General features: G+C 41.9%; 2 protein-coding genes across 2 annotated transcripts; one reads left to right on the top strand and one right to left on the bottom strand.

Moving 5' to 3' along the window:
* The first annotated feature begins 14,793 nt into the window (after positions 1–14,793).
* hectd2 (HECT domain containing 2) lies at positions 14,794–78,719 on the top strand. Its single transcript, XM_080869887.1, has 22 exons — positions 14,794–15,330; positions 26,913–27,054; positions 32,825–32,963; positions 33,078–33,180; positions 33,356–33,445; positions 34,028–34,092; positions 34,379–34,424; positions 37,957–38,066; positions 40,048–40,196; positions 40,288–40,411; positions 42,488–42,584; positions 42,727–42,834; positions 45,224–45,356; positions 49,578–49,666; positions 55,828–55,892; positions 56,126–56,219; positions 59,750–59,824; positions 64,210–64,297; positions 66,179–66,285; positions 72,100–72,215; positions 73,256–73,399; positions 74,460–78,719. Exons 1-22 carry the CDS (start codon positions 15,247–15,249, stop codon positions 74,578–74,580), a joined length of 2,289 nt encoding a protein of 762 aa, XP_080726013.1. The 5' UTR covers positions 14,794–15,246; the 3' UTR covers positions 74,581–78,719.
* Positions 78,720–128,824: 50,105 nt separating this feature from the next.
* On the bottom strand, positions 128,825–131,243 carry LOC308388463 (protein phosphatase 1 regulatory subunit 3C-B-like). The gene is made up of 2 exons (XM_080869209.1): positions 131,081–131,243; positions 128,825–130,784 (listed from the first exon to the last, which is right to left on the bottom strand). Exons 1-2 carry the CDS (start codon positions 131,092–131,094, stop codon positions 129,761–129,763), a joined length of 1,038 nt encoding a protein of 345 aa, XP_080725335.1. The 5' UTR covers positions 131,095–131,243; the 3' UTR covers positions 128,825–129,760.
* Between the last annotated feature and the right edge of the window lie 12,936 nt (positions 131,244–144,179).

The raw sequence follows: 144,179 nt of genomic DNA on the forward strand, positions 1-144,179 counted from the left end.
CTCTGTCCTGACTGCTGAACATAAATTATGCAAAAGTGTCTCTGTGTATTCTGCTGCAGCCTAATGGGAGCGGGTTCAGGATGATTTAAGGGTGAAGGAGCTGCTCTCTCTTCGCGGGTTTAAAGTATGAATAAAGGCCCTTGTGGCAGCTTCAATAAGGAGCTGTCCTTGCAAAATGTAAATGAGCCTGGCCTGTGAACCTGCTGATTTGATACTGGACCAGCAGCCCGGGGGGGGGGGGGGGATGTCAAGCACTTTACCCGTGTAATATTATCCACATTTATTATTCTGCATGAATAGTTTAGTTAACTTTGCTCAAATTATCTTATTTTTAAAGCAGATTTTGTGTGGTGAAATTCTTTTTTCAGATCATCATTGAGAGAAATACTGGCAGCACAAAGAAGCATTTATTGCTGAGGTCGGTGTGAGAGGATATCCAGAGAGGAAAAAGAGAGGATTTAAATAAAGTGGGGCACAGATGGCAAACAGAAACTTATTTGCATTGCATTACACTGATATAGTCTCTGTGAGTGTGAATGTCACCATAAGCAATGCACAGAAATGAAATAACAGCAACAAACAGTGATGATGCTTATGCAGGAAACTTAAAACCATTCAACCTAACATTAATATTTATTGACTTTTTATCAGACAGCTGAATGACAGGAAGGGACAGAGAGAGTGGGAGCGATGACACGCAGTTGATGGCCAATATGTGATTAAATATATTAGACGTTTGAAATTATTAAGATGGTTTATTTATCGTCGTAATTTGAAATTTCCTCTATTATAGCAGCCAAAACGAGAAACACAGACGTGCATAATTCTCCAGTCAGAGATCAAATAAATGTTTTAATCTTAAAATCAAAAATTCTAAAATTCACTGATTTTGCTTCTCTGTTTGTGGAGTGAAACAGACTGAGTGAGGACCTGAAGCAGTGTGAGGAGGAGGCAGGCTTTAGGACTGAACCAGCTGATATGCTGCTACCTCCCTTTCTTCATGTGTTCAATACTTTGCCCCCGTGTCATTTCTCATTATTACACATGACTGAATTGATGGACATCTATGGTTTGATTTCTTTGCATGAGCAGATCGGATGAGTCTTTATCAACATCTGGTGAGAATTTCATGTCAGCAGCACATTTATAAATATGTTGTATTAGAAAGTTGATGACGTGTTGGATACTAATTTTACCTGCTGTATAAATATCTGTAAATATGTCTATGTTACTGAGGTTATAAAACATGTACTAAACAGTGAGGGAGGACTTATAATAGGATAGGGCATAAACAGGAAGGAAAATGATGAGTAGTTGTGAAATTAAATACTTTTATTTTTTTTGTTGTTGTTGTTGTTGTGGGTTTTTTTTTACATGTTCAGAATAAAGCGACTTCACAAATGAAATTCTTTTTACAATTTTCCTGACATGAAGTAAAATTATTCAAGCAAAAACAATTGAATGAAATATGAATTAATTAAAATAGACCAATAAAATTACTGAATAACATTCTATAAAACGTGAAGTCAAACCTGAATATAACACAACAAAATGACTCCAGTTGAAGTAAAAAAAAACCCCCACTAAAAAATAACTTACTGAATGTAAATACGAGCCCAGCAAATGTCAGACGACATTACAGCCGATCAGTGTATCAGTGCGGCGCTGAAAAGATTCCTGATGATTCTCTGTGAAAATATATATTATATATTAACGTGTGTGTGTGTGTGTGTGTGTGTGTGTGTGTGTGTGTGTGTGTGTGTGTGTGTGTGTGTGTGTGTGTGTGTGGTGGGAGGGTGACTTCACCACAGGTGGTTTTCTGAAATAGAAAGATGACATCATGCTCTGAATCGCTGCTTCATGTGTATTTCTGTGTGTTTGTGTGTGAAGGATTTATTTGGACTGGAACAAAGAGTGAGAATGTTCTATATGAGAGATCCATAGGACACTGTGTGTGTGTGTGTGTGTGTGTGTGTGTGTGTGTGTGTGTGTGTGTGTGTGCGTGTGTGTGTGTGTGTGCGTGTGTGTGTGTGTGTGTGTCAGTGTGAGTGAAACAGTTTTATGGCAGCAGGTGTGTGACAGCATGTTTCACATATGTGAAATATGCAGTTACTTCAGTGTCTGTGTAATTTTGTGCCCTTGAACGTGTGTGTGTGTGTGTGTGTGTGTGTGTGTGTGTGTGTGTGTGTGTGTGTGTGTGTGTGTGTGTGTGTAGGCAAAGTTAATATGCTAATGTTCACTCATCTCAACCTGGTTCGGGAACAGCACCATGCAGGACAGACGAGCTCTACAGAGGGTTGTGCGGTCAGCTGAGCGCACCATCCGCTCCGAGCTCCCTGACCTGCACTCAATCTACAGCAGGCGGTGCTGGACCAAGGCCAGGAAGATGGTGAAGGACCTCAGCCATCCCAACAACAGACTGTTCTCTCTGTTGAGGTCAGGAAAGCGATTCTGCTCCCTGAAGACCAACACAGAGAGACTGAGGAGGAGCTTCTTCCCGCAGGCGATACGGTCTCTCAATCACACCACCACACAGTACTGACCCACACATATGGTTCTTACACACACACTGGACATTCTGGACTTTGTTTACACTAATTCGATTAGATGCGTGGTCATCTAATCGAATCACTTCATCACTAAATCACTTTAAGCATATTCGCACTGCACAAGACACAAATGTGGACACTGGACATTATATTTCTTCATTTCCATTTAATACTTGTACAGCTGCTGTTATTGTGTATATATATTTATATTTCTTCATACATTCTTATATATTTCTATACTGTGTATTTGTGTATTGTGTATTTTGTTGTACAGTTATTTTATTTTCAACTTTAATTTTTATATTTTATTTTATTCTTTCCTAGTTAAATTTACCCTTTTTAATTTTCATATTTACCTTATTCATAGCCTTTTTTTTTTCTTTAGGTCACGAGCAGTTGTGTAAGCATTTCGCTGCAAATTTGAATTTGAATTTGAATTGAACATAGAACATTTTATTTGACTGAAATAAAACTAAAAAAGTAGTTTTTGGAAGAATTTTGTGACGAAACAAAGTAAAACAGAGGAAATGTTTTTGGTTTTTGTCAGTTTGATCGACACAGTCAGACTTTATTATGTTTTTTTCATTAGATTTTGAACGTCTGAGTCAGTTTTCTGTATGCATTTTAATACCTATTCTGATTTCTTTTAAACCTTACTCCTAACAAAGCCCTTTATATAATAATAATCATGACTTAATCATTACTAATTAACTCAAACTAAACATTTTCAATCAATCCTAAACTGAAAAGAAAAATCTGGAATCTAACTGAATCTAAAAGAAACTGGAAACAGAATAAAATAATAATAATAATAAAAGACGGTTTTGTGCTACCGGATGTTGCTGGATACAGTCTAGATCACGCAGACATATTGTTTGTCAGACAAACAAACTGTGATTAAGGTGAAGCCTACAGCAGGCAGATAGCAGACAGTCGAGCCCTGATTTGGCTAATCAGGTTCACTGCTGGAGCCTCTGCTGGACATTAGAGGAACTGCAGGTTTATTCACCTCCAAGGTGGATTCATGTATTTTTAAAAGTCAGTATAGTAATGTGCCCCGTGGTGTTGGGTAACATTTTATCTAATATGATAATATGAACAACAAGCATATGTCAGGATTGGTATGATTAGCATTTACTGGTTGTGTTTTTATTATTTTCAATTTATTCATTTTTAATTTTAAAATTATTTTTTGCCTTTTTGTTATTGACACACACACACACACACACACACACACACACACACACACACACACACACACACACACACACACACACACAAATGTTTATTGATGTTTTTTACCTCTAGGCTGCAAAAAAGTGAGATGTTATATGTAGTTCAGAGTTTATTGATGGTTACAGTTTGTGAGTAAAGTTTGGAGCGAGTGTTTCAAGTGTCCAAAGCTGTATCTGCCGTCTCCACACACGGAGGTTAGTGTTGACATATGGCTGCTGTCTTATCAGGTTTCTGCAGCAGAGATCCGTCTTTCACATTATCAACTGTTACTGGGTCATTTTACAAGATCTGAGCATAGTCAGACGCACCCTTTCCCTCAGGTCACAGGAGCTGTGAATCATGGTGAGAGTGAACATTTACACCGAGACAAAGCTGCGACAGTCACACTCGAGACGCTCCCTGTGCAGCTGCTATTTCAAAAATCCTTGTGGAAGTGTTAAGGTTCAATGCAGGGGACTCAAATACGGGACTCCTGAATCAGCTGAACACAAGGATTTATTTACAGAGTTCACCAGGTGTATATACAGAGAGTGCCGGGCAGTGCTATATACAACAATGTGAGGGACGGGGCTCCAGAGAAATCCAAGGGGGGAATCACTCGCTCTCCAATTCTCCACATACACAACTGCAGTTCCTTTCTTCACACTTGACACACAGATTCACACGGGAAAGGTTATCCAGGGGGGTGCTTGGTAGACAACGATCCAGCGAAGACCAGCAGTCACCTCCTGGCTTAAATGCCGTTCACCTTGATGGGTATCAGGTGTGTTCTTTTCCGTGGGCGTGGGCCGAGGGCGTGAACCCACAATGAGTTCCGCCCTGGCGACAGAGAGGAGGAGAGAGAGAGAAAAGAAAGAAAAAGGCCGATCAGCGTCTCGCTGATCCCCCAGGCCGTGACAGGAAGAGGTGAAAAGTTGACAGGCTTTTCTTCTGAAGGAGCAGCTTTAAAATTGACTTTAAACGCAGCACGATGAAAAGACTCTGAGACTAAAAGAGACGCAGAGAAGAATAAGCTCAAGGTAAAGAAAAGACACCCCAACATGTTTTATGATTTTAGGAACAGACTATCAAGTATGGCCTCCTCACGTCTTCTATTTGAATGCATGGAAAACAACTGCAACAATCGCAGCTTCAATTATAATTCCCGTGGGTACATAACCTTTAAGAGGGGATTTTTTCCTGTTGTTGGGATTTTATCTTCTGACGTTTATTGGAGACATCGAATAGAGTAAGTTCTCAGAGTTCGGGACAGTGTCTATAGTGAGAAGAGATGTTTGCTCTCTTGATCTTTTAATTTTGTGCGTAAGAGCCTAAATAAAAGATAAGTTTTTCCTTATTAATGCCGCAGCCCTTTGAAATGTTCCTACAGACTCTATTGAATTAACCTGTTACTTAACTGTTACGAGGAAATCGTGCCTTTAACAGTCAGTTTAGTTTATAAAATATTATGAGCAATTATTAGAGAAAAGGTCACTTCAATAAAAACCTTTGGTAACCTTTTTGTTATTTACAGTGCCAACCTGGCAGAATGAAAGCCTCCTGAGGAAATGGCAGCACTTTAATTTAATTATCAAAAGTTCTAACGCCGTCACACTGCCCCCTGCTGGATAAACACTTTGATCCTAGTACTGCAGAGGGTAGTTACAAAAAGTACCTTTAAGAACAAGACTTAAGGGTAATTTGCAAGTATTATACAGGTGCATGTGCAGCACAGCAGACTTACAGACATCAGCACAGATACAATTATTCTGATTTTATTCATTTGTGACGATGAACTCGACTTGCTGGGTCATAAACATGAGCTATAGGGCAGTCTCTCAGATTATCCAGGAGGTGCAGCTCCCTCACACACACACACACACACACACACACACACACACACACACACACACACACACACACACACACACACACACACACACACACACACACACACACACACATACACAGGCATCCAACATTAGATCAGTGTGATGTGCGATTAATTAGATCACATTTCCACAGCAGCAGGGCCACAGGGCTGTAAATAGGTGGTAATGTGAGGCAGTAAAAGTCTGAGGGCCAGACTGGGACACTGACAACAAAGTGCACAAATACACACACACATGTGTGATGATACATCTGTGAGGACAATAGTGAGACACTGCAAGGACAACACAAAGAGGAATCCTGACCAATAAATCCACAATTTCCTCAGTCCCAGGTTTCAGTGAATACAAGGCAGACGTAGCTGTGTACTTGGAACCTCCAGCAGAAATAAAATGAAAAGGGGAAAACCTGGGAGGGAAAAGTGCTGTGCCTATGTGATTATTCTTTGGAAGATTTTACAAAATGAGCTGTCCTGTTAAAGCAGTGTCAGGTAGACGTGACATGTGGAAAATCCATTTTCTTCAGCAGTCTGAGTGCTCATGTCCAGACTTCTCTCTCCTCTGCTACCTCATCAGCTCCTCTGACAGGACACTGAAGTGTTTCTAAGCCAGTCGGAGGTAAAATCTCTCTAGTGTGCCCTAGGTCTGCCTGAGGGGCTTCTCCTGGTTGGACACACCTGTAAAAATGTAACCTAGCAAGTGTCCAGCAGGCATCCTAGTCAGAAGCCTGAACGACCGAGCTCTACTCTGAAACGGCTGATCTCTAGATGAACAAGCATTCCTTTCTGGAAATACCCTCCCACATAAAGCCAGGAGCACAGATCAGTCAGTTAAAGCCTTAACCTTCATCACAAGTGTGATGAGGCTGGGGTGAGCCATCTTGAAGTCAGTGGGGAAAAAGGTGAAATTGGCACACCAGGGTCAGAGTGACTTGGTGCCCCAAGTGGAGGATTTCAAGTACCATGGGTACTTGAAAGTCAGGGAAGAAGGGAGCAGCAGACTGATAGATGTGTGCAGCGTCTGCAGCCCCAGTCTGCTCTGTGTTCCTACCCTCAGCTATGACCTCCAGCTGTGGGGAGGATGAGATCGTGGTTATGAGCGCCACAAATGAGTTCGTTAGAGAAAGGGTGAGGAGCTCAGTTAATCTTTCCCCTCACCTGGCAGATTGTCGCCCTTCCTGAGGTTAGTTCTGCTCAAGATCTCTTCCTCTCAAAAGGCACTTCTTCCTCTCCACAGTAGCCAGTGTGGTTATCTGACCCTTAATATTGCACAGTCCTTATCTTATAATAAAATGACCTTGACATAACAGTTGCTGTAAAGAGATTCTGTATAATAAATAAATAAATAAATAAATAAATAAATACCGCATTAGTATTTGTAATTCAAATGACCAAACTGCAGAGAAAAGCTTGTGAAATATCTGGAGAAAAGCATAACAGACGCAAAATATTTTATCTTTTCATTTATTTCAATGAGACATCACAGCATGTGGAAAAATAATTTATTCCACGTCAACTTTTGGCGTCACGAAGCATCCTGCAGCACGGGGTCATTCAGAGCGCTCTCATTGGCTGGTATTCTGGCAGTGACATCAAAACATCTGTCGATCCGGAAAATTCTGGGCTTAAATAGATTTGATTAACAGCTGATGCTGGTCTTTTATTTATTGCTTTCATTTCTTTTATTTAGTTTTTGTTGTTAGCTCCGAATCTTAAAGGTGAAAAATTAGCAAAACTGACGAAACAAATGAATGAACATGTGGTTAGCTCTGCTTGTGCTGACATCAGCACAAGCGTGATGATTTGCGTGATGAAAACTCACGCAAATCATCAAAGACATTTATATTTAATAAAATATGATCTTTTCTCAGGAACCAGCCTCATTTGACTCTTTTCAGCAGTTCCATCTGATAGAATAAGAAGAGATTTTAAAAGAATTGCATGAAATGAATGCAGACCATGCTTTGATGGGTAAACAGCGCCCTCTTGTGTTCAGACGAGGAATGACTCAAACCGCATCATCGTCTCAGTTTTAAGATCTAATTTTTAAAGCAAGCAAACTGAGATATTACTGTTGTTCTTTGTTTGTTTATTTATGAAATATTTCAGTTTCAGTTTTCTTCTGTAATCATTTATCTGACTATCAGTTCCCCATTTATTTACTTTCTTTCCGCAGTTTTACTTTCAGCAGCCAATTTGTTGTTTTCAACCAACCAGCAGTCGTACAGTTAAACCCATGCTGCATAAATTAGCGCTCCCTCCATCTCCTGAAGAGGCGTTGCCTTTGCAGGCCTCCACTGTAAATAAGGATGTGTGCTTAATGACTTTCCTGACTAGCAAACATTTTTTTTATTTGTAAAAACTGATCTTAAGAGCTTGAAAAGTTGAAATGTAAAAACAAAACAAAAAAAGCATTTTTTTTTGTTTTGTTTTTACATTTGTGAGGATGTTTCACGTCTCATTCAAGAGGCTTCTTCAGCTCGTTCACCCACTGTTGATCACCCACTCCATGACATGTTGGTCAGTCACAGGAGCTCGTTCAGTGAGAGACTGAGATTACTGAAAAGCACCACTGAACGACACAGGAAATCATTCCTGCCTGTGGCCATCTCCCTGTACAACGCATCCACTTAACACACTGTTTGCTGCTACAACTACACATGTTTCTTTTCCAAATATTTATTTATAAGTGACTTATGTATGTATGTATGTATATATATGTATATATTGTACTATTCTTAGTTAGCGTATTGTCTGTCTTGTCTTAATGTTGGTTTAAAATGGAGCACTGTAACAAAAAATAATTTCCCCCAGGGATCAATAAAGTATTCTGATTCTGATTCTGATTCTGATTCATTAGACTTGTCACGTGACCCTGAAGAACTGAAGAAGCCTATTGGTTGAAAAGTGAAGCACCCTCACAAACTTTGTCTTCATTTTTCAAACTCTTAAGACTACCAGTGACAATCTTGTGAATATAATAATAATAATAATAATAATAATAATAATAATAATAATAATAATAATAATAATAATAATAATAATAATGTCTCATCTGCTGTTTATTTTTCAAACACAGAGGTTATAAAAAGTACCTTCAGCGACGTCCTTCTTATTTGTCTCCAAAGCAGAAATGAGGCAAATTCAAATCACATTTTTAAAATCATCTTCTACATTAATGTAATAATTGATTTATTTGCTCTCTGTTGATGTTTTTCCCTGACCGCCTGTTTGTTGTTGGGTAGATTTTGGCACTTTTGATCCTTCATTTAAAAAATTGTTTGTTTTTTTTATTTCATGAAACATTTTGGACAAGAATCTAAACATCCAAACTTCTTCTCCGATCCTTTCGTCCTTTGTTAAAGTTCCCTTAATTTTTCCAGCCTTCTTCAGAAACACGCTTGTGTTTGGGCCGGATCAGAAACATCATCATGTGCAGGAAATAGCTGCACCGCTCACCCTCCTCTTCCTCCTCCTGTCTGAATCTCCTCTGCACTCCAGTAACCTCTCTCCCTCTCCTCTCTGTTTTTTGGGGGAAAGGCGTGTGCGAGCGCGTCGCTGCCAAGCGGCCTGAAGCTGAGGATTCTGCTCCTCTCGCTCTCCCAGATGTTGCTCCTGCTCTCTGTCCCACACTTTGAGGCGTTGCTATGAATCAAACCAAATATTCCTCCTGACAACAGATGCCTCTCCCCTCTGAGCTCCTCTGTGCTCTCACATCAGCACAAACTGACGGCGATCAGACAGGATGAACCGACCAACCCGCTGTCCTTACACGCACGCACACGCACACACACTGCCTGTGTTTTTATTCAAATTCAACGCATTATGGAAAACCTTTTATTTACTTGGATTTTACAGTTATCCACCAAATAAACAAATAAAGATCTTTTTCATGCAGTTTGCTTCATATTCCTCTGGTCCCTTCACCCCCGTGTCACATCGCAGAGGAGCGTTGCCACCAGGCGGCGGAGGAGCTCACCGTCACGGTAACACCATCCGCCCTCCGTAAACTGCAATGTGTGGCCCAAATGTGCATTTGGAAAAAAAAACAACACACTGTTGACAGAGACGCAGGCAGGCTGGGAGTTTATTTCTCACTTCCAGGATGAAGAAACATTTGCATGTTGACAAACAACGATTTAGCTTCAGTAGTTACTGAACACAGTCGAGACATTTGCCTGCATTTGTGTGACGTAGACCTATAGTTGTGTTATATCAAACCTGTCTCCTCCACTCTCCTCCATCCCCTCCCCACACAAAGCTGAGTTTTCACAGTCACACTTAGAAATGTCCTCCTCCTATTTTCTTTCATTTCGTGATGATTGTGGTGGATCAGCGTAGCTGCCACACACACACACACACACACACACACACACACACACACACACACACACACACACACACACACACACACACACACACACACACTCTCTCTCTCTCTCTCTCTCTCTCTCTCTCTCTCTAACTTCAAAGCCTGTGGAAATCTGGGTATTAGCTTGTGTGCCTGTGCACACCCAGACACATCTGTGTTGCAAGAGTTGGTTATATGAGCAGGTCCAACATGAACGTACAACTCGGCGGATTGAATTTATATCTGTCTCTCTATTAACTTAATGCATCAGTGGGGAAATTACAGAAATTGATTGGTGAGCTATCGCCAATCACTTTGCCCAGCGTTGATCCCTGGCTGTGCTCGTGTCATTAGCAATTCTGAGACCCAAATGTTAGGAGTTAAAAGTGTCCCATATTCTTTCATTTCCAATAAAATTATCAGTGTAGCTGTTCTCCCAGCTGTTACAATGAAGTTTAACACACTGGTATCTGTGAAATAATGATTTTACAGTATTTAGTTGAGTCAGAAGCTAGCAAGACTTTAGCCAGCTAGCTTCCATCTAAAGATGATAGTATGACAGTCCGAAGCCTTTCTAAAGAAGCGAACCATACAGCTCTGCTAGAAATTTGAACACAAACCAAGATGAAGATCTAAATACGAGTAACATATCTAGCTACCATACCTGGTAGCTAGGTATGGTTTGGCTAATATAAACACATTAGCACAGCAAAGATGGAGGATGAGGCTGAAGTTGTTCTCAATAGAAGTCATCATTATGCTGCTCTTTGGTTTTGTTTACTCACTCTGAACAAGTCCTGATTCTAAGCTCAGTGTCCTCTCTAAAATATGAGTCAGCCCAACTAGCACCCAAATACGTACTGGACCACCGCGAGTCCATGGGTTGTAGTGAGTTTCAAAACTGAGCTTAAAGATGTGTTTGACCTGATCATGGATGGAGCCAATCCTAGCTAGCATAGGGCGAAAGGCAGGAGGGTACATCCAGGCCAGGCTGCCAGAGTGTCCCATTGGATAAGACGGACAACCATTCCCTGCACATCAACAGTGCTGATAATAAACTGAAGAAGCTGGGAATGACCACTCAAGAGTTTCTGAATGCTCGTATCTGTTCAAATAAAGAAGATAAAAACAACCAAAGCCCATTAAAAAGATGAGGGCCCCATCCAACACAGGACAGTCTTATAACTGATCTTTAAACTGATTCTGGCAGCAAGATAAACCTTTAATAACTACGTATAATCAAACTAATAACCTGTAATCAAGCTTCTTGCAACATTTTTACTTTTTGGATACTCGCTGGTTCGCATTAGGTGGTTTTAAAAAACTGTACAGTTTCCTCTTTGCCACCCAGTCCACATCTGCTCAGAGACAGAAACTGGTTACCTGAGATCCCCATATCAGGGATGTTAAAGTGAATGTTTAAAGCAGGCTGCAGCCCGGGTTTGGCTCTCAGGGATTATTTGTGTATGCAGTGACCTAATTGCTTGAAACTTCAGCTATGTTTTGATATCAGGCTCCATTAATGTAATAGTCTACATATAACAGAACATAAGGAAAGGCCATAAAGGTCTCGTTTAATAACCTTTGCGAGAATAAACACACATGTTTGTGCTGAAAAAAGCAAGCAGTCCTTCAGCTGACTGCTCACTCATTCATTTACTCTTTATGTTTTCATCTCCCCTCTCTCGTTCATTTTCCAGATCTGTGTCGGATCCCCAAATTGTTTAAGGAGAGATCCGCAGCCCATAAATCCATGAGTCAGCCGCAGTCCTGCTGCTGTTATGTAACATTCCCATAATGCAACAGTGCCTGGTCCCTCAGTCTGCTGCCTCGAATCCCAGCACGCCACGATGTAACAAAGAACAAATCTGATCTGTCATCAGACATAAACACAACATGTCTGTTTACTACAGCTGATGTCTCCAGCGTGGGCCGGAGGCTCACACGAGAGCTCCCAGCAGCTTTGTGTTTCACCATCAGGTGCAGAGAGGCCCGAGCGAATGAACGTCTGAGGTCCAGAAGCCATAAAAAACTCTGTGCTGACGCAAAACACATCTGCTGTTACAGCAACCCTCAGCGCTTGCTGCTGAACAGACTCTGAGCTCGGAAAACAAACAGAGCTCGAGCCGACGGCGAGACTCGACCAATTTTAGAAAAGCTGGTGCCTGAAAGCTGCTTTCGGTTCCTCTACAAAAACAAACTGCTTGTCCAAAAAGTCCATTTTTACACAGCAGCTGACCACCTCTGTGTGATGAGTGAAGCTCAACAGAAAGTTCTCCACTTCATGTTCACGTCTTCCTCAGGTTATTCTGTTGTCACAGGTAAGTCAAAGACGGGGACACAATATTAGGAACCACTGTCAGTGAAAGTCAGTACAATTACAAAGTATTATTTTATTTCATTCAGATTTATTACAGGAATGTTGCCTATAACACCTCGACCATCATTGCTCTCCTTTAGCAGGTTGTAGTTGTTGTTGAGGAGGTGGAAAATGTTTGAAACCTGAAACACATCTTTAGTTAGTCACACAGAAAGTTTGCAGACTGCTGGAGCTTTTCACCCCGGCCTTAGCCTGAAAAAGCTATGTGGGCCCGCCACCCACAGGAGGGGTCGTACAGGTTCAACGCTCTTTGAATCAGTCAGAGATGGAGGTCCTCGAGGCCCAATCCCCAGTTCCAAACCGGCTGAAACACTAGTTCATGCATTTATTACTTCCAGGCTGGACGACTGTAATTCATTATTATCAGGAAGTCCTAAAAACTCCCTGAAAATCCTTCAGCTAATCCAAAATGCTGCAGCAAGAGTCCTGACAGGGACTAGAAAGAGAGAGCATATACTTCACTTCACCCATACTGACTTCTCTTGAGTGACTCCGTGTTAAATCCAGAAAACGAGGTTTTGAATAGAATCAGGCCCCATCTTTTCTGAAAGACCTCATTTTACCGTATCACCCCAATAGAGCACTACTTAAAAGTAGAATTGGAGGCAGAGCCTTCAGCTGCCAGGCCCCTCTTCAGTGGAACCAGCTTCCAATACTTTTAATATTAGGCTCAACTTTCCTTTGTGACAAAGCATATGGTTAGGGCCGATCAGGTGACCGTGAATCCCCCCTTCATTACCCTGCAGTAGGTCTGGGTGTGTGTTTCGGTCAGCTGCAGCATTTCAAGCTGACATTTCATCAAATCAAGATGTTAACCAACTGAAAAAAGGATGATACAGAAGATATGATTGGTTGGAGCTACATCCACTGAAACTTAGTGTACACTTAAGCCTATATTAACCTATAAATACAAGACAAAAATACACACTGTGGCACTCGGCTTGTCCCCTAAATTGCAACTGGCACTGCGAGGTACCAGCAAAAGCAGCACATTGTCACCACTAACCATATATTTCAGCTCTGCTTCGTTTGATACAAGCCTCAGTTGTCTGACTTTATACTGGCCTTGGAATAAAAGTGAGTGCAAAAGAGCAGAGCTTGCATTATGAGAATATCTGATCTAAAAATGTGTTCAAGGCTTTTCCAGGACCTGCAGAAAGACTGGAGCTGTTTTTAGGAAACCAGACGGAGAGTTCAGATGATCTCAAGCTTACCGAGAAAACCACACACACACACACACACACACACACACACACACACACACACACACACACACACACACACACACACACACACACACACACACACACACACACACACACACACAGATTTGTGAGGAGCTGTTCAGTTTCTTTATGTTCAGTGAGAGTTGGCCTGTAGCCCAGATCCAGTTTCTCTAATTATGGACAGAGGTTAAATTGTGGCGGTGACGCAGAGTCTACAGCTCCGCACAGTCAACGCAGGAGGAATCACAGCTCCTTACTTCCCTTCAGCTTCCTTTCAAAACAAAAGTACCAGTGTGGAAATAGCAAAGTATACAATACATTTGGAATTATCATCAGAGACACAGATGCTCAGTGCTCACAGTGTACCAGTTATTTTCTGACCACTTGTTTAATGTCCATAAATAAATCTCACAGAAAAATTCTGATAATAAGAAAATCCAAATGAGCAGAGGAGAGAGAAGAGAGAAAAGCAGACAAACAAGACCAAACAAAGTGTGGGAGAGAGCAGGCAACAGGTTTTATATCTCACAAAGAAAATGCCTTTAAAAATGTTTGAAACCCAAAAACAGATAAACGAGGAAATATTTTCTTTCTCGTTAGTAAATTTCTGTTTCTACCAAGCAAAAGGACAACAAGCATGTCCCTCCCACCTGCTGACGAAATATCAGATGACGATTTTTTGACATAAATCACAATTCCGAGATGATCGCTTTATGTTATATAAATAAAATTATTGGTTTCTTAACTTTAAGCAATGTGATTTTAAAAAATATTAATGAATGCACTTATTTATCTAATAATTATTTTTAATTACGTATTTTCTATTCTTGCTTTTTTGATTGGACCTTTTTTGCAGGTATTCGTTGATTCTTGTTGCGTTTATATTTGCTTGAATTACTTAAATTCACAGAGATTGTGAAAGTTTCAGCACCAACATGCGTTTATTCTTACAAAGGTTCTTTCGTTCTCTCTTCTAAAGCTCATGTTGCCCACTGTCTGCCGTTATTTCCTCCTCTCTCTAGCTCTCTCTCTCCCGTGTGTGTGTGTGTGTGTGTGTGTGTCTGTGTGTGTGTGTGTGTGTGTGTGTGTGTGTGTGTGTGTGTGAGTGAGAGAGAGAGAGAGAGAGAGAGAGAGAGAGAGAGAGAAGCTGTGCTCTCCAGGCGCCTCCTCCTCCTTCTCCAAACATGGCGCCGGCCCGCAGCTGTGCTGCCTCCCCGTCAGACGACGCAGAGAGGGAGAGAAAGAGAAGAAGAAGCGGGTAGAAACTCGCCCCAAAGTTTAGGAAAAAAACTTAATTTAAAACCAAGACTGCTTCGTGCTTTTTAAAGTACATCGGAGACTTTACGCGCCGCTTTTGGAGACGTTTACGCGTCAGGCTGTGCGCGTAACGGAAAGCCCACCTGTCCGACGAAGGTAGATTTCACTCCGTTTCTCGTAGGATGTGAGTCTTCCTGATTTTTGTGAAATAACGGAGCAGAGCGAGCAGGCAGCCGGGGGACTCGGGGTCAGAGCTGGCTCTGGTTAAAAACATGTGCAGCCCTGTGACCAACAGCAGCACAGAGGCTGTAGAGGAGTGAGTCTTTCCAGGGGACGGGGAAAAACGCAAAACAACGTTTCCACTCTTCCACGCTCAGAGGATGGATGGAGAACATTCTGCGCTGTCAGGAGTTGAGAGGGAGAGAGAGAGGCTCCCACCAATTTACAACAGCTCCCCTCCTGCTGTAAGAAACCCGCCTTTTATCTTTATCTATTCCACAACAGAGCGATCCCTGTCATCCCTTTCTGTTTGTTGTACAGAAAACATGTTTCAGGTGCTACTGGTTGTTCTGGTGATAAGGAGGCATATTTGAAAAGTTATAAAAAAATAAGCAATGTTTGAACATTACAGGTAGAAATGTTAGACATCATTATCCCGTTTGAAAAAGACAATATATGAATTCAGGGTAAGGTTTTTCATGCATGTGCTTTAAAAAGCAAACCAATGACAGGTTTTTAGGAAGCATTCATCTTTGCAACTGGTGCAGGTTCAGGAACCGCACTGGGGTCTGTGTGCCCATACTGTTACATTCAGAACTGATTGTTTGAGTTTTACTGTGTAATAATAGATATCAGGCGTTTCGTGTTCTAAGAAATAATAAAAAAACGTTATGCAACACAAACCACGGTAATTAGAGCAAAGGATTTTACTGCAGGTCATCACTGCATGAGTCTCTCAGCGTGCATCTTTTTTAATGCAGTTTCACATTCCACTTGATCCAAAATCATTTTGTAATAAGACAAAAATCTTCACTGTTTGTACTTCAGGAATCGGGTACATGGATTTGAACTTGTGTAAAGTCCCCTAAACTTCCTGAACAGATAGAAAAGTGACATTTAACAAAAAAAATAAATAAAAGACTGCACTTTTGTTGCTTTTTGGAAAAAGTGATGCCCCTGCCTTACATAATGATGCCTGACTCCAGTTCTCCAGCAGTGATGTAATCATTCGAACACAGAGCCGGGCGCTCGCCTCGCTTGTTGGGCTTTTCACCGGCGTTGTTTTCGGTTTGGTTCTCTGTGTCACTTTGGAGCAGACTGGCGGGCTCGCTGGCTGCTCGGTTGATGTCATCTACATTGTGTCAGGGAGCAGGAATGTGCAGATCAGAAGGTTCGGGGCTAATAAACAGTCTGTAACTGCTGAGACCCACTCTGTCTGGAAATGCCATAAAGTGGCCGCATGCGCTTTTTCTCTCCGGGGCTTTGGCCTGACTGATTCTGATTCTTCTTCAGAAGTTTTCTGGCTGCTTAGGCTCAGTGCGAGCTGAAAAGATTCAGGCTTCAAGTTTGGAGAAACAGCTCCTGGAGACAGTGGCTGCCATTGTTTTACCCACCAGTAAAAACAGACCAATTGAAGGCAGCTGGTGCTCCCTGTTTTTTTTTTTTTTTTACCTGATCCAGAATTCTTGTTTCTGAGAGTTGCCCGATGATGAGAAAGCATGTTATTATCTGGAAGACTTTTTCCAGACCTCCAAGAGTTTGATGAGCTGATGGTCTGGTTACTTAAGTCAAGTAAAACCTGACTCAGCAGATTCATGACAAACATTTTTTTGGGTTTCAAGCTTTGATTGTTGGGTTCTGCTGTTTTTCTCTGAAAGTATTTCAACTGTGAGTTATTGCATATAAAATCAGCCAAATCTGAAATAAAGCCGGTTTAAAGGTTTTAATTCCTTGACTAAATAGAAACTCGACTTTTACATGTGTTACAAGTTGTTAGAATATGACTGTGTCACACACAGAAGATGAGCCTTGTGTTAATTGTTATATTGAGATTGAAATAAAAATAGTTTCTCTGAATTTTTTTTCATGTCACTGTGGGATGGTGCTTCAGGGTTTAGCACTGGGAGCTCACAGGTGGACGCTCCTCCTGTTCTCCCAGGTTTGTCCTGGAGCTGGCTTAGTTCTCGGCTCAGGGAATTCTTAAACGCTTTGCTTCCAGGTTTAAAAAAATCTTTGATAGACTTCCATTTATATGGTTCCACTCCACACAAACTTTCACAGTAGCATCTCTGTAGATATGCTGTAGCCACATGGTTATATTTGAGCATTTCCATCATCCATCTGACGCCATCCACGATTATTTTGATGTTGGACAGTCTCCTTTGTCTTTGTTTAGCAGTTCAGCCGCTGGTAAGCAGCTAGCCCTGGCCCTTTATTCTTTCATGTTTTCTCTGTTGATCATTGCCATGGCAACATGTTTCAAGTACCTGCTGATTAGCCTATTAAGAAAAGCCTTGAAGCATAAATTAAGTGGCACAAGCTGAGTGCGATTTGATTTGAAGATGACTTTCCGAGAATGCCTTTGACAGACCTGGCTCGCGTTCATCTAATCCATCCATGATAATCCATAACCAGGGAATTCAGTTTAAAATGAATTACATGTGGATTTGAAGATGAGATTCCCAGTTTGGAGGAGAAAATAACTCCAAATATAAGAATGTTTATCAGACAGAAATGATTTTTTGTACAGATTGCCTGGGTGACATTCGTGTTTATCCACAGCAAACAGCCAGCGTGCTAACTGAATCTTCGCTGACAGCTCGCTAGAAATTGAAAGAGCAGCAGTGCTTCAGTGAGTGTGTCTGTGTTTGTGTTCATCTCAGCTTCAGACTAAACTCAGAACTCCACAGAAACTCTTGGTGTTCCCCTAGTTTCCCTTTAGTCCCCTGTCCAGGGTGACATCGGGGCTTTCCTTTGACTTTGAACACAACACGCCGGCTCTGAGATGAGCTTCAGGTTCTCTTTGAACACGCAGTGCACATCTGATTTCTGCATCTTAAAGAAAGAGCTCAACTTTATTTGCTTTGCCACTGCAGACAGCGCGTCCTCAGTATAAGCAGGACTGATCATCAGAGCACGTGACCCTGGTGTAACCTGCAGTGTTTCACGTCACTTTTTGGTATAATCTCAGCTCGCTTCACATCTCCAGCAAGGTGGTACTAAATAACGAGGCTCCTGGGAACTGTGCACGATTACTAAACCAAAAAAAAGAGCCAGGCAGTACTGGGCTACTCTATCAGTGGTTTGGGGAGTTTTTCTTCAGCCCCAGATATTGGCGCTTGGTGAAAAATCCTAACGGGACTAATGCTTGCTTTATTTTGCCATGACCGGTCTCCAAACTGATGCCAGACTTGTGGTGATGATGCTGATGATGATGCACCAGAATGAGCTCACTGATTCTGTGAGCCATCTCGGATAAATGTTGGCTGCTCATTGGAGCTGATTTCAGCCTAAATCAACCCAAACCAGCTGACTTGAACACAAGTTTAAATCTGGGATCCAGAGTCAGACTCACATCTGGTGCTGTGCTTCCAAAACTCAGCCAGATCTGGCATCATTAAGCCGTGCTTACTCAAACTTGATGAGGAATAATGTCTGTGTATTTGGAAACCATTTCTAACAGACTGTTGAGTCTTTGTGTTCAGGAAGCAGACTGTACATCAGCTGCAGGTCAATCTGCTGGATGAGATCGTGAACTGAAGCATCTATAGCTGGTGTAAAGACAGTGCTTCACGTTTATATACAGCATATTCGATCTGATTAGAGATGAGCAGCTGACAGAGGAGAGGCTGAGCAGAGTGTGTGAGACACAGTCAGACGCTGAGCTCTTCGTGGCGTGGTTTCTCTCTGGATGACAGCATTTCCTCTCAGACTAAATGACTGAGCAGAGCCGGACACGACGGAAATCACAAGACTGCTGCTAAAGCCGTTTAATTATTGTCAGATGTGAAGCGGGATCTAGTTATCGAGAAAACTTGAGCAGGAATGATTTGTTGACAGCCTCATTTCCTTGATCGAGTTGTTTATGCTGCACGCTTTCCCGGACATCACCTGTCAATCAGCTGGCGTGGGCAGGCCTGTGGCGATGATGAAAGAGTGAGTGATGTGGCTTCACTGGGAGAGGACTGTAATTATACACACATCACTTCTAAGGGAGTGATGCAGGAAAGCAGCTCTGCATGAAGAGAACGAAGAAGTTTACAGCGGCGCTTCGGGCTCTGTGAGGTCTTCAACACCGTGGCAGCATGTCGATATTTAGCATCTTAGTTTGGCTTTTTAGTGCACTAATTAGCACCATTTATAAAGCAAATATACTTATATACAGCATATATACCATATATACAGCAAACTGATGTCAGTGTCATTAATTTCATGAACATTTATCAATAAAAATGTTCTTAATGGAAACCAGCTGAGCTGATAAATGATAATAAATGCAAGTAAAAAATGTATAAAATATCTCAACAGTGTCGTTGTTGGTCACAGTTATGGGATGGTAATATGACAGTTCCAAATCAAACATGTTAGTTCAGACATCAACGTCAAGCTCAGCCACAATCCCAGCCCCTGAGATTTACTGGGATTGTGGCTGAGCGTGACAGTGCCAACCCACATCATGATGGCTCAGCTGATACCTTTCTACATATCACAAACTGCATGTCGGCTGTGTTACTTAGGCTGCTTTAGCTTGCCCGCAGTTCTTGCCCATCTGCCGGCTGCTTTGCAACCCACCTCCACCTTTAGCTTAAGATCGTTTTTGATTGTGGGCACAAAAGCAGTGACGAGCAGTCAGGCTTGCAGCGTTATTGGGGTTTGCTGCTAATTAAAGGGGAAAATAGGTCTAAAGGAACCTTTCAAAAGATTTAAGTAAATGCATATCAGTATCTGTTTTTAAAAACTTTTTAACACCAAATTGTCCTCTGAAGATATATAAGATAGAGTCCTTACAATAGGGACAAGATGACAAGAGACAGCAATACAAGCTACATTGTAGCCACAGCCACCCCTTTGCAGGCTGCAGGACACTGCTGCCAGGCCCTCTGACCACCACCAGTAGGCAACGGGTGAAGTGTCTTGCCCAAGGACACAATGACAGAGACTGTCCAAGCCGGGGCTCGACCTTTCGATTACAAGGCGAACTCCCAACTCTTGAGCCGTGATCGCCCCAATCTCCAAGAGAGATCTGCTGTGATTATTTGGATGTTAAATACTGGTTTTGTTGTCAAATAGCTGTATGAGTCTGAATGTAAGTTTGCAAAAAAATTCAAAATAAAAACATTCAATACTGAGGAAACATGTATATCCTGACTTTTGTGGAAATGTCCTTAAACAGCTGTAGTTAAAACACCAAATGTCAGGCTCGCAGAGTCTCAAGAAGAAAAGCCAACGAGTTAGAAAGCTGTGCATTAAACGCTTTTTGCAGAATTTCTCAACCTGTGGCGATTTAACGAACTCAGATGGAGCAACTGCTTTACTGCCTGCACTGAGTGAAATTTAAATGCACTTTAATTTGAAGTAATGAGAATCTTCTTCGACATGTGATTTATTGAATGATTTCAGTGTCTGCTTTTGTATTCCTGCATTAATTCTGGGTTTTCAAAAAGTGTTTGATCTGATTTGAGTGAAAAACCTGTTGCATCTCATTAACACTGTGGAACGTCTGAGCTGAGAGATGAGATGAAAGGGCACGTGTCGGCTCGTGTGTGTGTGTGTGTGTGTGTGTGTGTGTGTGTGTGTGTGTGTGTGTGTGTGTGTGTGTGTGTGTGTGTGTATCTGTTGTACTATTTGTATTCTGCGTGACGTGTGACACATAAGACTGCACATACACAAATGAGCCACAACATTAAAAGCACTGCTGGGTGAATCACCTTGTTACAATTCAGTGTGCATTAAGAAGACCTCCTAACTTTGAGCCTGTTCAAATGGACTAGTTATAAAAATTTGAACTACTACCCAGTTGTGATGAATGGGGAAACTATTCATAGAGACCAGAGAGCATTTTTCTGTGTGTGTAAGACCGTAAACGTATGTATATCTACTGTGAAGTTGGGTAATTTTACGTTGGGGTCTATTGGGACTGACTTTGGAAGCAGCCTCAAGTGGACGTTAGAGGAACTGCAGCTACTGGCACTCCCACTTTGGCTTTGTTTTTCAGCCTGGAGGTTTCTGCATGAACGAAAGCACACCCCACGCATTACAGGCCTCACCCACAGCCCACAGGACTGTAAGCTGCCTCAGTAGCACAAGAGAGACACATACAAAATGAGACAGGTGGTTTTAATTATGTGGCTGATCGTCTATGCCATCATCGTAATCTGTTCTTTTTTTGAAAATGTAGCATGTACCTGACTGTTTTTCTGTTCTTTTTAGTGCTTTAGAGAAAATAACATGGAAAAACAACTGTGTGTGTGTGTGTGTGTGTGTGTGTGTGTGTGTGTGTGTGTGTGTGTGTGTGTGTGTGTGTGTGTGTGTGTGTGTGTGTGGGCTGTCGTCAGGGCTAAAAGGGCTAAAATTCTGTTCACAATATCCCTCAGGGTCTCATTTCTTTTGAAACTGATTCATTTTGAATGGATGATTAACTGTCTTCCCGTTCCATCACCTGAACACAACACTGCTGGTGCTGCTGCTGTGTGTGTGTGTGTGTGTATGTGTGTGTATGAGAGAGAGAGCGTGGTGTGTTTGCGGCTGTCATGAGCGGCTGCTGTGCATCTGTTGAACTCCCCACCTCCTCTTCCTTCCACCTCTCAAGCCTCCTCTACGATCTGTTCTCTCCATCTGTTCTTTCATTTCCATTTCTTCACTGACTTCCTGTCTCATATCCTCCTTCATTTTCCCCCACTTTCTCCCATCTTTTCTGCATTACTTCACTTTCCCTCACTTATCCTTCTTTCCTGCTCTCTCTTTTCAACATGCTTTCTCATCAATCTTCTCATCTTGTTACCACATTTTTCTCATTGCACTTGTGGTTCACAGACACCTAAAACTCATCAAATACCAAAAAGATTAGAAGTGTGATTCATCACAGAGAAGACTGAGTGAATATTAAGTTCATTCATTCGGTTCAGGTCATGTTGTCATTGTCTGTTCATGCAGCTGAAAACCTGATTTCATTTAGAGTGTCACGGTCTGGCTGGGGCAGACCGTATGTGTTGCAGAGGAGGACTCAAACGCAGACCAAAACGTAGTGTGGATAAACAAAACAAGCCGTTTGAGGCTAGCAATGAGGGTAAAAATAATCGGGCATCGGTGAAAACTAAACAATAACCTAAACTGGGTGAACTAATAACAAAACATGAAAAAGCTTAACCATAGTGAACTGACATGGGTACCTGGGGATGAGACATGGATGAGCAGACGACCTGACAATGGCATGCAGAAAACAAAGGGCTTAAATACATACATGAGGTGATCAGGGGAGGTGGAGACACATGGGGGAAACAGCTGACAGACATAAACCTAATGACAGGACCAGGAGAGGAAAGCTAAATACAATAAACAAAGAACACATGACATTGTCAGAATAAAACAGGAAATACTAAAACTAAAACATGACAACACAACTTAACAGACCTAATATGTGATGAATAAATACAAACCCCCAAAACATAGAAAACCCAGGAACAATAACTGCCTAAACTAAAGGCAGATAGGAAATAACACAAACTAAATCACATAACAAAATGAGACAAATACAAACATGAACTCAGAGCGCTGGGTCAGAGACCCAGCCTGTGACAGAGCCCCCCCCCCTCAAGGGCGGATTCCAGACGCCCAAAACCTCGAAAAACAAAACCAAAAACAACCCACCAAGGGCGGGCGGTGGGGGTCCAGGACGGAGGGCCAGAAACAAGGCCAAAAAAACCAAAATGTCCATCAAAATCACAGGAGCACAGGGAACAGTTCATGACTCCTCAGGGGGCCGACCCGGAGGGTGACGGTCCAGAAAATCATAGTTCATGTGATCAGGGGGCCGGCCCGGAGGCCGACGGCACAGAAGTCCATGGTCGAACAGTTCCGGGGGCCGTCCGTGCGGACGGCAATGGTGGCGACATGGAAACCGTTCAGGGGGCCGACCGTGCGGACGGCAACGGCGTAGAAACAGTTCAGGTGGCCGACCGTGTGGACGGCAACGGCGTAGAAACAGTTCAGGTGGCCGACCTCGACGGCGGTGACGTCCAGCAGGTGGCCGAAGATTCCCAGGTGCAGAGCGAGGCTTGGGCGGCGGCATAACAGCCGTAGGACCAGGCGACGCTGAAGCAGAGGCTGGACCAGGCGTAGCAGAGGCCGGACCAGGCGAGGCAGAAGCAGAAGCCGAGGAAGACTCGGATGAGGCCGAACCAGGCGAGGCAGAAGCTGAGGCCGGACCAGGTGAGGCAGAAGCAGGAGCAGAGGCCGAAGCCGGACCAGGCGTAGATGAAGACTCTGACGAAGCCGGACCAGGCGTAGATGAAGACTCTGATGAAGCCGGACCAGGCGAAGACGAAGACTCTGATGAAGCCGGACCAGGCGAAGACGAAGGCTCTGATGAAGCCGCACCAGGCGAAGACGAAGGCTCTGATGAAGCCGCACCAGGCGAAGACGAAGGCTCTGATGAAGCCACAGCAGGCGAAGCACAGGCTGGAGCTGCAGCAGGCGAAGCACAGGCTGGAGCTGCAGCAGGCGAAACAGAAGCAGAATCTGAAGGTGGCTGGACGGGCTCCTCGGGCCCCCCAGCTGACGTGGCTTGAGGCTGGTGCGGTTCTCCTGAACCCCCAGCTGACGTGGCATGAGGCTGGTGCGGTTCTCCTGAACCCCCAGCTGACGAGGCATGAGGCTGGACGGGCTCCTCGGGCCCTCCAGCTGACGAGGCATGAGGCTGGACGGGCTCCTCGGGCCCTCCAGCTGATGAGGCATGAGGCTGGACGGGCTCCTCAGGCCCTCCAGCAGACGAGGCATGAGGCTGGACGGGCTCCTCGGGCCCTCCAGCTGACGTGGCATGAGGCTGGATGGGCTCCTCGGGCCCTCCAGCTGACGAGGCATGAGGCTGGATGGGCTCCTCGGGCCCTCCAGCAGACGAAACTTGAAGCCGGCTGGGTTCACCCGAACCCCCAGCAGACGAAACTTGAAGCTGGCTGGGTTCTCCTGAACCTCCAGCAGACGAAGCATGAAGCTGGCTGGGTTCTCCTGAACCTCCAGCAGACGAAGCATGAAGCTGGCTGGGTTCTCCTGAACCTCCAGCAAACGAAGCATGAAGCTGGCTGGATTCTCCTGAACCCCCAGCAGACGAAGCATGAAGCTGGCTGGGTTCTCCTGAACCTCCAGCAAACGAAGCATGAAGCTGGCTGGGTTCACCTGAACCTCCAGCAAACGAGGCATGAAGCTGGGTGGATTCTCCTGAACCTCCAGCAGACGAAGCATGACCAGCAGGTGTAGAGACCACCGGCTGGACAGAAGGTTGAGCAGGTGATGGAGCGAATGACTGAGCTGAACAATGGGGAGCTGGCTGAGCTGCACAGTGGGCTAAGGGCTGAGCTAACGGAAACACAGGAAAATGAACTATTGACTGGGCTGCTAACAGAGCTAATGACTGAGCTATAGACTGAAAAGCATGCAGTAGTGATGGTGGTGTTGGTTGCGGACTGAATTCTCCTGAGCCTTCAGTAGAAACAGGAACGGGTGCAGGCACCTGCTGGACACTAGCCACTCCCACCCGAGGAGTAGGTACGGGTGCGGAGACGGGCTGTATCCTGGCTGACCTCACCCTGGGGACCGGCATGGGTGCAGGGGTGGACTGGTTCACAGCCCCCCTCACCCCGGAAGCCGGGACAGGCACCGGCAACGGCTGGGCAACTGCCCTTCCCACCCGAGGAGCTGGTACGGGTGCAGAAACGGACAGAGCCTCAGCTGGCCTGGAAACCAGAGCAGGGACCAGCTGGGCCTCAGACTCCCTCACCCGAGGAACTGGTTCGGGTGCAGGGGTACGCTGGGCCCGAGCTGCCCTGGCAGCAGAAACACGAACAGGCAAAGGAGCAAGCTCAGAAAAAACAGTCTTAGAAACGGCAGGCTTAGGGTTAATATGTATTGGGTCGACAAAAACAGACCTAGCAAAAATGAATCCGCCGTCCACTTCATGTTTAGCAGTCTTAGTATTAGCAGTCCTTGGGTTAATAGTTTTCGAAATCCTTGGGTTAACAGTTGTAGAGTGAGCTGACTTGGGGATGACTGAACCAGACTTAACAAAACCTGAACTGACAGAACCTGAACAGACGGAAGTGGAACTGAGTGTGTTTGTCCTGGTAACGTAATTAACAGTCTGTCCTTTAACCCTATGTGCAGGCTTAGGCGAGCGGGAATTGTCTTTCATCCCTCCCTGTGTAGAGGGAGTAAAACAAAACGGATCCTCCCAGTCCACGTCGTCATCCATAAGGGAAATTCCCCATGGATCGGAAGTGAGCCGAATGTTGTTAGCATCAGACGGGTCGTGAGGGTAATAGTCATTGTTACTCACCACCGTGAGCTCGGCATTGTCCAGTTTATGGCGACGGGCGCGCTGCTTCCTTCGAGTGGAGGAAGCCGGCGGAGCGAGCGACTGAGCCCCCGGTGCACAGAACGGAGACACCGAGGCTGGAGCGTGAGCGCCTGAAGCCACACGGAGGACTCCCACCTGAAGCGAGCGAGGCTTAGATGCAGGCAGCGCAACAGGCAGGGACTTTCGGCAGCTCTTGGGACCTCCGAGAGCTAGCCGAGTCCCGTGGAAAATGCGCTCGTAGTCGGGGGTACGCCACGGCTTCCAGCGGAGCTCCTCCTCCAGCTGGGCGAAGGCTGCCTCCCGACGCTCGTAAAGCTCGCGGTCTGCTGAGTCCATAGTGGTCAGGTCGTACTGTCACGGTCTGGCTGGGGCAGACCGTATGTGTTGCAGAGGAGGACTCAAACGCAGACCAAAACGTAGTGTGGATAAACAAAACAAGCCGTTTATTGAGGCTAGCAATGAGGGTAAAAATAATCGGGCATCGGTGAAAACTAAACAATAACCTAAACTGGGTGAACTAATAACAAAACATGAAAAAGCTTAACCATAGTGAACTGACATGGGTACCTGGGGATGAGACATGGATGAGCAGACGACCTGACAATGGCATGCAGAAAACAAAGGGCTTAAATACATACATGAGGTGATCAGGGGAGGTGGAGACACATGGGAGAAACAGCTGACAGACATAAACCTAATGACAGGACCAGGAGAGGAAAGCTAAATACAATAAACAAAGAACACATGACATTGTCAGAATAAAACAGGAAATACTAAAACTAAAACATGACAACACAACTTAACAGACCTAATATGTGATGAATAAATACAAAACCCCAAAACATAGAAAACCCAGGAACAATAACTGCCTAAACTAAAGGCAGATAGGAAATAACACAAACTAAATCACATAACAAAATGAGACAAATACAAACATGAACTCAGAGCGCTGGGTCAGAGACCCAGCCTGTGACATAGAGGTTCTGACTCAAGAGCTAGAGCACCACTAAGTGCTGGTTTCTTGGTGTTATGGGTGAAATCTGGGCTTAAAATGTTCACAATCGAGTTGAAGTCCTAACCTGGATCATCTAGAAGAGATAGAAAAAAGGAGAGAAGATGGAGGTTGTGTCTGGTTTTAAAGGGCTCCATAGTTCTGTTTTAGTTTGTATGTGATTGGATCTCGGAAAATAAACAGAGCTGGTTTTCCATAAAGTTTTGGAGTAAAGGTTTGTGTGTGTAGCTGAAGTCATGTCCGGTAGTCTCTCACTAAAGCTGGCATCTCCACTTTGATTCTTCACGTTTCTCTCAAGGTAGACTGGTGACGTTGATTATGGAGTTACAGACTGAAGCATTTGAGACTTCAGGACTTTGCAGCGGTTCAAAAAGATAAAACAAAGGAGGAGATAACTGGTCTGTTGTGCGTGCATGCAAAAAAACTTTCTTTCCACTCGTCTTCATGATCATGTTTTTGTGTGGTAGGGTTTGGGGCGAGGAGCCAAGCAGCCTTTTCCATCTCTGGGCACCTTCATCTCCACGCTCAGCCAGAGGAGGGACATGGCTGGACGTGGACTGGCTGGTGGCATCATGGGCAACTTGACCGGTAACCACGGACTCAGACACGGTGAGTTCAGACACAACTTATTATTATTTCAGCAAACAGAGTGGTTTTGCCCCTTTTCTGTCTTTCTTTGCACATCGAAAAAGGAAATTTAATCAAATTTCCCAAAATGCTGTCTCTATCCTCCATTCTGTGTTCGTGCCTTTGGTCCAGGACCAGATTAGAGCTTTGGCTTTCAGGAAATGACACCGGACTCGAGCTAGCATTCATAAAACATTATGAGTAAAAATAAAAAATAATTTAAAAAACAGTTAAAAAAAACTCGATCCATCCATCTTCTTCCGCTTAGCAGGCTCGGGTCACGTGGGCAGCAGCCTAAGAAGAGAAGCCCAGACTTGCCTTATTGTGGTGGAGAGGTTTGTGTGTTGCAGGGATCCCAGGGGCTTTGTTGTCTGGGGGCTTTTGCCACCTGGCAGGGTCTCCCATGGCAAACTGGTCCTGAGTGAGGGACCAGACAAAGAGCGATTCAGAAGAACCCTATGAGTAGAACACCAAGGGAACAGTTCACCCTTCCCGGGATAGAGTTACCGGGGCCCCGCCCTGGAGTCAGGCCCGGGAAGGGGGCCGAACGCGAGCGTCTGGTGGCTGGGCCTTAGTCCATAGGGCCCGGGCACAGCCCGAAAAGGGGACACGGGCCCATCAGCAGCCAGGAGCGAATTAAAACTGTTTTGGCAAAATCTGCCTGTTGAAAGAACCTGACTGGAGAAGCACTGCTCTGTAAACCCAAACGCTAAAAGGATTTAAATAGGAGAATTATTTGGAGTTATTTGTTGCATTCTCCCTTTTTTCCATTGATTTTTTTTACATTATTTTAAGCCAGACTTAAAAAAACGTGTAATGTGCATCTAAGTTACTGCAATAATGCTGAAGCGTTCCAGCAGAATTAGACTGTTGAGCTGTCATTGGGAAAACACAGACACACAACCATTCGCACTGCACCACTGTGCCGCAGACACTGTGACAACTGATTCATATTAATGAAAAATATTTGAACTGACATAATAAGAACTTTACCATAGACATCATACAGAGATCAAGAGATATGACACTCACAAACCCAAACGATGAAGATGGTGTGATGTTGTGAAACTATGTGCATGCACAGTTTGATGCTGCTGCTGCAAATGGAATAAAGTATTTAAAACCTGATTTAGGGGCAAAGGTGCCAAACCTCTGAAGTGTTGGCATTGATATGAAAGGTTTGGCTTTCTGCTGGCATATTTAGATAGGATTAAGTTTTGAGACTTGCTTCCAGAAGCACTTTAAATATTTGATTACGTGCAAAATGCACTACTTTACTGCAAAAAACATTGAAACTCTTAGAGCTTTTGATGTTTAGGTTCTTCACCATAAAAGCAATTGTGAGGCTTCTCTGTGGTTTTAAATGTGTAGATGGAAACACTTTGCCTTTAGCATCTTTAGTCAAATTGAACTTGTGGCTTTTTTACTTCTACTTGTGCAACAAGCTTTGCTCCGACTTCCTGTCGTCTGAATCGGCACTGCTTCATTCCAAAGCAGTAAAGCTGCTCAGTGTTTTGTAATATTGTTCGCCGCCTCTTTGCTCTCTTGGAAGCACCGATCCCCGTCCTCGTCTGCGATGTAATGATGTGTTACTTCCTCTGTTTACAGTGTGCTTGATGTATGCACTCACACTCTGTTTATGCTGCCTGCAAATGATGACATCGCTACTCTGAAATGAAAAGCTTTGAAAAGGAAGAAGAAGAGAAAAAGCTGTGCGGCTGTGGATTTCAACATCCCGCAGTGTGAGAAGATCAGACGCCTTCACTAATAACGAGACACTTACAGACATTTTTAAGGGGTGATTCAGATCTCAGCTGACTCACAGTTGAAGCTCAAGTCACTTAGACTCAAGAGCTGGAAACAAGTAATAATTACAAATGGTTTGTTCTCCTGCACGTGAAGCATTTTTGGGCAAGTGGCATAAAAAATGTGTTTAGATAAGGTTTTTAGTTTCTCTTATTAAATTAGCATTGCAGTTATCAGATTGCGAGCTTTTCTGCGTGGCTTTAATTATTTTTTCATTGTGAGTGTTTTGACGGTAAAGGGGATGCTGCTTCCTGTTAAAGGCGTGGTTGTTTTTAAATGCCGCGTGAGAACAGAGACCCGGCGGAGCACCCACCAGCCCACTTTGTCACCACGGCTACTGATGCCAGAATAATTATACAAACCTCCGCCCCAAATCAAAACCATATGAAAGTGAAAACCATCAAGACACACACATGAAATATTGTTGCATTCCTCGGGCCCGTTACAGTCGGCCAGCCTGCTGGATAATCACCACAATTTGCTACTTCATCTGTAACGTGTTACGGGTTTTTGTAGAGATTTGTCAAAATAAAAGTGGAGTTTGGTCTCAGAAGGAACACTGTTCCACTGCAGCGTGATATGACTCAATGCAGTAAATATATAAAATGGCTAAATTGGTTGAACGAAGTGCAAAAGTCTTGAACCACCACTATTTTCTTTGTATGTACTTCCGGTGAGCTTTCTCGTCATTTTTTAAAGTCGTCTTGAGTAACAGTTCTCGAGGCTTCTGCAGGTCTTTCAAAGTCCTTCTTTGGACTTTGGCTGCTTTTGCACTCGTTTTCAGTCCCAGCCTGGTACGTGATCAGTTTCAGAGAAGTGTCTGTTGAAACAATCAGATATAAAAAGGTAGCTAACTTAACAGACAATATAGCAAAAAAATAAATAAAAAACAAATTTTAAATCGAATCTTTAGGAACTGTTTTACTTGTAGCCTCTGGCAAAAATACCTCATATGTTCCTATTTCTTTTGCTAAAAATATGAAAAATGTCAAAGATGTCACAGTGTGACTGAAACAACATTTTTGCACCAATGCGGTGATTTCCAAAGAACTTTAGCTGCCATGTCTCAGAATCCTTAAAAAAGTTGTGGAAACTATGTACATGGAAGACCAATGAAGAAGTTTACATATCCACTGGTGTTTGACTGCAGTGACTACTCTAGTTTTTAGCGCTTGACTTCATTTTTCTGCCCCAAAGGTTGCCACTTGATGCATGACTAAGTTAAACAGAATAAAAAAAATGCATAATTGTAATAAACAGTAGTCATGTAGCCATGTGCTCACACATAGAGCAGGTAACCAGCAATCATATTTTGCTGTGACGTGACTGAATAAGAAGCTATCACTGTGCAACTTGCCTCACAAACAAGGTGCACACATCATCTCCAGTCTGATGCTTGCTTTGTTCAGAAACCTCTGCAGCAATGAAAGCAGGATTGAATGGAAAGCACTTGAAAACACTTTGGGAAGATCTCTCTCACCCATCATCAAGAGACATCAAAGTAAACTCTGGAGAAAGAAAGAGAAGGAGGAAAAAGATGAATGTGACTCTTATGATCAAAAGGTGTCATGACAACGGATGCTTGTTGTTGTCAGCCCTGCGCTCAGTGATATACGAGCTGACAAAGCAATGATAATTAGGATGGTGAGGGACAGGGGAGTGAAGATGGAAGGTGAGATTTAACAATATGTTCTTCTCCTTATTGCAGCTTTGTTTCCTCTTTGATTATGAATTTCTGTCTGATTTCATTAATGAAACAACTAATTCCTTCATCGAGGAGAATTTCATGACAGAAATGGAGCATAATGAAAAAAAGAGCCAATTCAAATTTGGTTCCAATCCAGATAATTTTATTCAAAATAGTTAAATAGTCCTGGCTTTGGCAGACAAAGCACAATCTAAATGCTTTTGTAGTTGATTCATTTCATGGACCGTTTGCATGTTTGATATTCTTGATCCACAGAGGATGGCTTGTTCCTTTTCATCTTCCTTCACAATCACCATCAATACAAAGTTTACTTTTGATCAGCGGTTTGATCCATTGTCTGGAATGCTCTTTGGACAGTTTCATGGTTCAGAACGTCTTGTTTTGTGCGCAATCAGATACACACAGAGCAGCACAAGATGTTTGGACTGATGGAGAAAAGTAAAAGGTAAACCAGGTACTAAATCCTCAGCCAACACCGAACCAAACTGGCAGCCTGCTGACACAAGTGCACTCGGGGGGCATCTTTCACTGAGGCTGAGAAAATCACAACGAGTGATGAAATGGAAATTTCTATTTGAAATCTACTTCTACACATTTTTTTTCACTATTGGATTAATTACTTTTTCTAAAACAATGATTTCTTCATTGTAGCATCTTTCCTCACCCTCGGGACAAAATGCAGACATTTAGCTGTTCTGTTGGTGGATGAGAGGAGTTTCTCTGTGATATAACACGTGCCCATCTCTGTTCTTGTGTCCCTTTTATCTTCTGCTTGCACAATCCTTCCACTTCTGCAGAATGAGCATCCACAATGCACCTGGACAGGGCTGCGCCTGCCTATTGTTAGTGTTGGGATTGAGGCTAATTATAAAGAGAATGGATGGATGGTCATCAGTGTGGGAGGATAGATGAATGCATGTGTGTTATGCAGCGCAGCCTGGCCTCTGTGATTGCACACTGATTGGGGTTAATAGCTGTTGTTGATTCATTTCTCTGTTTGTGGACCTCTTTTGTCTCCCAGCACATATTCCCTACACCTACATGTTCCGAGAAACATTCAAAACAGGCCCAATGTCTGTTTTGCAGTTGTTGTTTTTATTTTCATTTTCACTCCATGTGTCAGTTTAAACGCTGTCGAGCTGCAGATCTACAGCTGTGAGTAATTAACAGTTTGATGTTTTTATTGAATCTACCCACCCATCTTTATCCATCCATCCCTCTTCATCCATCCATCCACCCCTCGTCGACCATCCATCCATCATTCATCCCTCTTTATCCATCCATCCATCCATCCATCCATCCATCATCCATCCATATCCATCCATCCATCCATCACCAATCATCCATCCATCCATCCATCCATCCATCCATCCATCCATCCATCAATCATCCATCCATCCATCATCAATCATCCATCCATCATCAATCATCCATCCATCTTTATCCATCCATCCATCCATCCATCTTTATCCATCCATCCATCCATCACCAATCATCCATCCATCCATCCATCCATCCATCCATCCATCCATCCATCCATCAATCATCCATCCATCCATCATCAATCATCCATCCATCCATCATCAATCATCCATCCATCCATCTTTATCCATCCATCCATCTTTATCCATCCATCTTTATCCATCTACCATCCATCCATCCATCTTTATCCATCCATCCATCTTCATCCATTATTTGGGCAAGACAATTTACCCTACCGCCTACTGGTGATGGCCAGAGGGGCCGATGGCGCGATATGGCAGCCTCGCTTCTGTCAGTCTGCCCCAGGGCACCTGTGGCTACAACTGTAGCTGCCTCCACCAGTGTGTGAATGTGAGAGTGAATGAATAGTGGAATTGTAAAGCGTTTTGAGGGTCTCGAAACAGAGATTGCATTGCATAATTATTAATAATCTGCACATAAAACAAGATGTCTTGAACCAGATATCTGCTTTACATTATGAACATTTAACGAGCAGACTTGATATTATATTATGACCGTGATTAGGCCTTTGTGAGTGCTGCTATAGCTGAGAAAGCTTTTATTGTGTAGCTCACTAGGCTGAGAAAATGAGAGGATGTGGCTTCCTGTAAAATTCTACTTTGGCATCCAGATTCCTTTTTAAACTCTTTTTCTTTAAAGAACTCCTTAAGTCATGTTTTCTGTGCAGATGGTCAGTGTTACTGAGAGTGTGCTATAGTTGAACTGGTTCCTCTTCTTTATTTTCCTCTCCTGCAGGGAGAGAGCTGCCTCCGATATGCAGCAATGTTCGTCAAAAGCATCGGCTCTCCATCGACACTCTTCCTCCAGAGGTCAAAGCTCCATTCCCCTCTGACCCCATCATCCCCCTGCGCACCAAGACTACCAAGGAGTTTCAGTAGGTGTCAGTTCGCTGGAGCTTTAAACACACTTTAAACATGCAGGAAACATCCTTAAATCAAAGGTAAAGAGGTCGGTCTCCGTGAAGTCTTTCGTGTGTTTTGGCTGCTAGGGAGGACATGGAGCGTGCCCTCCAATCAGGAGACTGGAGGGAGGTCCGGGAGTTTTACCTGACAACCTTTGACTCCTTCATAGAAATCAACGCTGCCTTCAAGGTATATCACACACAGAATCTGGTTCTCAGCGAATGGCCTGTTGTGAGAAAACACTTTTAAATGCTGGTAAAATTTCACAGAACTGTTTTACGATGTGGTGCGATGGGAAAGCAGTTTTCACTAACTCTCTCCGTGTGTTACTCTGCCTTCGTTTTCCCCGTCACTCCTTTCCCAGCGAGAGGCGAATGGATTGTTTAACACTATAGAGGACTCAGGAGTCAACACCAAGTTTGTCAACGCTGTTTATGACGCACTGCTCAACACGGTGAGACCACACCTTCAGACATGCTTACATACGCTCAGAAACGAGGAGAAAATACTCTGAAATTCGTTTGTTGGCTGTTTGCAATCACGATAGTTTTCCTGTAATCACTTTTGAATGTAAAATATTTTACATTTGATGGGCCTCATCAGCCAACACCTTGTGTGCAACTGCTGGAGCAAATCCCAGCAGTTGATCAACTGCTGGGATCAGCTTAAGGCTTTTCTGGGAGCTTTTAGGAACTGACTGTAGGGAATGACAATACTCCAGCATAGAAGTGAACTAGTTTTTTAGCATCAAGCATTTAGCATGTTTCTAATTTGATCAGTATTGCACATATTAAACAAGGCAGTCATAGAGATTTTTGGGTTATGTGTATTAAGAGATATATCCTGGTCAAAACTGACTCCAGGGTTCCTCGCAGTAGTACTGGAGTCGTCCACACCTGGTGAGCGTTTTCTCAATTTAAAAGTAGAACAAGTGACCTTCCTGTTGTGGTAAAGGTTAGATGAATATGCCGTTCAGTGTTTTTATTTCTCTTTGTAGGCCTCTGTACACTAAGCTTGTTTTCGGTTGTGTTTTTAGCCTCAGGACATCCAGAAGTCAGTGCTGAAAGGGATCATTAACAGCCTGCTGAGGGAGTGGAAAGGGTGAGACGAGCTCTCTGCATCTTTGTGTTATCATGTTCCACTTATGAAGTTTACTATACATGCTTTTATGAAAGGAAATTATTAACATTTCATTGATATTTTTCACATTCTAATCACTGATGTTGGAATTCTTGTTCATTTATTTTAAATTGTAGTAAAATAGCTTAAAGTAATACCTTGAATCTCTGTTTTGTACCTCTTTGCTGGTGTAGTTATTTGTTATATTGTGGGACTATTTGTTAACAGTGTCTCACTGTGTTCTGGGTTTGGTCTGTTCTTTTTTCAGGCCTCGGACAAAAGATGATCTGCGAGCTTACTTCATTCTCGTTCAGGTACGATTGTGGGGAGTACCCAGAAGGCCCCTTACAGTGAACTAATCTTCATCACAAATCAGTGAAGAAATCAAATAAATGAGAACAGAGAGTACAGCTGATTAAGTCAGATACAGCATGAAAGTGGGAGCTAGAGTGTAGGTGGGTTGCAAAGTGGCTGACAGACTAAAACAGTGCGCCCTGTTGGCAACTTTACACTTAAACATGCATCATGTCTTGATGCATGTTCAATCATCCAGGTAAGGAAATCCCAAAAAGTAGATTCTGTTGATTTGGACATAGAGTTTTCATCCAAGTGACTTCTTCACTATCTGCTACATCCAAATGAACAGAATCAGCTTTTTGGGATTGTCTGCAAACACTTGCTAAGTAACCACTGAGTGACTATGAAACTGCGACAGTAAAAGGAGGTTGTTCAAATGACCTGAAAGACCTTCAAAATAAAAGTTTTCCCTTTCCGCTGAAACCAAGATGTTTCAAAAGGTTTAACTTTTACTTTGACGGTGAATGGTCTCCTGTTCTGGTTTGTTCCGTTTCACAAGTGTTTGAAGTCGGGGTGCTGTTGGTGCCTTCGAGCTACCGAAACAACAAGGTTTTCGGTGTAGCACTCTTTGCCACCAGTTTTTTGTAACAACAGTCAGCAAACAACCTCTCACCAAACAGTTAACGTTTACACATTTTTGTCCCCTAATAATCGGTAGTTACCATGGGCTCAGTGACTGGTTTTTAAGCCTACGTCACTGGGACTTGAGAACATTTGTTAAATTTGGTAGTTTTTGCCCATATTTTTTCTTATTTAACAAAGACATTTTCATCAAAATGTTTTGTTTTCTTTTTGAAATTTCCCTTTGCTATTCTTCTTAATCTTGCCTCTTGTTTTCATTCCAGTCTTCTGTCTTTCTCTCTTTTTGGGGATCTTTCTTTGATGCTATTTTTCATCTCGGTCTGTCTTTCGTTCTCTCCGTCCAGTCTGATTCCCATATATGGTTTTGGGGATCAGCATCAGATAAAGACAGCAGTCTACAGTAGTCCCACTGTGGTTCCACCCTCCATCACACACACACACGGCCGAGCCAAACTTCTGATTTTGCCCCATTTGACTTTGAGGACTTGTCTCGTCTTTCAGCTCTCATGAGAACATAACCACGCACACACAAACACACAGATCGGGACTGGATGAGGTCATTTTGCAGTTGAGGACTGTTGGTTTCCTGCCTGATGATGACTCTCCTTCCTTTATGGGCTCTGGTTGCTACAAATTCATCTCTTTTTCCCTTCATCTGTGCATTATAACCATTCTCAGACTGAAGTGAGCTTTTCGGGATTATCTCACTCATTTTGTCATTTGTTATTACTTTTATTGCATCCAAACTTGTGCGCGTGCGGTCAAAGTGAAAGTGGGTCACACTTGAGGAAAAAAAGTAAAGAATAACAATCATTTAAATCCTACTTCAGTCGGCCTTTAGCCCTGCAGTTAGTTGAACGAATGAGAGATTTTTAAGGAATTGCAGTAAACCAGCCTTCTCTGGATCTTACAAATATGAACCGTATGTTGAGCATGAAGCATTTTCAATGGAAAACTCAAACATTATGTTCAACTTGAACCATTGTTTTGTTTTGTTTCAACTTGTTTTCATAGTTCTGCCCATTATTTCTTTATGTTATAATGTTGTACTCTCCAAGTTAATTAATAAGAGCTGAGAACATGAGGCCGTAATGAAGTCCACCGGGGCAGTTAACTCTTGTTTTCATTCTTTCATCTAAACAAATTTGTCTAGTGGGTTGTTTGAGGGTTGTTTGGATGCTTGTGGGAGACCCAGCAGATTCCCTTTAACGCATGTTCCCGTGATCCCAAATGAAAGGTTTAAGACTGGTGAGTAAATGTTCTAAAAAGTCAAAGAAATCATACACAAAACTATCAAAATAAGGGGTACTTTCCTCAAAAAGAGTATTTTCTTAGTAATGCAAACTAATGAGATATTTATGGTCACTTTATTTTATCTAAAAATGCACTCAACAACAGAAATAAGGAGATGAGTAAGAAATAAAACAGGGAAAATATGCTTATGACAAGCATGCGGTAAAAGCCACTTGGTTATGGTTAGAACATGAATAAAGAATAAACTCCATCAGTCATATTTTCCCACTTCATGATGCTCTTAAACTTATTTTATTTTATCCTATCAAGTAATAAAAGAATAAGAAACTCATGAAAACTAATGTTCCACAAACTTGACTCAGACTCTTGCTCAACACTTCATGGCTTATCCTGCTGATCTGAACAACACCCTAAACAAGCAGCAGTCCACTGGAGAAGGTCCACCTGAGACAGAATCTGCATGTAAATGCTCATCCATAGTGTTCATAGTTAAAAAGCAGCCATCCAGTAATTGGTGTAGCTCAAGTGTGATGTTTTCCTTCTATTTCTATTCCGTGTTTTTCTTGGTTGACTGTCGTCCATGAAAACAACACTGAAAACTGTCCTCTTATGGTCTCGCCTTTGACTTCATTATGTGATAAATTTCTCTTTCTGTTAGAGTATAAAAAGGTAGAAGTAGCCTTTAACTCTAAGTTTCAGAAAGAAGGCTTATATGGGCTATGCCCATCGGCTAATGAATTGTGATTGACAGTTTGTGAACCAATGAGAATGCAGTTTAACAGTCACATCCGCCTCTGATGACAAAAATCCTCATGTTGAGGCTTCACGATGGAGCTTTGGAAACCAGCAGGTGAAGTTATTAACAAATGTACTGTTTTATTCCTTATAACTCGAAATGAGTAAATGAGCCCATGAAGTCATCAGAAAACTGTTTACTGAGATTATCCAGGACAGCTTTCACCAGACGAGCATGCTTTAATCAGTCAACTCAATTTAACCCTTTCACACATAGCGGTCACTACAGTGGACAGCTATTCAAAGGCTGTGTTCTTGCATTTGTGTCAGTGTTGATGGTATACTTGCACATAAACCACTACATAGGAGGCTGATGTGTCACTCCATGCCCTGCCACACAGTCAAAACGTATGTTGTCCACCTAAGTGGACATTTAAAAAAAGACTCTTTGAAAAGTACATGTTTAAAAAAGTGAATTTCAAAAATGGTTAACATGGTTAACTACTGCAAGTAAAATGAACATGTGGTTCATTACCTTAGCATGTTCCCCGCATAAATAACAGTTATTTGTAGTATATATTGACTCACATACTATTTAATACAAGACAGTACATGCCCTCATAAATGTTTAAGCAGAGGATACCTTGAATTGTGTACGTTTCCATGGTTGCCATGTGCATTCACATGCATCCAGGCACTAAGTTGCTGCTCTATCAATTTGTCCTGTTAAGGTCTCTGTTAGTAGCATCATGCAATACATTTGACATTTGTGTTACGATTTCCGTCTCAGTTCACATGTTGGATTCCGGCTTTTTAACTATGTGTTTCTGCTGTGTGTGTGTGTGTGTGTGTGTGTGTGTGTGTGTGTGTGTGTGTGTGTGTGTGTGTGTGTGTGTGTGTGTGTGTGTGTGTGTGTAGAACCCACAGTACTCAAGCACCAGCACCTATGTGATCTATGCTCACCTGCTCAGGCAGATCGCAGCTTTGTCTGAGGCTGACCATCACTTCCTGGTTCACTGGTTCAAAAAGTAAGTCCAAAACTCTGTGCAAGCGTCTGTATGTTCGTCTGTGTGTTCGTGTGTGTGGTAACCAGTTTGATATTGGTTCGCAGCCAGTAACAAATGGACCTCACCGCAGTTTAAATAAACAATAAAAATGTCAGGTATCATATTCTGATTGATGTCTCTTTACAGCGTCTATAAAGCTACAGAATATTTTCTTTGTCTTTACATTTGAATTACTTTGTCTTTTACTGATTTTCGTCATCCACACTGGATCTAAGGAGAGAGGATTTTGTATGTTAAAGAGATTGTGCAGCCTTCTGTGGAAAATGTGGGATTTGAAGCTTTAAATAACTCGTGGATGTGTGGGCGGATTGGCTCTTGTCATCTTGTTTCTGCAGCAGGGTTAGCAGGTGATAAATTGTGAGATGAGAACATAAATTAGGCAACTACTCTGCTTAGTCTCACTTTCTTAATGCATATCACATACACAGTTTTGAGGTTTTATGAATCTCTGCTGTCGTTTGGTGCAAACCCTAAAATTTGACAAAACACAGCACTCGCATTCTTTTTACATCCAGCTTGGTTTTTGTCTTCAGCTTTGCTTTCCCTACTCTAATCAGCCCACACAGTGCGACCTGCATGCCAACACTTTCCCTTCTGGGAAAAAAAAAGTTCAAACGTGTATTTGTGATTAACTGTCAAGTATAATAGAATTGTTCTACTTAAAAGAGTATGCTTAACTACTTGACATCCACCAGGTCACCAATAATCTGTCCATGGCTTGAGTTTTGTTTTGGCAAAATGTTTCTGGCAAAACTTTAGAAACTGCAACATGTTACATTACAAATAAAGAGTCATACATCAGCTGTTGCATCTTTTTTCTATGTGACTGTTCCAAATAGGCATTATATTATATTTAAAAAAGGGGTCAACATAAGCCAGACCCTACCCTAATCATAGGTGGGCTGCTAGTGACTAGCCGGATGTTAAATAGTTAAAAAAAAAAACTCATGGCGAGTTACAACATTGTGTGCTAATGTATTGTAGTTGTTGTCTGCTGTTGTGTTACTGTACACATATTATCTGCTTTAGCTTGAATATAGAAAAACATCATAGAAAAGTTTTATCAGGTCATCTTTCATTATATATTGTTTTGCTAAGAACACGTTTGGTGAATCTGTCAGTGACATACTACATGACTAAAACTGGTGCCAGGCAACATATGACTCAAATAGTCTATACGAGCAAGGGAATGGAATGGAAATCTCATTTCAGCTTTTTGTGGATGCTAACAAGGACACATTTGTTTTAATGTTTGAGAATCTGCTTGCAAAAACCCAACAAGCTGTAGTCCAAAGTTTTATTCAGAATGGCAGTAAAAAAAGTCTTAGATCCAGTCCTTATGGTGCAGGAACCCTGGACGTGAAAGCAAAGACTGGAAGCTTGTTTGGGAGTTTTAGTATAAAAGAAATTTTTCACAATGTCAACACAGTAATCAACAGTAAGAGATTAATAGTTATGGGGCTTATGAAATATTAAACTTCTCTCCAATAGAAAAAAAGCATGTTTATTAATTTATAAATTTCTTTATCTTATTTAATTACATTGTTCCTCACTGTCCAAATATAAACTTTGTCCAGCTAGAAGACTTTAAACATCACACACAGCCTGAAAGCACAAATGTAAACCAGCTTCTGTTCGTCTCCCTCTCGGCTTGAATGAGGAACATTTGAATTCATGCTGTTTGTGGTAATGATTTACTAGCAAGCTGCTTCAAATTAGAAGTTCTGTTTAGTTCTGCTCAGATCCAAAAACCAAACTTCTCCAAAGCTGCTATTAGTTTTCCTCCTTGAAGTGTAAACATCTATTTTTGTGCACATGTATATTTCAGGGTGCAGTTTGACTCTGCCAAGCCACCAGTATTAACTCCATGTATCTGTGTGTGTGTGTGTGTGTGTGTGTGTGTGTGTGTGTGTGTGTGTGTGTGTGTGTGTGTGTGTGTCAGACTGTCTGCAAGGCGTTTCAGACAACTGGTAGAGCGCCTCCTGCAGTTCATCTCCACTCGCCTATTTCCAGCAGAACCAGATGAATTTCCTCCTCTGTCCAAGTGCGCCTGGTGGATTCCCTCTGCAACCAAAGTGCTCAGCCTCTTCAGTGAGTCTCTTGCAAAACTAATAACATCTCGATGTCTGCTGCAGATGATTTCTGTCACATTTGACTGTTATTCTTGTTTCCCTGTCCTCAGATGCAGCCAACAGTGTCTCCTCCCCTCCAATCATGTCCTTCACTGACTTTTACAACATTACTCTTGAACACATAGATTTTATGGAGGATTATAGGACCTGGCAGAACTATGGCAACTCAAATAGGTCAGTTGTGTTTTTTCTGTATACATTAAACTGTATGAATTTTCCATCTGGTTCAATCCTGCTAAATCCTGATGCTTGCATCATTAGTAAATCTAAAAGTCATATCTTGCAATTAGGTTTGTTTTCTTTCAGCCAATACTGGACAAATTACCTGCCAAGAAATTTAGCTGAACATGATTTTCAATTTAATCGCAAAATTTAGTGTTCACTTGAACCGTTCTTTAGAGCACCAAAGGCGATAGGATACATTTTACTTCCAGGACTTCATTTGAGTCATTTTGCAATTTAACAATAATCAACTTTTAGATGGACATGACCTTTTTGGTTAAAATATTTACATGTATATATATATATATATAAACTATCATATAGAAAGGGTGTGATAGAGGGCTTGTCCTGGTGAAAATCCCGGACGAGCCCCCAAACATTTTCTTAGTCCATAAATTGACAATGTAGTGGAACTAACGGCATATAAGATGGCACCATCTTGCTGTAATTCTATGAATGTTAAATGATGTAAATATAATTATAAAACACATAAGCTTGAAATTTTATTATTAGATTCAGGCTTCTTAACTAATATCTTAACTAACAAACTTTTAAAACCGAATCCAAAAAGTACGACTGCTTGTATCATCCAACTCAAGTATTAAATAACAAAGAAATTGAAGGACCAAGGCTTACTGTAGTCGACACCAAAGCCAGCCATTCTGACCACGTCTGGCTTTAAATGCATGCATAGGCTGATAAGGCATAACTGAAGTAATATTAGGTACCAGAACACTTTGAATATTTCTTTCTTTGTTTGTTGTTACGGATTGAGATATGTTGTATTACCATATAGATTTGTAGGAATAATTTCTTGCTAGCATAGATGCATTTCTGTTCAAATCAAGCATCTTTACTGCAGCATAATAAACTAATGAAACTTTGACATTAAATTTACACCACTGCATGTAATGAAATAGCTGACATCTCTCATTTTGGTGGGGCGTACCTCTTCGGTGACAAACTGGCGCAAACGAGACCCTGTTGTAATTTTGTATGAACTAGGCATTTATTTTCTTTCTTGTAGATCACTGAATATGGTAGTCAGCATGTGAGTAGTTGATTTGTTGCTACGTAACAAGTTTATGGTTGATTGCAGTAGCAGGTTATGCTAGAGCTGCTCATTTCTCATGGATACACAACTTTTCCACAAAGATATGTTCCTGAAAATACCAAAAAGGTAACATACTCTACTTTAACTTGTGATTCAAATCCAGTCATAACCCTGGGTTGCTCTATATAAGAGACTAAATCAATGTCATCTGGATTCAGATTGGTTGACCAATAATACAAAACCTGAATGACTCTGATTCACTTCACTTTTGTTATTCAAATCTTCATCAGTTTAGTTTTGTATGAACTGAAAACTCTCCAGATTTCAGCAATAAATAGAAAGCATAAAATGCTGTACTACTTTGTAGTGTAGTAAAGTATAGTACAGTATAGTAGTAATGATTGGTTGATGATATAGTCAGTGATGACTGATTTTTGTCAAAAAAAAAAACGTTTTTAGACTTGCCTGTAAGCTCCTATTAGAATTGCCCCTCCATATTACAGTACATTACCCTGAGTAAGTGCTACTCATGACCAAGTCATCTAACATCCCTTTGAAGATTCCTGGAAGTGAAATTGAGTATCTCCTCAAAAGCTGAATAAAGTAACGCTTCCACAGCTGCAGTTTATCCAGAACTATGGAAAGACTTGCAGAAGCCGTGAAGTTCGTTTCACGCTGTGTCACGGCTCGTTAATGTCTCACAAAAAAAATGGATCTGGAGTTTACAGTTGAAATGACCGGCTCTTACAGCCTCTGGCTGGTGTGGTGGGGGATTTGTGGAGCTCATGTGGCTTGGAGGGTGTAGACTTCAGAGCCTGCTCATTAGGGTAAAGTATAGAATTTTGAAAACACTTGAAAGCTGGTCAGAAATGCAGTTACAGAAAGACATATTTATGAAACTGCTGATAGAAAAACAGACTAAGAAACTCTGCCTGAGAATTATTAACTATTCTTAATTTTTTCCTCTTTTTCAGGTTTTCTTTCTGTCAGTTTCCCTTCATCCTCTCGACGGTGGTAAAGAAAGCCATCATCCAGAAAGACTCGGAGCAACAGATGATCAGTCAGGCCAGGGTGAGTCGCACATTAACAAAGCCTGATTCCAGCCTTAAAATATTGTAATAAGGAAACACAGAGCAGGCAGATTTGCTGAAGCTGTATATGAGCAACAAATGCTTGTCTGTTGAGTTTAGGATTCTGTGTTTTTGCTTCACAGCAAAGTCTGGTCAGTAAAGTTTCTCGCAGGCAGAGAGTGGACATGAACCTTCTGTTTCTCAACATTAAAGTACGACGAGCACAGCTTCTCAGCGACTCACTGGATGAGGTTAGTACATTCACAAATTTCAGTTTTTGATGTATAATCATTTTACAAGACGTTTAAACATCTTTTAAACTGTTTAAACTGAAATATGCAAGTTAAAGCATGCAGTGTAGACTGGTGTCATCAGGGCGTTTATTAATTAGAAATAATGTGAATGTTGTCTGATCTTTAATGCATGAACAACTGCCATGATGATTATTTATTTTAAAAAAAGAAAGATAAAAAAATCTCCTGCAAATTCCCAATGATATCTTTCTGTTTTTTATCAGAAAGTTATTTTTATTCCAGTGCGAACTGGAATTTCTAAATTCAGTTTCTCTGATTTTAGTGCTTTATGCTTTATTTTTGGTGGTTTATAAAGGCTGCTTTGGTAATCTTAGTAGAAAGTTCCTTTTAGGGGCAAATTCAGGGGCAAATTGATAACATGTATGGCAGTTGCATGGAAACCTATTACTGATTACTATGTCTGATTTCTGATTTCTAAAAACAAATCTGAGAACCCGTTAACCCATCAGCTGACAAACTAAGGGCACAAATGCTAGCAGCTGTCTGAGCCGAGACTTCCTGATGTGTCTGCCAATCATAGTTTATGATCGTTAATAAATTAGAAAAAGCTAATAAAAACCTTTTGTCCTCTTTAGACAATGCCCAGTGTTTTTGAATTTGAATTTTGGTAAATGGATTCTGTTTTTTGCTGTCCATGTTTACCTGGTCAGTACCTGCTCATACATGATTGGTTATTAAAATTAAGACAAACCAGGAACATTCATGTCCCTAAAAACTCATCCTTTGTCTACTATCTTTACACATATTTATATGCAGATATCTGAAGTGACCTTGAGCCATAACACACTGTGAATTTATGTTTAGTGTGTTTTAAATGTCCTAATGCAATTTTAGTTGATACCAGAAAGCCAATCAGAAAACAATATGTTCTTTAGAAATACACAAGCACAGATTGGTGCAGGTTCAGCGTCATTTAATGAAAAATGAGATGTGTTAATGTGCCTTCTCCACTGAAGTACTGAGCAAAGATCGTGAAAAAAGAAGGAACTGAGGAGAAGCTCATGGGTGTAAACTGGGATTTTTAGGACATCTGAGAGTGTGATAACAACCAAAAACCAAAAAATTTCTTAAAATGTTGTTTTAAGCAAGGGGGAAAAATTGGAAACTTGTGATGTGGGAATACTGGGAATATCGGCCAGTGAATATATAGACCCTGCCATGAGGATCAGCAAGTATGCCTTTAATGTTTTGCAGTCATGTGTCACCCTCAACCTCCGTCAATCTGAAATGTAACCGTAAATCTGAGATAAACACTAAAATCCAAGTCTAAATTATGTGAAATGTTATTTTCTTCCTGCAGTGAGGTTCAGACCAAATGTCTTTCATTTTGGTCTTTAATTGCTGGTCTGTCCCTGTGAAGATATTCAGTCTGCAGACACTGAGGAATACATGATCACAGCATTTTCATACTTTCATTTGAAGAAACCATTTAGCAACTTAAGTAACAGTGTTTATGGGAAATTATAGCAGAGGATGTCATTTTTTTACCCAGAAAATATTTCCGCATCTACTTATTTTCTACTGCTTCTGTCTGTAGCAGCAGTCTAAGCAGACCAGTCCTCTTTCTTGGTGACCTGTGCCTAAAGCTCTTGTGGCGTTCTCAAGCCAGAAGAGAACCATAATCTCTCCATCATATCTGCACTGGAATCTTTCCCATGTTGGGTGTGACTGGAACACCTCCACAGGAGCCGTCCAGAGGCACCTGGTCAGCTGGTCTGATTTGATGTGGAGGAGCAGCAGTTTTACTCTCAGCACCTCCTGAACCACTGAGCTCCTCACCTAGTCTGGGAAGCAGAGCTGAAAGTGCCTCTGCGGGCTCTTGCTTGCAGTTTTCATAATTCCTTTCATAACTTCTTCCCTCATCATGACCATAGATGTGGGTAGGAGTGTAGATGGACCAGTAAATCAGCTGCTTTTGTCATATCTCTCTTTACCAGAACAAATAGCATCCACATCCCAGCAGACACCGCAACCACTGGTCTGTCAATTTTGCATTTGCTGACTTATTGTTAGCAATGCACAACTTTCCCTGGTGCTCTACAGGAGCCAAATAACCCATAATAATGGGCCTGATACCCCAGATTTCTTAAGCATCTCAAACAGGGCACCATAAGAGCAATCACACACCAGTTCCACAAAGCACATGCAGAACAGCTGGACACAATATTGCCAAGGCGTGTCACCCAGGATAACCCCACATCAGACGCTTCAGGCGCTGCAACTCTTACCCATCCAAGGGGTACAAAGGTTTCTGCAGCAAGTGTTTCTGCAATGCAAACTGAAACGAAATGTGTGTGTGTTTGTTTCATCTCTTTGTCGCCGATAGCTGACGAGGAAGCGATGCGATCTAAAGAAGAAGCTGCGGGTGACTTTTGTCGGGGAGGCGGGGCTGGACATGGGCGGCCTGACGAAAGAGTGGTTCCTGCTACTCGTCCGACAAATCTTTCACACAGACTACGGTGAGTCAGGGTTTCAGATTGGAGGTCATTCACACTGAAATATGAGCTGCTGGGCTGTGAGTGTCCACAATCCAGCCTTCATCATAAAAATGGAAAAAAAGCTTTTCTTTGAATAGGTCTCGAGGGAGCAGCTGAGAATAACAGATAAGGTTGAAAATCTGGAAGGTAAATCCCGTTTGATACAAAGTCAGTGGAAAGTGAAGCTGTATTTTATTATTGAAGTCAAGCGGAAAAAAATCGTATTTTTATTGGATAAAACGGAAAGTACATTTTTATTAGACAGAGGCCTCGGTGGACGTGCTTTGTGAGTTTTCGGGTCAGTGAAACTGCAGCGGGAATAAGTGTCAGATGGCTGAGAAAAGTGGCCCGTGTTGGTTTTGGCAACTGTATAATTAGCTGCCATTTCAGTCTGGAAGAGTTCTTATTATGATGGTCTTCTTCTCTTGTTTCTCTTTTCCTTTTTGTCTGTTCTGGCTGCCTGACTGTAATTATCTCTGTTTGCCATTGTTGTCACTGTGCCTATCTCTTTCTCAGTGTTGCTCTCTCAGTCTTTTAAACTCCTTTAGCTCTGTTTACACGATTTATTCCAAATCTAAAGCCAGACACGGCTAAGTCACTCCTTCTCGTTACAGTTGCGTTAGGCTCTACAACGACCGGTAAAACTATCACATGTAAAGTTGCTTGTGTTTGATGTGACGTTTGCTCGATGTGACAGCTTTAGAATAAAGACACCATTATTATTTAGATGGTTCAGTGTAAGCCTTGCTTTTTATGCGTGTCCCAAGTTTTGACTGGCTCTGTGTTCAGCCTCTCAGCTAGAACTTGTTTTTTTCCCAGTAGCTATTGGCAACTTTTCCCCAGTAGCAAGAATGCTGGACAATGGAACAGCTGGAGAAACTGTGGAAACTTTACTTTTCTTTCAGTAAAAGAAAGAACTCGCCACAAAAAAGGCAATAAAACGGAAAATACAGTCAAATGAGAAGGAAAGGCCTCAGGCAGGCGTTGACTGGACGGAGAGAGATCCTGGACATAAGAGGGTTTACTCCGTTATTATTTCTAATGATAGGAATATGAGTATTTTTCCAATACTCTTCTTTTAAAAACCCAAGAACCTCCCATCATATTGAAACCAGTAGCTCTGTAATGCAAAGAAGTGCTTGAGTGATGTTGCAGGTATCACTTTCACCTTATAGTTTAACACTGATTCTGGAGAAAGATGAGTACTTCTAAGGCCTATAATGCCTGTTAAAGCTGGCTGAAGTAGTCCAGTTTGTAAAATTGCAGCAGAGGGGAGACTGGTGTGACTGTCTGCTGTGCTTAAAACAATCCCTGCACTTCCTTTTCCGACACTGATTATTGTATTTGTGTAATAGCTTATAGTCGTTAACTGTCAGCGTAGACTTCTTCACACTTAATATCTTTAGTGTCTTACTTGGTCAAGCCAGCGTCAGCAACCGCAACAAACAACCTCCTCAAGGCCAAGGCCGCCTCTTCCCCATCGTTCCACATGTTTAGCTTCTACCTTCACATTCTTCTAAATTGGTCATTCATTGCTCATCCTTTTATACTTATAAAAAGGCCATTAATCTCTGGCTCTCGTCTACAGCATGTCATTTATCCCGTCTTCCTTTTTCTCTCCCCAACCAGTCGCAGCAGATGGCCCCGCCCCTCCCTGAGCCACCAAAGTGCTTGCTCATAGGGGGTCATATTTTCAGATTGTTGGGTTATTTCTCTGTATGTATTATTGTAGGGTCTATCTTACAATATAAAGTGCCTTGAGGTGACTGTTGTTGTGATTTGGCGCTGTGTAAATAAAATTGAACTGAATTGAATAGAGTTTATTTCTCAGTGGTATTGACGGGTTTTGACCTGCTGTTGTGTTTTGGCCCCAGATACATAAAACTGAATTGAGTTGAACTTGCTGGCTGCTCCGCCTTTCCTTTATAAGTGTCTGTGTTTGACAGTCACCAACAGCTGAAGGAACCTGTAGTTCCTTGGCAAGTTTTCACACATTAACTAAGATTACGTGGACCTTTGGTGGAAACGCAGCGAAAGACTCTCACTTCCATGCCCGCTGGTAATGTGGATAAATAAATCTTAAGTAAAGGGCTCAAATATTTCCCTTTGGAAAGGATTCAACAGTTTCCTAAAACAGCTGGAAAGTCTAGTTTTAAGCAAACATGAAACAAAGTTGAGGAAACGGCACATTTTTGGGGACTATTTTCAGTGGTGGATTACTACACGTGTGTGTGGGATTCACTCAGGACAAACTGCAGTGTCTGTTCGTGGTAATTAAAGCGCATGTCGCACAGCATAGTGCAGCCATGTGTTATTAATAGTTCTTGGAGAACAGCAGCGCACAGATGCATGGGTTATATCAGCCTTTAAATACATACACAGTGCTTCATAGCGCCATACTTTCATTGTTGGTTTTGCTCTTTTGGGGAGACAGTAAAAAATCCTTTAATGTGAAGTCTCGATTGAACGCACTTATCACAAACAGTTATTTTATTCACCGCTTTCCAGCTGCGCTGTGCTGAGTTGCACATTTCACAAATGGTGGCGAGTTGGTGGTTAACAAAAATCATTTAGATCTCAGTCCAAACTGAATTTCTGTGAATTGTGAGGAAAACATTTCTCAAGCCTTTCTTCCTCCATTTTTCAATTCAACAAGTGTGTTTCCATCACTGCCGCTCCAACATTTCCCCTAACTGCAAAACGATTCTCACATCACGTCTGGGCAAAAAAAACCCTTTTTACAATATTGATATAGCATTTTCTCCAAGTTTCGGCCGCGTCCGTTCAGCCTTTGTAGTTCAGTATGTTGGAATTTGCATAAAATATACTCGAGTGGAACCAAGCGAGCGTCTGCCTGTGCATCTGCGTTTTCTGCTCTCTGCGTCTCCGCTCTGGTCAAGTTGTTCTTTCCATCGTCGTTCCATCTTTCCGCGGTCGTCTGTGTTTGTCGGTGCCAGGGGGATGTCGGCCCAAAGCAACACACTCAATGAAAGCTGTGTTCCCCTCATTAGCAGCACAGGGAAATCCCCACCTCTGCACACACACACACACACACACACACACCCAGCTGCACACAGACAGGTGTATGCGCACACACACACACACACACACACACACACAGGCTCTTTTATACATGAGGTCTTTTCCATTTTGTGTGTTCAGAGATGTGAGTGGTCCAGATGTGAGTCTCCACTCTGAACAGACTGCTGCTGTTTCTTTCAGTCACAGCTGGAAGAGTTTCAGCAGCGCTCGAGTCTCAACAACTTGTGTGTTACTTTTTTTTTAAATGATTTATTTATTTTAATTAAATATTTAATATGCTTAGGACGTCAGCAAGGTGCTGCAGTTGCAGAGAAACTCTAATCAGAAAAGAGGTGATGTGACTGACATCCAGCAGATCAGCAGTGAAACAGCAAAGCTTTTCAGGTGGAGGCTAAAGAAGCGTGTGCTATGTACACACCTACACATTACACCTGCAGCAGTGATGTAATCACATCATTGATACCATTGGACTGTCCTGGTTGACACACCTCTACAACATTGATGGAAGTTGGGGACAGTGTCCTTTGCTTGCTGAACTGCAGAGGCGGTCACCCTTTGAGAACCACAATTCCCTTGGAGGTGGTGCACACCCTCTGATCCCCCTTCTCACAAATTCCAAATGTGCATTTAAAATTCCACATGAGGGGAAGATGCGAACCAACCTCTAACTCTGATATAGCTCAGTGATCTCAGTGATGAACCAGGCACTCTTTCAGCCTCGCATTTCAACTTGCAGGGCAGTCCAGTCGACACTTTCCCAAACCGCGCTGTTTGGTTTCTATCTCCGCTTGTGTTCAGAGTAACAGCAGTGCTTTTGATTTCAGTGCAGTTTTACTGCTACTTTCCAATTCGACTCAACCTAAATCCCTTTTCCCCCAAGTTTGGACAGTTGATTGAAAGTCCTGAGTTGAAAACTTTAGGTGGACACTTTTTAATTTAACAGGGACTCACTGATTCCGGGAAAAGTGCAACTACATGTACCAGGTGTCTTTTTTCTTCTGTCTTTTCTTCTTCAGACCCTCTGTTTGTCGTAAAAATGACCTTTCCTCTTTATTTTTTTTTGCCTTCATCACTTCCTGTATCCTTTTTTCTACCAATCAAATGTATCGAATTAAATAAAAGAGATGTGTTCAATCTAAATGTAGTACTTTCTTTTTTTAGGGATGTTTACCTACATGAAGGACTCACGCTGCCATTGGTTCAGCAGTTGGAAGTGTGACAACTACTCTGAGTTCCAGTTGGTCGGGACTGTATCCTTTATGAAGAACAACAACAAACATCAGGGTATGTGCAAGCTTTAAATGTTGTTTAAGCGCTTTATAAATGAGCTCTTTGGAGGTCCTAATGAGCCTAACGAGGTTGCCTACGTTATCCGGTTCAAGTTAAGAGAAGGACAATAATATATATATATATTTTTTTTTTAATGAACGTGCATCGGAGCAGTTTGTTTAGCACCTCCCACGTTAGCGTTTTAATGCGTTTTCATTGTTTTTGTAGCTGCAGAGCAGTTTCACAGCATCTGCTTTTCTGCTCTAGACAAAACTGCTGAGTTTCTGGGAGGGTCGGACTATAAATGCGTGTAATGTGCAGACGGGCACAAATAACCACACACAGGAGCTTTCCTCGTGCACTCCCCTCTGACGTAGCAAACACTCCTCCGTTTTAAACCGCAAAGGAGAAAAAGATACTATAATGTGTGTGTTTAGGCCGTGGGTCTGCACATGTAACAAATACGCCTCGCTCTGTGGAGGCTTTTTCAGCGCAGCACATAAAATTGAATCGACGTGGTCAGAATCATTTTTCTAAAACAAGACCTCAGCGAAGAGCTTCATAACAAATACAAATAGAATCACAGCAGGTTTGTGTGTTTTTAAATAATAAATGATATTAAAAAAGTATGTTTTTATCACAGACTGTAAACCAAAAATGGACACAGCCTAATATAGAATTGCCTTAAACCTGCTTTTCATTGGGCAGCAGAGGGCAGCGTCTTACATTGCAAAAGGAAGTCTGATTGTTTGCATGTTTATGAGAAAATGATTGTAGTGCTCCTCTCAGTAGGTTTGAGTCATATTTGTTGTTAGTGTGAGTACATGAGTTACATGATCAGCCCAGTTATAATAATGGCCAGCAGGGGGCGCTTCCTTTGCCTTCCAGTTGTAAATCTGTGACCTCAGTAAACAATTCCTTCATGAGTTTTTGGTTCAGCTGCTAGTTTGAAGTCTTATTGATACAACTTTGTAACCGGCAATAAAGCATGATATGCTTTATTGAAACTGTGACATCATTACTTCTGTCTTTTATATACAGTCTGTGTCATTAAGTCAATGCAAACGTTCAGTCAGCAGTGAAGCTCATCACTTATCCTTCTGCTTCAGCCTGAAACGCACCAAAGATCAGCTGTTTTGCTCCTGCTGTTTCAGGGTTCTCAAAGTGTGGCTCACGGGCTATAGGCGGCCTTTGGTAGCTGTTATGTAAGTGCAACAAGTACAGACGCACTACAAGCTTTTCATTCATCCACAGTTAACATCATACAGGTCAATCTGGAACAAGATTAAGTTAACATTTGTCTTCAGTTTCAGGTCAGGAAATTTAACAGCAAGCTGTTAAAACAACATAACGTGAACCAGCACAAAAATGACAATTCTGAACATAAAGCACGATCCTCTGAGCAGATGCATTACAAACACTAATGATAGGTTTTATGTTTCCTGCATTATCACATGTTGGCTCCTTTAACTGGCACCCAGTCCTCAAAGATTCTGGTCCAGTTTCTCTTCCCTTTTGTCTGCTCTGCAGAGTTTTGTAATAGAGTTACTACAAAATGTACTTCTTTGTCTTCTACAAATTCTGTTCATGCATCAACTCAACCACTCGCTGAGTTTTCAGGCACATAATTGCCGTCTGAGTTTAACTCGCGAGCATCATAGTTTCCATTCACTGCGTGTAAGTACGCAGAAGTCACAGGAAGGTGGATGTGGTGGATGGTGGGAGCAGAGGCCAGGGACTGCAAGTCCCCTCTGTGGTTACGTTTTAACAACAGAAGCACTTTAGTTAAGGTCAGGGAAGGATTGCAGTCTGGGTTAAATACAGTAAATACAACACACCATTTATTCCTATTAAACTCAACTACAATGAATAAATAAATAATGTGAATACAGTATTATATACAGTAAATCCATCTGGATGCTGTTTTACAAGACTGGGTGTTAGTGTGTTAATGTGAACTTTAAAAATTAAATACATTTTTTACTGCATTGTATCCGACAGCTTTCTGACTACAGGCAGCTGCACCTTCCCACCTTCTTTCAGGCTGTTGGAGCTAACTGCACCGTGTGTAGCTTGAAAGTTGCCACGTGCAGGAAAAGGAAATGATAGTCAGGTGGTCAGAAATGTAAAATGCCTGTTCTCCAGTCGGAGGGCTGAGATTAGCTTCAATTTTTCACTCAATTTAAAATATTTTCAGTTCATGTGGACATTCCTTCATTTTGACTCGGCCCCACCTAAAACGGACCTGCATATTTTTGCATTGTTTCACTCACTTTTTACACATTCATGCACAGCACAGCCTCCCTGTGTTATTATTATCATTCTTCTCTCCTCAATGAAAGTTTATGTGCGTGTGTGTGTGTGTGTGTGTGTGTGTGTGTGTGTGTGTGTGTGTGTGTGTGTGTGTGTGTGTGTGTGTGTGTGTGTGTGTGTGTGTGTTCATAGAGTTCATGTGTGTGTAATATGTGGCCAGAAAGTGATTCAGCACTTCGGGCTCAGTTACTAGCCAGCTGGGAACTGTCAAAAGGTTACATAACCTAATAGCTGCCGTTCCTCGCCAGGTTAGTGAGTGTGTGTGTGTGTGTGTGTGTGTGTGTGTGTGTGTGTGTGTGTGTGTGTGTGTGTGTGTGTGTGTGTGTGTGTGTGTGTGTGTGTGTGTGAACATAAATCTGTTTATTGAGTCGCACACTGGGGATCCAGCGTTCAACTTTAAGTTCCCATAAACATAAATTTTTGGGATGAGGCAGTTTTCGGTTACAGCGGCGGTTAAGGTCGGAGTACGTCTTCAGTAAACGAGTCCTCTGTAATGAGGGAAACATAAATGTGCAGTTGTCGAATCAGTGAGTGAGCAAAAGAAGAAAGAAGTGGAAATCTGTGTACTTACACATGTGTGTTTGCTGCTGGGTGTTTTTTGCATGTTCCACATGTGTGTCTGTGCTGGGAGCTAATTTATCTGTCTCCCTGGTTCTTGTGTTGTCGCCATGGCAGCACTGTATCATTGTGGATATGTGGCAGAGGGCAGGGAGAGAGTGTGTAACAGAGACTAAACAGAGGGAGATAAGTGAAAAGGAAAGTGGTGCAGTGGGGGGATGTCAAATGAAATGACAGAATATAAACAGATGTAAACAAAGTGGAATAAACATTGATGAGAAAGAGAGATGAACACGTGGAAAGATGAAACCCAATTTATCTGCCAGAACACGGGGCCGAAATAAAGTCCAGCTGCAATGTTTCCAGCGCTCTGTGTGTAAAATCATCAGCTGTTGAGTTACATGTGCTTTTATACACACTATACATACTTGTTTTGTTTAAAAATCTTTTTGTGTGTATATTAACAATCACAAAGACTAATGGAACTGCTGTTTTACTTCACATCCCTAATTCATCAGTGCTCAGATCATTATTTCACTTATGTTGTGTTTAGTCTTTGTTTCTGGCCACACAGACAGTGAAAACCACGTTGCAGAGGTGGTCAGAGTAACGACCGTCAGCCACTTACTTAGCCCCCACATTTATGAGGCACAGTGTGTCACAAACAGAGAGGGGGAGAGCGATGATGAAAATAAAAATAAGAGCTGAAAATTAAATTTTTCACCTTGTCGCATGGTGCAGACCAACGGGCACATCCTTACAGTCTTTGCGGGTTCCTGAGAGCCTGGAACGGGGATCCCCCGAGGACAGCTTCCTGATTATTTAAGCCTGAATTTGGTGAAAAAAGATCCATATGTGGTAACTAATCATATTATTTTTAATGACCAAAAAAGAGAATAATTAATAACTGGAGGAAAATCATATCTAGCTTAAAACTATTAGAATGTCATTATTCTACCTTTGGTACCATGTTGTAATAATTACAATAATTGCTCTAAAAATCATAAACGTCTGCAAGAAGAAATTATGTAAAACTAACACAAAAAACATTTTCAGTTTCATTTGGACTGGAGATCAGCTGCATCCCAGTGAAAGCGTTCAAATCTGTATTTTTTATGATGATTGTTTGTTTGTTTCTCTGTTTTCTTTGTTTTTTTGGGTTTGGACTTCATAACCAGGAGGATTTGTGATCGAGCAGTCATGTGCATATGTGGTTTGCATGGATAAGGATAACATCAGAGCAGAGATGTAGGCGAACGGGAGAGGCCAAACCGAATCGTTAGTGTGAACGAGTTAAAACGGCATTTTCTAACCCTGGCTTTGGCGTGCAAAACATCTTTTGTTCAGCCCTAATATTGCTGCCATCATCACACCCTGTAAACCTTTCTAAAGAGATTGTTTGCAGACTGAGAGTCTTTGTGTAAGGAGGCCAGCATGCGAAGGGGGCGGCTCCACGAGGCGGCCTCTGTGTCAGCTGGTGTGTGCTAATTTAATTGAAGCTCTAAAGTTTTGTGTTAGTCGTCACGTACTCTGATCTGTGTTTTGTAATGAAGTTACCACAGAGCAGCAGCGATGCTGCGCGGTGCTCCGAGTATTCCTCGTCAAGGTTGTGACGAGCTGTGACATAAAACCTGTTCGTTTATCCAGCACTTCCTGTGTGAAAAACTTATCAGTAGCAGAATTAATTTGCAGATTTTACATGTGACTTTGTGCCTCGTTAGGTTGCGTCGGCGATGAGAAAACTCTGACTTTAAGGACCAGAAAAGCAAAAAGAAGGAAGGAGAGAGAGAGAGAGGGATGGAGAGGGGTTGTGAAACGGAGTGGGCACGTAAGGAGTAAGGAGAGGTGGATAAAGAGATAAAAGACAGAGGGAGACAGCTTTGTTCATGCCTGTCCCATAAAGTGTAGATTTATGAACCAGGGCTGCTAAATGCTTTAAGGTGCCGTGCGTGTGTGTGTGTGTGTGTGTGTGTGTGTGTGTGTGTGTGTGTGTGTGTGTGTGTGTGTGTGTGTGTGTGTGTGTGTGTGTGTGACTTCTTAATGGCCTCCTAAATGGTTGCGCTAATGGTCCAGTTTATGTTTGTTTTCATGTTGGGGCCTCTGTGTGTGTGTGTGTGTGTGTGTGTGTGTGTGTGTGTGTGTGTGTGTGTGTGTGTGTGTGCGCGCACAGAGAGCGATTTATTTATTTGCATACATGTGTGTCACCTACCTGTAACAGTGGTCTTCACATCACAGACGCACACACTCTCAACCTACATGCACAATTACACCACATCTGGTCGCCACATGCAGCAGCTGTGAGCAGTTTGTGAGTGTGTAGGGCCGCCGCCCTTCACATAGAAAATGAAGAAAAAAATTGTATGACCATGTGACATTCACAACGTGAACTCTCTATCACCTACGCACACACACACACACACACACACAGAGGTTGACATCGTAACGTTTGCTCTGCACGAAAGAGAAATAAATTTGTTCTTTTGTTAATTAGATTAATTGTGATATTAGATATTGTAAATGTGCGCAACACTGCGTAAATGAAAGTGTGTGTCTGAGAGCTTCGTGCTCGGCACAGATTAAACGCTCTCGCCTCCATCTGAGCTGCAGTGTTAGCTGCATGCTTCTCTCCGTTGGCGGATCAGGTTTTTTAATGAAAAGTGAAATGTTTGTTACTGAAATATAATTTAATATTGCTGCTGGCCCAGAGGGCAGTTCCTCCAACAGAGAAGTGCTCTTGTTGGGTTTGGGAATATAAATTTGAACCTTCTGCACGTTTCCCTCCAGGTTCAGAACCCCAAAAGTTGTTTCCTGTTATATGAAAGGCTCGTGTAACCATTAGCATATTTGCAGTAACATGATGATAGCTCACAGGTAAACAATGAAGGGCACAGTTTGTTTGTTTTCCCTGACCTACATTTCCCTTCTACTAAAATTTAGATGACTGTTCATAAGTTCAATTTGTTGGTTTTATTTTTTTTTTTACAGTAATTTCACAGTTTCGCCCACATTCAACACTAAACTAAGCATTTTAACTTAAGCGTGGAAATATCAATCAGTCAATATATTAATTAAGTGACATTTGTGTAGCAGAAAAATACAAAACAAATATACAATAATAGACAACTTAAAGTTAATAATAAAGATGAAAACAAACTTAAAACAAAAAAGACCCATAATTATTCAGAGTCTCCCCCCGAGGACTGAGAGAAGCTTATTTTTACTTTGCGTTACATTATTGTGTTGTTTCCTCCTTAACCTCATGTCTGATCAGCTGATGGGCTTAGCTGTTTACAACAGCATCGCGCTGGACATCCACTTCCCTCTCTACTGTTACAGGTGGGTGAGTTTCCATTCCTTTTACAGTGTTTCTTCTTCTGCAGAATCTAAAGTGTAACGCTGCTGTCAGCGATGGATCACCTCACAGCTGCAAAAGCTTCCTGTGCACGAGTTGCAGCTAATCATAGAGATGCTGTAGAAACTTTTGCTGATTTTTCAGATGTCACAATCCAACATTTAGAGGGAATAATATGAAGTAACCTTTAATAATTGTAATTCTTCTGTTCTTACAGGAAGCTCCTCACACCACCCACTGTACCATGTGACCAAAATGCCCTCGTTGGCATGGCAAATGCCACCCTGGACGACCTGCAGCAGATCATGCCGGTAGGTATTTCATTTACACCTCTTCTGCTCTCTAGTTAGAGACTCAGATTAGCTTCATTATAAAAAAGACTGACTTTATGTTCTCTTCAGTCAGTTTGATTGTGCTTGATGGGACCTGTCCTGTGTTTGGACAGGATCGTCTTTCTCTTTCTTTTCATGCTTTGGAAAAGAAGGTAAACCCTCAGCACATATAGGCTGTGCCAAAGGTACTTTTTGTAAAAGACACAGTGGCACAAAGTCGTGTTTTAAGCTGGGAATGCTGGTTGGGTTGCACTACACTAACACGTTTAGGTTTTTCTTTTCTTAAAATCACATGTAGGAGCTGTTAAATTACTCTGGAAAACTAAAATCTTGTAATGTTGAACCATTTTCACGCTTACATTTCTCTTGCCCGCCACTAGAGGGCGCCAGAGTTAAACTTATGAACTCTCCGGCTCGCCTTTCACCCTCGTCTTTCCCATAATCCTTCTCTTTGAGGAGTCTAAATTTAACTCCATGCACTGTTGTGAGATTGGGGTTAAGTGATTTAAGTGCCCTGCATTCCTCTGACCTAGCTTCATGTGTTCTCCCGCTCACATTCCCTTGTGTAATTTTCATAGTGCTGGGTTGTCTTTTCATGCAGTGTGCCAGCCCACAGCTGTGCATGCTCATTTTTCATAGATTTTCAAGATTTTTTTCGCTGTGTTTTCTTTGATTTGGTCAAATTCACATTTAACTGTTGATGTAACAAATAGTTGGAAACTTTAGCTTCATTTGCCGAGTGCTCCCCCCAGTTTCTCTCACACCTAGTTAGTAAATTTCTCTTTGCCTTACACACACTTTTATATAAAGTCTATCACACACGCAGCTTTGGGATTTGATAGTAAAGCATACCGAGGGTCTGTGGCTTCATCGGTGTGCTGTCAGAGGCTGTTTCCTGGTTTCTTTGTAAACAGTTCACATCGCACAACGCGGCGAATAAATCACAAAAGATGTGGAACATGCAAAACATTACAGCCACCAAGTGGCAAAATAAAGCATGAAAATCACAGACAGTGGCTGAAAGGGCTGTGTGCAGCTCTCAGCAGAGAAGCATGTTCAGTCTGTAAAGCTGAACCCAGAGAGAGCTCATTTCCATCGATGGTATCTGTCGTCTTGTTCTTTTGGCCACTATTTACAGCACCACGTATCGTCACCATAACAGACCGTATGATGACAGACTGCACCCATAATCCACCTGTCAGTCTCTCACTACACACACCTATTCTGTCATGTATAAGATCCAGAGATACTCCTTCACTCCAGCTGAGTCGTGTAGAAACCAAACTTGGTTTTCTTTGAGGTTATTATGCAGAATAAATCACTGTACACGTGCCTCATCACTTGGACTCGATCATTCTCCGAGCAGCATAAAGATTGAATTGATGCAAATTAATTTTGATGTTGTCTCGTTAACTTTGAGAATGTCCGAACATCAGAGCGCCTCTCTTTGGACCACAGCGTTGGATAAGCCGATCGACATCCATCCTGATCAATGCAAATTGCTCAGATTAAGAAATAAAGTAAATGCAATTTGTTCAGCGTCTGTTATTTTATATTTTATAGCAGGTAGTGATGTTTTGATGTGCTGACGTGAGTTTGACCTACTTCTGCTTTCTGAGTAATACTTTTTTTTTTCAGTTTTTCTGACATGACTCTGACTCTTCCGTTTACTGTCGCTCTTTGAGTCACGTCCGCACCCGCTGACGTTTCAAGATGTGATGAGACAGCCCTACAGTATTTTTGATGGGGGCGTGTTTGGCTTTGAGGGTTTTACACTTTGCGTCTGTGCGCTGAGTATTGATGGAGTTTCTAGCAGCTAAGTGAACTGGTCAGATGTCTCAAGATCAGTTTGTTTTCCTTCGTTCTTTGCGGTTCGCTGTTTCAGTCTTTGTCCTGCACAGATAGGTCAGGATGAGGCTGCGTGCTCATAACCTGCTTTCACCTTGCAGGCAGTTTATTTTTCATTTATAGAAAATAAAGTGAAACTTTCACTGGATTCCTGTGAAGTTGACTGTTTGACACATCGGATGCTATCAGCTGCTGAGCTCTGACGAGACTTCCTGTTTCTCCTCCTCGTTTGCTTGGTTAATTTAGTGGTTGATTTAGTTTAGTTTGCAATAGCTAATGTGTTAGTTAATGGAGCTGTACTTGTTGCTTTTTTGCAGATGTAGACATGCAAAGTTGCAGTAGCCACCATTAGTTGCATGAGTCGCCAGAGTTACTGATATGTTAAGATACAGAAGTTGCTGTAGTTCTTTGTGGACTGATTGTAGTTGCCAGCACAATTCTCGCAGGTGTTGCTGCAATTTCAATAGTTTGCTTAGTTGCAGTAGTTTATGGTGGTTGGGTCAGTTGCAGAATTTGCCGTGCTTGGTTGAAAGCTTTGCTGCAGATATTGGTTCATTTGCAAATGTTGCCACAGTTGCTGCATGTGTACTCTGCATAGGCTGAGTTGATTCAGTTGCAATAGTCACCATGTCAGATGCAGTTCCCTGTAGTTGGATTGCTTGCAGTTGTTGCCACAACAGTTCCAGCTGTTGCTGGAGTTTGAAGAGGTGCCATGTTTAGTTGCAGGTGTTGCTGTGGTTTGCTTATATTGCTGCACTTTTTAATGGTTGGGTTAGTTGCAGAAATTGCCATGTTAGCCACAAAAGTTGCTGTAGTTGTTATTTTAGTTGCAGTTTCCGTGCAGTTTAGCTGTGACTTCAAGAGATAATAAAGATGTTTGTCATTCGTTTGTTCATTCATACGTAAAGACCTTCAGAAAGATCGTGAAACATCTCCTGACGGTCAGTCCGAGTTATCCGATACACGAGCTGCTTCACATCCAACACCTTCGTCCTCATGAAGGTCAAACCTCTCCTTCGTAGTACACACACAGACACACACACGCAAACACACAGGTGCTATAACTGTCCCTAGATGTGTAACAGCAGGAAATCAGATATAGTTTGAGGCCTGAGTTGATGCTGGAACCATAACTCTGGAAACTCTCCAGGAACAGACTTTATCCAAACACCAGTGGGATTCACCGTGTTTGCCTCAGAGCGCCTTAAAACTGTAAAATCAATCGTAAGTCAGAAGGACGATGACGTAACGACACAAAACACAAATAAATGTACTGATTAGTTGCTTCCGTGCCATCTCGGGTCTTCTTTGTCCCCACATTACTGATTTCAGATATCGGCGTCAGAGTCATTATTCGCAGCTCAGCGGAGCTTTAATTTATTGCTTCTGAGGTATGTCGACGTTTTGAGGTGGGGCATAACCAGACTAAACTCATTAGAACTCAGACCTCAGGCGAACTGTGTGAGACATTTGTCATCTTCGTGTTCTGTCAGAAGAGGGTGTGTTAAAAACACTGTTTCATTCCTAACCTGCAGTCACAGAGTTTTCCCTCCAATCCATCAACACCAAACAAAAGCTGTGACTTACAGAAATGAAAAATGCTGCAACTCATTCATGCGTTTCCTGATTCTGACCTCTCGACCTCTCGTGTCCATCTGCAGGAGCTGGCTCACGGTTTGGGAGAGCTGCTAAGCTATGAGGGAAATGTGGAAGAGGACTTCTACCTCACCTTCCAGGTAAAACTCTTCTTTTAAAGCAGCTTGTGTAGGATTTGCTGAGCAGAGTCAACAGTGCCCCCTGTGGCCACCAGTGGTAACTACAGGGTTCTGCTACATTAGGCTAGCAATATGGACATGAAAACAACAGCAAAGAGACAAACTGGTTTTAGAGACAGTTCCTCATCTCCTGTTGTGCGCTCAGTTGCAGCCAACGATCGTCCAAATTGTTGTTGGGAGAATGAAAATGAGCCAGAAAAGGCAACAGAACAGCTAACATGGCTGACATTTAGCTTAGTTAGCTACTTCGTTAACTTCCTGCTGCACAGCATTGCATTCAGTTTGCTTTCAGCACTCATAACAGTTCAACCCAAGTTATAAGAAGCCAATCTTGGGCTTTGAAAAAAAGGGGAGTGGTAATGAAAGTGATGTGACTTGCCCTCGTTAAAGTCGTTAAAGTAACTTGCTGTTGTGTTACAGCCCTGAAGCTCAGAGATTTGTGATGTTGAATAGCTTCTGCTCCGCACATGTTTCCACTCTTGCAAAAGGTGTGAAAATGCAGAAATGCCACTTGTATAAAATCTGACAAAGACTTTCCTTTGTTGTCCTCTTGGATTGAGTTCAGCTGTTAACTGTAATTGAATAAAGGTGTACGTGATTACCTGACTGCAGGATTTTATTGATTCCGGTTGTTAATGATGTGAAAGAGACCTCAATACATGGAAAATTTCCAAGCAGCTATTGTTAGAACTGTTATATGCACACAGTAACACACCACAGACATCAAGATTAAAGTGTATGAAGGTGGCGACAGACAGCTGTGACTGCTCTGGTAATTTTAGAGCAGTGGGTGACATGGATCGGTTCCACCGATGACGTCCAGCCAGGAAGTCAAATGTCAAACACAAACTACGAATGAACGTTTATTTCACTAACAACATCAGAGTAACAAAAATTTAAAAATGTAGTGCTTTCTTGGTACAGATGGGTCTGAAACTGTCTAATAGTTTGGAAACCTGGTTTTCAGGGTTCAGTCAGATTATTGATCTTTTTAAAGCATCAGCCTGTGATGACAAACACCAACACAGAAGTGCTAAATAGCCACCAGAGGTTGGCCCTAACGGGGTCATTCCCCCATATGCTCCTGGTTAAAATCCCCCAGTCTCAGAGGTTAAATGAACACGTGTCGCTACAAATAAAAACATTCATTTTTTACGATATACTTGCCTCAAGGCAACAGTGTCGCTGCTTTCTGTGCATACTCGTGTTGTGGATGTCAAAAAAGATTTCCCAGCAACCAAGTAAGTGTGTGTGCGTGTTTCTGTGCGCATGCATGGGTCAGTCTGTGTGTCTGACACTGACAGCCATCCTGTGTGGAACCTCGTGAAGCAGCTGCTGGTGGATGTGAAACAGAGGTGGATATCACATTTCTGACATTTGACTTTGGAGTAGTGCAGCATCCTGGTGCTCTGTTAAAATGCGTCAAAGTTCTCTCCATGCTCCTGACACACACACACACACACACGCACACACACACACACACTGACCCTTGGCCTACTTAGGTTCCTCAGACCTGACTCTGTGGTCCACTCTTCCTCCCTGTCACAAGGAATGACCCTGACTGACCAATCACAACCTTTCCTCCCCCCAAAGTTCCATATCCTTCAAGTTAGTAGTTGAATATTTATATATCCTGAAGCTGGCAGGTTCTCCTTTGGGGAGCCAGTCCCTGCTCCAAATCCTCTGATTGAAGTGATCAGCTGGGTGTGAAATGCTGAAGCTGCCTCAGAACAAGACGATGAGCTGAATGAATGAAGTGTGTTGGAGGCGAGAGAAAGTAAAGTGCTGTGTAATCTTGCCCTGAGACTATTTATTTAATGCTCTCTTATTAAATAAATAGTCAAATTTATTATTTCAATTCAGACACTGAATATAAACTTCAGGTGAAGCATGTACATGAATTGTCCACTCCAACTTCAAAAGTCAAATTATCTTCTACTGCTCATTTTCTTGGGTAGCTGCATCTCTTAAAAGCAAAAACAAAAATTAACTAAATTCAATAAAATCATTTAATTTACTTCAATAGGATCAATATATTTCCTGCAAAAAAAACCCTTTAGTCTAAATTTAAAGAAAAAATAACCTCAGAACCCTCTTCCTGTTTAGATCAGCAGATGTAATCACCTGCTGAATAACAGGATGCTCACAACCTCCTGCATTAGTCATGACAAAGCAGGTCTTTCATTTTCCTGGAATATGCACAAAATAGTATATTTGTTCATCAGTTTACGCACTGACTTAAATATCAGATTACTGCAAACAGATTACAGAGAGGTTGCAGTGTGAGTTTTAAAGCCTGTGGAAACAATTTAAAATGAGTTCTTCCTGCATTTTGTAGCATCTTGCATATTTAGCGAACAGTCTGGTTGTATCAGGCTGCTTCGTGCTATCTGTTGGGGTTAAAGGTGAAGCTGGAGCATGTGTGGGAAGAAAGAGTCTGCAAACAGCAGAGAGGAGGTGTTATTTTAACCCAGTATGTCAGCTCCCTGTGAGCTGCAGGCTGGTCACAGTCGCACCTCTGTGTGCTACACATGAACTCACTGACTTACAGTTTGCTCGATCAGTTTGGTTAGCTCCGGCTCACTGTGTCCTATTCTTGTATGTTTCTACTTCAATGTATTCCTTTCACTGCATTTATACCCCTCTGTAAGCAATGCTGCAGGCTACACTGAAATAATAAATTCTCTACAGTAACCATAGCTGTAAACCCGAAATGAAAGTGTATTTTTAAACATTTCCTGGCTCTGAACGAGCCTTTTGGGGATGATGAGGCGCACAAGCACAACTATTACACATACTGTAAAGGCAGTGAGTATGTTACCTTATTAGCTCCCTGTCTTTTCATTTGACTTTTGGCTTTTCTTAAAATCTCTCCGGGGGAACCAAAACATTAAAAAACTCATCCACCCATTGAAAGCATCGACAGGTGAGGTAAGAGCACATCACAGTGGTTATTTCTTTTCAAAAGCAGCTGTCACAGTCGATGTGTTGGAACCAGGAAAAATGTCCAGCATCAGTGTCTGAACAACTCTGACAATCTCACTGTGAATGTGTCAGAGCGTCGATGAGGCGACAGGTGTTGTAGGTCTTACTGGTGCACACTGAGCTCAAGGATTATTTGTGCCGGAGGATCATTATCAAACCTAAGAGCTGCTGCAGCCACAACAATGGACATGTGAGTGTGAGAGTGGAGCGATGAATGAAGGGTGCCTCAGGTTTTCTTGTGCATCATGTGGACAGTCAGGTGCTGATAGACCTTGAGCACTGGCTATTTTAACATGCACATATACATTGCTGCTGATCATGTACACCGGTTTGTGGCCGCGGTATTCCCCGATGGCAGGATGGCAGGATAATGTGCCCGGGTAAACTCTGCACATTGTTCAGCAGTGATCTGGAGAACATGACTAAAAGGTGAACGTGTTCACGCAGCGCCCAGATTCCCCAGAGCTCTATCCGATTGAGCATCTGTCGAATATTCTGGAAAAACAAGCTGCAGGTGAAGCTGCAATCTGGTCTGAAAATGCAGGAAAAAATGACACCTTTAATATTCTGAAACTTGTTTTACCAGCCGCTTGTCACACAAGGTGATATGACCCTGAAGACGTACTCAAAATGTACTTTTCTAAGTTTACTCCAGTTTTTAATCAGAACCAAATCAAACATCCCTGGTACCAGCACTTATTCATATCCTCTACGGCACAGCCATTAACATGGTATTAACAAGCCGAGCCAATAACACGTTTGACACTGTATGATATATCCCATTATAGAAATTAAATAGATTTGCTAACAGGTTTTAACAAAGGCTTTTTAACAAGTTATGAGGGCTCAAAAAAGGCCCAATCTACCCACTGCCGTGTACTTTGAGGACATGACAAATTCTACATGGCTTCATTAAATATGTTGGAGCAATTGGAGAAAAATCTAATTGGATGGGAACTTTTCTTCGATTTGATGATGTTTGTATTGAGCGATCCACGATGAAACCACAACATGGAGACGATGAGTTGTTTGTGGGCCGTTTGTTGACCTAGCTCGCTGACTTCCTGGATTCTTGTCCTCGCATCAGATTGCCAAGAAATTCATTGTTAATCTTTCGTTAAGTGAAAGTAACCACTATCTGAAAAACAAAGTAAGAGAGCGAGACCGGTGAGCACGCCGTGACTGCCTGGTTGTTTCTTTTTGGCAGTCTTGGCTGATATGGGCGCTGATTTGAAGATAAGCAGAAACACATTCATGATCTAAAATCAACTCGATGTTCCAGTGCCGGGGCTTTCTTCACTGATGGCCTACAACAGTTTGTGCACCATTGCATATGTGATGTTGATTTTTGTGCGTTTCAGGTGTTCCAGGAGGAGATGGGCGTGGTCAAATCCTACAACCTGAAGCCTGGAGGAGACAAAATTCCCGTCACCAAGCAGAACAGGAAGGGTGAGTCCACACTGCAGTCACCATTGGCAGTAACTCACCTCCAAGGCAACAGATATTCTCACTGGCACTCAAAGAGCATTTTGTACCTGTATGAACCTGCATCCTTAACTGCAGTGCAGTACTTGTACCTTTAATTGAGGATGAACTGTACTGCAAAACTAAACTGTGCTGCAGATGATACTCACCTTCTGAAGTATGAAACAGAAAATCAGACAGCCAAACACTGAAGGGCACAGTCATAATAAATAGTAGTAAGTAGTAGGAGTAAATTTGAGACTGAGTCTAGGGTTTAGAGTTTAGTAACTTCATAAGTTACAGTACAACTTGGCAGTTTGACCCTAGGTGACAAATTCATAGTAAACAGTACACAGCGTAGCCTTTGAACTGTGGAAGTAATAAAAGGGTGGTGGTTGCACTCGTGACCTGATGCCCTGAACTTAAACTGGTTCTTTGAGATCACAGATACGTCCACGCAGCGATCAAAACAGGACATTTAGAGAGTGATCCAAATATATTGCTGAAAGCAATCCGGAGGTGCACAAGAAGATGACCTTGAAAGGAGATATGGTTTTTACCTTTTATGTGCAGAGTCACTGCACTTGACCTTTTACACAGCTACAAACTATAGCACTCGTAGGGATCATCATTATAATCACATGAGGTCAATAAAGGCTCTCTGATAAAACTTTGTTGATGACATTAATCAGGTTTCTTTAGTTCATTACCTGACAGCAAAGTCACCTTTAGGTGCCTCTCTGGACCGTTGCCTGAAGATCTCAGGCTGTCCTGTCAGCATAAGAGGTCTTGTTCTTGTTGAAAGCCAGGCATCTGAGTTGGAGTCATTTTAGAGAACAGAGTTTCTAATTTTAATTGAGGCAAATGAAAAGGCTTTTGGAAACATCAAGACATGAGATGACGGTAGTGTTACAAAGTTAAGATACAAAATTGATTATTAGGCTAAGTTTTGATAGCTGTATTTCTTAGATCAAAACTTTTGAACCAGTAACTATTGGTTTGAACTATTGGTTTGAACCAACTATGGGTTCAAAAGTGGACCAGAACAGGGAAGGAGGCACACTCCTCTCCTGTTCTTTTATTTTAACAGTGTGTTTTGTGACTGTGCTCTTCTCTGTGGCTGACGGACCAACAACACAAGCAAGAGTGACTCACATTTCCCACAGTGTTGTAAAAAGCCTCCATCTGGCAGCAGATGCTTTCTGCAGGTAGACGGGTGTCTGCAGTTTTCTACCGTCTTCATGATCTCCCAGAAAACTACAGTGGCAAACCACATGGGAACCGTTAGTGTTGGCAGCAAATTCAGTAGATGCTGAGACCATCATCTGATAAGCATGCAGCATAAGAAGCTGGATGTAAAATCAACGGATTGGTTCGGATGAGCATTCGCTGAATAGCTGGAAAGATATTTCAGCGCTGGGCTGATGGATTCATATAAGACTCCGCAGTCTCTGAACTTTTAATGCAGTGCACTTAGTGACGAAATTGTTCCAGCGTGAAATCAGCTCTGTGATCCAACATCCTCATTAATGTAAAGAGAGCTACTGTCCTGCAGTCTTTAAGAGTCTCGAGTGTGTAATCCTGAGGAACGCCTTTATTGCGCCTTCTGTGCTCTTTAACTCCATGCGAGCAGTGAAACCTGGCTCAGGTAAAAAGCCTATTTGTTCCTCCTGGGGGGATAAAGTCCAGCTGAGCACATCAACTCTGCTTCTCTTATTAAACTTGATTTTCCATCCAGTGGCTCTTGTTGGGGTCCGGGCCCACTCGTTACCAGCATCCCTCTCGCTGTGTTTGCTGAACAGAGGAGCCAAGGCTGAAGGGCAAATGTTTGTAATGGAAATCAAACTGTTTTTTCTCTTTCCACAGAGTATGTCCAGCTCTATGTCGACTTCCTGCTGAATAAATCCATTTATAAACAGTTTGCTGCCTTCTACCACGGCTTCCACAGTGTGTGCGCATCGGACGCACTCATGGTGAGTCTGCTACAAAATGTGTTATTTAAAGACCAATATGCTTTATCCTTTTCTTAAGCATTTCTTAACATAGACTCTTACGCAAAGACACCCATCCATTCCCTTCCACCTGATCATGGCACCTTTAAAATATTTCTCTGTCACATTTTAAACATTCGAATTAAACTCGAGGGAGATAGAACAGGCCAAACTGTGCACTCCATCCAGTGAAGGGCTTCTCAAAATACCAGTTCTCTGTTTGTTTCGAGATAAACTGTGTATAAATTTGCTGGAGAAACAATTCAAATAGTGCCAGTCATGTAAGATTTATCGCTTCCTGAGCAGCAACCGTGAAGGAAAGAAAGTATTTTAGTATTTATTTATTTATTGTCATTGTCAAGAACAATGAAATTGCGTTTGGGGCTTCCATACAACCCCAAAAAAAAGAAGAAAATAATAAATACCCCTTAAAACCCAAGTGTACATATTTAACCCAGTGTGACTCCAATGCAATAAGACAATCCTTAGCAATAATGTTCGTAGAAATTCAGACAAAGACCTGAGAAACATGACAAAATACAACAATGCAACCCATTCAATATTATTGTACTGTGAGATATGATATCAGATATGATAGTTATCTATTTAAGAAAGAGGGGGGGGGGGGGGGGGGGGCAGGAGGGGGAAGAGAATAAAGATATGATGCACCAATGCAGACCAGTTCATTGCTATTAAGAAGTTGGATATGGTTATTGTCCGTGAGAGGGGGGCAGAGAGTTCAGGAGCCTCACAGCCTGTGGATACAGGCTGTTGGCCAGTCTGGATGTTCTGGCCTGTATAGACCTGTACCTTCTCCCTGAGGGCAGCAGATGGAAAAGGTGGCGCGCAGGGTGATGTTGGTCCCGCAGGATACTGTGCACCCTCCTCAGACAGCGAGTGGGGAAGATATTACTGATCTCTGGCAGACTTGTTCCAATAATTCTGCCAGCTTCTTTCACCACCCGCTGGAGTGCTTGCTGATCGGCCTTGGTGCAGCTGGGGAACCACACTAGAAATCCATACGTCAGAACGCTGCTGATGGCACAGTTGTAGAAGTTCAACATCAGAGATCTGGGAATGTGTGCGCTCCGCAGTCTCCTCAGGTAGTAGAGGCGCTGTTGGGCCTTCCGTACAACTGAGGTGATATGGTTGCCCCAGGACAGGTCCTCGGTCACAGTTACCCCCAAGAATTTAAAACTGCTCACCCTCTCCACCGCCTCACTGCCAATGAAGAGAGGCAGATGGTTGTTATGACCCCTCTTCCGGAAATCTACAATGATCTCCTTGGTCTTTTTGGTGTTTAAGACCAAGTTATTGTCGTGGCACCATGACTCTAGTTGTTGCACCTCTGTCCTATAGTTTGTCTCATCATTGTTGGATATAAGTCCGAGCACTGTAGTGTCATCTGCAAACTTAACAATGAGATTGGACGCGCAGGAGGAAATACAGTCATGGGTGAAGAGAGTGTATAGCAGAGGGCTCAGAACACACCCCTGAGGGGCACCGGTGTTGACCACAAGGGTGGAAGAGGTGTTCTTACCCACTCTGACACTCTGTCTACGGTTAGTGAGGAAGTCCACAATCCAGTTGCACAGAGAGGAGTTAAGTCCCAGTTGGTGGAGTTTGGGACGGAGTTTGTATGGCCGGATGGTATTAAAAGCCGAGCTGTAGTCTACAAAGAGGAGCCGTGCATAGGTGTTCCTGTGTTCCAAGTGCTTCAGTAATGTGTGCAGCACTGTGGCGATCGCATCCTCGGTTGACCGGTTCTCCCTGTATGCAAACTGGTGCGAGTCCAGGGATGGTGGAAAAGCAGCTCTGATGTGTTTAATGACCAGTCTCTCCAGGCATTTGGCGGGAATGGGGGTGAGTGCCACAGGTCTGAAATCGTTCAGACATGTGACATTTGACTGTTTTGGGATGGGAACGATGGTTGCTGCTTTGAAACAGGATGGTACCAGTGAACAGGACAACGAGGTGTTATATATAGAGGTGAAGACGTCCGCCAGGTCCGCAGCACAGTCTTTTAGCACCCGGCCCAGCACTCCATCCGGCCCGGCCGCCTTCCTGGTGTTAATGCTCCGGAACACACGCCTCAGCTCATGAGTGCTCAGGACCGGAGCAGGGTCGGTTGAGGGGAGAGGGGACAGGACAGGGTCGGTGTTCTCCCTGTCAAAACGGGCATAAAAGAGATTTAGATCCTCAGCCAGAGTAGAACTGTCGGCTGAGGGTGATGGTGTTCTTCTTTTGTAGTCCGTGATAGCCCTGATGCCCTCCCAGACCTGCCTTGGGTTTGTGTTGTTCTCAAACCTGGCCTCGATACGCCTCCTGTGCTGCTGCTTGGCAGTCTTGATGCCTCTTCTCAGGTTGGCCCTGGCAGCACTGTATGCCTCCTGGTCCCCGGATTTGAAAGCGTTGTTCCTTGTTCGAATAAGTTGTTGAACTCCGTGTGTCATCCAGGGTGGATTATTAGGGAACACACGGAATCGTTTCCAAGTTGTTACATTGTCCACACAGAAACAGATGTAGTCCAAGACAGTGGAGGTGTAACTGTCCAATGCGACACGATTGTCAGTGTCCTGCACCTTGAATACATCCCAGTCTGTGCAGTGGAAACAGTCCTGAAGCATCGGAATAGCGTCCTGCGGCCATGTTCTCACGGTTTTGGTTGTAATCCCAGTGCTCTTGATCTTTTGTGTGTATATTGGGTGTAGCAGAAGGGAGAGATGGTCTGACAGACCCAGGTGGGGATAAGCCTGGGCTCTGTACGCATTCGCCATGTTGGTGTACACCTGGTCCAACGTTCTATCCCTCATGCGTTGATTATTTTTTGTGTTCGTAGGACGTTTTAGATTATGGAGTCAAACCCACAGTCTTTCTTACAGTTAGAGATAAAGCTGCCCAGTTTGACCCCCGTTTATCAGCCGAGTCTGAATCTGGGTCAGACAAACGACGAGTCAAACTGTAAAGAGTAAAGTGGCAGCAGGTCTCAGGCTCGAACTCGCTCCACTGGCCTCCTTATATCAGTTTGGGAAAAAATGGCATGCGTACCATGTCCGTGTGCTTTTCCAGGAATGTCTCTATGATGGTTTTGATCATTTATGATTAGTTTAGTGATATATACATTTCAGTTTACAGTCACTGTAGGACTGGATTAAATTTGCTTGTGATTGTGGGTGCAGACGACTGCAGACACGATGGCTGAGCAGGTGTTTGGTTTTGGGTTTTTGGAGTAGCTTTTGCATTACAACAAATCGGAGTGCACAATGAGGAAAGTTACATCACTGGGAATCTACACACACTGATGTGGAAACACTGGCCTAACTCATCTTTGCTTACTGCACTTCTTCTGCAACTAATTTTACAAGTACACCAAAAGTCTAGAGCTCTTCCTGTCTTATCTAAACTTACAATAAAACATTAACAAGTCAGCCAAACTATTCCTAGACTCGGCAGTCTAATCAGAGATACCCAGACCTCCAGATGAGCCAGCGCTTCCAGCTCTTCTGGAGGTGAGAGACACAAACCGTCCAGTGTCCTTGGCCTGCCTCTTGAGTGGACATGCCTACACCATCATGTCTTTCTCTTTCTTTCAGCCGAATGACTGAGTTTGTCACCTTATCAGGGTCATGAGATGAACATTAAAGATGAAAAATAAAGCATGAAAATCACAGACAGTGGCTGAAAGGGCTGTGTGCAGCTCTCTGTCTGCCAACACAGCAGAGAAGCATGTTCAGTCTGTAAAGCTGAACCCAGAGAGAGCTCATTTCCATCGATGGTATCTGTCGTCTTGTTCTTTTGGCCACTATTTACAGCACCACGTATCGTCACTATAACAGACCGTATGATGACAGACTGCACCCATAATCCACCTGTCAAGTCTCTCACTACACACGCCTATTCTGTCATGTATAAGACCCAGAGATACTCCTTCACTCCAGCTGAGTCGTGTAGAAACCAAACTTGGTTTTCTTTGAGGTTATTATGCAGAATAAATCACTGTACACGTGCCTCATCACTTGGACTCGATCATTCTCCGAGCAGCATAAAGATTGAATTGATGCAAATTAATTTTGATGTTGTCTCGTTAACTTTGAGAATGTCCGAACATCAGAGCGCCTCTCTTTGGACCACAGCGTTGGATAAGCCGATCGACATCCATCCTGATCAATGCAAATTGCTCAGATTAAGAAATAAAGTAAATGCAATTTGTTCAGCGTCTGTTATTTTCCCAGTATGATGACTTTTATTTTATTTTGTTAAGCTGTTATCAACACGATTATCCTGACAAAGTAAAAATAAAAGCCTCGCCGTCTATCTGAGCTGACTTCCTAAAAGCAGGTAGTGATGTTTTGATGTGCTGACGTGAGTTTGACCTACTTCTGACCTTTTTTTTTCAGTTTTTCTGACATGACTCTGACTCTTCCGTTTACTGTCAGTCTTTGAGTCACGTCCGCACCCGCTGACGTTTCAAGATGTGATGAGACAGCCCTACAGTATTTTTGATGGGGGCGTGTTTGGCTTTGAGGGTTTTACACTTTGCGTCTGTGCGCTGAGTATTGATGGAGTTTCTAGCAGCTAAGTGAACTGGTCAGATGTCTCAAGATCAGTTTGTTTTCCTTCGTTCTTTGCGGTTCGCTGTTTCAGTCTTTGTCCTGCACAGATAGGTCAGGATGAGGCTGCGTGCTCATAACCTGCTTTCACCTTGCAGGCAGTTTATTTTTCATTTATAGAAAATAAAGTGAAACTTTCACTGGATTCCTGTGAAGTTGACTGTTTGACACATTGGATGCTATCAGCTGCTGAGCTCTGACGAGACTTCCTGTTTCTCCTCCTCGTTTGCTGTTTGAGCTTCACTTACACCGCCCGAGCAGCGGAAGCGATTCTGTGTTTAGGTGGTGTTATGTTTTCGTTTATTAATTTAGAAGAAGCTGGTATGTGGCAAGGCTGCTGAGCTTCTGTATAGTGACATCAGCTCTGTGGGTTAAAACATTTAGACTTCCAAGGTTAAAATGTCAAATTCTGCTTATTAAATGGAAATCTGTTTATGTTTGCTAAACATATTTGTTTTATTTTGTCTTTAGTTTATATTTATCGGTAATTTAGGGACTGTTTCCATTTATTACATATTTTGTGTAACCTGTACAGCACTGAAGAAACAGAGTTCAACAGACTGCATGAAGTGCAGTAATAAGAACAGCTGAGCAGGGTGCTCCAGCCACATTCATATGATTTCCAGAAATAAAACTGCATCAATTGATTTAATTGAATAAGACTGAAATTCATGCAGTCTTATTCTATTAGGAAATAAAACAGATGGACCTCATGATCAAAAAATTCCAGTCTTTCTCTGGCTGTGGCTGGAGGAGCCTGCAGGAAACTAGAATTAGACCAAAGTGTGCCGAATCATTGCACCTCAGACACGTCAGAATAGTTTGAAGATGATGCGACATGTTGGTTATTGACCTAATGTGACTTCTTGTCCAACATCATGAACAGAATAACCTTCTGGTCAGTTAGTTTGTATTGTTCAGCCAACACCAGTTTACAACACCACAACTTTAAGTAACTTTAAGCCTGAACACAAACCAAAGAGGATATTTTACAAAACAAAATCCCCTTTATGAAATTGTTATAAAGGAGGAAACTACCCACCAACCAGACAGCTGCAGATTACAGCCGCACACATGTGTGAATAATTGGTGTTGTGTTGAACATTAATGTGGGAAAACAAACATCGCGGCTGAGGTTTTTTTCTGAATCGTATATCATTTGTGTTTTATCGTCTGGTGTTTGCAGTTGCTTCGGCCTGAGGAGGTGGAGATGTTGGTGTGCGGGAGTCCAGAGCTCGACATGAGCGCCCTGCAGAAAGCTGCTCAGTACGAAGGATACAGCAAGACCGACGCCACCGTACGGTACGACCCCAGCACTTCCTGTTTACTAACACTAGCTAACTGCTGCGTAGGAAGTCCACACATAGCTCCCACTCTCTGCTTGGACAGAGAACCTCTGTACATTTTCTGTTTTTAGGCTGACCCCACTGTAAGTTTTCCATGCACAAATTACATAATGTGATGAGGTCAGCGCACCCGTTAAAATGTTACTGTTGCTCGGCTCCTTTGACTTTTATTGTCGCTCCAGACCATAAAGTGGAATTACGGCCCTTTTTGTCTCTCCTCAGCTCTGATTGTTTGTTGAAATAAGGTGGAAGTAACGTGTGCAGGGTGCAAATGTTTGCTTTGGATTCATTTTCTCGCAGGGTGTAATTCTCACTTGTTTTTCTCTCTCTCACTCACACACACACACACACACACACACACACACACACACACACACACACACACACACACACACACACACACACACACACACACGCACACACACCCAGGCCTTTGTTTGTGGCGGTGAGGGAGGAAAATGCCGACACTTGTGTGCCGCAGATATTGTAACTCAGCGTGCTGCTGACAAGCAGCTGCAGGCCTGTTATACAACTTCAGTGCTGTCTGCCTGCTGTGATGCCAGCAGTTTCAAAAATTCTTGTTAGTGTTTGTCTGATTAAAGTTTCATTTTGCGCTTTGTTTTGTCAGCTAATGTTGGTGTCTCGACCACACACATAAAGATTGCAATAATCATATAAATGATGTCACACGATCGAACTCACCTTTAAACGTTAACAAAGCGAGAAACGTTGAAGGCTACAAGCAAGTAAGTTTGGACGGGAGCAATGCCAGGGTCGGGGTGGGACGGACAGTTTGTCGCAGGGCTCTCAGTGATCATGATATTCATTTTTCCTTTTTATTTTATTGACTTTTCTCTCTCTGTAGTTACTGTTTGAATGACAGCGAGCGTCCAAGTGTTTCTTTTCTCGTTTTAACCCTTAGAGAATCCACTTCCCCTCTCCGAGTCTCTGTAATTGATTTGTTTATTTTATTATATGATCTTCGTGCTGTTGCAGATGTTTCTGGGACGTGGTGTTGGCCTTCCCTCTGGAACTGCAAAAGAAGCTCCTCCACTTTGCCACAGGGAGCGACCGCGTTCCAGTCGGAGGAATGGCCGACCTCAACTTCAAAATCGCCAAGATTGATGTCCCGACCGACTGGTAGGTTTTTGAAAAACTGCCATATTAAGACGAGGACTCGGGCTGCACACTGTCAGCTCTGAAACATAATGCACACGGAGCAGTCTTCAGAGCTGCCTGCCTGTGTGAGGTCTGCACACTTGACTGCAGGTGCCTCTGGGAACAAACACAGACTCTTTGAACAGTTTGCATAATCAGTCTTTAAGAATAAATCGAGTGTCTTGATCAGACAAAATTGTTTCATTTCCATCCTCATTTTTCGGGTTAGAGTTTCGGAAGCGTTCGAGTCGCTCGGCTGAAACTCCCTCGGCTGACTCGCTGGAGGTTTCGATTTGTGGAGCTGTTTACATAAGACTCACTGTTGAACTTTAACCAACTCTGGATCTGGGTCAGGAATGAGCAAGCTGGCCCACTGCTGCTTACACACACACACACACACACACACACACACACACACACACACACACACACACGCACACACACACACACACACACACACACACACACACGCACACACCTTTAATCTCTAACTAAACACACTCTAAAATGTTTCCTTAATTGTTTCCTTTTCTTCGTTCCTTTTGTCGAAGCACCAGGAGCTGATAGATAAATAAAGCTGTGTGGGAAAATGCTAACAGCTCTGTATATATTGGGCTGTATAATATTAATTATGGAGGCATTCGATGACCAACTTTGGGATTAACAATTTGGACATGTGGGTTTTTCTGCCGCACTCACAAGTGATTGTCACACTTTGCAGTTGTTAATTAGAGACTTTGTCATCTGGAATTATTGCGTTTGATGTCCCTTTACAAAGTTTTTTTGTCAGAAAAGTATCATGTGAAGAATGCATGAGCAGTGCTGCTGTGCAGAGGAGCTCTGGCTTCTGCTGATCCCTCTGTGCAGCAGCTGCAGCCTCAGTGAGGCTTCAGTGGTCAGTGTTAACATCTCTGACTTTTTGTCTTGATGCAATCATTTTAAAGTGATGCAACCTCAACAGAAAAGGGTGATGAAAGAGTGATTTCCCTGGCACCTCTTTATGTTTCACTGTATAACTTTGTTTTTCTTTTTCTCTCTGCAGGCTGCCGATCTCTCACACCTGTTTCAATCAGATCTGTTTGCCTCCGTATCGAACCAGGAAGGAGCTCAAACAGAAACTGACCATTGCCATCTCCAATGCTGAGGGCTTTGGCCTTGAGTGACTAATCTGCACACACAAACTCCCACATATACACACAGACTGTTTGCAGTGCTATCTGAAACTTTTCCCGCAACGCATCTGAGATCAGAAAGGAAATAAGTTGCTCGTTGTGAGTCAACACGTTGAGCAACTTTCTTATGAAGATGGATTCATCGATGATTCAAATCTGCGGTGCACAAGATGGAAGCTTTGCCAGGAAAACAGCTGCAGAGAAACTCCAGAAATCCTTTAGTTTGTCCGTGGACTCATTCTGTGATTCAACAACACCAACAACACCAACTCTTTAAGCACTTTAGTTTACTTCATGCTTACCCACCACAGAATACAGTGAAGGAGGCGTGTGTTCAAACCTAAATTCATCACAACAGTCCCAAACGTTCAGCCAGATTCATAAAGAACAAATTTCAGACAGTGAGAGAACAAAGAGTCCTGAGTGATGATGGCTAATGGCAACACCACGGAGTCAGTCTGGGATAACACGAAGGGCCGAGATGCTTGGAACAGCTGACCTGCCGAGTGGCTGGATAAATAGTCGCAGACAAAAATGGTTATGTTTTAAAGACAGACACTGATCTCTGCAGCAGAGCAGCAGAATACTAAATTCAAACAAAAGACAGGGCAAAAGAAAAGCTAATGCAGAAGAAACTGCCCTGCAGAAAATCACAAAGCACGATAAATACAGGTGAACATAACAGAAAAAATACACTAATAAAGAAATGACACAGAAACTACTGACGAAACAATAATGATGATAAAAGGCCAATAAAAAAACTAATCCTAATGGGTCCTAATGGCTAATGTTTGATCACCTTTAGGTTTGACCCAGAAGATGTAAGGCTGTGTGTGCTGGAGCCCCTGAAAGGGATGGTGTGGTTAAACTATTCCCATGTTTCTGCCAGCAGGCTCCTCATTAGCTAAAGTCACACGAGTGTTCGCCCTGTGGTAGCTAGGATAGGCCACATACACCCCCCAGGACTCTGAACTGGATAAGCAGAAGAGAATGGATGGATGGATGTGCCATCACAGACCGTCTCAAACTGCAGTTAAGGTGTTGAGGTTTCAGGGACGGGTATACCTGTGCAGGGCAGTGCAAAGGGATGCTGGGAGCTTGGTATATTTGCCAAGGGGAAAGCTGTAACTAGAGGATAAGATGGAGTAAAGTAGGACCCTAAATCTAACCTCGGGGTCTGGCACACGCAATGACAGCTGTAGATCTATAAATCATTTTGCATTGTTTCAGAACTTTTACACAACCCTGTAGATACCATACAAAAAGAAATAGAACTATCTTAAAAAGTTATGTTTTATACAGAATTTCATATATTTGTAGGTCCCTGCCACTGAAACCCGGTTATATTGGTTCCCTTAAACCTTATATAACTAAAAACTAAACGTCTCTTAAAGGTTGCTGCTTTCTTTGGGTAAATATTCAAATCGAGTCATTTTTAACCAATGACCTGCTGTTTGCCCACCACTGAACATTTACTTTGGAGAGGCTCTGGCCTAACAGGAAGTTCGGCAGTAGCACGCTCCTGAAAACTCATCATTTAAACATTTTCATTTAAATCAAGTAAAAGTAGAAACCGGAGGCGAATGTTTCGGACAGAAACACCTCCGGAGGGGAGATTAGTGTCAGTCCTGACTGAGGCATTTGAAACGTGTTGCATATGGTTTTGTTTGGTTTGCACTGTGAGGACTTAAAGCTTTGCTGGATGTGCTACCGTCAGATGTACGTCGATCGTCTTGTGAACAGTGTTTTGCTTGTTTTTTGACATTGCCGCCTGTTTTATGGAACAAAGGCTGCAGCAGTTCTTTGAAATGTTTTGAAATGATGACGCAGTTAAAGCTGAGCTGTTGATTAATATTTGTTTTCTTTTTTAATTTTGGTTTTCTTCTTTTGTTTTCATGAGTGACGGCTGCCCTCGGGCTGAGAGCCGGCCTGTAGCCGAGGGCTGACAGATTTTATCACAAAGTCATCTTTGTGCCCGAGAGAAACAACTCGAGTTAAGCACCTCTGTCTGACATGCACTGCTCGTTAATTTCCTTATTGGACTTATTTCGGACACTTATTTAAATTGATGAAAAAAGTCCATTCTTGCCACCAGCATCATAAACGTTTCAAAAAGTTGGAACTTTACGACTCGCTATTGTTGTTTCCACATCCAACAAAAATCGGAATTAGCTTTATCCTTGGGTTAAGATTTGGTATCCAGTGGGTTAAACTTGGGGGTAAGAGGCCTGGGAAAGCACTGAGTTCAATGAAACTGCATGCCCCTCCACCCATGCGCAGAGTGGAGCCGTGGCTGTCACAGAAAGCAGGAACAGAGAGACACTCTGAGCCAAAATCTGAGATCCATCATCGAACAGAACCAAACGCAGCACTGCACTCGGGTCCTGAGAAACGCAGAGTAACTGTTGATGAGATTAGTACGAGTCTTTAGGTCTACACCAAAACCTAGATTTGTGTTAACCCAACATTTGCCGTATCTTCACACAGACACACAGATTCACTGAAAAAAGAACTGGTTATTAGGTGACTGTGTTCTCTGGATTTCAGGGTTCATTCTGTAGTCGAGATGAGGTTACTTTGAGGCTTTGGAGCAGGAATGGGACACTGTTTTACTCATTGTGTTCACATGCCCTTGAGTAATCAGGTATTTCAGACAAAAAGGTTTAGTTTAACTTTATCAGTAGTGGAAAGTGACCCATTTAGAGCTCAAGAGGCCGTTAAGTGTCAGTTTCAGAGCGGTGAGGATTGATTTATATTTAAAATTTACAGCACAAGAGATTCTTTGATCTTCCTAGAAAGAAAATAATGCGATTTTTCTTCCCTGCATAATCAAATAGAGCCATCATCATTTCCATCACGAGTGCAGTGCTGCTGTTTTTCCCCAAAGTGGTTTTTATAGTGTAACAATGACTCTGCAGTTGTTACGTTGTAGCTTCAGTTCAAGGGAGCAAAGTTACTTTGTAAGGCCTTAAAATTCGTTCACTGCAGAGTTTAATCAGTGGGGTAAAAAGCCAGTTGGCATCCAGACTCTCTGCTTCTTTAACTTTGTTGAACTTTTTTGGCTTCGAAGCCGCTCTCTCCTCTCTCTACAGCTGGGCGGCGGTAATTCCAAACCCCCAGCGCTCTCTTATGCAATGTTACCATGGCAAAATGTCTGAAATCCTAAAAAGACACTGAAGTAACCAAGCAACAGCCGAGCAAGCCGTATGGATGCGCCATCCAAACATCAACCTAATCTGGGTCAGTCTTTCACACTCAGCTATAGGGTCTGAGAAAGCCCCTGACGCAACAATGGGTCCTTTCTGTCATTTAATGAGCAGCAGTAGGAGCCAGAAGAGGCAGCCTGTCTCCAAGCATCTGTTGGAGAAGGCCTCCGTGGCACATTTGCATCGCGTTAGCCGCTTTGCTAAATACAAAAAAAGACACATTTTACATGTCGGGAGACGGAAACTGAGAGGAACGTGGACGTCGGGGGTAAAATGATGTCACTCAAGTGTCTTCCTGAAATGTTGATTTGACCCGGGTGTGTTTTACGTGAATAAGACCAAGCTGTGTCAGGTTATGCAGTGGAGACAGCAGTGCAGAGACCTTCTTGAAAATCAGTTTGAAAATAGTTCAAACCGATTCAAAGATTTGTTGCGGTGTAATAATTTTCACGTCCGATATGTAAATAAGTGCAGACGCCACTTAAAAAGTAAAGTCTCGTGTTTGCTTTCACAGGGAAGGTGTCAAATGTGTTTTATCCTGTGTTTTGTTGGGTTTTATCATGGGTTGACTTTGCATGACTCATATTTGAAACCTGTTATGCTTTTCTGCTGCCCAAATCTTACGTAACATACTGTGTTTGCTCCACAAGTATTTACAGTAAAAGCCGATGAGGGCTCGTCTCTATCCAGAAACTGGTCTCCTGAGTTTTCTTTCCATCCAGTTTTATTTTAATTCATGCACATCCTGGTGTTCAAGCTGGCAGCTGCGCAGCCCACCACAGCCTCCTGCAGCTTCTCACTGGGCAGCTGGATTAGTTTAGCTTAGGTTTTGTGGCTGCACCAGAGGAGCTGCAGATCAAGACTGGTAACTCACCTCGAGGCGAGCACAGCTTTTAGGTCACAGCATCACAGTGCAGTGCAAATTGTGGCTGTGTGATAATAAGTGTCTGTCAAGTGCAAATAGCTCTACTTCAAATTTGAACAAGGATACCAGCAAACCTGACTCATCAGCGGCGGTGGTGAAGCATTCAGTTTGGCTTCAAACTGAAACTCTCAGACATGCGGTCAGGTCCACCAGGGTTTCAATCAAACAACTGAAGTGCAGATTTTCAGTTTAATTCAAACATTTTAACAAAAAAATGCATCAAAGTTTGGAGCCCATGGACATTATCAAATGATGCTCGTCCTCTCTTCAGACCAGATCCACTGGCAGACACACGCTTATAAAATAGCGTTACCTCCTGTTGTGTTCGACAGCTTCAGGTCTTTCAGGCCTTTTCATGTACAGATTGTTGATTTGGCCGCTCCTGACGTTTCTGCTTTATGTCTGATATGTTAACTTTGTTTCTTCATCTTAATCATGGTGTCCCTCACCATCGTCAGCGTCTCTTTGGAGCTCTTACCGAGAGTTCAAGCAGCTACTTTTGAGCCTCTGAAAATTAATAGATTTAAAATCTCTTTTTCAGGAGTGACCTGGCCAAGATGGAGAGCAGTATGATTATGACAAGTACATACACACCAATCAAAGAGTAAAAACTAAAACACAGAAACAACCAAGTTCATAGGCGTCAGTATCAATCAAAGATGAATATCGTGGCAAAACTACTTGGTTTACAGAATTAAAATGATGAATAACTGATGTAATTGTCCAAAAACATATGAACCATATATAACTGTGACTAAGATGAAGTGTGATGGTGAACAAGTAGCTGTTTATGCACTGCTTCACCTCCACACCCCAAATACACAAACACGCCTCCTCTCTCCTTTTCTCTCCTTAAGTTTAGACACCAGTTCGCACTGACATTGCTTTTTTCTCATGCATATTTTTTCCTCCCCTTTTGTTGTGCCTCTCCGCCGTGGTGAGGCGGCCCACATTGATGCCGGGAACAAGAGATCTTATCGTTTGCTAAACAAACAGAAATATGTAGGCCATGGCCAGCACGGCTTTGTTACTAAATAACCAAACAACAGTCCACCATTATATTTTTTAATAGGGATCCGTCTGGCTGAGTCTGCAATTTTCTCTCTATTCATGTTCAAAAATAAGCACACAAATTTGCCAAGTGTCTGGACAATGACCTTAAGTTAGTCCTTTGTTTTTTTATGTTAGCGCTGCTTCCTGTGTGGATCAGCAGAGCAACCTTGAGGATTCCTTCTTTTAAATCTAGTTCATCTTTTCATTGATCTGTTATCATCATAACTCCACACGACTCCACGACAGCAGTAGAGGAGTGGCTGTGGCGGTGCAGTCATTGGTGGATTGTTATTGACACAAACCCTTTTTTTCCAAAGTCTTCGCTTCTCTGTTTTTGTTTCTGTGCAGATTATCCCGGCTGGTTTGTCCCAGTTTAGTCTCTGCCAGCAGTCAAGGTGCTGATGGGAAACCGCTGACACTGCAAGGTTAATCGGTAGCTCACTCACAATGTAGCGCTCAAAGCTTCTCGCTAGCACTATGCCTACTTTCCTTAGTTTGTTCCCTGTGCCATTAGCAGAGCAACGTGGAATAACATTGCTTCATTAAACATTTACCAAACAAGCTTCAAGCCAAAGTTCAAAGTGGAGCAATTTGCAGAATATTAGGTGTCCAGACTTTAAATGATACCTGTGTCAGATAAAATGGTAACTGGGTCACATTATAAATTCCTGCTGTGTCCTGGCTAATCATCAGGGCACACACTTCTTTGGGTCGGGTTACTTTCATGCTGATGTCGTGTGGCTCTCTCCCAGCATGGGACTGCCTGTAAAAACGGACATTCATAAACAGTAATGTGACAGATTTGTTTGTGATGATGTGATTTAGCTTAGATCTGAAATGACAGATTAGTACCTCTTCACACTGACACAGGACATTAAATTAAAAACTTGAGTGAGGCGTGACGTCAAGCTGCCAAATGTGTTGCAAAAGGCAAAAAGAAAGAAAGGGGATTATTGCTTTGCAGCACCATGACTATAGACTTTTTTTATTTTGTTGTGAGTGAAGCGGTCACTGAAAAGGAGCCACAATGCAATTATTACTTTCTGCAAGTTAAAGGCGAGCCTCCTAATTTGAACTCAATATTTAATTCTCAGGCTCTGCTGGAGAAGCTTTACATGAATCAGGTAAAAATAATCCTTATTATTTCATGCTTGGTTCCCTCAGTTCATCGTCTGTCTGAAACAAGCTGTTTTAGTTCATCCTCATTTAGGAAAACTTCATCCAAATGGCTGCTCCACATAAAGAAAGATCCACTCCCACTGAGGTCATACGGAGTGAAGAGCAGAAAAAGGAAACAGAGTGGCTTTCAGTTCAGTTCAGTTCAGTTCATTTTTATTTCAAACATTTCAAACATGTGCCTTCACAATCATTACAAAATATCATTCCATTATTTGTTTGAAAAGGAGTAGGCTGAAGTATTTACTTATTTGTCCCTACCCCCTCAAGTTTTACCTCTCATTCATTTAATTTTTTTTTTGTCTTAAATTAAACAAACAACATATGAAACATATAAACATATGAAGTAAAACAAAACATAACATACATAAATCAAAAACAAGAAATTAGCAAGCCCCACCACAGTATAGTTTCTTTCATATGAAAAATACAGAATGTGTATATTTGCAGATACACAAGTTATGGAAAAACAACAAACCAAAACAAAACAAAAAAACAAAAAAACAACCAAAAAAGAACCACAACACCATTACCAGCAACATTACCATCCTGGGTTAACCCCGTTTTCTTCATTCTTATACTTATTTAAAATTAGGTTTTTATATTTTACTTTAAACTGTTTTATGTTTTGACTGTCTTTTATTTCTTCTGTTAGACTGTTCCATAATTTAACTCCTGAAATTGAGATTGACATAGTTCTTAAAGTTGTTCTAGCACTTTGTATTTTTAAATTCCATTTCCCTCTTAAGTTATACCCACCTTCTCTTTCTATGAACAATTTACAGATTTCTTTGGGAAGCAATTTATTTCTGACTTTATACATTATTTGCGCTGTTTTAAGCTTCACCAAGTCTTGGAATTTAATAGCTTGCATTTTGACAAAGAGTGCATTTGTATGGTCCCTGTACCCTACATTATTTATTAATCTAATGGCCCTTTTCTGTATTATAGTTATTGTTTGTGTGTTACTTTTGTATGTGTTTCCCCAGACCTCTACACAGTAGCTCATATATGGCAGTAGTAAAGCACAGTATAAAATGTGCAGTGCTTTCTGATCCAACATATGCTTTGCTTTTCCCAGGACGGCAATGCCCCGTGCCAATTTCCCCCGAACATAAGTAATGTGTGGCTTCCAACAGAGCTTGTGGTCAATGATCACCCCAAGAAATTTTATTTCATTTACTCTTTCTAAATATACATTGTCAACACATATTTCTACTTCGATGTTTTTCTTTTGGTTTCCAAACAACATAAATTTGGTTTTATCTAGATTCAATGATAATTTATTTATATCAAACCACTTCTTTAATATCGTTAATTCCTGTGTGATCATTTCCAAAACCTGTGGCAATTCCCCACCTGCACACAGTATATTTGTGTCATCTGCAAATATTACAAACTTTAAAATCTCCGATACTCTGCAGATATCATTTAAGTACATAATAAACATTTTTGGACCCAGTACTGAACCTTGAGGTACTCCACAAGCTATATCCATCAAATTAGATTTATATTCATTTATTTGTACATATTGTTGCCTATTCCCTACATAGCTTTTTAACCATTCCAAAACCACTCCCCTAAACCCGTACTTTTCCAGTTTTTTTAATAGAATTTCATGATTAACAGTATCAAACGCCTTCTTTAGATCTAAGAAAACTCCGAGCGCATACCTCTTATTATCCATACATTCCGTTATCTTTTCCATTAGATCTATCAGTGCCAAAGCTGTTGATCTGTTGTTTCTGAACCCATACTGACTATCTGTCATTAATTCATATTTTTCCACAAAACTGTCAAATCTTTTTATGAAGAGTTTTTCCAGTATCTTAGAGAACTGGGAGAGTATTGACACTGGTCTATAGTTTGTAAAATGATGTCTTTCACCGGTTTTGTAAATGGGAATAACTTTAGCAACTTTCATTTTTTGTGGAAAAACTCCTTTTTGAAACGACAAGTTGAATATATATTTTAATGGTTTTACGATACCATCAATAACTGTCTTTACCGTTACCATATCAATATCATTCCAGTCTGTACTGGTTTTGTTCTTAAGTCCTCTAACCATGTCATAAATCTCTTTCTCTTCCACTGCTCTTAAAAACATTGAGCTACTATTCCTTTCAATATTTTCACCAGTGTCCCTTTCTATTCCATCAACCTTTATTTCTTCTGCCAGTTTTGGCCCTATGTTTACGAAGAATTCATTAAAGCCATTTACTATCTCCTCCATGTTATTAATACTTCTTGTCCCTTCTATAAAGTACCCAGGGTAATCATTATTCCTTGTTTCATTTTTGATTATTCTGTTTAATACATTCCATATATCTCTTGTGTTATCTTTATTGTGTTCTAACCTTTTAATGTAATACTCTCTTTTACAGGATCTCATTATATTAGTTAATTTATTTTTGTAAGTTTTATACTTCATTTCAGTTTCTATTGTTCTCTGTTTTATGAATTCTCGATATAAGGTATTCTTTTTTTTGCTGGCATTTTGTAGTCCTTTTGTCATCCATGGTCTTCCTGCATAGTTGTGTTTCCTATTGATTTCAATTACTGGGCAGTTTTTATCAAGTAATGTGTTAAATGTTCTTAAAAATCCTTCGTAAGCTTTATTAACTTCTGTTTGTTCATATACAATATTCCAATCTTGCTTTAAAAGTTCATTTCTAAGACAATTTAAGGTCTTCTCTGTTCTTATTCTTTTGTAAATAATCTTATGTCCATCGTTGTTCACTTTATAATGGCAATTATACGATGCAAAGACTGGTAAATGGTCACTTATATCATTGATTAACAGCCCACTTTTTATCTTTCCTTCTATTATATTTGTAAATATATTATCTAATAGAGTTGCACAATGAGATGTTATTCTGGTCGGTCTTGTTATCAGTGGAAATAAACCTATGCTGTACATGGAATCAATAAATTCTTCTGTACTCTTATTATGATTTGGATTCAATAAGTCAATATTAAAGTCCCCACAAATAAACATTCTTTTCTGATTTATATTTGTAAATAAGTCCTCCATATTATCCTTAAATATCTCAATCTTAGATCCTGGTGTTCTATATATACAACTGACAATTAGGTTTTTCCTTTTTTCTATAATTATTTCCACTGATAAACATTCCATCACTCCATCAATAACAGTTGTCATTCTTCCCATTCTTTTGTACTTTAGGTTTTTATCAATGTAAAGTGCCACCCCACCTCCTTTCTTGTTGATCCTGTCTACATGAAGGAATTCATATCCATTTATTTTAAAGTCTTCTTCTTTTCCAGGAGTTATCCAGGTCTCCGATATGGCTATCACATTGAATGGCTGTTCAAACTGTGTTATGTAGTCTTTGATGGATTGAAAGTTTGCATATAAGCTTCGACTATTAAAGTGAACCATTGTTATACCCTGTTCTACCTTGAATTCCTTTTTAAGTTGCTCATTTGTATAATAATTGCATTCATTTGTCTTATTGTTAAAGAAATTACAATCAGGATCTATGTTGCTGTCATACATCAATGTCTTATTTTCAATATCTATATGAGTTGTTAGTTGAAAATTGTCAGACATCTGCGTTGGTTGTGCACTTGGACGGTCACATCATATTTAGCACTGCTTTGCATTTATCAGTTATATTTTTCTAGTTCCGTCATCTCTTTGATGACTAGAACCTTAGCCTGCTCTGGTGTTCCATTTAACTTAATGAATATTTTACAGTCTGACGTCCAAGTTGACTGTATTTTCTTCTGTTTTCTTAATATTCTTGCTTGTCTTGCAATGTCTGCATTTTTCTTGATTAGGTGTTCATTTAAATAAACATTTGTACCTTTTAGCTTTCTTCCTTGCTTGAGCAGTTCTTTTTTCTGTTTTCTATTAACAAAACGAATGATAATGGCAGGTATTTGATTTTTTCTCGGAAGAGGATGGCATCCTTCAATATTTTTACTGTCCATTTCTATACCTTTGCTTTTAAAGAAGGCCATTACCTGCTCTTCCAAAGAGCGTAGCTCTTGCTCGGGTGGCTCCCCTCTCTCTGCTGCTGCTACCCGTGCGTATGTCTGATGCTTGGTTTCCAGTCCTGTCACTATCACATCATTTACTCTTGAATATTGTTCCAGATCTGACACCCGTCCTTCCAGCATAGCAATCTTCTTGTCCTTTTCCTCGCTCTGCCTTCTTAGTTCTTTAATATCATCCATTAAATTGAGTATCAGTTTTTGTTGTTTTGAAATTGTTGTTATTTCTTCAGACATAAAGTTTAGGGATTTCTTTATGTCCTCCAGTTCCTCCTCATTAACGTTGCTCCTCTTAGGTGGCATCTTAACGCTCCTGGGCCTGGTGGAGCAGGAGGATCCTGGGCCTGGTGGCTGCTGGAAGAGCCTGGGCCTGGTGGCTGCTGGAGGATCCTGGGCCTGGTGGAGCAGGAGGATCCTGGGCCTGGTGGCTGCTGGAAGAGCCTGGGCCTGGTGGCTGCTGGAGGATCCTGGGCCTGGTGGAGCAGGAGGATCCTGGGCCTAGTGGCTGCTGGAAGAGCCTGGGCCTGGTGGCTGCTGGAAGAGCCTGGGCCTGGTGGCTGCTGCAGGATCCTGGGCCTGGTGGCTGCTGGAGGATCCTGGGCCTGGTGGCTGCTGGAAGAGCCTGGGCCTGGTGGCTGCTGGAGGATCCTGGGCCTGGTGGAGCAGGAGGATCCTGGGCCTAGTGGCTGCTGGAAGAGCCTGGGCCTGGTGGCTGCTGGAAGAGCCTGGGCCTGGTGGCTGCTGGAGGATCCTGGGCCTGGTGGAGCAGGAGGATCCTGGGCCTAGTGGCTGCTGGAAGAGCCTGGGCCTGGTGGCTGCTGGAAGAGCCTGGGCCTGGTGGCTGCTGCAGGATCCTGGGCCTGGTGGCTGCTGGAGGATCCTGGGCCTGGTGGCTGCTGGAAGAGCCTGGGCCTGGTGGCTGCTGGAGGATCCTGGGCCTGGTGGAGCAGGAGGATCCTGGGCCTAGTGGCTGCTGGAAGAGCCTGGGCCTGAGAGAACCAGGAAGAAGGATTTTTCGAGGCTCGCCAAAACTTTGTTCCGTCAAAATCCTCTCCTTCCTCACCCTTCCTTTGTCCAGTTCAGCTTTTGGGATTACTCTGCTGCCTGAGTCCAATGATCTTTTTCCCTTTCTAGAGATATGCCAGCCTCTACTGCAGAGTAGGTACTAAAGTTATATTAGGTTAGGGACCACCTGTCTTACCACTAGGCTATCTAACTTGCTTTACTTTACACTGACTTCATTCTTGGAGACTTTAGCCACGTTTGACATGAAGAGCACAAAAGGAGACACACGGCATAAAATGGGAAAAAATATCTTTGTAAAAGTTGAATTTCATGCATAATTTGTCATTTTTTGTTTAATATCAATTAAATCATAAAGTAGATATCAGAATCAGAATCAGAATACTTTATTGATCCCTGGGGGAAATTATTTTTTGTTACAGTGCTCCATTATAAACCAACATTAAGACAAGACAGACAATATGCTAACTAAGAATAGTACAATATATACATATATATACATACATACATACATAAGTCACTCATAAATAAATAGCTGGAAAAGAAACATGTGTAGCTGTAGCAGCAAACAGTGTGTTAAGTGGATGCGTTGTACAGGGAGCCACAGGCAGGAATGATTTCCTGTGTCGTTCAGTGGTGCTTTTCGGTAATCTCAGTCTCTCACTGAACGAGCTCCTGTGACTGACCAGCATGTCATGGAGTGGGTGGGAGGTGTTATCCAACATTGTCTTTATCTTGGACAGCATCCGCCTCTCCGACACCACCTTGAGGGAGTCCAGCTCCATCCCCACAACATTGCTGGCCTTACGGATCAGTTTATTAAGTCTGTTGGCATCTGCGACCCTCAGCCTGCTCCCCCAGCATGCAACAGCATAGAGGATCGCACTGGCCACAACAGACTCATAGAAAATCCTCAGCATTTTCTGGCAGATGTTGAAGGACCTCAGTCGCCTCAAAAAATAGAGACGACTCTGGCCCTTCCTGTAAAGTGCTGTGGTGTTTTTAGCCCAGTCCAGTTTATTGTCAATGTGTACTCCAAGGTATTTATAGTCCTCCACAATGTCAACACTGACCCCCTGGATTGAAACAGGGGTCAAGTGTTTCCTGGTTTTCCTGAAGTCCACGATCAGTTCCTTGGTCTTTGCCACGTTGAGCTGCAGATGATTCTGCTCACACCACGTGACAAAGGAGTCGACCACAGCCCGGTACTCTGTCTCATCATCCCTGCTGATGCATCCAACCACCGCAGAGTCATCAGAAAACTTCTGAAGATGGCAGGTCTCTGTGCAGTGGCTGAAGTCTGTGGTGTAGAGGGTGAAGAGGAAGGGGGAGAGGACAGTCCCCTGTGGTGCCCCTGTTTTGCTGATCACCTTGTCAGACACACACTGTGGGAGACGTACATATTGTGGTCTTCCTGTCAGGTAATCAACAATCCAGGACACCAGAGAAGCATCCACCTGCATCGCTGCTAACTTATCACCCAGGAGGGTCGGCCTGATGGTGTTGAAAGCACTGGAAAAGTCAAAAAACATGACCCTCACAGTGCTCGCCGGCTGGTCCAGATGGGTGTAGACATGATTAAGCAGGTAGATGATGGCGTCCTCAGTTCCGAGACGAGGCTGATAAGCGAACTGAAGGGGATCCAGGTGTGGTCTTACTATGGGTAATATGGGAATTTATACAAAGTCGTTCATAAAGGCAATTTAACCCAGGCTTGATAAACACCCACGTTTCACTCATACACAGTTGCGATCAAAAGCTGATGAATGGCAAAGAAATATATATTTTGCATGGTCTGATCTTAACAATGTTCCAAGTCGAGCTTCAACAAGCAAAAAGAAGAAACGGGAGTGAGACAAAACATGTTTTTGAGCATGCAATTTATTGAAAACTATGCTTACACTGAAACAGGCAAAAACAAACTTTGGATCAGCTGTAAAACAGCCTGTTTCACTCTCTCTTTAAATGGTTATCCATGTCTAAAGTCCTGTTACAACTTTAGACAATATGAATAGACATTTACATATATGAGTCCTTAAAACAAGTTTTATCTCCTAAGCTGAGATGAGCACATTTGAATGTCCAGTTTAGGAGTAACTCCTCTCGTATCTTTGGCGTTTTTTTGGGCAGAAAAACCATCGAGTCTGACTGAGCCTGGAGGAACACAGTCTTTCATACAAAGCGTAGCTGCCGGCAGATCAGCTTGACGTCAGCTTATTTCAGTTTAACTTGGCTACAAACAACTTAGTGTTGAGCTCTGGCAGGTGGACAGCTCTTCACCCACTAAACACTGACACTTTGTTCAGCACAGAGTGAGAATAAAAAAGGAAAACAACCTTTCCATCATCCAAACAGGGGAAGGGTAAAACCTCGCCGGGCTTAAAAGACACTGACCTGTTTATCGTCTCTGCTCGGCCATTGACCTTTTTCATTCAGTGTCAGCTCCTCGCCAAAGTGCATTTTGTAGATGAACGTTAAACATGGCAGGAAAGAAATTCTGAAACTGTCTTTTATGTAGACACTCTGCTGTGGAGGACCAAAACTGCCAAAAATATTCACAGAAATAAAAGAAATATGGGCGATAATTAATTTTGAAAACATATTATTCACATAAAGCAGATCCACACGACAAATTTAGGAAAGGAGAAACATTTAGGATTTATTGGAAACACATTTAAGGAGGAGGGGGTTGGTAAATAACTGGTGATTAATAAATTAAACAATAAAATGTAAAATTAAATAAGAAAAGACAGAGACTGATGGAACGGTAAGCACAGGTGAGTTAGTATTAACAATTAATGAATTGACAAAACACCTGTTTGTTTTTGATTTCAGAACATATTTATTTATTCACTAACATTTGTATTTTATATCAGTTTTGGTTTTCTGTATACTCTGCCCTCTTATCACCAGAGGAACTTTGGCTCCGATCATCGGATCCATTCTTGTCCAGCTTTCTTTGGTTTCCGTCTCTATTCTGATGCTTTGACAGTTAAACAGTGTAGAAGAATTTTCTTGTTTCTGTGAGGTCATTTACAGTGAAGTCTTTTTAAAAAAATGCAATGATGGAGCGTCTGCAGACTTGCAGTCGCTGTGTTTTCTATTATTAGAAGAAAAACCTTGCATAGGTCGCATTCCAGCTCCTTCTTTAGACTGAAGATAACAGAAGTGAGTTTGCCTTATTAGGATCGACGTGTAGAAGGAGACTTTGGAGACCTTCAGTGGATGCACATGACGCCAACTGTGAAGTCTTGCATCACATTTTGCACACTGGGATTGTTGACAGTTCAATTACATCCAGATTAGTTGATTCATGGCAGCCGGCTGCTGTGATTGAGAGACTATCACTGAAATTAATCTGGTTAGCGATTGCTCAGCTCAGTCAAGTGTTACCAAATTAAAAGCTTTTATTGTGCAGAAAGGCAGAATATATGGAAAAGATTTAAAGCAACAGCCTGTAGCTTTGGATTTTTATCTGTATCTCTTATCTTATTTTTATGATCAGGGTTTAATGTTAAAGCATCTAATGAATGGGGCCAGTTATGAATTTAGTATTTCACCATTCTTGGCTGGGAAAATCCTTCTAATTGCTATTATTTAATTATATTTAGGCATTGATTTGCTTTGATTTCTCTCTGCAGGGTTTCTTAACGAGCTGCAGGTGAGCTGCTTCATCAGCTGTGCTTCTGAATGAGTCTTTTCTGGAAGCTAATTGGCAGCAGCTTCCAGCAACTGGCTTTAAATGTCCGCCTGAAATATCTGCAGGTTGGTTTTCTTATTTAGTTTTATCATGTGGGCTATATAATATCAAAGAATTGGCGTAGGACATCGCTGAGATTGTGCATGGGTGTGGAGCCTAGTCATGCAATTTCTCCTGTTGGAGAAAAGATCCAGGTTTTTTTGGTTGGGTAAAAGTTCTTAATTTTGCTTTGTGTAGGTGGGTAGAGCCCAAGTGCCAGTCATTAATGGTAGAAAGGTACAAAAGTCTGATTTAAAGAAAACATTTGTGGAGCGGAGTATCACTGCATGTTGTTGGGGCTTTCTCTTTGCAGGACTGGAAATAAAATTGTAAATCAGGTGCAGGCCTGAACAAAAGCAGCCATCACTCCCAGTCAACACACTGAAATCTGCTCAAAGTCACTCAGGTTTATGTGCAAGAGTCAATTAAAACCACAGAGAGATTCCAAACTTGAACTCTCTACAAATGAAACCTAAGGTGCTTTTTTAAAATTCTATTAAGACATCTAAAAAATAAATTCTATGTTTATACCCACAGAGTAAACTTGATCCCTTTAGAAGGGTACAAAGACCGGCAGCAGCGCAAAGTCCCCGAAAAGAGGACAGCAATGCTAAAGAAATCAATCGACTGCAGCACAGAGATCAGATGACCTACAACCTGTCAAACTCTACAAGTTTAGCACAACCACTCTGACACAAAAGCAGTTTAACAATGAGGAAAAACATCGACTAACACAATTCATTACAAACACGTGACAGCACCGACTGGGCCCCGTTTTTACGGGCGTCATCATTCTAACATTTTGGATGTTTTGGAAGTTTTCCATCACTTGGACATAAAATTGTCTCTGTTTGAGGCGACATGACTCTTCTCACGTTTTCCCAACATTCATTTGCAAAATAGTCCAGAAAGTTCAGGGGTCGTTAACATTGGCAGAGATGACATAATTATATAACCATTTTTCCATCGTGGTTTATTTTTCCACCTGGAGTGCAGCACTGCATTGCTTTTTTCAATTCATCATTTTTATTTTTCTATAAGAAACATCAAATAGAATAAAGACTGTATTTCATAGCTTTAAACAAAAAGCTTTTAGGCAATGTTAGCATTATATAATGACTGTCAGCTAGCCAGGATCAATATTAGCATTGATTTGCTATCCCTGATTAGAGTTTCAACACACTGGCATACTGCAAACACAAAACTATGCAATATTTGCGCCTAGCAGAATAAGGTCTCCAGACATGATGCAATAACACTGTTTGTAAATGTTTGCTGACTGACCCTGAAATAGGACGGGAAAACTCAAATCTAAACTTTCAAAATGTTTCGTGTGCTGAGTCCTCAGACCCTCCGGTTATTGTTCTGTGAAACATACAACATACCTGAGTCCTTGCCAAGTGAAACAAACCATAAATTAATTTCCAGTCGAGTCTGACTCAGGTGTGAAGCCCAGACGAGCCAGGTAGACTGACAATATCAGAGTTTCCCGTTGTTAAGGTTCAAAATATTGGGGATGGAGACAAGAGAAAAAAACCACAATAACAACACTGGTCCGGCCGGGTTGAGTCAAACGATGATTTTAATGAACACACGCGTGGGAGATGGACACTGATGCAGACAGCCTCAAAATCTCAAAATGGTGGAGCATTGCTCAAACTTTTATAGCCTCTGGTGCCTCCACCTTATCATACAAAGCCTAAACATTCACATGCTTTCTCTCACACAGCGCCTAAGCTACGACCTTGGCTCCCTGTTTATCTGCTCCTGCTGAAATGGGGCAGAAAACTCCAGCACACTCTGTTCTCTTCTACTCAGACAAATTAGATTTCTTATAACTCAGCAGTATAATGCATCATAAAACAATATCATTCATTCACAACAAGTCAGCAGTTTAATGTAATGCAAATCAGTTTAACTAATGTAATAGTTATCAGCTTCTTCTAATTCAGGAGAATAATGCAAACTAAAACTACATAATAATTCACAATCTTTAATTAGGGGTATAACATGGCATAAAATAATATTATAATCTAACACCGTCCATAGTCGTGATTCATTTATTGTGAAACAATCAGAGCACAGTTACAGGTCCCAGCAACTTAAATGTGGGTCAAAGTTGAGAAATACTTTGAAGGCTGATGTGCATTAGTTTTTTTCATTATGTATTTAGTTACATGTTTAGTTTGTAGTATGCATAAAATCATTCTAATTATGTAAATAACTTTCAAAGGAAGCTAAGCTATACCATGGTCGTCTTATTTTCTTGTATTTCCTTTTCTCTGAACTAATAAATAAATAGTGAACAAGGTGAGTGATGCTACATCATACACATGCGACAGTTCAGTAGTTTATTAAAAGCTCCAGTTTAGTAACAGCATCAGTGCCAAGATACTTTATACTGTCAGGCAAACGTCCTGCAATCGTAAGTGTTTGATGAGAGTGGGGAGACATGTTTTGTATTTTAGTCATGCAGCGATCATACATGGAAAATTTTCCAACGTTGAATAACTCAGAATTATTTATCAGTGAGAGATGTTTCCACATGAAAATGTGAAAATGGGCTGAAATCAAAGACGAGTAAAAGTGGAATGGAAACTAAACTAAGTCTGAGTTAAAGGTAAAACTCCAAATGTGCAAAGGTTTGTTTTTTGTTTTTTTAATAGGTGCCTTTAAAGACCCTCGAGGTCACCTTATAACAGTACAAAAAATAAATAATAAAAAAAAACACGAGGTAAATGGAAATATACACAAAACAAGCATGAACGTATAAAAGCAAGTATAACAGCTAAACAAGGTAAAAATAGACTAAGATGGAATCATGATGAAGAGTATGCAATACCGAAATAAAATCTGGGCATCACGAGTCCAATAAATACTGATTTCCAATCACCTGTTTGGGTTTATAGTAGGTATTAGTTTAAACGGGGTAACAGTCGAGTCGCCTGAGTGCAGGACGTTCGAGTACCTCAGGGGCTCGTGGGTAAAGAAAGGAGGGTTGGTGTGCAATCTGCTGTCAGTCTGCACTGACTGGTAACATGTGAGGGCAGTGGCAACATATTTTATGATCACTGTGTGCGAGCTGTAACATGTCATGTGGAGAGGGTGGCCCGCACAGATACACATAGATCTCCATTCTAACACAGCCTGGCAACAAGAAAGGAGACAAAGAAGGTGGCAGACACGGTCAGCTGATTGTAGCTAATCAAAAAAAAACAACAGCAACTGGTTACAGTGGGCTTTTTTAATCCATCAATCGATTTTCTGCCACTTATCCTCTTCCAGCACTTTCGGGAAGACACCTTTCCAGTGTATCCTGGGTGGAACATTCCCAAAACACCCCAGCTGAGGGGCAACCCAGTCAGCTCCAGAACCTAGTCAGCCAAAACTACCTGGTTCTTTCAATGAGGAGGATCAATGGCTCTACTCTGAGCCCCTCCATAATTACTGAGAATAGTTAAATCGTCCATTTGAATTTTACTGTTTACACTGTAGTGTAGTAGCTCTGAGCTAGCTAGCTAACTTGCAGCGGTGTCGCAGCAGCAGAGGGCGTGGTCGCCTTCAGGCTGAAAAATTGTTTGTTGCCCTCATTTTTCTTCACTACTCACACATGGCGACGTGCATTTTGCAACTGCTGTTCATCCTCTGACTATGTGAACACATCTGTGCAAGCACGGAGTGAACGTGTGAACGACTCAAGGTGAACGCAGGTTAGTGGAGGTGTGGCTGAGACACAGTTGGTGCCATTGTGATCACATTCCCAGCATGATGGGAACGGGTGGAGTGAGTGATGTTGTCCTGCACATATGAACCCTGCCAAAGGTATTTGGATTCACTGTGACACAGAGTGCCCTGTTCATGCTGTGATCTCTGCTTCAGGTTACTTAAAGTATGAAACTCCTGCAGTAGCACCAACACAAGCTCTTTACTGCTCACTCAAGGAGTTGCTGAACATGAGACCACACTGTTTTTAAAGTTTCCCATTCTTGTCTAAAACTGAAAGAACACAACTGCACAGAAAGTCGGTAAAATGCAGAAAGCCGTGTGAGTGTGTGGTAGGAAGGCTTCTCCTTACCAGGACACACTTTACCACCATCACACGCTCTGCTGATCCTTTCGCTGCAAAGTTGCTGTAGATTTCCTTCCTGCAGGCGGCTGTCCTCAGCCAACCCTGGAAACCTTCAGCCTCGAATGTGTGTGCACACGTGTGTCAAGTAGAACAGACTGACTTGTTTGGGCCTGCAGGGAATAAAACTGCACATTATGAACTGCACTGTTTGTGTGAAGGAAATCCAAACAATGGTATTCATTTATCTCCTTATATGGGAAAAGATTTGCAAATGGAAAAAACATAATTTTGCTTTGCTAGAACAAAACATTTCTAATGTTTTAAAGTTTTTTGCACCTATTGAAGAAGCTTCAATCAAAAACAGTAAAACACTGAAGCAGTTGGTGTCATTTTGAACTTTATGTAGAAACTCTACAACCTAGACGGGAAACCTTACAATAAACTGTATTAAATCTATAAAAGTGTACCTGTTTATTCATGTCTTGTTCAGATTACTGCATCATGAGCTTTCTGTGTCCAGGAAAAAGCAGGAACATTTTCGTTTTTAAACCCACTTTTCTCCTCCTCACAATAAAGTTTGTCTCTGAAACTACGCCCAGAGCTCCACAAGCTCCTGTTGTTTCTGCTCCAGATGTGAATAAACAGCCTGCGTTGTGCAGCGAGGGCTCTGCCCAGCCGTGGTTTGGAGGGCTTTCGGGGTCTGACTCGACAGATTCACAGACTTCAACAATGTGGTTCAGTGCAGGATAAACAAGTCCTGGCACAGAGCGCTGTTACATAAGCAGCTCTCTAGCTTCGTCACTTCTTCCTCATCACACTGACGGGAGAGTCCTGCAGAAACAGTTTTCATCTCCAGACTGTTTAGGTTGGAAAGTGAGTCTCGTCAGTTAATTAAGTGGTTTCCAATAGACAACAAAAAAGTCCCAGAGATTCAAACATTGTATAATAACACCTGTATCAGGTTTGGGTACTGTCACATCCAGAGATCAGCACTGAGTGCTTGTTAGGGCTTGTGTGGCACAGTTAAAGTCCTTCATGTGTTCATGTGGAGCTACAGTTTTTGTTTATTTTTAAAACTGCTGTAAACTAACCAGGTCACGTCTCCAGACATGCATTCATGCAGGCAGGCACAGAACAAACTACCAAAGCCACTTAAACCCACAGAGCAAACATGCAAACTCTGCACAGAGTGGCTCCGAATCACCACAAGATTGGAACCCACAACCTTCTTACTGCGCTCCAGTGCCAGTTCATGTCAGATTACATATAAGAGTAACTGAAACAAATCTCTTCACCATGTCTGTCAAAAGATGTTGGAGCATTTTCAGTTACCTAATAAATAACATGTCTTGCTGTGGGGTTCAGTGTGCCAACAGTCTTCTATGAAATGAGTATTTACACATTCTTATCCCGTGAAGTCGGACACTGCCGCTCAGTTCAGTGCCGCTGGTGTCTCGGTAATAAGACGAGTTTATATAATTAAGTGCAGGAAAACAGACAAAACTATAGAGGGGAGAGAAAATGAAGGCATGGCACAGAGTAAACCACAGGTTTATCAGCCACGTCCTGTTTTTGGTTTTAACTCCCTGATATTTACTTTTTTGTGGCACTTCTTGTGTGGTTTCTCTGTGGTTAGCACCAACATTGCTTGGCTGGGTTGAGTTAAAATGAGGTTACAATGTGATCGGGTTCTTGGAGTTACTGGTAATTTTAGCATCGCTCTTAGTGTCAGTCACCATATTCCTTTCACTCCCAACACTCAAGTAACGATTTACTGATATGACGCATGCAGCGTCTTTAAAAAGCTGCATTACAACCTGAGACAGCCTGTCAGGTAGCATCAAAGCTATAGCTAGCTCAGAATTCATGCTATAATCGGCAATAGTGGTCAATGCTCCGATTTAAGACCTGCTAACTCTCTTGTTTCTCCCTCGTCACTGTAACAAATGCAGCCCCTCAAAGAGGTAAGGAATATTCTCTTTGAATGTGTTTCTGGTGTCATCATTTCATGGCAATATTTCAAATGCCCCGCCCACGAGACAATGTCAGTATCTTAGTATCTGATGCAAGAGGAGAGCTATCTTACCCCTCATGTAAACAATATCTATGCCAGATATGCGGCAGTGAGCATAACTCGGACTGCAGACTCTGAGGGCAGGGGTGGAATGAACGAAGGTAGACACCAGCTGATGCTTTTAAAAGGCAGAGGTCATGGCAGTGTGTCAGCTAACCTCTGCTTTAGCAGTCCGCGGGGTTCTTTTATATTACAGGCAAGTTTGCACCATTTGATCATTTTTTAGGATAACGTTTTAATATTTTAGAGTGTTTTATTCTATTTAACCTCACCATCACTAATGTGTGAACATTCAAAACGACTGTATTTGTTTATTAATGTGTGCACAGCTTAATCAAGTCCAACCATTGGCCATAAATAAGTGGACTAACTCATCTGACTCGCTGTAGTGGCACTATTGAGCTTGGCACACTGACTTAAATATAATGTAAAAACATCAAACATTAAAAACATGTAACTTTGCATTGTACTTCAATAAAACAAGCACAGAAAAGTGAAATTAATAAAAGTAATTATCTCTCTTGGCATCATGTTTACATCCATCATGAGGAGAAGTTCTACACCCAAACCCCAAAAATCTGATGGTAACCATCTATATCTTATATTCATGCTACAAATGCTCATGGCTGGGAGGAGATGGAAGCTGAAGTAAAGCATGACCACTTAAAGTGCAGGCTTCAGTTACTGTGTTCTGATCAGGCCAGAGCTCATGGCACCGACGGTCGGTCAGTCTGCTCAGATCAAACAAACACGCTGTTCCTCCACAAAGACGTCGTGTTCCTCCATGATATGCTGCTACTGTTTATTTTTATGCTTCAGGGTGGATGATCTCCAATAAGAGAAGGTGTTGATTAAACTTGAGCAGAGGTTGGGACTGCGCTTTTCTGTTTGCATGTTTGTGAAGAAATAAAGCTGCAGAGATGAAACTGCATGACCTCTTTAACCTTTCTAAGGTTAAAGTTCTCTCAGAGGCTCGGGAAATACAGTCAGGTGGGGTATTTTCAATATTCCGATTTCAGGCGTGTTTAGAAATTTGTGGCACTGCTTGAAACACAGAGGAAATGACAGAAATGAAGAAGTTAAAATCTTTTTGTTTCAGTTTTTCTCCTTTTCATTTGAAGCTCTGGGGCATCGAGAAGGAACTGATTTTTTTAAGCAATCTGAGCAGTCAGGGAGGAGTTTCTTCTTTCTTCAGCTTCATCTGACCTGCTGCACTCATCAGAGGAGGAGGAGGAGATGCATGCAACAGCTTTTTAAAGTTGCATTGTTTACCTTCACCCCACCTTCTATTGTCACTTCAGAGAAATAAAATATTGCACATTTCCTCCTCCTCCTCTTTTGTAACTGTTGCCGAGTGTTTCTTCAAGGCAGTGCCATTTAAAAAGAAATGCTGATGTCTAATTTTTAAAAAAGTAAAATAAATGAAATCCTTCTTTTGCTCCCGTCTGTGAATCAGGCTGCAGCTTTAAGGTCAGTGTGTCAAATGAATGCAGGACAAACGGACGGCGGGCATTCCTGAGAATGATGGACGTCAGGGAGAATTTACGGGCGTCTTGACCTGCTGACCTCAACCTTCATCAAGACAAAATAACCTGCCACACAACGATACATGCCTATAATAACCATGCTCTTTTCTAATTAAGCTCATCAGCAGCATGTTGGGTCATGTGGTTTATTTTCAGGTGTGACAGGATCTCCCGTCCTCCTCCACACGTGACAGGAAAATGGCAAAGAAATGCATAGCAAAATATTAAGATTTGTCATTGTCATTCAAAATCTTCATAACAGAATTACATTTTATATCGAAGCATACGAAACAGATCAAAATCAGAGACGACATGTAGGTCAGCTGGTTTTCTCGCACACGTGACGTGTTCGTCAGGTCGTTTCGAATAAACACTTTTTTTGCAGCCTGCAGAACTAAAACAAATCCAGGGTCAAGAATGACACAGTAATGTTCTTGGTTTTCTGCTGCATGCTGAAATGTTCAGGTTTGTTTGGTTTTTGCTGCTGGTGTCTCTTTGTTAGAAACCAGTATAAAGTTATTCATTCCTCTGTTTCCATGATTGTTATCCTTACTCATGGGCAAAAAAACCCAGTATCTCCATCTGCTATGTAATAACTGGCTTTTCACTTTTGAAACCCGCAGAGTCAGTTTTGCAGGCTTGTAGCCAAAAAACCCACAAACGCTGCTTTAGGGAGTGTTGCCGTTTCTGATGACACAATAAATCTTGATGTTGAAACGAGGTTTACGGTAACTGTGTTAACATAATCAGCTTGTAAACTTTTATAAATCAAACACAAATCACCAAATGCAAGATGGAATTAACCCTTCAGTGTTTTTATGCTTTATTTTTTTCTCTCCATTATCACTCCAACAAAACTGCCCAAAGACTCGATTGGTAAGTAGTTCAATGTAGGTAACTAACCTTTCAGCTGATTTCACTGTTGGCTGTGGTGCAAGGTTCATCTCAGGTTAACGGACCAGAGAGAAAAATAAAAGTATTTATGCAACACGCAAAATTGTTGTGCGTTTAAGGTCACGATCTCAAGGTCTGTTTCATTTTGCAAGACGTCCCTCGGTATATTTCCGCTCTTTGTTTGCATCTGGCATTGTACCAATGCAAAGACTGTGCAATCATAAAATACACAGACACACACACACTGGTTTATATGCACTTTTGATACTATGCAACACCTGCTCTGCCATTACAACATTCAGACTTGTGAAAGTTTGGTTAATTATCATGAACTACAAACCCTGGCACCGACACAACAGTGCTATCCAACACCAGAGCAGCAGTCTTCACAAAACTCTGCCATCTAAAGCTGGTTTCATACTGAAAACAAACTGTTTTACATTAAAGGTATTCATCGCACTTTGAAATCTGTGAGCTGCAGATTTGTAGCATCACTGTTGTACCAGATACTGTGTCCACTGTTCAACGAACTAATGCACAGTCTCGCAAAATGCAAAAAACTAAACAGCTTGTGGTTCTCTGCCTTTGGTTCAGTTGTGCTTGAAACTTGGTATATTTGGAAGATCAACTGTTCCATTTAAGCCTTGTTCTCCAGAATAGATCTATTTTTATTCTTGGACACTGTTAGGGTAGCTTTGCATGATTCAGTTCAAAGTAATCCTTAATGCTGGATCGTGCTGCAGCCCAAAGTTTCTTTGCTGACAGTATCAGGTCACAGCTGAAGGTTCTACACTTTCATCCTGCCTCCCAAGTTTCTGACCCAGTAGGTTTGAGTTTAAACTGATTTCTACAATAAACCTTCTGGATATTCCCTCACATATAGACCCTTTTTCTTGCCCACCTGATAATAATAGCCAACCTAAATCCATTAAAGTGGTTCTACCTGACACCTTCCCACGGCAGATACCACTGTTTTAGATAATTACAGGTCAATTTTCAAAGTGCCATTTATTTCCAAAATCCTTGGGATTTACTAATGATATTGTAATGCACTTGGACAACGGTGAGAATACTTCACTTGCCTGTTGTCTTTGATACCAGTCATGCCATCCTTAGTAAGAAATGTGCAGGCATCATTGGCACTGCTCTCAACTGGTTTTCATCATCTGACAGATCATTTAAAACTCATATTACCAACCCATGAATGCTCCCATATGCAGTCCTCATGTGGAGACCCCCCAGGGCTCAATCCAGTCCAGGTCTGCTTTGTGTTCATATATGTGGCCCTTGGTCATGTAGTTTATGGTTTTATGGAATCTCCGTTGCTATTGGACAGACTCACCAATGCTATGCAGATGATACACAGCTGTACTTAATATATTCTGCAGCCTCTCCTGCCTCAGTGAATGCTCTGCGATTACTAATTCAATGTATTAAACATTTTGTCGACCTTACTCCTGGCAGTGAGCATAACTCGGTCTGCAGACTCTGAGGAGAGGGGGGCAGTCAGTACCAGCCCTGCTCACCGAGCCTGAGAGCTCCAGTCATTTTGAAAAGTGCTATAAAAGTAAAGTTATTTCTTACGTTGCTGACCTAGAACAAACTGGAACAAATCCCCTTCTGGTCTCGTGCACTTAGACTGCTGCCCGTGCAAATCTTTTTGCTTTTATAAAGAATGAAAGTTTAAAACACTTCTGCACCGCCTTCACTTTCCAGACCAGAAAGCTGCTCCATCTTTTTTTATACTGTACATGGTCATTTACATTCATAGTCATGACAATACATTCACAGCTCCTCCCCCTTTAGGCCCCTCCTCCCTTCAGCTGACTCAATTTGCACAGCAGATGTGAGCTTTTTTAGCCTGACATGTACCAAGAGAAGAATAACTGTCTGAAATGTAGCGTTTGGAGCAGTGTGACGCCTGCACAGCAGTGTTACTTGTACAGAACCTCACAGGGTTATTTGAAACTGCTCAAAACGAACATCCACGACATGAACGACAGGAAGATGGTCACGTCTGGTTTCTAAAGTTTGTACTGGAAACCAAAGCTCATGAAAAATAGCCTCCTGATAAGATATTCATGCTGATCCTTCCTCTTTGGCGCTGCTTTTCCCTTTTCAAACTTTAGATCACTCATAATATTATTAATCACTTCTTCACTTCAAATTATGCCATCTGATGCATTTAGAGGCCAAAAACACAGATTTCTGCTGTGGAGCCAGCAGACTGTGTGTTTACCTGAGTGTCCACGCAGTAACATGTTGGTAACATTACTCTTCAGCTGATGATCATAGCGTTCATGTGTAGGAGGGCGAAATAACGTTCATATCGCTGGAATGAATGGAATGAGTTTGTTGTGATGGGAAGAGATTTACTCATCATTTGTGACTCAGTGCTCGAAGCAAAGGGGTGTGTGTGTGTGTGTGTGTGTGTGTGTGTGTGTGTGTATAGCCTTTTAAGGCTATTGATGTTCTTGTCATTATTCTGAGCTTCACTGCTTCACATCACATATCACTGTTGCTGGGTTTGCTGTATAGAGCTAAATCGTTAGCTGATTAAAGTCGAGACTTTCCTCTTTGTAGAGAGAAAATGGATGATTCTGCTTCTGCCCAACCTCGGGGATACCCACGATTTCATCAGCAGGTGTGCGTGAGGTGAGTAAACAGGAGTTATTCACATGACCAGCGTTCAGCACCTGGGGAACGTGCGAGCCTGGCTGTGTTGTTGTGTAACCATAGACAGACTGAACGTCTTTTGCTAGTTGTCTAGTTGATTCATTTGATCCACAATTATTCAATTTATTGAGAAAGTCTTTCAAGCCAAAAATCCATCATGTCAATTAAATTGTGTTCTGAGCAGCTAAGGCTGCATCCAGACCTACACGCAGCTTCTTCGTTCGGGCCTTTCGTCCACATGTAAACGGCATTTTGAAACAGAAATTTTTTTAAAAACCTGCCAGGCTGGAGATTTTCGAAAACTCAGTTTTTGCTTTTACGTGTGGACGAGGAAAACAGAGATTTAGTCGCACAACATCAAAGCTGTGCGCCAGCTTAATGCTTACATGAGATGAATTTCTACAATGATAGAGACAAAAAACTTCTGCTGTTAGTCTATCTGCAGTTTTCACACACAGTTACTGTCCCTGTATGTAGAAAGACTGCTTCTATGCACCATCTTTGTTTACTCTTTCCCTCCCAGGCTTCTACAATTCTGATTGGCCAACATTTCTACACGGTGGGGATTATTTCACCACCTGTTGCTTCGGCGTGTTTCGTTTCACTTTGTTTTTTGTGTTTACATGTGGACGAGATATTTTTTAAAACTACACATGTGGATGGGATTTAAAAAATAATAAAAACTGAAAATCTGTTTCTAAGAATACCCGCGGACGCGTGGACGCAGCCTCCACACAGACTGAATCAGAGCTAAAATCAACACTGCTGTTCTTCTTTACTGCTAAACGAAGCACTGCTGTCCATGTACAACTTACAAGCTGCTCTGTTTGTTCATTCATATATATTTACATATTGCACTAGTGTACAATAACTTTTATATATTATCATAAAGTGTCCATAATTCTTTAAAGGTGAGAGAAATTCTCCTGTATGTCCTGTACATGTAGCTGTAGCTGATGACCAGTGTTGGGACTAACGCGTTATTAAGTAACGCGTTACAGTAACTACGTTATTATTGTGGTAACGAGGACGGTAACTAGTTATTATGCCAAAACCGAGAACGCGTTACTCGTTACTGGGATTTAGATAGGCTCGTTATTCGTTACTTCCTGTTGTGGCTATCGCGGAGCTTCCACAGACTCAGTAACATTAGCAAGTGGTGGAAGCCAGCAGGTGGATGAAGGAAAAGGGAGGCAAGAGGAGAGACCCGAAGAGGCCGCTGGTCCGAGAGTGTCAGTTGAACTGAACTTCAGGTAAGAAGTTATGACCTGCAGTCCATCTGGGTCAGATATGAACCAAGTTTAGGTGGAGTTTATTTTAGTTGTGCTGACTTTTTCGTACTGCGTGCTAGCTAGCATGACGGAGTTTCTATACAGCTGGGTGGGAGCTATGATGTTACTGATGTTGAACTTTATTTTGTTCATAAGGTTAATTATTAGAGTTGCCAACTGTCCTGTAAAAAAATGGAATCGTCTCGTATTCAGAGAAAATATTACGCGTTTCGTATTTAGGTGAAAAGAAACACAGTTTGTCCCGGACTTCAGCTACAATGAAAAAGACACAAAGCTGGAGTTACTCTGTGTCTTTGCTGCACAGCTGCCTCTTCTTCTCTCATCCTCTCACCCTCCCTCTCCTGTTTGTACTTCAATCATGAAACTGATCAATGATCAGCTGATCGGCTTTTCTCTCTTGTTTGTTTATCGCCCACTTTGCGCCAGAAAGAGGAAACCAGCGGATGCCGCGGTAAACAACAGCAGCACGTTTAAGCTTGATCAGCTGTTGTTAGAATTTATTTAATATTAATTTCTAGTATCAGCTGATGTTTGCTGGAGCCACAGCTGTAAACCTGCTGGTCATGATGTTGGTTTGGATATGTGGTGAGAGGGAAACATGAAGATGAAACCAGGAGATGTCCTTACTGGATCATCAGAGCTGTGATGGAGAAACAGGTTTACCTTTTAGGTGACATGAATGAGTTGAAGGGAAGTTATGAACTGTTTCTGAGAGACAAATAACACCAGGATCCTTTTTTAGGTAGCTGACAGCTGGTAACTGTGCAGGGGCAGGTCTAGCAAAGTGTTGCCAGGGGTCCATGTACGGAATTAACAGGGAGAGGGGGGCACAAGGAAATACTTTCTTATTCTCATTTAAAATGTCTCCCTTTTAAAAAAATAATTATCTGAGTCTTACAACAAACGATTGATAGATTGATACATATATACCATAAGAACAGTGTACATCACTGTCATAACAGTGTTTGTTTTCATTCAAAGGCTTTATGATTTTTCCTATAATGGTGGGCCGGTCTCTAGTCAAAATGCCCGGGACGATTTTCTGTCCCAGTCCAGCCCTGTAAGCAGCTCATCTGCAGTCTGGTGTTGCCTACATCTTCCTATTCAGAAGGCAGAATTTCCGAGTTCTGAGTACAATCGAAAGAACCACGACTGCAGTTTTTGTTGGATGTAAAAAGCGAGGATAGAATGGCTAGGATAGAATCAGGCGTGGGATTTCTCTCGTGGAAATGTGCACATTATTTTTTTCCTTTCTATTGGTAGGTGGCACAGTGCACTTGTGGCAAGTAAGCAAGCTAGAAGACTGGCAAACTTGCTGGGTATCCAGTTACGGAAGCAACACATTAACAAGAGAATTCTGAATAAAACCAAAGTTACTTTCCCTAGTAACTAGTTACTCTGAAAGTAACGAGTAACTTGAAGTAACTGAGTTACTTTTGATAGAAGTAACTAGTAATGTAACTAATTTACTAATTTAAAGTAACTTACCCAACACTGCTGATGACAGAATGAAAGCTGAAGTATTTTTGTGTTTCCTCGTCTTTTTCCTCTCCTGTAAATTGTTTTCACTCACACTGACCGTCCTACAGGGATGTAGGATTTACTTACCCGTGGAAAAAAGTAGGAATCATATTAGATTTTGTTATGGAGCTCCACATCAGACTGGATAAATGTGACACCTCCAGGCCCAGCAACATCAGACCTGGACTGGCTGCTGCTGCAGGTTGGTAATGCCGTAGTATCGCAGCCCCGTCAGAGCTCTGCTGCCAGCAGCACAGGCTAAACTGGTCCTGTCAGTTGAGTGTGTGATGCTGTCTTTGATTAGAACTCATTAATCGTTGGTCGGTGTGGTAACAGGATCATTACTGACAGGGTTTGGTCCTGTTTGGCACTCTACACCCGGGCGCTCACTGTGTGAGAAAACTGCCTGCAGACAACAATGGCATTTTTATCATCGCTGCCAATCGACATGCTTCAGCAGTCGTGATGATGCGGGCCTGACAGTCGTGGGTGAACACTGGACCTCAACAACTGGTTTGAAGCTGTGCTTTTAACAGTGTGCAGCTTGTTCATGCTGAACATCTGCACTGGTAAAACTAAATAAATACCCTTTCACATTTGCAGCTTGTTTCATCACGTTTGACTTACATGGCCTGATTGTGGATCTTGGCTTGCCATTTATCTCCCTGCAGTTACCTTCATGAGTTCCAGCTTTTGTGGTTTTGCCTGTTTTGATGTGAGCAGGTTGGAACATCGTTAAGTGAAGTGCATGCACAAAATTTGCATAATTCATTTTTCCAAAACACCATCTGCTATCACGTGAAGTCGGTACAAACTCAGCTGTCTCCACAAGTTCCTAATTGTGCAACATTAAAGGACCATTTTAACCCTCGCATACTGTTCTCATTCTGCACAACAGATCTATGTAGAATCTATAAATAGATTTTAATGTCAGAAAGGATATCTATTCATTTATTAATAATACAGAGAGCAGGGAGAAGGGTTTTAGGTTCTATGTTTTATAGAGAAAATATTCATTCAATACATTTTATCTAACAAAAAAAACCAATATCAGATATAATGATTCAGTGATGTTGTGGTCAGAGAAATCACGAAGGAAGCAGGGTTGAGGAGGAGACATGGAATATAGGAAGCAGGTTGCAAAATCAGGAAGCCTTGTGGCTCTCGTGGCTTTTGTGGCTCGTGGCAGCCGCTCAAAGCTCACAGGGCATTCACATCTTTATTTTTATCACTGCAGCTTCCTCTCATGCTGGCAGACTGTGTGAGAGGAAACTGCAAGGCAGGTCCTGAGGGAGGTGGAGGAAAACAAGCGAGAAGATCCATGGACGTGGAAGGAAAACTCATTTTTACAGCCCACAGGAACATCATCCACAAACATTTATAAGTTTAAAACACAATTTATATAGTACTGTGCAAACATCTTGAGTCACCCCCTCATCTCTTCATATTTTGCTTCCAAGGATCCAAAATTTTTAGCGTGAACAAAAGCTGAGATGAACCAGTGTCACAGCTGCACACAAGACACAACTTGGCAAGGAACAAACTTTAAACTGTACCTTTGTTACCAGCAGCCAGTCTCAGGAAAACATTTGTTCCCATTTCTTTAGCTGAATCCATGATCAGGAGCCATAATAAGACAGTTTAACTTGAAATATGATTTTTCCACCAACAAGGTGATTCCCAAAAGTTATTAGCCAAAAGCTTTGCATCTCTCAGCGCAGTGTGTTCTGCACAAAAGAAGTCAGATAGGCCTAAAAACCTGTCTACATAGATGAACACTATCTGAAAATCATGTTCTTAAGAGACAAGCAAAGACTGAGAGATGCATCTGGCCCTTCAGTCGATCCATGTTCACATATCTTCATCAGAAATGGTCTCTGTTGGTTGTCAAGAAGCCAATCCTGCTCCTCACATACAAGGTCTTAAATAATCAGGCCCCATCTGATCTTAATGACCTTGTAGTACCATATCACCCTATTAGAGCACTTCGCTCTCGCTCTGCAGGCCTACTTGTTGCTCCTAGAGTATTTAAAAGTAGAATGGGAGGCAGAGCCTTCACTTTTCAGGCCCCTCTTCTGTGGAACCAGCTTCCAGTTTGGATTCAGGAGACAGACACTATCTCTACTTTCAAGATTAGGCTTCAAACTTTCCTTTTTGCTAAAGCATATAGTTAGGGCTGGACCAGGTGACCCTGAATCCTCCCTTAGTTATGCTGCAATAGACGTAGGCTGCCGGGGATTCCCATGATGCATTGAGTTTTTCATTTCCAGTCACCTTTCTCACTCACTATGTGTTAACAGACCTCTCTGCATTGAATCATATCTGTTATTAACCTCTGTCTCTCTTCCACAGCATGTCTTTATCCTGTCTTCCTTCTCTCTCCCCAACCAATCACAGCAGATGGCCCCGCCCCTCCCTGAGCCTGCTTCTGCTGGAGGTTTCTTCCTGTTAAAAGGGAGTTTTTCCTTCCCGCTGTTGCCAAAGTGCTTGCTCATAGGGGGTCATATGATTGTTGGGTTTTGTCTGTATGTATTATTGTAGGGTCTGCCTTACAGTATAAAGCACCTTGAGGCGACTGCTGTTGTGATTTGGTGCTGTGTAAATAAAATGAAATTGAAATGAAAATGAATTCTTAAGGAAGCAAAAGGCTTTTGATTCAAATCAACAGTTTGTACGCAGGAGGTCAGACGAGACGTCTATGACTGAAATAAAAAAAATCAAACAATGTTTTTATGAATAAAATGCACTTTTTTAATCACAGAATATAATTAGGAATTAGTTTTAAAAGGATGCAGAGCTCACTGTCACCTGATGTGAGCTGTTCTCATTGTACTGCCTGTTTTTGTACAGACTCCGTGGCATCTCAAACACAGGCACAGCGAGTTCTCGGCATCAACAGCAGGATGTACGATCACAGCACAACACTTTATCTGTCCCTCCCCTTAAAAAATTTTCATCATTTTTTCCATCTTTTCCAGTCTATCTTTCACCCGTCTAACGCTCTTCATCACCAACTCGTCCCCTCTCACCTCCTCTATCTTCACCTGCTCTGCACTGCCACGACAGTTTTTGACCTTTATCCCACATAGTCACGTGCTCAGAGTTTCCATCTCACGTCCACCTGTTTGAGTTCTCTGAAAGTGTGTCATTTTATCACCTGTTGACAGCAACAACAGTCTGCACTGTGTGCACATGAATCTTTTATATCTGCGTGTTGCTGTCTCTTTTTACACTAAATGCTGAACGTACGTGAAAGCACGTGCCGCTTTATAGATTTTATGTACGGATCAAATGTTTGGACATTAAAAAAAAATATTTATGGTGTGTGGCATTAAAGGAAATCTTCCTGAAACTGTGGAAAAGTTACAGCAAAAGCCAAAAAGAATACTTCAGATCTTCATGTCAATAAAATTATATTTAATCATCAAACTGATTGAAAAGGATTTGGTTTCAGTTCCCCTGTCATTGAGTTTCCTTCATGCTCTGTGTCCTCTTACACTGTGTCCTGGACTCATGTGTCAGCACAGTGTTGTGTGACTTTCAGCACCGTTTAATCAACTCAGCTTCAGTCTGCAGCTGCTGTGCCTGAAGGATAGACAGCTCGAGCCATCACAATGAGCTGAATGTCCTCTCTAATAAGCTCACTGTTCGAAATGTACTTACAGTTATATTAAGCATTATTCATGATCAGCTGGTTACAGTATGTTCGGAAAGTTTAAACGCTCATAACAAAGTGCTTAAATATATTTGACCTCAGTCTTGCTTCAGCGCTCGTGAACAAAGCCAAAGAAATCACAGCTCTAATCTTCTGCAGAGTGAAGAGGTGAAGGCGCTGTGATGCTAATGAACATGGACGGAGGCCGGCAGCATCGTTAGAGCGTTAACTGCTCGCAGCGCTACACGGCGTATGTACGAGCCTCAGCACCCTCATTAGTGCACATCATTTGACTACAAAATCAAGTGGACCTCTGAATCTCCCTCTCCTTTGGCACTTCACCTTTGACTCTTTGCTTTTCATGCTTATATTATCTGTGGACATGAAGGAGGTTCAGACACTCGGTGTGTGTGCACACATAGGTTTGCTTGTTGGCTGAATAAAGAGCGGCGACTGATTTGGTTGCACATGTGCCATTAACTGTCTCTCATTAAGATGCCGTGCTCATTTCTGTTTTTTGTCATCTTCATTTCTTTCATGCTAAGCGTTTGATGCTGTCCCTCAGTTCATGTCTTGTCTGAAAGAAGTTTTTTAGCTCTCCCACTTCAAGGCCAGCCTCTTTTTAAGCCAACTTTCATCTGACTGGCTGCTCGTCGTGATTAGAACAGCAGGTGGGAGTGGCTTATCAACTCTCTCTTAAAGTGATTTCAGAACCCAAATCCAGATTCATTACACTGAATGTAAGAGAAAAAAAACCTTTGAGTCCAAAAGCAGGTAAAAACAAAATATCGGGGAAAGTACAGAAATGGACCAACCAAGTGAAAGAGGAAAAAATAACAAAAACAGGGGGAACACTGGCGTTAAAGTAAACGTCACAGGAGGAAGATGTGGAGGGAAACAGAGATGAAGTGTTCAAAATGCAAATTTCAAAACCACTGGATGATGACACAGTGACTATGGCCATATTTTATATACAGTTTTTTGTCTGTGTTTCCACGTCTGAAGGGAGGAGACGTCCCGAAAAGATCCCGTTAAAAATTCTTCTGGTTAAATAGAAGTATTAGCTCAGCTCACCTTTAACTCTGACAGTAACGTGAGCATGTGTCTGTACTGATGACGTATTGTCGAGAAACTGAGTGCTCACATTGTGGATATGCAAAGTTATTCTGGCGTTGAGTGGTTTGATGAGGCCTTTGGAGAACGCTGCTCTCATGGCCTCCTCTCTGGGTCGTTAAAACTCACTTGGACTTTTTTCAGACTCTGAATCTCGGACAGCAAACACAACAAGACCCCATTAAAATCTCCTCTCATGCACAAACAACAGTGCTGCACATGCACTTGCTGCCCACGCACAATTACTAATGGATGCCTGTTTTTATCCATTGTCTGTGATCTACAGTTTGCAGCGTCAGTTCATCAGAGCAAGCTGCAAAATATGATCCCTTTGAGTCTGCTAAATGCAATAAATGCATTAATGTGGTCATTTTATGCTCATTTTATAAATCCTTAGTGTTTGAAGGTAACGCAATAGTTTTTGCTTGTGCAAAACTATTTTAGGGCTAGCAACACAAAAAACCCATGAACCCCTGCTACACATGCTGCTCTGAGTCTGTATTTAAACAAGGTTGAGCTGAGGTCGCAGCTCTCAAAGGTTCTTTATTGCTGCGTCACAAACTCTCACTGTCAGCTTACATTTCCTTTCCAAGCCCTGGACTCTCTGCTCCTCCTATCACTCTCCACTCTCTCATTACCCCCCTCTCCTCTCGAGCCGTTCACGCTCTCATAGCGTGGATCTGGTGTGGCATCGCTTTACAGCTGCACACTTCTGCAGCAGAAGCCTTTTTTCCTTTACAGCTGTCACTCTCCAGGAATAGCTGCTCTTCATTCCTATTTGAGACTCGGCTTAGGAGACAGTCCATTATGATAAAAATGGTTCCACCGTGGTGACATGTGAACATGTGCAAGATGTTCAGATGCAGCAAAAACCGCTGGTGTCATTTACATTTTATTAGATCCAGAGAGTGTTTGCCAACTGACCGTGTCTATATTTAAATAGCAGTATGGTGTGGATGCAATACAGTGACAGGACAAAGTCAGTGAAGATGCATCAAGCTAGTTTCACAGTGCAGAGAAACATCGAACATCCACAGCTGAGCAAACCTGAGTTAATTTACAACTACTGCTCTTACACATAGACTGTATATAAAAAATGGAGGTAGCCATGTTGATGTCACCCATTGGTTTCTGCATCTTAAAGCATCAACATCAGCATTTTATTGTTTGAGCCACAGCCATGTTGGTTTTAGAGCCAGAAGTGACCATATTTGGTGCTCGGACCATCGCATGTCTGCCCCGTCTGTCAAACCAGAAATGACATAATTTTTGTGGTAAACTTATTTTTTTCAAAGGTTTCCTGGTATTCTTCATATTTTACTTTATGCCTTTCTGTATTGTTTCTGGGAGGCTTAGAACTTAAATAATAAGGATTTATTTTGATGCTGTTTTTTGCAAATTGTGCACGATTATATTTATTTTAATTTTTCCTGCAGTTTACAAAAATTTCTGTATCTCAAAACTTATGAAGACACTCCAAATAAATTTCCTGTGGTTGGAACTATTTTGTGCAACTTTTTTGCATTTACAGTTTTGAGGGATATACCTCTGAAATTTCTGTAAGCAGATGTGTAAAAAACAACAACAAAAAACAAAAAAACTGTTTATTATTAGTAGTTTATTATTAAATATACGCTGTTTAGGCTGTGTGGCTGTAAAGTTAGGAACTTCCTGCAGCCACCTTTCTATTTTAAATGTGTTTAAAATGCCAAAATAAATTATTCATGTAGTTTTTCTCTGATTGAGCTGCAAGTATAAATTATGCATTTTATTGCTTCATCAGTGAAAACAATGACTTATAGTTTATATGCAGCAAACATGGCTGAAATAAATCCCTGCGGACGTCTCAGAGCTGGAAACTGTCTGTGTGTTTTTCACTTCAGTTTATCACCAGTGTAGATGTGAGTGCAGCTGCTGATGCTGCTCAGCTGTCGACACCCTGACTGTGACCAATGATTCCATCAGCCGGGCTCTTTGTCAGTCAAATCTGATGAGGAGCGACTCGGAAAGAGAGCTTATTGGAAATATAATCAGAGATTTACTGTAAGGAGAGTTTGTATCTTTCACGTCTGATAAAGTGCTTATCATCAAATTAGAATTATGAGAAGTGAATGTGTGACCAGATTTCTGTGCAGATTAGTGAAAGGCTGCTTCTCAGATTTGTAGATGTGAGCTCTCTGCTCGGATCTGTTTCAGGTGATGGTTCACGTTTTCTCTCAGCTACAGGAGCTGATTGTCCTTTGACAGGGGTGCCTCAACCTCTGAAATAAATGAACTCCACTCATTAATAATTCACAGATGATGTTTCCATGTGTTAAATGTGTTGCCTCCACGTCTCCACCCACTTTCTATCAATGTTTGGTTATCTTCTGGTGCTTTATTTAAAAATCGACGATCTCTTTTGTTCTGCGATGTTACGGCGCCGCGTGACTCTGATTCCACAAAACAAGAGAGAAAAGAAAAAGCTGACAGCTCCGAGGCAGAGCCAGGAAAAACTGACAACGAGAAGAACTCAGCGGCAGCAGTTTAGTTTCAAGGGAATACTAATCAACTTTTAATGAGTCATTTTCTTTTCTTTCTTCTTTTTAAACGTACTTTAATGAGTTTGAGGTGAAGAAAAAAAATGCACATGTGAAATGTAAAAAACGAGGTCAGAGATCAAATGTTTCAGAATTTGAAGCATAGTTTTTAAAAATAAAAACAAAAACAAAAACATTTTTCTTTGACCTTGAAGAGTTTCAGAGCAGGATTAGAGCGCAGACACGTGGCTGGAATAAAGTGGATTCTCAAGCAGGCTGAGAAAGATTAAACGCAAACACTTACTGGATTTATTGTCTTGCTTTTAGGTTTTTTTACTTCAACAAATAAATTACTTTAGTTTTGGTTTACTGTAATTATCTCTATCCATGCTAGCGTGGTGCTGTTGGCACATCACACGAACACATCGCTCTAACATTTCTCTGAGCCACGACCCGGACAGCTGTCCAAAAACAATTACAAACACACCCTTGAAAAACACCTCTGGACTGTGTGACGTGTTTCCTCATTTACAAAAAAAGGTCCTATGTATGTTTGTTTGTTTGTTTGTTTGTTTGTTTGTTTGTTTAATGGCTCTAGAATCTAGTTCCTGTTAGCAGAGGCAAAACCATCTGAACAGTCTCGAGTCTGTCCGTGTGATTGACATGGTAAGATAATGTAGCAGAGAAATGCCTCACACACACACACACACACACACACACACACACACACACACACACACACACACACACACACTGGCATTAATAAAGAAAGAATGAGGACAATGCTTACACACACTTTCCAAAGCCCAGGATGCGTTATTGTTACTAATAACAGTCATGTTTGATATATGTGTGTGTGTGTGTGTGTGTGTGTGCGCGCGCGCTCCCGGGCAGCAGAGTTAATGTTTTCCATGTATGATTTAGTTATTATTCATCAAAGTTTCTCCTTTTTGTTTGTGTGTCGGGATCTTGCCCCAGTCTGTCTCACATTCTGTATCAATATCTCTTCTTTGCTGTGTCGTAGTTACCACGTCATCATTTTTCATGCTTTTCATGTGTAAATGATCACTTAAAGGAAAATAAATGACAGACAGATGCAGCATCACACGCTGGACTCCACACAGAAATATCTGCTAATTATACACATGTAACATAGTTACATACTAATTAATATGTTTATTAATTCCTTATTCCTATTAAATAAACTCAGACTTTCAGACTTTGGACATTTGAATCTTTAATCTTCAGGCCTGCATGTTGAAGCCTGAGAAGAAATCAGGTCGTGCCTGTGACAAAAAGAGGTCAGGGTCGTAGCAGTAAACAAACTGCTTTATGGATGTTGAAATATGATGTGTGGCTACTTTGCATGGTGAGTGCTACACAGATTTGTTTACATATGCCACACTCACACATATTTATCAGAGAATGCTGATCTTCGTCTGGAGTTTATGAAACTGTGATTGTTTGAAACTGAGCCAGAATCATCACTCGGTCGAATGCACATGATGATGTAAAAACTGCGACGACACAAACACGCAGCAACACTTCTGTGTGCAGTCAAACACACTTGTGTTTGGGACTGGAGTGTTTATGGTCAAACAGAGCTGCAGCACTGAGCTGCAGAGGACTCCTGTCCATGAGATCAATGCAGAGGTGAGAAGTGCCATATTGATTTTAACAGATAGTGACTGTTTGCACGGCGCCGTCACCTGAGAGGAAGCTCGTCAAACACTAACAGGGCGCAAATTTCATCCCAACGTGGACCTCTGACCCGCGCTGTCAGCCCGCAGAGACACAACACGGCACGTGTCACAGAGTTCATCGCTGGCTGCTTGTTGCACGGCAACACGTGTGTGCTGAGGCAAAGGGAAGCAAGCCCATAACTGTACCTGCAATTTAGTTTGGTCATGTGATAAATTTCAGGCAATCAAAAAAGTTGCTGAAGAGCCAAAAATCAGCAAAATCACAAATAATAATAATAATAAAAAATAAGAGTTTTGATGGCTGGGTTTAGTTTTGTATTACTGTGTTAGCATCAGTGGATGTTTGTGGCATTTTGCACTGTTAGAAATAATAATAACAATGTTTATATCTCCACGTCTTAACTTTTATTTTCTAAAGATAAACTCCTACTGTGTTTGTTTACTTTTCTTCCCTAACTGCTCGTCAAGCAGATAATTGAAAACTGAATACCATCTCAGATTAGCACATTTTTACAACTGTTCGTTCTCAGCCGTCTCCAATTTGCATAAAACATTTATGGTGCAAAGTTTGAAGAGTGTTGGGAAGTTTTAGCCTCATACACAGGATCAGACTTTGCAAGATGTACACATTTTGTTTTTTACATGAATGCATGTGAAAATCTGAAAAATTGAAGATATTTTTGTTTATATTATAATATTTTTGTAGTCTTGCCAGACCAAGTTTCCAATGTTCATGCCATATACACTTACACTGCTGCGAAACATTTTTATCAGTTTAAATTAAAGTATAAATCTTATAAAGTTTGTATCTGTCTTGTGTGAAACTTGTATGAAAAGCATACAAGAGTGAAAACAGATAAAAGATCCCTTGAAAAATTATATAAATGAAACTTGTTTCTTCTGGATACTTACTAAAACAATCTATGAAAGTAATGAGAAAGTGGCCACTTTCATGAGTAAATCATATAAGCCTTCTATGATTCACTATATGAAGTAGGCCACATCTGATGCAAGTCTTTTATAAGTTTTTTCTATTTCTTTTTCATTTGGGTTGTTTTTGAATTACTGTGAAATATAACTATAAAAGCGTGAAACTCATAAATATTCAGAAATTGTCTCTTTTGTTTGTGTTTCAAATATGTTTGTTCATATTTCAGCTGGACAGTTAGTGGATATTTCAGGCTTTTTATCTGTTATAGTTTTATATCTATATGTTATAGCCTGAAAACGGGTCGATGGACTATACTGTAAAAAAATGTCATTAAAAAAACCAAAAAAACAACCTTTGACCATAATCAAAGAAGCAAATCAGAGATGGTTGAACATGTTGATGGAATAACCCAAAGTAATAAATTATTTGTAGGAAATAGCAGCCACGCCCCTCCCTGAGCCTGGTTCTGCTGGAGGTTTCTTCCTGTTAAAAGGGAGTTTTTCCTTCCCACTGTCGCCAAAGTGCTTGCTCATAGGGGGTCACATGATTGTTGGGTTTTTCTCTGTATGTATTATTGTACAATCTACCTTACAATATAAAGCGCCTTGAGGCGACTGTTGTTGTGATTTGGTGCTATATAAATAAAATTGAATTAATTGAAAATAACAGACATCTTTTACAGACCTGCAAACTTCAGATTAGGCAGAAGGCCAAAAAAACTGATTTGCTTCCTACTTACAAATCAGATCTACGCCGTAACCAGAACCCCTTTTTAACCCGACGCAGCAACTTTTACGTAACCTGCCATGTAACTCACGTCGGGTTGATGCATAACCAGGTGCAGGGATGAAAGCTTAAGAAGTTTGTTGGAACCTGATATCACAGCAAAGCGTGTAACAGACACGCCGGGCCACCGTGCCAGAGTTTAGGTTTAGGTTGTGTTAAAACACACTCATTCACAGTGACCATCATGCTGTTTGACAAATGATGAGATGAGAGTTACACATGTTTCTGACTAACACCCCGACGAGGCATGTCACAGATAGACACATAAACTAAATGGCACCAAGTAACACCAAAAATCAATACGTCACGGCTGTTAGTGTGCTAACATTATGATGGCTATGCCCATCTTTCATATACAGGCTGTGTTTTCACAGAAACATTGTTTCTGACTCAACAGTAATGTTACTCTTATCTATTCTGAGCAGAAGCTTCTCAATAAATGAGTAACAGCTCGGAAACTTCCTCATTTCTGCAGGGACTCACTGTTACTCTCCTCTGTGCGTATTTTACAGTGCTGTAGGGTGTCAACACTAAACAGTGACTGTAGAAAATAAGTGAGACATGAAGATCAATGAAAACGGACAAATAGCTTTTTGTCAGCATTCAACTCGTCGCAGAACTTGTAGTTTTCTTATGAAGACTGGCTTAAAGGTTGACCTACATTTGTGCCGAACACTCAACTTCACAGGAGCATCGGAAAGAGCTGCAAACACAATACTGGCATAACATCACCTTTAACCCTTTGAACGCAGGCCATTCTTTGATATTACCATCTGAAAAAACATCTGAAACTTACTCATCTGGAAAACTGCAGCTGAAGGGTTAAAAAATAATCTTTCTTGTTTTTCCAGGGAGAACAAAAATGGAAAAATAAGACCCGTATAGGAATGAGACAGCAACGCAGGTGTTCGTGAAGCTGCAGGAGGTCAACGCTGACTGGGCAAGAAACCAAAACAGTGAAGTTTGGTGCTCAAACACAGTGTAAGGGTGACGAGTGAATGTTGTTGTTGCTGATGACAAAATAAATCCAGTTTATGTCCAAATAAGAACTAAGAGTTCACTTTGTCAGATATAACACAATCCGCTTACACACAATAATCCCTGTGGTGAGTGTAATCATGTCTGCTGGTGTTGAGCCTTTCTACAGCGAAAAATTAAACTTCAAATCTGAGCGAGCACCGAGCGCGCTGCCACGGAAATGTGACATTCACAGAGAAACCCCCGGATCCCCCCACTGACATGACTGCTGTGGGCAAACCTCCACCCGCCCCACTCCTGCTAAACAGGTGACAACAGATTTAAGAGCGACAGGCGTTAGTGCTGCTGAATCTTTGATGGTATTTATTTTTTGCTGTGTTTGCATCTATTTGCAATGTAATGTGGTTGGCGGAGCACCGTGATTCAGACTGCTGTGCCCGTGCACCACCTCTCGCTGCTGTTGTGGGTGATGGGGTGTTCCTGATGAAAGGCTGTGTTCCCTGTAGCTTAGCATTATGGCAAAGGCAGGACTAGCGGGTTAAAACAGAAGTCTTCGTGTCCTCCTTGTCTGAGCTCGCCACAATAGGTTTAAATGCTAAACACATTTCTTAAAGTCAAAGACTGTTGCATATAATTCAATTTTTGCTTGATGCAATGTGCATAAAGTTAAAAGATTAAAACACATTTTAAAAATACACTTTTCCACTTGATTCAGTTTTAAATGATGGATTGTGCAGAAAATGTAGAACTGGGCTGGAAGCTCTTCGGCTTTATTACATATTTTGTTTGTGTATCATGTTTTTAAAAAGTAACCAAGGAATAAAATAACTAATTATTTTTGAAAATAAGTAATCAGTAAAGTAACAGGATTACTTTTTCTAGGAGAAGTAATCAGTAATTAGTTACTAATTACTTTTTTCAAGTATCTTGACCAACACTGTCTGGCTCCAAAAGGAAGAAGGGAAAAAAACACGATAGCAGCCAGAGTACCAGCCTGACTTTGCAAACAGGGATACGAGACCACACGAATGAAATCATCAGTAGAATCCAGTAAAAATGACCACTGTGCACTCGTGCAAATGAATTTATGTCTCTGCTGGACTTGAATAGGAATATGCAATGGAAAAAAACTGGATGCTTTGTGGAGGAGCGTCGCGCTGTGGGACGTGTTCCTGTGCCTGAATATCCCCCAGGCAGCATCTCTGTTTATCCCATTTATTACAGCGATGCTGATGTCAGGACTGTGGAGCAGCAAGTTTCAAAAGCAATTACACACTTTCTCAAAAAGTGCATTATGTAACTGAACTTTTATAAAGAAGCTCATTGAGCCACAGCAACAATCTTCCACCCTGCTTTCATCTGGCAAACTCAAAGGTCTGTATCAGGTTCATACGGGAGTTTGACACAGATTTCATTAACATCTGTTTGCCATTAATTCATAAGTGTGTACACACAATCGCAAAAGCAAAGTAAAGTTATTACTTTTAAGCAAAGAAGTCTTGCTTCTTCTGGGGATTGTAAAAGCCAGGAGCAATAATATCTGCCTACAAACCGAACACAGAGGTCTTTTATCACGTGTGATGCTCGAGTGTGAGCCAGCAAAGTTCTGAAACTCCCAGCACAGTTTAAATCTGCAGCATGGAGCCGCGCTCAGCACTGCAGAGCTGCTCTGGTAGCGAAAACAACACTTTGTAGCAGAATTTGGTGACTGTTCAAGACAGCAACCCTCGTGTAGCCAAGCTGATCTGCGATAAGATTCAATTTGCATGATTTCAAAGCAACAAATTTCAAACCGGAGGGGTTTCCCTAAATTGGAAAGCAGCTCGCGGTTGCCATTAAGGTAGACTTAAAGGAAAGCCTGTGACCCTCATATCCACCACACCATGACTGCTCCGGCAGGTTCTGTGACGAAGTCAGGAGGAAACAAGTAGGTCTTTGTTGCCATTTTTCTGTTTTTGGACAGCACAGCCGAACCTGAACAGAGAGCCCACTGTGTTTGTGAGCTCCTGGGTGTGGTACAGCGGTGACTTTGCTTTGTGTCACAGCTGAAGCATTTTAAAGATGTTCTAATCATTGTTTAAGTGTTTGCTGTGCTCTGATGGTGAAGACTACAGCGGAGGCCGTGCTCAGAGAATGTGAAAATGAAAAAAGGTACCATGGCGTAAAATCAGGGATGTCGAACTCCAGGCCTCGAGGGCCGGTGTCCTGCAGGTTTTAGATATCACCCAGTTTCAGTACACCTGAATCAAATGATTAGTTCATTAATAGCCCTCTAGAGAACTTCAATGCATGTTGAGGAGGTCCTTCACCATTTGAATCAGCTGTGTTGGATCAAGGACACATCTGAAACCTGCAGGACACCGGCCCTCGAGGCCTGGAGTTCAACACCTGTGGCGTAAACCAAGGAAAACTGACTGTTGGTTCAGCATGTTGTTAGCATGATCGTGGCCCACTCCTTGTGGAATTTAGCTGGTGTGACGAGGTTTTCCTCAGGAAATGTGGCTCAGACAGAGTCACTGGTTTTCCTCCAGTTTTCCTGATTGCAGCACCAACACGCAGGAATAAAACAGGACATTTGTTAGACTGTTTTTCTTTCTACCTGCCTGCCATGCAAACAACTGAAGAACATTACTGTAACAGCACAGTGCTTACTGAATATTGTACAATGATACATTACTGTAATACTGAAAAACATTATGTTATGATTATAGTAAGGCGTTAGCGGTGTTGCTTAAAACGAGCGTCCCTAATAAAGATTTCAGCAGACTGGGACTCTTTCCTGCTCGTCATACACAGATTATGTGATGAGCGTCTGTGGCCACTCTCACATGTTTTTTAGGCTACTGCTATTAAAATATCCACATCCTGCATGTGAATATACAGAACATGTATATCTGAGGTGAAATTAGGTTGCAAAGACACACATGCATGTGTGTATCTTCACACATTAGTCCATTTGTGTTCTTCTTGTTTGTTGGGCTTTGCTGCACATTTTCAACAGTGACGCTATTGTTTCAAATGATTTTGTTCCCTCTGCAGTTTTACACAAAGCTTTGGATTCCTGTGTAAACACACTTCAGTTGCAGTCATCACTGACACCTATAACACGTAGTGTGTTGTATTTTTCTTCCACTGTGTGTATTTCTGACTTCCTCATTTTTTATCGTCATGTCTCTCGAGTGTAACGTGTCATGACTCACTGTGCTAATCTTAGCATTTCCTGTGTGTGTATTTGTGACTTATATGTTGTTTTGTGTGTGAACATGACTCTTCATGTTGAGACAACTGCCTTCATGATTCAGAGGCAGAGCTTCAGCTACATCGAACAGCTCTCTGTGGTTAAGCACTGTGACGCGCTCCCACTAACAGTGCTCACACAGAAAACCTTAGGCCTTAAAATCACCTATAAACCTCCTACATACATCACTACCTGTGGATAAATCCATGCTTTTGTGTTTCAATATAAGCATTTAGAAAGTAAAACGTCTTAAATGAGCAGTTTTTCTGTGGGAATTTTGCATTGAAAGACTAACAGGAAACTAGCAAAGCAAAGCTGACACTTTTTAAATATTATTGTTCTTTAAAAGCACACAATCTTTACTTTCGGTGTGAACATGAACTTCAGCAGCATCCCTTCTGAAGTATCATTTGTTGGTTTTGGTGTCTTTACAGTAACAAACTGACTTGTTTGCTTCTTTTGGTTCAAACTAAAAGGCTAACGCTTCACAGTAAGAGAGAAAGTCATCGGGCAGTGGGGCAGTTTGCAGTCAAGGGCAAACTGAGAAATGAGGAAGGGGTTTCTGTGTCAAGTGCAGGAGTTCAAGTATGCTGGAGTTGTTGCTGTGTGGGGGAGGGTAGAGCAGGAGGCTGTCAAAGGAATTGGTGCAGTGAGCTGAATGCTATATCAGCCTGCCGGTGAAGAAAGAACTGAGGTTAAGACAAACCTGCTGGTTTACAGGTCAGTCTAAATTTCTGTCTCATCTGTGGCCATGAGCTGTGTGACCAATGGCATCATGGAAAAATATTTCAAAAGCAAAGGAAAAGGCTTAAAATGAGCTGTATGTGAGGCAGTACAAGAGGGAGATTCAGTTTTAAGCAGTTTTAAGCAAGAGTGGAGAACGGCTGTCTGGTTTAGCAGATAGGAGAAGAGAGCGAGATTGAGCTGGAAAGGATGTGCAGCAGGTTAGGATGATTAAAGATAGAGATGGAAATGTGCTAACGAGTGAAAGGAGCTTGTAGAGAAGATGGGAGGAGCTCCTAAATGAAGAAAATGAGAGAGGGAGAGAGAGGATGGAAGACAGTTAGCGAATTGGGAAGTGCAGAGAATTAGTAAGGAGGAAGTGAGTGCAGCTGTGACATATGGCGATGTCAGAGCTTTAGGCTACGTCCACACTAATCGTTTTCTCTCCATTTTGGCCTCCCGTCCACACTGAGATGACGTTTTCCTCAAGGAAAAACGCAGCGTTTTGAAAACGCTCTCGAAAACGCATACATTTCAAAACTGAGCTGTCCCGTCACAGTGTGGCCACTCGAAAACGCAGACTTTCTATAATGATGACGCATTTTAGTCATGTGATGCAGTCATGTGACCAATTACGGAGGACATTATACAGCAGTTGTTTTGCTTTCAATTTTGACAGATCTATCTGGGCTGGTGTGGACGTAGTCTGAGTGACTCCAAAGGGACAAAGTGGGTGAGCCACACCATGCTGATATGAGAAACAGTTTCTTCATGATGAAGGTGGGGATGGACAGTCTGAGGTCAGGCAGGAGTGTCTGTGGACTATGATGTTGCTAACATTGAGATCTGTGCTGAGAGCAGGGAACAGGTGGAAGGTGGTGTCTGAAGGGTGTCTATGTGTGAGGAGGTGGAGGGTCATTCATCTTACACAACGAAAGAAATCAGCTGAGGTGGTTCGAGAATCTGACCAGGATACCTTCTGGGTCTTTCAGGGGCATAAAAATGGGAGGAGACCCCATAGCACAGTAGAGAGATTATTTCCACCGGCTAGCTTGGGAACACCTCGTGGCACCTCCAGAAGAACTTGATCTCGGAGGAGACAGGAGATGTGAGCATCTGTGCTTAGATGGCTCCTCCTGTGACCTGGGCCAGATAAGCAGATGGAGGAATAATGAATGAGGAATCCTCTGGTAGTTACTGAGTCAAACATCGGTTTCCTTACAATTCCTGATCCAGGACTTTACATGGATCCAGTTGGAAGATACAGCAGTGAATCATTAGGTCGTGATAAGTTTAAACCTAACTTTTCATTTTGTTCCTGAGTTGATCCTGATGAACTGGTACCTTTGTACCAGCCTGTCATTCAATGAAGAACTAAATGTTCCTGTAAAACTGGATGGTTTCTTTTATTAGCTCTGCTGCTAAAGTTTTACAGCTTTTAAAATCAGTGTTTGGAAGAGGAGTGATTAATGTTCACACCAGCAGCGTCACAGTAAAATAAAAGTAGTATGAATGCCTCCATCCTTTTATTGTGCACTTATGAACAAAGCTATGTACGTGATGTCTCCACGTGTATATGTACACTGATACATGTGGAAGTCGTGCACGTGCAGGCCAAACAGGAGGAGGAGATAATGACGCTGTTACAGTGAAGCGCACGTAACACCTCACACCTGGCTCCGCCCTCTGTATACATTTCCTCGTGCTACCCTCCTTCTATCCCCCATCGATGAACACGATCAGTAAAAACTAATCAAACACACGCCGATCCAAACAAACCTAATACCGTGCGTTCCCACTGGCTGCTTATCATTCAGGTCATGAACTGAGGGGATGTTCTATCTCGTGACCTTTAAACTTAGCATATGCTAACTATTTACAGACAGTCAGAAAATACATTCAAATACACACAGGAATGCTTATATGCACACACAAACTTGTATATCTCACTGTGCAGTAGGGGAGACCGGGGATAGTTGTAACATTTTTGACATTTCTGTCTGTAAATTGGAGCTCTTTTAAGGTAGTGGATTCAAAATGTAATGCAAAGTATTTACATGTCTCTGCTATTAAATAGTGCAGCTATTTTCTCTGCAGCACAATTACCCATTGCATGGTATGGCCTCAAACACAAAGAGTGAAATGTTACAATTAACCCCATAGTCTGGGTTAGTTGTAACATATCCTGGGGTGAAATGTAACACAATGAAATAAGGGTACTAACAAAACATTAACATGTAATCTTTGTTTATTCAACACTTAGAGCCATTTATGTAGCTGTGTGTGTGTGTGACAGAATGCAGAAATCTAGCTTTTGAACATATTCCAACCCCCCAAAAAAGACAAATTATGGAATTTTCTGCAACTGAATATTTCATTAATTTTGGTTGGTCTTCCTTGAGTTTGGCCTCATTGGCTCAGTGGGCATTATAACCTACAACTCTTGCACCAATTTTGAACATAACAATGAAGCTGAAAAAATGTAGTTGTTCACCAGCATCGCAATTCCATTACTTTTTATCATGGCTTACCTTGGTGTGGTTTGCAAAGTGCTTCAGAAAGATGAGGAAATCTGTTTCTTGCACCCATCCTGATTTATTTCCACTACCAGTACTTCCTACTGGTCCATCTCTGACACAGTGGTCTGCATAATGTATGTGTGGGGAACACAAACAGTGGAGGAATTGTGTTGCCAATGGCATTAACCACATATACAAATGTGACCAGTGAACCTCTCTCTGCTGATGTCGTTGCCCCAACTTGTTTAATATAAGTTAAAGTAAAAGTGTGGTAAGTTGTAACATCTGCATTATTGTTACAACTAACCCAGACTGTTGCTGTTACAACTGACCCAGACTCCTATAGCCATGAACTAGCTAACATTACAGCCAACGGCTAAAACATTAGCACTAAAGACTTACACAGAATATATCCCCATAGACATACAAATAACATAATTTAAATTTGATGAGTTTAACTGCAAAGCAGATAATGCTATTAAACATTGAAATAAAGTAGAAAAACTTACTTTTTGGCATACAAATTACTTTTTTTCATGTTAAATTGTCTGTGTTTGACAAAATGTGCTGATTTTTCACATGTGATAGCAGAACTGAATTGGGCATGCACAGGATGAGTCACATCATTTGAAACTTAGCCCTGATTGGAGAAATTGGAAGTGTTACAACTGACCCACGTTACAACTATCCCCGGTCTCCCCTACCAATGTTACCTTCTAATTGAGCACAACTACACACCCACATCAGCACCCACCTGGTCACCCAGTTTGTTCTGTTTGTTTTGTTTCTGGTGGAGGAGGAGCAGCGTGCGCCTCTTGTTTTTGTTCTGCAGTGTTTTCATCTCAGCCTGCACGTTTCATCTCTGCTGAGGCTTGTCTCCTCTCCTCGCACAACAGTAATTATATATAACTATATATTTCTTTGCTTCTTATTCTGTATCAGCTTGTTCATTCGTCTGTTTGTAGGAGAGCTGTTGTAATTCTAAAGCCATTGTGCAGTCTGATTTAGCATTTCTTTTGTAGCACACTGGGCTGGTTTCAGGTAGCCTGATGATCAAAGTAAACGCACTCTGTGTAGCCAGCGCGTTCTGCCGTCAAGGGCGATCATTGGTTAAATGTGATCATGTGACTGATGCAAGCCAGATCCTTTTATTTAGCAAAACTGTGATTAATAGTTAAATATTATTGTTAAGGAGCACAGACAGGACTTCGCGTGCCCACACACTTTAAAAATAATAATAATAATTTTTTTTAAAAAGTTGCCTCAACAAAAGGGCACTTTGGGCACCCATCAGGAAAGGGGCGGGTGCTCAAGCCCCTCTAGCCCCCCCCTGCACGTGCCTGCTGTGGGTGTCTGTAAGTGTGGACCTGATGACCATCTGCAGAGACAATACTAGGGTGAATTTTGGGAAGTGATTCCTTTGAGCTAACAAGGTAAACTTTACTTTTACTGGCTTTGGGTTTGTCATGTTGTGATGTGGTGATGATAGCCTGTAAGCAGGAGGTGACCAGGAGGGGGGTCATTGGGTGTCATCTGCATAAAAATGAACCGAGATGAGGACTGACTGTTTTTACATACACCCTTATTTGCCTGTTCTGAAGCCCCCCCCCCCTCCCGTGAAACACAAACAGCTGGAGTCTCTACACTTCAGACTGAGCCACTTCTGTCCTTGTTTAGCATTTGTTGTATTTATATAGAGCTTTTCTAGTTTTATTGACCACTCAGGGTGCATTTAAACCAGGCGCTACATTAACCTTGTTCCAAAGATATTCAGATGTTCATCCTGTCCACCTAAACACTTTGCATATGATGCTCCACAGCAGTTTAGAATCTGGGATTAGCTTAATAGGCATGTCTTTGGACTGTGTGAGGATGCCAATACAGACACAGCGAGAACTAGCAGAGGCCACATCTGAGTGCCCCAGTTTACCAGGAGACTCCAAAGCTTTTGGAGTGAGCTAGCTGGTCAAATGTCTTTGATTTATAATGAGAACAATCAGACGAGGTGGAAACTGAAGGTTGAAAGGACTGATTTCATCTCTTTACGTCTGAGAGGATTGGATTTGTTTTTGTGGCCTTACTGTCACTGCAGGGGAGGTTCCTGTCATGTCCATTGCATGACTTCTGTCCACTCCTGGATGTGATGTGAACTCCGTTCATATTTGACCAGCACTGGACTCTGAGCTGCACGTGAGCTCGGCCACACCTTTCTTAGCTGCTAGTGAAACTATATGATAATGTAAACAACGTGATTGTGTAACAAAAGCATTAAGTTTTAATAAACACAAAGTTACGCAGTGGCATTAACAAAATTAACAAAATCAAAATTTTAGTAAAAGAATGAAGAATTCAAAAGAATGAATCTGTGTAACCAACTAGTATTTCTTATCTTTAGTAACTTTAATGTCCAATGTTTAAAGATTTAAATGTCTAATTAACACATCGCTCTCTAAAGGAAGGAGACAGAAACTAAAACTACTTGTTTTATGTAGATGATGTCAGGTATAATCCACAAAAGGATTATTATCAGCTATGAACTGTCTCTCGTCTGAGAGAACCTAAAAACCAAAAGCTGGAAATGAGCATCATTAAGAACAATAGTTTCTGCGCTTTCACCAGGTGGATGATGAGGCCTCGGACATAATACAGTAATGCGGATTAGCCCGAGTCCCCTTCTTCAGTCCTCGTTCTCCCTGTAGAACTATTGAATAATCACTGTCCTTGAAAAGCTTTGCACCTGGTTGAACGAGGCATTTGTGTTGTTTATAACCCAAGGCTTACACCAGTTTCAGTGAAGAGTAAAGTTGTCTTCAGCACAAAGCCCTGCAGGCAGGGTGGATAGAAGCCACTTTGTACGTGTTTTTTACATTTGCATATAAAAGGTCCAGAGCCTTGTCTCCCCTCCTTGCCCCATTAGCAATTATACAAATGTTGTCAGGAGCAGAGAAAGACAAATAGAAGGATTGGCTGAAACCTCCAGATAAGCCTTTGAATGCGCCTGGCTGTTTTCTAGCCTTGCAATAATAAAACACGTTACATCCCACGCTGCTTCTGCATTGGCGGAGAGTACATTCTCGTGAAACAGAGTCGCCTCATGCTAACTGCTAAGTGGTCAGTGGCCCTGTTGCATACTTGCTCCAAGCGGGTCCTCCTGCAAGTGTGGGAGGACCAAAACTGCAGTTTGCTGAACGGCCACTTGATGCTGTCACTAAAAGTGAATCAGTGTGCTACAGTTTTAATGAATGAAACTTGGGTATTTTATCAATATGTTTCTTGGCAAACATCTGTGCTACACCCATACAGCCATACATCACTGTAAATCCAAATCTCAGCTACCTTTGACACTAAAAACCAACCTGGTACAAAGGGTTTCTTGCCAAAACAGCCCTGATCCATCGAGGCATGGACTCCACTAGACCCTAAAGGTGTGCTGTAGACCTTTGAAGTCCTGTAAGCTAAGCGGTCGGCCTCCGCGGATCAGACTTGTTTGTCCAGCACATCCTACAGATGCTGGATTGGACCGAGATTTAAGTCAACATCTTAAACTTGTTGTTATGCTCCTCAAACCATTCCTAAACCATTCTGTGCCAGGGTGCATTATTCTGCTGGAAGAGGCCAGGCAACACCATCACACTGCCTCTGATGGCTTGCCTTCCTCCCATAGTGCATCCTGGTGGCAGGTGTTCCCCAGGTAAGCAACACACACATCTGGCCATCAGCGTAAAAGAAAAAGTGATTCATCAGACTGGGCCACCTTCTTCCATTACTCCGTGGTCCAGTTCTGATTCTTTCATGCCCTTTGTTGGTGCTTTTGGTAGTGGAGAGGGGTCAGCATGGGCACCCTGACTGATCTGGTGCTACGCTGCTCCATACACAACAAACCGTGATGCTCCGTGAACTCTGATACATTTCAATAAGTACCAGCAGGACCTTTTTTGGCAATTTGAGCTCCTGTAGCTCGTCTGTTGGATCGGTCCACACAGGTCAGCCTTCTCTCCACACATGCATCAGTTGGCCCTGTCGCTGGGTCACCACTGTTCCTTCCTTGACCACTACAGGCTGGGAACACCCCACTAGAGCTGCAGTTCTGGAGATTCTCACCCAATCAGCTGACCGACACAGTTTGACCATCATCAAACAAACTCAAATCCTTGTGCACGTCCAATTTCCTGCACCAAACACATCAACCTTGTGGCCAAAATGTTCACTTGCTCCCTGATATATCCCACCCACTGACAGGTGTGTTATTGACCCATCAGTGGTCTAATGTTATGTCTGATTGGTGTACAAGATGTATTTTGGGCACAAGCCCAGGGGTCCACATCACTGGAGGTTATACAAATATGAGGACTTTTATTTTAAACTTCAGGTATTGATGTTTTTCCTCATCAAAATAAACATGTTTGTTTGTGGATCATAACAGACTGATGATAATATTTGGTGGGATACAGTGGGACCATGTTTTGAAAGAAGACAGGAGGACAGACACTGAGGACCTCCGGAGAGCAGAGGGAGAAAGAGGAAGGAGACACCTTGCGAGTGGAAGGATACTTTAAATATATTATTGTTTGGCAAAAAATGCATAAAAAATCTATTGGTGCTTCATTTTCCCTTTTACTTCAAATTCTGTCTGACATGTCCTGATGTATACTTTGCATTTTTCAGCAAGTTAATTCACTTTCTGATCACAACTCTTTCCTGCACCTGAATGCATGGTTGATTTTTGTCCAGTCAGAACATCCCTCACAAAGAAACCTATGGTGCAAAGCTGTGCTTAGCAATCAGTTAGTGTCGAGAGGGTAATAAACGTGTTATAGAGTGGTTATGCAGCCATTCAGTTTATAAGCTGGACTTACTGTTTGGGCTCTGCTGTAATTGTGTATCTAAATTTATCATAGAAGTTAGAAATGATGGAGAAAGACTCATAATAAAGTGCAGACGCGCTGATGATAAAAAATTCTTTCATTTTCATTTACTCGCTTGAATTTACCACATCTGCCGAGACAGAGTGCAGAGGAATGTAAACAGGAAAACCAAATGAAGAAAAGGAAATGAGAGCAGGCCGTGCAATAAAAGGGAAGACAGTGACGGCGAGTGTAGGAACCTACATTCGTACACAAACGGAATGAAAAGCTGACGGGCAGAAAGAGTTTTTGTGATGATCCTTCAGGAAATTACAGGTTTAAAAGGAATGTGGATCCACGTGCCAGCAGGTGGAGGAGAGCTGAAGCCCAAAGCCAGGTTGACTTCACGATCAAAGCGTTGTCTCAAGCTGATACTGGATCAGCTTTTCAATTTTTATGCAGTTGAGCCCACAGTGAGAAATGCAGCAGCAGGGTGGTGATTCTTAAGGAGACCTCCAGGTCAGATTCAACAGTGAAGGTCAAAGTGAAATCTGCACAGATCACTCAGCACAAAGAAAAAGAAAGCTCCACACAGTACATGTCCATGCAGAGTGGGCTTGAGTTCACACATCCACTCAGTTTGTTTCATTACGCACATAAAGGATTTCAAGAAATCTGACAAACTACGTCTTGTAAAGAGTTTTTCACACTTCACAAAGTTGCATTTTCTCCTAAATTTAGAACAAAATATGAAGCATTTGGCCTTGAACACTTCAGAAACACGGTGTATAACCAGAAACTCACTCCGGATAGGATCACTTAGGCCTCCAGTAACAGTCTGAGGAACACTTGGAGGAGGATAAGCTAATAAGTACAACTGGATAACGATAATTTGATGAGTCATGGGGTAAAAACATCACTGTCTTCATCCATGGTATGTCACGGTACTGTATCGTGCTTTGAGTAGAGAGTTTTCTTATGTAAAAGTTATACACATGAAAGCTAAAGATGCACTCCAAGAGTTAAAGCGTGATAAAGAGAGAAAATATTCCGGCTTCACCCTGATCCAGCCCGAGGACTTTCCTTTGTGCATGCCAGCCGGTCACCATTCTTCCTGCTGAATATGAATCCAGCACGAGCAGCCGCACGGACAAGTGAAACGAGGGAAGCGAAATAAAGCCCAAATTCCTGCAGGCAGCTGAGGCGTGTTCTGTTTGTAGTCACTCCGAATGTACAAGAAACGCATCTGAAATCTGTGGAGCAAGTCACACGTCCTGAACGCAGCTGATCAAATTAAGGAAGCTGTTATCTGAAACTGAAACTTGCACGTGGGACATAATGCATGGACGAATGCATTGTGTAGATCAGTGAGGACTGACCGGTCACTATGATTAAGCCGGCTTTAACTAAACTGTCTCTATGGGAAGATTTTTAGTGTATACAGGTGACATGATACCGACTAAAAGCCTTCCGGCCATTCAGACCTGTGTTAAATCCATCTGATGTGACAGAGATGGATTTTTAAAGTAAAACTATAGAAGAAAATCTGTAACTCAGCATGACTATTTACTATGTTGCATATAATAAAGTCTTGCCGTACTTTCCCTTCATGTTTTGATTGAATAAAAGCCCCGCCCACTCCCGGTATAGGCACAAATAAATGATTCATCTCAAATGTTTGTAAACACAAGCTTGTTTTGCTGCTGTGTTTACAAACATCAGTTATGTAATTGGAAGAATAAAGTATTCAACTATTAATAATATTTATGAGATATTTAAAACCAGCCCATTAATCATTTTGATGAGTTGAGGGTTTGAATTCCTGCGGTGCATGCTGCTCACAAGCAGACTATATTTTATACTTGTTAGCATGTAAACCTTGTTTTTAGGAGTCTTCAGTGTAATTGCATGAAAGACTAACTGTAAACAAAACCAGAGAGAAGCTACTGGGATTATGTTTTTCCCCAACACGTGTAAAAGCTACCAGCGTTTGTTTCAAAGACAGGTCTGTACTCGTAACATTTTAGCACAAATATAGAAATTTATTTCAAAAAGGAAATACATAACGACGTGGTGCGCGTCGGCAACACACGCCTTCAAGTGATACACAGAAGGCCGGGCACAGAGCTTTCTTCAGTGAAGAAAATACATAAGCTGTTTCAAAACAGAAAATTCTTGATTCCAGCCACACATACTGTACACTCATCTTCAAGAATTGCACTTCTAAAAGCAAACATTCGCTCTTACATCATTTCTTTCTTAACATACCAGAACCACAGACGTTTCCAAACTTCTCCCCAGTTTGAAGCAACCACTCACATGCAGTGACTTTTCTTGAGACACAATAGCAGCTCACTTCCATCATATTACCACTCAAACATTTTAGCAGACAAATATGTGCAATTTACATGGAGGGAAAGAAAGGGCGGCATGTCTTAAATATTAAAGTTTAGCCATTTTTAATGTCCAAATGTTTAGTGTGCATTTTTCATTAGCAATGAATCAACTGTGTTTTCTGTAGTAGAGAAGCATAATTGCGCCATGCGCTCCCCATATTTCCCCCTTCAATATGAAGGACTTGATCAGCTCCATTTACAGATATCACATTATTAGGGACATCTCAATCAGTGCTTATGTTACCCAATCCGTCAGGCCCTCCAAAGGGGGCTCCCCATTTATCTTGGCTTGTACAAATAATTTGTATTTTAGTGGGCAGGCACAATGAGAAGGCACATGAATATTTTACAACAGGAAACCCGAAATATTCGTCATTCTCCACCCATATTTCATCAATCATTCATCATTGTCCTCAATCGTTACAGCAAAAACCAGGTCAGTTGAGAACATTACTGCTTCAGTTTAGTCTCTGGCTGCGAGTCAACCCACAGCTGGATTCGTACTGAATGCCCTGTCAATGTCTGTTTGTGTTCTTCTGCTTAATGCCAGTTCAGCAAACATGCCGCAGGTTTCACCAATAAGGCACTGTGTTATCGATCTGACCCCAGCTCTGCCAGCCGGGAAACAGTCCGCTGGACATGCGTGGGCTGCCGAACTGATCGAACTCGAGCTCCACTAACTTGACCCCCTCATTTTTCTGCTCTGGGGACTTTTTCTGCTCAGCAGAACCGAGGGAGGGCCGAGTGTTCAGGTCCTCTCCGTTCCAGCCGATGTGCTTGAGTGCATAATTCTTGCCGTCATTATTGTCCCAGAAGGTCTGACCCTGGGTTTTGAAGCAGATGCAGAACTCCACCCGATTATGCGGCGGGATGAAGCAGGGCAGCTCCAGGACGAATGCGAAGGTGTCGTTGTCCTGGGAGCTGTACACGTTGTTCATGAAGGTGCAGTCGATGTCGGTGAAGCTGACCCACGAGTCGTAAGTGACGCGCACCACAACTGTCTTCTCAAACCCGATGTTCCTGACCTTGATGGTGCCCGTGAGCGAGCGCTCCTGCAGGGAGCAGTTCTCCAAGCAGACCGAGTTCTGGATCAGGCGGTTCCGGAAGCCCAGGTAGTCGGCCGAGGGCTGCTTGAAGTCTAACGCCAGGCTGCGAACCGAGCTGATCTTTAGATCCATTGTAGCCGTTTCAAGGTCTGTCATGTCGAACTGCAGCTCATCTGCGATTGCGTCCAGGTGCTTGCTTTGATACGGCTCATCATCGAATTTGGAGAAGACGTGGATGACGGTGAGCGACATGCCCTTTGTGTCTGCAAACACCACTTGCTTCTTGCCGGCCTTGCTGTTGTTCCAGCCCACGCAGTTACCGTCATCTTTCTGCTGGTTGCTGAGGCAGGGTCGCAGAGGTTTGTAGAGCTGCTGTTTGCGGTTATGGGTGCTGGACCGGTTCACCCGGTTCTTGGCCCTCTGCAGGTCCTCGTAGTGGCTGAGGAAGCCTCGAAGAGGAGGCGGAGAATGGCTGATGTAGAACCGCATAGCCACATCCATCGGCATTACTGGGCCGGGCATCGCTGATGGACTGAAAGATCTGAGCACACTGACGGAGGGAAAAGGGGGAAGGAGAGGTGATGAGGGAGAGGATAAAAGTTCAGAGAGTTAGAGAAAGTTTCAGGGAGATGAAAAGAGGAAGACACGCGACATTAGAATGATGCCTAATCCAAACAAATATCGCTTAATTTATCAGCTTTCAGCTCTAGTTTGATAAAACTTGTTAGCATGTCGCCAAAAATGGTTGTAAAATCCATCCAGTTTCTAAATAGCTTAACTTTATGCACAGTGAAAAAAGCGACGCATCTATTTATGTTTTCCTTGTTGTTTGTCAGCTAGGCTTACCTTGTAGCACTCATGGAATAAAAATAGAAGGCTCCAAGAAAAAGAAAAGTCGGTTTTTAAAAGTTCTCAGTTTGACTTTTGCAGTTTGCAGAGCAGCTTTTCCTATGAGTGCATGCTGCAGTCACTCCCCCTCTTCTTCCTACTGTCTCGCTCTCTTCCTCCCTTTCAGTGCCTGTGCTGCTCAGCTCTCAGGGATTTCAACTGCCACATAGAGATAATTAGCATATTCAGTCATATGGTTCCTGAAACAACCAATGGGAAGTAAGTGGAAATCTAAGTCAGCCAATCAGCTTGAGTTTGACCTGGCTGTCAGCCAGCTGATAGGGGCGTGTGGACCTGCATGGGCCTCATGGTTGAGATGCCTCTGCCTGTTGCTTCAGCTGCTATTTGAGAAACATGATGGACCCCTGCTGGTGTTAGAGATGACTACTCACTGCAGAGTGCAGCATATCCCCTGTGGCTCCTCCTTATCATGACTGGGATTCCCTTTACACGCCACAGCAGGGTTATTCGTGTAAGAGCAAACGCACCGAGAGGAATCTTGAAACCGATATTTGGCTTGTTTAATCCAACACAGGGATCCTTTGTAATATATTTTTATATAATACAGAATACAAGCAAATTGGAAAGGTGTTGTTGCAAGGCACCGTCTCACAGTGTTTGGTACTTTTGACCCAGAATTTCAATCAGAGAGCACAATGTCAAAGCCTGAAACAGGCTGGGTATAACAGATGTATTTTAGTATTTAGTATTTATTTATTTATTGTCATTGTCAAGAACAATGAAATTGCGTTTGGGGCTTCCATACAACCCAAAAAAAAGAAGAAAATAATAAATACCCCTTAAAACCCAAGTGTACATATTTAACCCAGTGTGACTCCAATGCAATAAGACAATCCTTAGCAATAATGTTCGTAGAAATTCAGACAAAGACCTGAGAAACATGACAAAATACAACAATGCAGATGGACAAATCTGTAGTGATGTTTCCAAGTGGTTCTGAAGTTCTTTGGTGCTGTCGTTGTTTTTTAATGTCAGCTAACAGAAAAGCTGCATTCAGACTGTGTGGGTACATTGCTGTGACACAGGCACAATAATTAGTGCAAGGTAAGAACGTCACACATCAAACCTGAGGCACCAACAGTTGCAAGGTCGATTATAGTAACTTGAATTATCCGAGGTGAGGCCTGCAAGTGGGTGATTTTTGGCTCGGGGCTTTTTGCCTGAGGCAAAGCCAAAGAGAGAAAAGAAAAGAGTGACAGCAAACAATATAAGATTTAAATCACAGCACTGTGACGCGTGCGGTTATTGTGATGTCCATAAGCTGATTGTGTCGACACAAGTCTGGTAATCCTTGTTTGAGCGTAAACTTTATTTATTGTGTCATCAGTAACAGGAATATTGGCCAAAACAGCATTTGTGACATCTCTGAGAGCTTTGACATGTTGCTGTTTTAGACAATTGTTTTGGGTCACTGACCTCCCCTGCCGAGAGACTAGCTTAGTTTTTTGTAATGGTCTCTACAAATGGCTGGTTGCAGCTTGGGAATAACTAAAGATAATAACATTGTTTTTCTTATGACAGTGAATCTGAAAGATGCCAGTGTTTGTTAGTTAATGCCATGCAGCACCGTAGCTAAACCTAACCATTGGTTTCTCATGTCTGAATCAAATGACAAAGTTTTACAAAGTGTAGCCATGAAATGTGGACAGAGCAGAATCATGTTTATACTGTAGCTTTCAGTGTAATCGCACTGACAGAGAAGTGTTGAGAAAGGCTCACAAAAAGCATCTCTGGTTCCTCGTACTCGCAGTTGTTGCTGTTTTCACTTTCAGACATTTAGACAGAGTTTTATCGATTTTTCAGCCGTGGGTTAAACATTACCATCTGAAAGTTTGATTAGACCCATCAAAAAAGATTTTTATCAAACACAGAAATAGCCAAACCCCGGGCTAATGGCTGTATTCACGTTTTGTTTTGTTTTTTGTTATCATTTGGGAGGAAGGTGAAAATTTGTAAACTCTGCTCTCTCCTGAGGCCACAGCGAACCAAAATTAGGGGGAAAAAACCCTATTTGAACATGCTCCATCCACCTCAGTTCTCCAGATTCTTCCGAACAAGCCTAAAATTAAAGATCTGACTGCCTTCTTGCCTTCATCCACCTGTAGCTACATTGTTACAGCACAAGAGAAAAGCCACAGAGTTTCAAATTAGAGCGATGCATGTTTTCCTGTGTTCTTCAGGTCAGAGGGCAGGATTCCTCCTGAGGCTGAGGGGTCTCCCCCCTTTACACCGCCTGTGTACGTCTGAGTCTCCTGCAGAGAGACTTTAGACTCAAAGTGACATCCACGCCACTTTCACATGGGCCTACGGACAACAGACACTACTTATCACAGCCTTGTCTGTCTGAAGGTCCATATTGACACGGCCTCGGGGTTGCATAATCAGAAAATAGATTTCTTTATATAGAAACATCCAAGTAAATGTGACAGATGGAAAAACCCAAATAAAGTGCTGTAAAGAAGGCAATGAAAACAGTTCAAATAGCAGCTTTGCATAAGAGGTTAAATAAAGTTATTATTATGGTTTATTTATAAAGATTCCTGAAAGTGTGAAGAGCACATGTGACTTTTTTTTTATTCACATAAACCAAAGAAGATTTTATTCATATTTTCACTCAAAAGATAAGAGAGAAACAAATGCTTGATTCTTTGGGCGTGCTCCGTTTGTGGTCTCGATGCAGCACATTATGTTTTGACTCTAGTGATCATGCAGTGATCATGCCTGAGCTGCAGCTCTGGGTCATGCACTGTGAAGACAGTTCAATATACCCACGTTTTCTGTCCGTTATCTGTTATTGCCATAACATGATATTAGAAAAGACTGTAGAAGTCAAATATAGAAAATAGACTGAAGGTAACTCAGCTGCTGCTCAGTTACTTTTAGTATCAGTTACCTTTAGTCAAGTGGCAGATCAAAAGTCTAGGACCACGTGCCTTTAAAAGGCCAAATCTGTGCAAACATGTGGATTCATTGTAACTTTGTGTCAGGTAGTCACACTGTCCTGATGTTCTGACGGCAAAGCCAAACTAACGTTCCCTTGTTGAACGTGGTCGGGTTGTTGAACTGCATAAACAGGGACCATCATCGACCATCCTGCGTCTCCCCCTGATCTAAATCCAGTTGAGAACCTTTGGGGATGGATGGCAAACATGGACAACAGTTCCAGACTTCGTGCGACCGTTTGGACCACTTGGAGAAATGTTGCATCAAACATGCTGCAAAGAATTGTTGAAGTGATCGATAATAGCAGTGAAGCTTCTCATTACTGAGTTTGTTTGGAACTGTTTCTGTTTTCGAGGCAGTTTACGGGTTTTTTGGAGGTGTGGTCCTAAACTTTGGATCAGCTGTAAAACAGCCTGTTTCAGTTTAAGCATTGTTTTCAATAAATTTCATGCTCAAAAAATGTTCTGTCTCACTCACATTTCTTCTTGTTGCATGTTGAAGCTCTACTTGGAACCTTGTTAAGATCCAACCATGCAAAATATGATTTTTTGCATGGTTGATCAGGACTGTATAAAAACAGAATTCAAACACTGGCTTAGTTTATGTAAATTAATAAACAACATTTTAATAAATTTTATCTAAGGTCAGCAAGTACACATAGCTGCTCTGTTTTAGCTTATGGAACAATAAAATAGTTTACTGCCAACAGGGAGAAATCTAATCGAGGAGTAAAGTTGCATCTACGAATCAATATTTATGACTGATCAGGGAAACACAGAGACACTATTAAACCCTCATGTTATCTGTATTCATCAGTCTGAGGGATCTTCCTAGTACAGCAATGCTGCTTTAATTAGAACTCATTGGTGATTTTTACTCTCTATGACCTCCTCCAGAGCAAATTGGGTTCACAGTCTAGAAGTAAACCACTGAAAAGCCAAAGTTAACCCTGAAGTTGAGATGAAATCCTCATTTGAAGCTCAGGCCTCTGGGATATAATAGAAAATAAAGATTAAATTAATAATATCACAGCGAGCCTGCAGCTGTACAAGCTCATATTTAGGTTCAATCACATTATGAAAGAGGTGGAGGGGTCGAGTGTATTACCACTTTCCTTCAGGTGAATATTTTGTGGTCACAGCTGCTTAAACACAAGAAAGCCAGCAGTGAAGTTACTGGCTTGAACCTCTTTGTGAGGCAAACACAAAGTGCTAAGTCATCACAGGTAGCAGAGCACATTCAAATCACGGTTCAGAAGCAGCTGGTTGTGGCTTCCAGCGTGAGCAAGAGATGGAAACGATTCTGGCAGGAGGAGTGAGCGGCATTACAAACACACAGCTGATGATTTCACCAACGCTGGACTCGGCCTGCGTTCCTGACACGTGACTCAGATGATACCACACTACTGCTCCAAACTCTTGTCTCATTTTGATCTTCATCTGTTAATCAATTTTGATTACCCAGGTCATTTATCATTAAAGATATGTTGTTTAATATGAATTCAACCTAAGTGTGCGAAGCTGAATTTGTAGCAAATGGTTTGTGTTATCCAGTGTAAAGACAATCGTGTTAGAAGGCTAAATGATCATGAGAAAAAATAACTTCCCCAAAACGCTGACAAAGCTGTCACATAATTGTTGTGTTGATTAGTTTGGTGACAAATTTGGCTCCTTGAGTTGTTTGCAGTTATAGTCTAAAGAAAAAAAATGAAGGCTATTAATTGTGAGAAGTTAAATGGTATTTATGCAACACTTCTACTACGAGCACATCTTTTCCTATGCTCACTTTTAAATGGTAAATGGCCTGCATTTGTATAGCACTTTACTAGTCCCTAAGGACCCCAAAGCACTTTACACATTCAGTCATCCACCCATTCACGCACACATTCACACACAAACACAAAAAATGCAACTCGGGGTTCACGGTTCTTGTCAAAGAATACTTTGACATGTTTTGCAAGCCGCTCTGCAACCCTCCTCCAGCTTTGAGTCAGTCAGTGTCACGGTGCCTGGGCTCTTCGTGCACAAAGGTACGTATGGCCCACAGCGGTAACTGGGTGGAACTTTGACTGAATTAAACAAGTGCTCCTCACTGGCACGCTTTTCTTTGTGAGTCTGTGGACAGTTGATTTCGTGTTCAGCACTTTAATTCCATTCATTCTGTTGGAGTTTTGTTGATAACTTGCTGAAGCGTCATCTAGTATTCATAACCAGCCACTTTACAGTACAGTGAGTGAAAGGATTGGGTGAGCTGAATCAGGCTGGACTAAGCTGTTAGAACTGAGTGGACTCACAGTGATACTGAGAGTTGGAACAGAAACTAAAAGAAACTTTGGTCTGCATCTGGACTTCTTTAAGTTTCTTGAAAACATTTCACCTCTCATCCGAGAAGCTTGTTCAGTCCAAAGAGCAATTTGGGCTGGGGGACAACCCTCTTGGGGACATTCCCATAGGGCAGCAAATGACTTCAGTCAATACCGTGACTCACATTTGCTTGTTTCCTTGTTTTCTTTTCTCTGCTGCTGACAGTAAATTTTCTCCCTTAGGAAGAAAAGGAGAAATCTCAGTAGAATTTCAAAATTTCCATATTCCATCAGATCTGAAGATAACAGGGAGATTGAGACACTTTCCCGACCACAGAGCGAGAGAGAGCAGCAAACAGGAGAGAGCTTATGACACGCTTGGCTCCGGTGTGATTCTCGGGCTGCCAGCTGGCACTGTTAGTCTTCACATAAGGCACGCAGGCAAAAATGGGATCAGGAGAGGCTATCAGGCATAGTTAATGGCCAGCAGTCATCACATGACACAGACTTCTCTTAAGATGCTGACAGGTTTTGAGGTAATGTATGACTCTGTTTAAGAGGCTTAGGTACAGCATACCTGCATGAGACCCAGAATAAAAATAGTCCTGGTTTATTTCATTTTGAGACTCAAGTTCAGTCACATGGTCAAGTGTAAATGGAGTCAGGGTTTTTTTCCCCTATTACTTAACCGTAACAACTTCTTCAGTTTGTTTCGAATTAGAAATGCAACCTAAACTCTATAAAAAAATGGGGTTTTTATTGCTGTCGCGGCGAAATAAATCAACAAATGTGAGGCAGGTCAGCTAATCGTCCCTGAATGCTGCTCCAAAAGCAGGTTAGGCCTTGAAGAGTCCAACGTTAGAATCAGAGAGAGGATAGGTTTCCATGTTGGTAGGCCTGTGTAACTGGGGCTTTAACATTCTTCATTTTCCCAGCGACTGCCATCGACATCATTTTCCCTCACAGCCGGTGGTGCCAGACAGTCATCATTAACCCGAGTTCTCGGCCTGTGTGACTGCGGCCTTATTCACTTGACCCTGCATCCTCACCATCACCGTTACACGTCCAAAGTGGCAAGTTAATGTCATGTGATTTGTGGTCACATGTGAAGGAAATTTCCATCCCGGGTTTCCTCCGTGGCGTGAGCGATAAGCAGAGTTTTGTCCTTTCCTTATAAGACTCCTAATTATTCAAAGTAACACTCAGGTATGCCGTTCAGCAGGTTAGTTACAGCGCCGGGAGTAGCTTGGGAGAACAAGGAAACACAGACTGCTTCAGGTTGCTTTCCCATAATCAACTCAAAGGTTTATTAAGTACACAACAGCTTATATAGAGGAAAAAGGTTCGTGTGTCAGCAGGTTCTCAGTTAAAACCGGTACAGACCAAATAAGGAAACGTCTTCCTGCCTTGTGAGCAAAGAAGTATCCTTTGTGTAGTTTATCAGTTCAGCTACAATTTATGATCATTCCAGCAAAATACACTCCTAGACATAGAATACAGAGTTCTTTCATTAGTGAATCCTGAAACAAACCACCTGGCCTTTAACAAGCTCTTTTCTAGGAGATAAAGAAGGGAGGATGGGAGTAAGGAAGTGATCTCTGTGGTGTTTTCGACCTTGGGGTACCAGCCTGTGATTCTTACACATCAATTCTTGGGTCACAGAGAAAGACAAAAAACAACTAGTAAATGGGCCTTATTGAGTAACAGTTTTCCTGTATAATATCACTATAAAACAATATCCTGTAAATGCTACCATGGTATCAAAATATCACAACAACATGTCTAAAGAAAACCCTCATTACTCAGTGGAACAGATCTCAGAAACTGGGAAAGAAAAGTAACTTGTGATTGGTTAGATTTAATCCACGACGGATGGATGGAATATAGTTTTAAGTGACCATGTCAGCATGTTAGCAGTGACCATGTTAAACACTGTGTCCTGGATGGTTTTTATAAGCTTCTATAACCCAGCTACCCTCACCCTAACCCTCCGTGAAGCTTCAGTATATGTATCGTTATCAGTAATGGAGCAGTAGTCCTTATACAGCAAGAACTTTCCTTTTAAACAGTTGCTTCTCATTTCTGTACATTTAATCGTTAATAAAGATTCTAATCAGACCTGCTCATGCTCTGAAACAACACATACCATGAAGTCTTTCGATCAGTCCGTGCAGCTAAAAGCCGATGTGTTTTTATACAATATAGATATAGAAATGCAAATCACTGTTTTTGCTTGAGTGGCATGTGTGAGTGATATAATCAGCCCAGGCTGCACCAAGGAGCTCCATCCCCAGATAATATGGCGATTAAAAACAATGAGTTTGACTTTCCCGGCATGATTACTGAAATTTTCAAAGTGTTTTGCAAATGACTTCATTCCTGTGGAAACAGTTCAGGGAATACTTAGTTTTCCATCCATTGCATTTTGGTTTAGTTAGCTGGTTTTGGTTTAGCCTACAGTCAAAATAGACCTGGTTTCTAAGCAGTGGTGACACATCAAATAGATAAACTAGACCTGAAATGCAACAGTGAATTCTGCTCATAGCGTTGCCAGTTGGCTGCTGGTGAAATCTTGACGCTCTTGAACAATGCAGTGTGACATCACTGGACAATGCCAGAAATAGAAGCACGCATTAGTGCTAAGACCTGCTGAGACAGTGCAGGCACATCAAACGGGCCACTCGATCCCAAATGGAGCGAAGACCTTTGACGGCTTTAGATGACAGAGATATTACAGAAGGACACAGGATCTGACATTTTAATTCCACTTTATAAGCAACACGAATCCCGTTATTACTCAACACCTGAGCAAATTCATCAGCATCAGCACTGTTGCTTGGGGATTAGCCACATGCATGCGTGAGCACCTGTACGAGCGTGCACTGAACTCAAACTAGCAAACGCCAAACAACTGCATCGGCTGCAGGGGCAGAAGGCTCATTACTCTGCAGGAACATCAAGCATTTTCAAGCACTTAAGTGGCAGAGTTTAAAAACTCCAACAAAAGCTTTTAATTTTTAAATATTTGGAGAGAAATGGGACTAAAGGGCCATGTGTTGGTTTAAGAGAAACTCTTGAATACATCACTCACAGGTAAATAATTAATGCTCAAAGAAAATTTAAAACCATTACTTTTATTGTTGGATGCCAACAGACACATTATATGTAAATAAATATTTAATAGGAGCAGCGAAGCAAGCACTCAAAGGCTGGATGAATTAAGTATTCAGTATAAATCGGATTTACAGGATTGCTGCTAAAAAAAGGTTTAACAGCTGCCTGACAGTTTGTAGAGCCTTTTGAAAGCTCTGTTATCACTTCTTAAATGTGGGCTGACCTTTAACTCGCAATAATAAACAGCAATAACACTGATGTGTACCAAAAGAGTTCACTACGAGCTACTTGAATTCATCATTTCTTTCATTTGTTCCCCCGAGAGTGGGTGTCCTGCAGAAATCACACCATGAGGTGGAAAAGGATAATATCCTTGTTCATGCAAAGCATGATAATGTAAAGTACAACAATATTCTTTGGTAGCATGAGACAAAACTTGTACTTTAAATCATTAAATTGTATTCAACTGGAAAACTAAACTAAATACCAAAATAATGTGAGTGTGCGTGAGACTCAGATCACCTTGTATGACTTTAAGGTCTGACTAGTCGTATTTTTGACCGTACAGCTCATCTTACAGAGGCAACTGCCGGTCTGTTCTCACCTTCCTTCACTGCAGGCAAACACAGGTCCAGGCAGCAACATACTCACATTTCCTGTGAGACCTGCACTGTTGCCACAGCATGAGTGAGAGATATTTGAAAATGCTTGGCAAGTGTCAGAGAGTCAAAGCCAGCAAGTCCAGCCAAGTGTAATTGGTTAGAAGACCCTGACCGACATTAATAACCTACAGGTTCCCCTTAGTTCTTCTAGATCATGACTTATTTTACAAGAACAAAAGGCAGACATCCATGACCTGAAGTGTAGGAGTGGCTGGGTGATGTAACAAGATGAACCAACAAGAGAATGACTGAAAACCCCAATAATAAAAAATAATGGTTAACCTGAGACACTGCTGAAAAAGTTTAGCTGCTTAAAACACAAGCATAAGCAGGGATTGATTGTCTGGAGACGGTTGTTGCTGCTGAGGTTCTATAATTTCACTTTTTGTGTATTCTGTCAAAGTTTTCTGTACTTCTGAAGTACAATTCCAAAAGGAATCTTTTTAGCAATCTTTTCTTCCAACAGTCTGTGAATTTGCGACTGGTTGAACCTATGGAAATATGTTATATATTATAAAGAAAGATTGGTTTCTTATGTAGATGTAAATATAAAAGCAAATGCATTCGTAGTTTCCTGCAGCTGCAGTTTTGACCCGAAGCATCAAACCTAATGAAGATACTGAAACAACATCCGGCAGTCCGTTTAATTTGAGTGACGCAAAACAATAGCAAAGCCCAGGGCTGGTAGATAGATCCACTATCAAAATAGAGATTTTTATGAGTAAACTCTGGCAGCTATTTAGCAGCTCTGCAGGTAAATGCAGGTCATTGTCTTTGTGTTTGTCTTGGCACAAAGTCGTAGGTGTGTCTGCAGCAAACATGACAATGTGCATGTGAGATCTTGTTTTTGTTATATGTTAATAAACGTTAATCTGACCTCTTTTAATACAGATTAGGGGATCGCTGTTTCAAAGCTGTTGTAATCCGAGACACTCTAAACACAGCGAGCACGTCTGCGCCTCATGACACTGATAGAGCAATGAGCCAACTTAGCCTTTACAACGCTCGTCTCACCCTGACTAAATCCTGAGTCTGATTGCAGATGTCATTTCCAGTCAGACCAGATTGCTTACGCAGGGAAAATCTTTAATTAATTCCTAAGACAATCATTAATTAATGGCAGGACTTCTTTGAGCAGTTTTGTAGGAATGGGGTCTAAAAGACACGTTGATGGTTTGGAGGAAGTAATTATTGAAGTGAACTTAGAAATATCAATTGGAGAAAAAGAATCTAACTTAACATCAATGGTACTAAAAGTAGCTGTAGATAATATTACATCTGTGAGATGATTATGAGTAATTTTTTCTCTAATGATTTCTCCAGGCTAAATGATGATCCTCTAAATTTGTGACACGCAATTTCCTCTCCAGCTTACGAGTCATCTGCTTCAGGGTACGTGTTTGAGAATTTTACCACAGAGTCAGGTACTTCTGATTTGAGGCCTTAGTTTTCACTGGAGCTACAGTATCCAGAGTCGTACGTAGTAAGGAGGTAAAATTATTAACAAGATAATCGACCTCTGTTGGGGTAGTATTCAGATAGCTGCTCTGCTCTGTGTTGGTACAGGGCATTGAAGATGATAACAGTGGGTGGATTATATTCTTAAACTTAGTTACAGCGCTTTCAGAAAGACATCTACTGTGATAAAGTCTACTCTCCACTGCTGTGTAATCAATTATTGTAAATTTAAATGTTATGTTTAGGTTATACTTTTACTAAGGAGCCGGGGCTTTACTAATGGCATAGTTCAAGTAGTGGCCACGGATGGGCTCATTGCACGTGCGTTGATTATCCCAGATGTGAAGCTTCAGGGGCGGAGACCCCGAATGGGTCCCGCCCCCAGACATTGACAGCAAAATACAAACAAACCTTGGTGAAGTCAGTGAGGACTGTGACACTTTTGGTTATTGGCCCTAAATAATCACTTGTACATAAACCGACTGAAGAGATACTGTCGATCAATTTTAAAGATCTTTCCTTTCTTACCCGTTTATCTTAGCACAAATTCAAACTTCCTTGAATCTGTGGCACCTGAGGCTTAAGACATCTGTTGGTGTATGTGGTCGAGTGTCTTGCTGTGAGAATTTCCTAAGCCATCAAACCTAATCTTGTCCAAAGAATCTTCAGGATGCAATCTGTCACTCCAAATAGCAAACCACCAGAAAGATGCCATCTTGGTTTGAAAAGGCTTAATCAACCAGAATAACTGACAACACCTGCACAGGTATCCAGAATCACCAACCGCTTCAGCAGAATTGCCTGTCATGCATGATAGAAATTCTCACCTGTTGCTCCACTTGTCACACCCAGCTGCTGTTTTCATTATAACCTCTGGATTAACTCTGAATGATGATTCCATTTCTAAATAAAAGCAACATGAGACAATTAAAACCTGGAAAAGAACCACTGACTTTTGTATGTAGCTCAGTTGCTAAAACAAGAGTTAAATGTGAGTTAGGTAACATTTGTTTCAGTTTTGGAGCCTTTTCTTTACTGCCAGTGCCCAAACAGACTGGATCTAACATTAGCTTAGAAATGGAGTCCACTAATCACTAATGCCACCAAACAACTCTCTGCCCAACCCACCAGACTCCGACACAAACTCCACGTCCAAAAAGTGACAAAGCAAGCTGGGGTTAGCTCTCTAGCTGCTATGCTGGGTATCAAGTAATTAGTTCACATTAGCAGGTGGGCTAATCATTCTCTTACACTTATCCAATTCAAGGTCATGCTGCCCTCGCCAGAAAAACAGCCTTTAACAAATCCCATCTGGCCAAACACACTGATGAGCGCAATCAAGAGGGTTATTTCATTAATACCCCATCAGCTCAAGCTTCAAGGCACAAGCTGATGGCTGGACCTTGTCCTTCAGGATTTTCTGGTGGAGAGTTCAATGAATTACATTACATTACCATCAATTATATCAGCAACAAATCAGCCCCAGGCCATCACACCACCACCACCATGTCACCATGTCTGATTGTTGCCACGATGTTCTTTTTATGAAGTTAGTTTTACCCCAAATCTAACGGGACTCAAACCTTAAAAAATTCAGTCCACAGAATATTTTGCCAGAAGTCTCGGGAGTCATCCTGATGTTTCTTTCTTGTGAGATGGGCCTATGTGTTCTTCTTGGTCAGCACTGGTTTTCCCTTTGGGACTCTCCCAGGCTGCCGTCTTTGCCCAGACTCTTTCATAGTGTCAAATCATAAACTCTAACTTAGCTGAGACACATGTGGCCTGCAGTTCTTTTGAGGTTGTTGAGGGTTCTTCTACAGCCTTGGAGTAGTTTTGTGAAGGTTCGCTGTTCCAGGTTTTGCCTATGTGTGGATAAAAGGTCTCACTGTGACTTAGAAAGGCTTACAAAGCCTTTCTAAGTCAATGACTTTATTTCTAAGTTGTTTCTTGGGACGATGTTTCTTTGGCCTCAGTGTGGCAGTGAAATTGATATCAGCTTTCCAAAACTGTGATTAATCGCAGGTAATTAATGCGTAACAAAGGGAGCCAATTACTTTTAAAATATAATCTTTTAGATTCAGATACTAAGGTTTGTATTCCTCTTTAACCTTTCACACAGGCCCTGTTGAACTATTTGAAGAAATGAGGTCAGTCCTGGCCCCACATACATGCACAAACATTATGCATTGTCCATTTATATATAGCTCACTCTATGTTGGAAAATTTTCAAACACAAAAAATATGTAGAACACACACCTACACACTCTTGGATTTTGTCACCTCATGCTCAGGTGATCCTGAAATAAATAGCCAGCTGTCTGAGGCCAGAGAGTAATCTGACTGATGTTTGACCGATGTTGCAGCTTGTGTAAATATCATGACAGCGGCGTGAGGGGCTCACAGTAGCAGTCATTACAGGCCAACGCAGGAGGATAAGGCAAGGTCAACAAGTCTGTCTGCTCCATGGTTGTTATAGCTAACTACAGCTAAAACACTCTAGCTTAATTTTGTCAGATACCAAACTGAAAGTATTTTAATGCACCTGAACCAAAATTAA

Source organism: Rhamphochromis sp. 'chilingali' (assembly GCF_963969265.1).
Source record: "Rhamphochromis sp. 'chilingali' genome assembly, chromosome: 20".
In the NCBI taxonomy this organism is placed as follows: Eukaryota; Metazoa; Chordata; class Actinopteri; order Cichliformes; family Cichlidae; genus Rhamphochromis; species Rhamphochromis sp. 'chilingali'.

What these genes read in the sequence shown, in the direction of transcription:
- hectd2 (XM_080869887.1), top strand. Translation starts at nt 15,247, where the DNA reads ATGGATGGAGAACATTCTGCGCTGTCAGGAGTTGAGAGGGAGAGAGAG. An exon ending in ATGACGCACTGCTCAACACG is followed by an intron (nt 33,446 to 34,027) that starts GTGAGACCACAC and finishes TTGTGTTTTTAG; the next exon opens with CCTCAGGACATCCAGAAGTC. An exon ending in CTGGTTCACTGGTTCAAAAA is followed by an intron (nt 38,067 to 40,047) that starts GTAAGTCCAAAA and finishes TGTGTGTGTCAG; the next exon opens with ACTGTCTGCAAGGCGTTTCA.